The 101,923-nt window shown below is 39.9% G+C and overlaps 1 protein-coding gene across 1 annotated transcript; it reads right to left on the bottom strand.

Moving 5' to 3' along the window:
- Window positions 1–910: 910 nt before the first annotated feature.
- PHACTR3 (phosphatase and actin regulator 3) lies at window positions 911–94,597 on the bottom strand (the record flags this gene model as incomplete). Its single annotated transcript, XM_079543206.1, has 13 exons — window positions 911–1,034; window positions 2,735–2,811; window positions 3,802–3,942; window positions 4,726–4,787; window positions 8,738–8,793; window positions 27,746–27,899; window positions 32,558–32,805; window positions 33,662–33,926; window positions 37,440–37,643; window positions 40,522–40,710; window positions 44,616–44,693; window positions 45,566–45,727; window positions 94,489–94,597. 13 exons carry the CDS (start codon window positions 94,595–94,597, stop codon window positions 911–913), a joined length of 1,869 nt encoding a protein of 622 aa, XP_079399332.1.
- Window positions 94,598–101,923: the final 7,326 nt, after the last annotated feature.

Raw genomic sequence — 101,923 nt, 5'->3', positions numbered from 1 at the left:
CTGTCCCATAAGGCATCCTTTCCAGGTATCAGTGTATTTTTTCTTTTGTTTGTTTGTCTGTTTTCCTTGAGAAGAATTCTCAGATGTTTCTAGATGTCAAGCATTATTAGAAATGTCTAGCTTTTATATTTTTCTAGACTAATTCTATTTGCTTATCATCAGTTAGTAACTTCTTTCCTTTTACTATCAAGAAATCATTAAACTATATATATACATTTTTACTATTAAAAACATTAAAATAATTTGTTTCTTAAGCATGAAAGTACAATTTCCTATCAATTGCTTATGTGCGGTTGTGCATACTGGTAACATCTAATGAGGCTAACTGAACTCATCTGTCACTCTCTGCCATTTCTGTGTAATGACAATACGGTATGCAAAGGGCCTGGTGCAAAATGCTGCTGTTACGTAAGATGGAGGTCCTTCGCTAAAATGATCTTTTTGAAGATTCCCTGTTGATAAAAAAGGGATGTGATGTAGTGCATAATAACTGAAATCCCCTCCCAACAGTCCCTGCGAAAAAACATCTTCAGGAAACATGTTCATTTCCTGCAATAAGTAATCATTTAATTAAGGAACAAAAGTAACAGGAGTCAAAAATGCTTGCAGCTGTGTTTGTTAGACAATATATAAAAAAAGAATGAAATTATAATACATTAAATTAGTTTTTAGAACATGAACTTAAGCGTTTTACAAACTAATTGTGGTAAGTTCAAAATGTCTTGTCAACGTAATACTGACTGACAGTGCGTCATGTCCATTATGTCAGAGGCCTTGGAATGGTAAAGCCTGTACATGCACATCTCCTTTTCCATGACAGACTGCAAAACAGTTTAAAACAAGTGGTAAAGGAGAGTAGTAGGTTCTTTCAAGTAGTTTTACTTCAGTCTTTTTCAGCAGCTAATCCCATTCAACAGGCCATTGCTCTTCTGGCTTCAAGGTGAAGAACATCTCTGGTGTCTCCCTCTGTATTGAAGTGCTGCAGAGTTTTCATCTGCAGTCCTCCTTTCTCATCAACATCAAGGTATCCAGGACTGAACATTAGGGAAAGATGATTCCCTGACACGTGTTCAGCAGCAATATCAAAAAGTAAGGGCAGATTCTTCTCAGAAGAAAATTTCTATGGCCTGTGAAATCTAGGACAAATAAGAGACATTTTTAAACTACTTCAACATTTAAAAAATATACAATTTAAAAAAATTCTGGTTTAGATTATTAACTTTTTAAAAATCAGTGTTCATCCTCTTTAAAGGCACGTTGACAGTATTATAGGATATTAGCAACTGTAAGCAAGTTTAATTTTCATGGACACATTTCCACATGTATGCCATGACTGCAGTGCAGTTACAGTTCTCAGGGTCCAGCCAAGCCATTCTGCAGTTATCAGGAAATGCAAATGTAAAATGTACATGGAGCTTGTTTTTGTTTTTTTTCTCCTTTAGGAATTACGCCACAGTTTTTATTGCCAGTAACATTCTTTACTGAGCCATGATCTTACTATTTTGTAAGAATAAGGCTAGTGCTTTGGAAAATAGGAGATATACTGTTAGATTAATACATGATAGTCTCACTGTCTGGAATATATATGCTCTTGCTCTGTAGGTGTGTTCTCTTAACTGAGTGCAATTGAAGTCCCGGTCAGTTGTAATACTTCAGCAGTAATTGTAAATTGTAAGTCTGTTTGCTCCAAATATCTGGACTAAATTTGAAAGTGCATCACTGTGATCTGCTTAAATTTCCCATGTAGCTCACTTAGGAGAAGGTATTTTTTAATTCTAGTCTTAACTGCACCCTCTAATTTTTTCCTGTATTCCACTCTGTCAATGCAGTGGTGTTTTGCCATATACACTGAGTCTGAGCTCTGCAGTGTAAAAGGGCTCTAAGAGTTGCATGGACACTCTAGAATTCTATCACCATAACATTCAGATTAATGTGCATTGTATTATGACTTGTGTATTTGCCTAGATCATCTTTTCATCGACCATGCCAAGCTCAATTAAGATCAGATTAACTCTAGCTCAGAAAAATGGAAATGCTGGTGTGCCTTCCAGAAAATGGGACTGCACGAAGTTCCTAAGTACAGTGTTAGGCAACTTATTTTAGCAGCAAGAGAATGCTTACAGACCTGGCAAAAGTACACTGTGCTATCAGCAAGTCCCAAAATTGTGTTTTAAGAGTAATAGGACTCACTTAACAGACATCGCAAAAATTGTACAAAGTAACTGGTTTCTATTTAAATTTTTCTGTAAGCAACAAAGTCTTTTTGCATAGAGCTTAATGGCTTCTCTCACAGTTGCTGTCTGGTGGAAAATTTCAGTGGTTTCATGAATGTTTAGACATAAATCTGTGATAGTGCTGTGATGAGGCAAGGGCAGGACTTGCCAGACGCTCAGTGGCCCAGCCACTTGGGCAGTGCCAAGAGTGCAAGCCAGTTTTCTGTCTTGCTTCTGCTTGTCTGCCACTAACTGTGCTTTTCAGAACTGCACCTTCCAGTAGCAATTGGACTGCTGTTCAAGTGATGCAAATCTACAGGCTCCATCTTCTACACCGAGTCTAGTATGTATTATGTATGGGCATTACTCCCCTGCTAATGGGGGAATCAGAGCAGTATGCAATGATATTGCATGTTCAAGTGCATTTAAATATTAAGTTTTGGGGGTTTTTGGTTGTTTTTTTTTTTTGCTGTTGTACCCTTTATTAGCAAGCAATGGAAATAAATAGCTGGAAGACTGACCTTGTCAAATGTTTACTTGATGCATGTACTTCCATTTCATTACTTTTGTATTCATTTAGCTCTTTCCGAATTGCTGCCTAGGAATTGAAAATAGAAGAGAGTTAACAAATAATTTTGTACTTATAAGCACTGTAAAATAGCAGTCTCACAAAGCAGAACATGAGTTTCATTAAGTAGAAATAATAGGTGTTGTGTACAGCAAGGCACACTATGCCAATAGGGATGCTGAATATTTAGGTTATATAGATTGCTGATGATTTTATGGATTGCTAGAGAAGAGCTAATATAGGAAAAGATAAAATATTGTTCCTTTTCTATGTAAGTCTTCTAAAGCCACTTATTACACTTCTTACTTGGGAAAATACTGGAATGAAGAACAAAGAATTTGATTTCCGCCTCTCAGACCAAAGCAGTAAGTGATCCGGCCGTGTATTTGCCATCTTATCCAGTAATTATCCTTGCATCTGCACTTGCTCTATTTGCTGCATCCCTGAAACTTCAGAACTCCTTATTCAGCAACTGTTCTAGCTGGAATCATGCTGAACTCTTTTGGTTGTATCTCAGGTACTTAAACGTGAAAATTAAATTCATGTGTAAATTAGTTATGTGGCAGGTGGACGGAGCAGAAACAATTGCTTGTTTATGCTCGTGAAAATGAAAGATCAACCAACTCCATGAGTATTCACAGGAAACGGGAGAGGAAATATTGCATGTTTCAAAACATAGTGAAGGGCATTTGCATGTCTAAGAAAAAAACTTCCAGCTGGAGGATGAATGTTAATAATGCGTGCTCACTGGAAGTGATTTTGAGTTGCAGCCTAAAGCATGAAAAAGGACTGTATCCACCTTTCCCTCCCTCCCTGCATCAATGGATAAGCTGACCTTTATAGTACTAAATAAGCATTTTTTTATAAATAGCATTTTTTATGACAGTATATAATGGTCACTGTGTTTACAGCATGTCAAATAACCATGATGTTTACAGAGGTAAAATGTCCTTGCAGAATCCAACGTGGCTTTTTACACAAGCCAAGAAGAAAGCAATAACACTTTAATTATGTCAGTACCTTATCGGCTGCTGATAGTCTTGTCCATGGTTTATCTGCTCGTCTGTCATAGTCCTGTGCTTTTGCCACTTCTACATAATCACTGAATCGAATCAGGATCTTTCTGTCTCTTAGTTCATCTACTGTAGGTCTCTGGTTAAGCTGCATTAAATAGTTTTGTAAAATAGAGCCAATATTAGTAACCAACATTTCAAGAAACTGTGCAGTATTTTCTGCTTGCCATCTTAGCTTAGTGTGCATTTATGTGTCTGAATAAAAACACCTGGGAAATTCCATGGAACCATTAAGTTCTTTAGACTATTGTTATGGGAGTAATAATTGTTTGAGTTGAGGTGTGGGCTACAGTGGCTTTATAATGGAGAAAAGATGAAAATATTTTGACCTTGAAATTTATAAATTGCATAAATTTAGAACAGGCAAAGGAATCACAATGAATTTGTTACATGTATAACGTAGGGTTTCTCTATTGCATTCAGCAGCAGATTGCACAAGGCTTTCAGGATCAGACCAGTTTGGATGTAACAGGTTATTGGCATATTTGGCTTATAGCTCCAAAAGGGTTTCCTGGGAACAGAATAACAAGATCTCAGAACACCTTAAAATGCAAAGAGAAACATATTGTGGGAGCACTTCTGGTGCTCAGCAGGGAGCCAGTCCAGCTCTGCTACAAACAACGAAGTACTGCTTTTATAGCAGTATAGTTGTGAAATATGCAGAGTACAAGCAAATACTATTTCTTCATTTAAAATGTCTATGTAAATATTCTATCAATTCTCATAGCTGAGACATGGTAGATATTCATATATTAGATACCACTATCTCAGGCACTGCTGAGGAGAAAGTACAGTGTAATAGTGACCCAGGTGACGATTCAGTGTTTTACTAGCTTTCTAAAATCTAATGGAAGGTATTGCAAGATTTTACCTTTCTTGTCAGTCTTTGTTTGATTTCCCTTCTTTCTTCCTGTTCGGTTTGATCGTTTCGTTCTACAGAGAATATAAAAAGAAAAAGGATGATTTTCTTCATGAGGAAGAACAGTAGTTTCCAAAGCAACAAGAATTACATCACATAAAAATTAGTAGCTGGCTCTTAGCTGTCCGTTTTCTTAGTTCTGTACACCTCTGGTTCTCTACCAGAAGGTACAGTCACCTCTCTGTGAGGACAAGGTACTGGTGCCAATGACAGCTTTTCCTGAGCTCTGAACTGAGTTCTGATTTCATAAGCCAACATTTAGATTTAAGCAGCCACACCAACTCTCAAATTGCATGAACTAGAAATAAAATCTAAACATTCCATAGTTAATCATCATTTTTTTGTATTCTCTGCTGTGCTGGAGCCATTATGTTGCAGTAGATGCTGAAAAGACTTACTGCAGGAGCTTCAGGGAAAGTAATGTTCTGTCCTGTATAACCTTAATTCTCAGGCTACATCTTTAGATGGTCACACTGGCACAGTAGCTATCTTTGACTTGCATGCTTTTTGTCTGTGCCACTAATATCCGAACCTCTTTATCCTCACAAGTTTTCTTTTGTAGCATTCCATTCTAACCTAAGCCAGCTAGCTTTTGTGTGTTGTGCCTATTAGCATTCAAGCCGTGACAACTCCTACACACTGGGTCTAAAAATAAACACTGTGTGAAATATATCCTTTGCCTTGGGATACGAGGTAATGGCATTTCTATTTCCAGTACTATCTGTTACTAAATTGAGGCATGAGCCTGTGACCTGAACAAAGCTGGAGACCTAGAGAAAAATGTTTAACCACTCTGGGATTCTCTAGTTTATTATACTCCCAGTATTAAAAATAATGTGTGTGCTTTAACTTGCCTTAAAAAGACACTAGCAGTGCAGATGAGTTTCCAAAATATTTTTTGTAATGAAGGACTCTGTATTTTTACACTCATTTGATTACAAAGAAATGCCAGCATATGTATCAGCACAGAGTAACGTAGCAGCGCACAGCCACAACTGGCTGTAGCAGAAATGTAAATCATATGAATATAAAATATTGTAACATGCCATATTAAAATTCAGTGGCAAGGCAATAAAAAGAGACTAGAGCAACCAAAATCAGTGCTGTCTCAGGGACTAGAACCGGTTTAAGTGTGAAATGCCTGAGAGGAGAATGCCTTAAAAACTAGATTGTATTCTCAGATACAGAAATTTTTGCAAGGATTTATTAATATGCTTAACTACACTTTAATTCACTCATTTTAGAGTATTATATATTTTCATATCTAGATATTTCTACTAAAAGACAATAATTTTCTGTGGCGTGGTGCCTTTTAACATATCACAGTCAGAGATGCACTGAGAGAATTCCAAAATAAAAAATATAAATTTCTGACTGGAAAATTCATTTTCACATTTGAATATACAAAACATTAGATAGTGACCCTTTCCTGTGATACATTCAGACATGCTCAGTGCTTATTCCCAGCTCCAAGAAAATGCCAAATGTGAAAACATGAGAAATAATTCATCTGGAAAATACAAAGCAAGATAAGATAGGAACTGCTAGCAAAGGCAATACAAAATTCAAGCATTACTACAGAGACAAACAACAAACCAGAGAGGTTTTCCCTATCAGCATCACTCTGCCCACACATAGCTACACTCATTAGGGAGGGCTGACTTTATAAATCTCAGTAGGGAGATGCTCCCAATTATGAAGTGACACGTGTCGTACTGTAATTCACTTCTTCTGCTCTGTGAGTTATGTGGGGAATTCTTAGCTGTGCATGACACTGAAACAATTCCTGGTGATAAGAATGAACTGGGCATTTAAGAGATGCTGCGTTCTTGAATATCAGTGTCAGCTCTCTGCTGAGTCCAAGAACGTGTAAACACCTGGGTCTTGATTTTAGTTGTGATGGTAAACCAGCAATATTTCTATCATTGAAGCAAAGGATGTAGAAGTTCAGCAAAATTGTAAGACAGTATTGGCTTTACATTTTCCTTAGCAGAGTGTGTTACTAAGAGATGCTAGGAAACTCATGAGTCAACTGTACAAACCCTTACAAACTGCAGGATGCTGTAGTGATTTCACTGAAGAGTATTTATGTTGCTACACCTTTGCACGTCAGACCAGGTGTTTAAAAACCACAAGAATTTCTATATTCACACTACTATCAGGAAAGTTTGCAAATTTCCACATTCACTCACAACTGAGCCTAGAGTTGTATCTATCCAGCCTTTAAGATTACTGCTGTCACAGCTTAGTGATAACTTCAGTTCTTGACAGGTTCTTAACTTTTTATATAATGGAACAGGTAACTGGAATAGAAGTGACTGTGATCACACAAAAATCTGTATAAAGCCTGAGCAACTGAACTGAAGTCAATGGATTTGCTTCATGTCAGGAGCTCCTTTAAATGGGATACAAATCTAGACCAGTATGTTTAGCCAGCATTCAGGAAATATCTTTAATTCTGCTTTATCTTCTTTCTGCTTTATCTCTCTCTAAGCTCATTATATGAATGTATTCAAACTTTTATTATCAAAGCTTGTCAGTTTAACCCAGATTAAGGATGTAACCAGCATTCTTCAAAAACTAAACATAAAGGAAAGATTTTTTTGATAAAGATCAGCCCTGCCTTAAGGAACTAAATAAATAAAAAGAAAAATCACCTAAAAACAGATGTTAAAGGGGATCTGAGGCACTGACTCTTGAGAATCTGGTTCCACATTTCAGAATCTTGCGTTAATGTTTTTTTTCTTATCTCTCGTGTAGCTGACAGGTAAATTTAGGCCAAGTTCATCCATTCACATTTTCAAAGAATGCACTGTTTCTCATTTAGCTATGTACATTTGCATCCAATCTAAGCATGCACAGTGTATGCTCTGGAAGAGTACTGAAAATATAAGTTGACCGTGGAATCCCTTTATGTCAAAAGTGAAATGAAATCTACAATAACTTCAATAGCAACTGCATAAGTTTTTCCTTTAAACTAGGAAAGTTCCGAGACATTGAATTTTAGGTAACAAAATGTGGGTAACTTTTTTTTCTTAAGAACTGCAATCACATGGAAAATAAAATATGAATTAAATACCAAAGGCAACATTGTTTCTATGACATACACCACACAGTCATATTACATGTGGCCATATAGATGTTTTATTCATGTTTAATGAGAAGCAAACCATTATCGCATCATTCCATCATTCTGCTATCAGGGTGTTGTGCTGTTTGTTTGCTTTTTACTTTCAACACTAACTAAACCATAAAAATAACAGAAGCAATATTCCTTTCCTTCTAGCAGGTAGCTTCTCTCATTCTCCTATCTCAGACCCCATCACAGAGAGAATTTCAGAGCTCTTTCTCCATCTAGATCAGAGGATTCCCAAAGCATTTATCACCTGTTTGATCCCTTGGCTGCAACACCAATCTTTAGGAAAAGAGTTTTGAGTTTCTGCCCTGTGTTTATTTGAAAGACATTGAGCAACATTCTCCTGTAGCAGTATTTATAATAGGCCTGGAATTCTCCCTCTATAATTGTTAATATCTCAGAATGGTAGTTCTCTGACTCGTCTTTGGAAATGTCCTCACACCTTTGCAAGGATGCTTTGTCCTCTCCCCTTTAGCCAAGACAGTCAATGGCTTCAAAAATGGCAGTTTGTGTGTCATTGACTGCGTGACGCCTGGATGCTACTCCCCTCTCAGACACCCATAGCAGTGTGTTCACAATATACCTTATTTCAAAGCTGGAATTTAAGCAAGTCTCTCTTTTCTGTGCTAAATTGCATGTGTAAATTCTCATTTAGCAAAGTGTAAATTCTCATTTCTGCAATATTTGAAACACAGAGCATGTTAAACATGAAAACTTTTAGGTACAGAAAATAATCCCAGTAAATTAATATGTGAAAAGAATATGTTGCACAGATATAATTGCTGGTTTCAGCAAATGTATAAAATATTTTAAGAAGAAAGTACTCACGTTTAAGTATATTTCTTCTTTCTAGCTCCTCAACAGCAGGTCTTTGGCTGAGTCGCCTGCGGAAAAACACCAAAATGACATTTTGTACCATGCCTGTTCTTTGGAAAGTCTGCAGGATTCCAAGTTCTGGTTTGTGTTTTCCTTGTGTGTGTTTATGGGTAGGAGGAGAACACAAAATCCTTCTCCAGGACTGAAGGAGAAAAGAAAAAGAAAATCCCAAACCCAAGATTCTGGTACCAGAAAGCCTTCTTGTATAATTTTTTGCCAAATGCAAAGCCAGCTATGCAGGTAGAAGTTCTCCTCTAGTTTGCACTGCTGTTGGTGGAATGCTTCCTCATGACATGCATCCTTTTCACCACACTTTCCAGACAGTCAGATGGAATCAGTGCCCTCCAACGGTTAAATTCACTCTTGAGAGAGAGGGTTAAGGTAGTTTTCAAAGGAGTTTCACAGTCATCTTCTGTAGCTGTTGCTGCTTCTACCTTTTAATCTCTGTAGCAGCGGGCTTCCTTTTTTTCTAGTAACACCAGTGATGCATTCTGACAAATGCAGACTTGCCAGAAATAAAGCTTTCCTGTGGTTTACTGACTACACATCTAACAGACCAATCCAGCAGCTCTCCTCCTGCCTACTGAATAAAATTCGTGTGCTGCTCACTGCCTCATGCTGTCTGAACGGAGTGTCTTGTGCAGTTTCACCTCCCCTTTCTGTAGTGCTGCTTCAGGATTGAGTCTTCAAATCATATGATCAGTGCCATAGCGATTTTGTTCTGCATAGTAAATGAGATTTCCCCACGAGACACTGCCAATATCTGCAGAGAATCTCAGGTAATGGAAGCCCTCCCCTAGGCAGACAGATACATACTGCATTTGCATTTGCCAGCGTTCAAGCAATAATCCAGCAAACAGATCAGAAGCAGTTTACGATGCTTCCTGATCTGTGCTCTGGCAGCATCAGGGATTCTCATTGTCTCCTCTGTGGCAGGTGTTACCAAGCCAGAGACTGAAGTTACAGACAAAGCAATACAGCAGGGACCACACTGCAAACCATGGTTGCAGCAATTATCCCTTAACTGTGCACGGGAAATAAAGGAATGATGATAAAGTGATGCTATACCAAGATCTGTATCTTACCAAATATAAAGGAAATGCAAAAAAAAAAAAAAAAAAAAAAAAAAAAAAAAAAAAAAAAATTAAAAAAAAATTTTTTTTGCTTTATCAGATTTATCAGATTGCTCTGATAAAGAGCAAGCATCTAATTCAAATTTCTCCTTGTTTCCTGAGCCTGACCAAATACACCTTTGTATTCAGCTCTGTGTTCATATGTTATAAGACCAACAGCACAGAATACGAATGCCACTCCTTATCCTTTTCTAATTCCCCTGCAATCACTGCAAAGGCCAAATTCTGTTCTCATCTTTGGCAACAGGGATGCATCACAACTCTACCAGGCTTACACCAGCAGAAATCTTACATCGTGAGTACAACTACTTCCGGACACCTGCAACCTAACGCTCATTCTTCCCACCTCACTCAGATTTTTCTCTAGGTCTCTGGATTTCTCTTCAGAGCAATGAGCTGGATATTACAGCACTGGAATCTGCAATAATCCAAACTGAAACAGAAATTACACTGAAATGCTCCACTGAAAGGTTTAAAAGTGTATCTCTAATCTGTTACCTCTTCACTCCTCCCTCATTTTCCTTAATGTCTCAGAAGTTATGCAGCTCTGGCTAGGTTTGTTTGAAGGAGATCAGTGCGCGTTTTATGCTGTAACTCAGGGAAGAGTGACTTACTCGCATGCTGGTCACATGCCTGCCTATCAAGCTATTCCTAATTACAGCCCTTCCATGCAAGATCCACAGATTCTCCAAGAATCTTCCATCAGAATTCTGAGACCCTCTTTAAACTGAGGGATTAAAAGCCTAATGGAGAATGATCAAAGCACGAGAAGTATGAGAATAGATATGTAAGTGAAAGCTCTGTGTATTTGTACATATATTGTTATTGTATTTATATTGGTTCATCATTTAAAGGCCTGTTTCCTTCTTGACTTTGATAAATACATGGTGGGTGTCCAGAGATAATGTTATTTCTGTGCACAACTTCAGCTTTACCCCAAGGAAAGGAAAAGATGCAGATACACACAGACAAAAATATACGCGTGCACCATACAATATTGCATTTTTGTGTGAATTTTTCAGAGATGTGAACAGCACTTTCAAGCTTTTATCACAGCCATAAAACCAGGAATGGACTTTTCTATCAGGGAAAGTGGGGACACGGTGAAAACACACCTGAAGTCATGATGTAATAACAAAGAGGCAACACTGCTGACATCTGTTGCTGCTGAGATGCAATGGCTTCTTGTATCTACCTGTTACATCAATATTTCTGTTCAGAAGGTGCCTCCAGCTGCTGTAAAACCCCTTCCATCTGCTTTACCTGCCATGAATGCTGCACTGCAGCCAGCCCCAGCTGGTTCCCAGACAAAATGCAGGGAAATGGTGAAGGCAAAGAGCCGTGGATCCTGCACCAGGGGCTGCTGACTGTGCTCAGGGGAAGCAGCTGTGAGCACAACTCAGACAGGTGAGGGCTGGAGGGACCACACGTCTCTGCTGAGCTGCACTGGAGTACAACAGGCACTGTGCGGCTCACTGTGCTCTCCTGTGTTCCATGTGCTGTGTTGCATTTTGGTTTTAATGTTAATTATTTCTCCAAAGTTGTTAAAACACAAAATTCCACCACTCTGCAGTGTCCCCTTTGCAGTGAGCTCAGGGCCCCCCTCACAGCCACACTGCCACGTTGGAAGTGGGCAGCCTGGCCCTGGGAAATGGCATCCTGCTCTCCTCTTCCCTTCGTTTGAGAGCAGGCCGTAAGGCAGGTGCTGAGAGAGACTGACTCCAGAGAGGGGATGCTCAAATCTCTTGCAGTTTAAAAAAAGGGAAACTCTGGCAGTATTATGGTTATTGGAAGTCTTTGTACTGCAGCCAGTGCGTGATCCCAGAGGATGAAGCAGGCACGGGACACAAAGGAGACTCCACAAAAGCTAAGTACCAAACTCCCAGTGGACTCTACATGATCTCCCCAAGCTTTGCACAAAGCGAATGCTGGAGCACAGAGCTGCAGGCCATTTCAGAGCATAGTGCTGATTTGTTTCCTGGGAGTTTAGCAAAGCACATGCACCTGGGGATAGGCGGCTGCAGGGCTCCTGCCCCTCCTGCCCTCCCCCAGCCTGGCCCCCCAGCTCTGGGGGTAGGAGCAGTGCAGAAGTCTGAAGGGAACCTCTGGTGTGGATGTGAAACAAGCACAGATGAGGATGGGTGAGTCCTGTACTTTCTATTTCTATCATGTTTTCATGTGGGGAACTTTAACCCTGGTGTGGCTTGGCCCACCTCTGTGAGGTAACTGCAGGCTGCTGGGAGCTCTAATGGAGCACACCGCCTCTGTGCCTTCACAGTAGTGCTTTCTTTTCAAGTGAATTAAGCTTAGATATGCATTTTCTGGTACTGAAAAGTGTTTTGTTTCTGGTTAATAGTGCTGTATTCTTGGGAGACACTGAGGTCCAGGTTTGGGGTTTTTCTGAATTGTCTGCTGAGGCACAAGTGTTCCCTCTGGGCAGCTCCACACAGGCAGCCATCTCTGCAGCTTGAGGGCTCTCAAGTAACTTGCAGGCAAATTCTGTCTCTGTCCATCCTGTGGATGCCACATTGCACACAATGTAAATGTCTGTTATGGATACTGCTATGTTTTGCATTAGCTTCAGGAATTCGCTTCTCCTTCTTCCTCCCCCCCACCCCAATTTACACAAAAACGTGCCAAGGGCTGAAGGAAGCAGAGCTGAATCCGCAGTGCCTCAGCTGAGGTGGCTGCAGCTGCCTCACAGAAAGCACGCAGGGCTGGAGGCGCTGATGTTGCTTCCTTGTGAATGTGGTTCAAAGTTTGCAGTGTACATGTCAGCAATGCTACAAATCTGGGTAGAGATCAAAAGGTTGAATCAAAGGATTCAGAATCTGAATGTTTTGTCCCAATGAATGATAGAGTAGTTGCCATAAATTTGGGGGCTGTGTGTGACCAGCCCTTTGAGCTGAGAAGAGTGACAAAGCTTACGCGTTACTGTTGCTCTGTGCAAAACAAATTTAAGCCTTCAAGTTTGGAACCAGTTCTGGGGAGTATTCTCAGTTCTTTTTCAGAATGTTTTCCTCAGTTAACTGCTTGAAAAGACAAATGGATTAATGTATTATGCATATGTGTACTCCCATATCTTGTGCAGTGCATCACCTGGGTGATGGGAGCAGCTCTGTCAGCTGTGCCTGGCTCTGAGTGCTGCCTGCAGGTGAGCCCACGTGTGCTCCTGCTGTCAGAGCACCTCGGGTGCTGAGAATCTGCATGTGGTTTCAGGATATTTGTTTCCTCCATGCAGCATGCACATGGGAATGCTGTGAGGTTCATGGATGCTCAGTGCTGGCTCTGAAAGGGGCAATAAATGTACTCGTGTCTGACTGTTTCCCTTGATGCACATGTGCAGTGCATAGCTGTGGCAAACAGGCTGGCTGGGAGATAACGAGCCCGGCCTGCTGACCTGAGGAGTGGGAAAGTCTCACTTGGCAGGTCTGCTGCAGCCCTCCTTTGCAGGAACTGATTTGAAGTGCCTCTGTGTAACGTGTCGGACACGTGCATGGGTACAGATGCTGGACTTGGCTTCCAGGGGAAAACCACTAACTGCTCATCCCCTCCAGAGTAAGGTCACATGTCCTGAGCCCAATGACTCTCACACGTGTCTGTGAATGATGATCAATATTTACTTTGCACAGTCAGATTCTCCTTCATGTTCAGAGAAACTGATGTCTTTTAGCGCCAGCATTACACAAGGTTGGTGATATTGGAGTGTTACAGGTGACTGAATCCTCAGCAGTGTGAGGATGTGCGTATCACTTGGATCCTAGGGTCTGCTATCAGATGGGCAATGCATCAATATCTCTTACAAGCAGGAGAGTGCCAAGTTCTCTGTCCTCGTAGTTAACCTTAGCAATATCTTTTGTCCGTTATGAGAACTGCAGCTCAGCAAAGCCACAGTGAGGTGTGTCACTGGTGCATTTGCAGATTTGGGTGCAGAACAGCTGAGGAAAGACAAACGGGCAACAGGTACAGCCCACCCATCTGTGCATGGGGCTGTGCTCGGTGCCAGTCCACCCTTCCCAGCTCCTCTTGCCAGTTTGTGGAGCCTCAGCTGTCTGCAGACCCTGTAGACATTTAGCAGAATGTTCAAGAAGCTTCTGTTGTTGGGGTTTCTTATCTGTCCTCCAAATGTGCTTCATTGTTTCACAAGTGTATTTCTGCGTAGTGTAAATCTTCATGATTTAATTGTCAAAAAATGAATTTCTTTCATCTTCATAGCTGAAGCCAAAACACGCGCTTTGGAATCCCTTTTCTGCTTGTCCTTATTTAGGGCCACATGCATCTGATAATCTCCTACAGAGCAGGGGGGAGGGGGGGCTCACACGTGCATTTGCCCGTGGGCTCTGCACTAACAAGCACACAATCAATCCAGCCACCAGTAAGTGAGCTGTAGCCAGCAGCAATCACATGGATTGTCTCTTGTGGCAGGTAGTTCTGCAGAAAGAGTCATGAGGTTTTGCAAGGGGTGGTGGGTGAGGATCCCTCTCACAGCAGAGCCCAACCAGGAAATGGGCTCAGGGAGGAGAAATGGGAGTTGTCCTGTGCCGTCTGCTCATGAAGCTACCTGTGCCTGCTTCCCATCAGGGGAGAGGCTCTGTCTCTTAAATTGGCATCTCTATTATCAGAACATCATGTTCAATTCAACGAGAAATTTATTTTCATCCTTCCCATAAGCGGCTGTGAGGAAGATGTGTGCCAGGGCTTTGAATCACCCACGCGCTGAGCGGTGGCAGTGCAGTGCTGCCTGCAGAGTACAATTATGGGTAGTAGTAAATCCTTGGTAGGAGGGACTTTGCCTTTTACAGACTTTGTTCTGTACAAAATTAGAAGGCAGGCAGTGAAACACAAACTTGTTTCAACCTCAAGGCAGTTTTGGAGCACATACAAAGTGGTAGCTGTGTTGTGCCAGCAACAGTAGTTGCCATTCTCTGATAGTAGGAGGCTGAAGAGCAATATGAAAATGGGGACTTGGTATGGTCAATTCAGCAGGTTGCATGCCAAAGCTTTACTGCTTTAAAATTGCCTGATATTTGTGTCTATTTTTCCCCCAAGCTGTTTTTTACATTAAAAAAAAAAACAAAATAAAATGCTTTTAGTTACCCAAAAGGAGATGCTGGATAAATTTAATGGCCACATATTTTGCCTTAATTATGCATCTTATTTATTTGGCTTTCAGTTCTGTTCAGATTTTCAAGGCTGCAAATCAGCAAAAGTTCAGTTAATTATGTTGGCCCTCAGCTCTCAGCCAATTACAGTTGTCCATCATTATATTTTCTATAATAAACACACTGTGCTGAGTAGTTTGGATTTCAGTGGGAATGAAAACTACATACTTTCCTGGCATGACTCCTGTACTGAGATCCTGGTAATGCCCCAAAGGACCTGCATCCTTGTGACAGCCTTACTATTGCACAGTGCAGCTTAGTGATGAGCACAGAGCCAGTGCCTAATTGCGTGAGAGGATTCTGATGGACAAGCCTCTACAGTAATCACTGCTTTCACTGCCTGTGAAAGTCCTGCAGCATTTGACCTTTGGTTGCATGCTTGTTTTCTTTTGGAGGTGTGAGAAGAAAGGCCAAACACAGGTGGAGTGCAGAGCCAGTCTTACGGCTCAAAGGCCTGCTGCAATGTCAGGTGAAGATGCTGAGCATCCTTCCCTCACCTTCTGGAAGCTTTTGCTCTAGTACCTCTCTCAATCTTCACTTGAGGACTCTTGGAGGATGTTGTGCTATGTTCCAGGGCTGATGTAAGAGTTTCAATTTTAAGCTGTTATTTAATAAATAACATGGCTTAGTTCTGTTGTGAATGTAATATTTCAGAGCAGGAATCGCTTTTTCTCCCTTCCACCTGCTTTTCTCATTGGTCTAAGGGAGCTGCTAGATAGTGGTTCTGTCCTGTTTGTAACACAATTACAACATCTAGTCGTTAGGGTGATGAAATTACCCTATTTTTATTCAGCTGAAGACACCCTGCGAGGCTGTAGTTAGAGCATCTCTTTTCGTAGCAATGTCACTGTGAGCCACACTGCCACTCACTGCTGCCTCTCCTTTGCCATGCAGCTGGACAAGGAAAAGGTTTGGGGAATGCATTCAAGCTAAAAATAGCTCAGCAAGAAAAACTGCTGAAAGAACATGTTCTTCATATCACAGCTCGAGTGGTGCAGGCTGCCTCTGCAACTCTGTGCTGGAGGCTGATGAGGGCTCAAGGCTGTGTGTACTAAAACATACATTGAAGGGTCTTCCGACTGAAATCACATACTGGTTATGATCTAGGTCACATTGTGCAGGTCACTGAAGAAGGTGAATAGTGTTTCATTGCAAAGCAATAGACTTCTGATTTTCTTTTTTTCTAAAGGAGTGAAACTCTGGAGCCCTGTGTTCCCACAGAAAATAAATAAGAATATTGCGTATCTCAGACAGGCAAATTGAGAACATTGTGGGTTGGATACTAGAGGACAAGCAAACAAAGGAATTATATAAATCCCAGAGGTTTCTCTCTATCCCATTATGTGTCTATTAGTATTTATTTTACTTGAAATAAAGACATCTGGCATGGCCAAAGTGATACTGAAATCAACTCTGGTACTGCTTGTGCAACAGTGGGGAGCCTGCAAATTGATCAGTAGTAGACCAGAAGCAAATCTTAGCCCTGCAGTAGGGCCCATGGTTTTACTAAGACCTTCTTATATTCCTAGTGGGACAGATATGTACTTCCTGGGTGCTTGCTGGGTAATTATATGTTTTAAAACCTATTTTTTTCCTTCTTCTTTCACTTCACTGGGTAAACACTGCCTAATACAATGCTTGTGCTTGAAATCCTCTAGAGAGAATGAGGCTGGATTGCCAGCCATCCCTGAGCCCTGCAAGAAATGAGGTGTCTGTAGGCTCATGCCTTTCCATCCTGCACAGCCAGGAATGCAATCTCGGCCACTATGGTCAGAAGGAACAGTGACAGGAGGCCCAAATGTCAGAATACATGTCAGTTTGAACTGTAGCACAGGCTGCATTTCAGAATTCACCAAACAGGGCTACTGCATGTGAAAGGAAGTGTTCCAAAACGCTGTGAATTCATCTGGGATGCTCCCTGTTAAAAGGATCCTGCAATGCTGTCCACTTAGCATACAAACAGTTACTCCTATAAACAGATGCCACTGCAGTGTACTGCTGGGATTTGGGTCACTGGAAGGACCCACAGCTGGATTTGCAGAGAGCAGATAGAAATGCTGGTAGGCATCGCTTACAGCTTGCCTTGGCCAACTATATGTAAATTCCTATCCACATCTTCATTTAAAGCAAAATAATTTGAGAATAGTGATTCTTGCCATGGATAAAAGCGGTTGAGAATTTCCCCATGCACTGTGAGCTCTGCAGAATCTACTTCTCTGCTCCCACTAACCTGTGTTTTTATATACAGGGACCCTTTGGCAGTCTGCAAACGCAGTGAAGTAACAGATAAAGATCTGCAGTATATTGGCCTTTGCAAGGTGTTGCTTAAAGCGACAGCAAGAATTTTCTCCAGAGCTGTTCCTTTCGATCTCTGTGAGCCTCCTAACCTGGCAGCTTGGAATGGAGAGGGCATGCCACTGTGCTTTGCAAACTGGTTGTAATGTCAGGCTTTGTGCCAAGGGATAGCTTTCTTAATCCCTGAACTGAATCAAGGAAATCGCAGTGCTGTCTTGGCTTTGTGTAATCCCCAAAGAAAAAAAACTGAAGTGACAGTGATTCCTAAATCTGCAAATGCTCCTGGGATGGACAGACCCTGCTGGGACCATGTCTGTGGCTGCACACCTGCTGTCAAATGGCACAGATCTCTCTGCGAGCGCTCTCCCTGGCAACGCAAGCCCTTCCTAGTTCTCTCCTGTCACTCACCCACGCAGCATCTCCAAGCGGTTGGGATATCCCTGCCTGCAGATAGCATATCAATAGCGTATCGCCATCTGTTGCACTGCTTGCTGTTTCTGTCGTACATGCTATTGTTAGCGCAGCATTTTCCAGCTCAGAGCTAGACCTGCAGCTTGCTGTCCTGTCATTAGCCAAGGCTGGCCTGAGCCCTGCAGCCTTTGCCCATAGAATGTTTAGAATCTGTTCACTGCACTGAATTTTAATTTTATTTTTTTTCAATTTTATTTGAATCTTTTTTTTATTTTTTTCTCCCTAAAATCTCTGCGAAGGTTATCCATTCATTTTCAGTACTTAGGAAATAGAGGTTCATAAATTGAATAAAATATAATAATTTAATTATGTAACATTTCACACTGACCCAAGCATTTGGTTTTGACATTTCTTTTATGATTTGTTGTAGCACAACATGAGCTGTATTTTACTGTCAGTGCAAGGCTACAGCAGAAAGCCTTTGGAAGGTCTCTGCTCCTGAAAAAGGATTCATGCATACCACACCTGTGCTGCCCTAGAGTTGCTTGGTCAGCTGAGTGTTTGCTAGGAGCTGCTGGAACCAAGCAGAGGAATGCCAGGTGGCAGTGACTTTCCAAAAAAGCTAGGAAGGGCCTTCTCTGTGCACAAATGACCTCCACACAGATTTTCTGGGCCTTTTTGGCTTATTTTTTTTCACTGTAGTTGATGGAATGTTGCATTTGAACCTTCAGTGTGCCAGCAAGTCCCTGCCTACCCTGCCCTCGTCATCCCCATGGAGCTAAAGCTGGCATTTCCACACACTGTTATCTTTTTCCCTCAGGTTGTACAAGCTGCAAAGAGATTATTTTAAGTGTAATAACATGGCATCTATCAGTACAACTTCCTGTACAACATTAGCAGTGGTTTATCTCATCTTCTCTTGAAAGGGAGGATCCTTCCTGTTGGGTGGTATTTCTAAATATTGTAGTCATGCCCTGTAATAGCTATAATAGCAATACCATGGTGTGGACTGTCCAGAAAATGGCTTTTGCAAACACCTTCCAATGAGACGTGTCTCCTCACAATAGACCAGCTGCTATCTGGAGAGGCTTTCCTTGCTGTTCTTACTGTTATTATTTCTGAAAAACTATGGAAGTATTAATTCATTCACAACCTGATTTGCCCGATGAATATGATCATCTCAGGCAAATGACTGCAGAAGCTCATCTGTGAGCCACAATGTCTTCATTTTGAGTGTTTTTTTCCCAACAGTAAGGCACTCAAGTCTTTATTCTACCGTTTGTGTTTCAGCCCAATCACATTTTGGATAATTTTAATTTAAAAAATAACCGTTACATCTTTATGCAACAGTGAACTAACTAGGCTGAAGAAACCTGTTTCTAATGTGATTTAAGACTAGGATTTTACTAATGTGCTGGCTCTTCAAGCTGATCCATTTCCTAGCTGTGTGGAGAGTCCTCAGCAAGGTAGATTTTTCAGCAGAAGGTCCCCAGCGTCAGAGGTTGTTGTCTGCTCCACTGGATAAATACTTGAGCACAGACTGATAAACCTGAGAGGCCTCTAGTCTTTTGCTATGCAACATGACAGCTACAAAAGAAGACAGAAAATGAGGGCAACTTCTAGGAAAAAATCATTATCCTGAGGCTGGAGAGTCAGGGAAATGCATTGGCCGCTTCAGTCTCTGTTTTTCAACGTAATTAAATCATTGAAGGGAACTTGAAGTACTCTGTAGGAGTCAAGCAGCTCCCAAGTTATATGAAAAATCCCATAACACCAGAGTAAGCCTGCAAGACCTGGTGATAAAGCTGCAGCTTGCCGGGTGGGCACAGGGAATGAAATCAAAGAGACTTAGCTAGAACTACAGTTTAATCATTAATCTGACTAATCAATATTTATTAAGTAGTTTGATTAAAAACAAAGAGCCTCTATTCTGACCTGTTTCTTCTCCTTGCCTCCTGTCTATTTTCTAAATATTTCTTTCTTTCACTTTTCACCGCCTAGCTGTCTCTGAGGTTATTTCAAAAAGGCAGGAACTGTGCTACACTGACCCAGTTTTACTGGATGAAAGCAGCGAGCCCAAGCCTCTATTTCTGGGAGGAATTAAGATCTTGAATGAATGAGGGCACAGAAGTTGTGCTCAGAGCTGTGGGAGGAGGAAATGGTAGTAACCCTACCAGTATTTGGACAGCTAGCAACGGCCATGTGTTAATTGCTGTTTCCTTGATCACATGCTGGGAGCCATCTGAGGTCTGGCCAGTTTTTAGACTTCATTCCAAAAACATGCTTGAATTCTTCATGCAGAGGTGCAAACCACTCACCTGACAACACTGCCCCATAGATCAGCAATAACTGCTGTGGTACTCGCTGTCTGCCCTCCAGCTATGGTGCATTCAAATGTGACACCACATCATAAGGAAGTTTCATCTTTTTCCCTTCCTCCATCTAAAAGCCACACTGCATGTTCTGTGGGAGAAGTAAATTCTAACTGCTTAGGTATTCTGCAACTCACAGCAACAGTCATGGCAAAAGTCACTTAAATCCACTCTGCACGTGAAGCTGGTTAGGTTTAAAGGAAAAGGGGAGCAGTAAAAACCTTTCTTTTTTGTTCATACATAATTAAATGTGGCAAGACTGAAGTTGGGTACATCAAAACTGAAAAAATGTACAGCCAACCCCTCTTCAGGCTTACATTTTTGCTTATACCAATTCACAATCTTACAGATAAGTACTGTCCATCCCATCTTGCTCTTGTACTTTTGAAGTAAGTGCTTTGCGTGAAGCACGTAAAATATTGCTCCTGAGTTTCATGAACAAATGACAAAAACCTAGATGTGAGTAATGGCAGCAACACAGTGACCATCCCCACAAATCCCTATCTCAAATGGCTGCCACCATGAGTGCCTGAGCTGCCACTTGAACTATTGGTAGCCCACAGCTGCTACAGCACTTTGTTTGGGTCAGGTTTTTGTCACAGTACAGCATGAATGGCTGTGACAACCAGAACACAGCCTGTTTTGGTCCCTATTGATTAATCTATGTTTTCTTTTCCCTGGAGATGTTCAAGAAATGTTTAGAAGTTGTACTGAGGGATGTAGTTTAGGGGGAAATACTGGTAATGAGCGGATGGTTGGATGGTTGGACTGGGTGATCCTAGACATCTTTTCCAACCTTGGTGATTCTATGATTCTATGCTCTGCAAATTAAATTAACTTCTGTAATTACTTGTGCTCCAAATCAGCTTAAGGACCCAAATCATAATCCAGTGTAAGCTGAAGCGTTACGGAATATTATTGGCTTTCTGCGGATTTCCATTTTGTTCTATGACTGCCCAATATTTACAGGGCAATGGTCCAGACCTGCAGGCACATGTTGATGCCTAGTCTTTGAGAAGGGACCTGAGCCTGCACACAGTGCTGTCCGTAGGCAGTTTAGCAGGGCAAAACTAACACACTATTTTCATCCCTGAAGTGTTTTTTCCTTATTTAATTACACTTGCTTAGGCAGCTTTCATGCAATTTTATTTGTATAGTTATGTGGAATAGATTGAGGCCTTCTGAACTCTGACGTTTTTTGATCTCTACTTTTACATGTGCCACTTCTGCTAGAAGATCAGTTCGAGAAATTGACTCTGTGTCCCAGAAAAGGCCCTCGATACTTCTGTGTTTACACCTGCTGCTCTGCTCTTCCCTCTCCTGCTGTGCGCTGACCTGCTGCCCTTGCCTTCAGTTTACTGTGAAAAACATGTTTGACTATGAATTCCCAGCACTGGAGTCGGGGAAGTAGAATAGAGCAGCACAAGGAGCTGGGCTTCCCAGAAGGAAATCTTTTATCGGCTGTGACCCGCTGATGTAAAGCTTTCTCGTCCCTAGGCAGAGCATGCTGAATCTTTAGAGATGTAAACTGCACTGAGAATAGCTTTGAGTCATATGTGCAGTGTTCAGATCAAAAATTAACCTATGGAACTGAATCTTCACTGTTGCAACGCTTTATGAATGAAGTAGCGTATTTGAAAGTTGTTGCCAGGCACACAGTGGGTTGGTGTGATACAACAAATGGCTCTTGCTCAGGTGCAGCTCGTGGCTCTTGCCTGCAGCTGACAGGCTGTCTTGTAAGCAACTGCACGTGTTGTGCTGCATTACTGAAGCAAACAAACACTTCTTGTTGAAGAATTTCTTTCGGGAGGATCTGCTATGATCACATACTCATGGGGGCTGATCAGTGATTCACATTAGTGAAGTTCATTCTGTTTTTGCAAATATAATAAGCGAAAGGAAACAAGGGATACCCTTCTCAAGAGCTCTTCAGTCCTTAAGAAAAAGGGACAAGGTATGTCAAGTACTGATAATCTTGAATCTCTTGTAATACGTGTATGTGAGCTGTATGGCAGCTCCCTTGAATCTGAAAAGTGCTGTAAACAGGAGGCTAAACTCACTCATTGCTTGGAGTCGTGAACAAAACTTGAGCTTTCTCTCTTTGCTTGTGATTTTCATCGTTGAAGACTGCCTCAGAGTAATTCTGGCAGCAGATACCAAACCCCCTTGACTGCAGGGCCAGCACTGTCTGTCACTGGGTACAGAATGGAGTTTCCAGCTGTGTTCCTGACTTCAAGGAAGGACGCAGAGAATCTTAATGCCTATGGAATTCAAGCATCTCAGTTCCAGAGGCAGCTCTGAAAAATCTCAGCCATTGCTTGCACTACTCCTGGTCCTCCAGCCTCTCCCCATTCTTTCTATTACTTATTTCCCAAATACATTGCTTGTCTTTCTCTTTTCCTGTAGCCTGAAAACCTGAGCCCACAATGGAAAAGAGCCAGAACATGAAAAAAATCCCAACTCCTTACATAGCACTGGGTCTAAACACACTTCAGTGCTGTGCAAGCTGATAATAAAATACCACAGCATCCCCATGCAAATCCCCAGCAGACCCCCCCTCCCCCCCAGCCCGCTGGCTGTCACGATCTCATGCTGTCTAGAGCAGAGCAGGAGACTCCCCTGGCTTACCCACATGCCCACGGAATTAAATTCTGGCTCTATATATAGCTTGTGTCATATGCAAGGAGCTGCGGGTTGTGCAGACACCCACACTGCACTCACCAGGATTATTTTTAGCATTGGTGACAAGGTAACCTGGAGGATTCCTGCCAAATGAGGAAGGCATGCAGTAAATCGTACACAGCTAATTAGCGGTGACAGCCGAGCTTTTCTCTGCTCCTGCCTTTCTGTCTCTGACACAAATCTGTGTCATGTCTTCCCAGCCAGTCTGAAACTATGATCTAAATCAGGACGGTTCCCTAATTTCTACTTCAGCCAGAGCACAGCCAGAGCTGCATCAAAAAAAACCCAAAACTCAATAATCTCCAGGTAAATTTAGGGCAATCTCTAAACTGGGCTCAGTTCAGCACCCGCTCAACATTCTGCATTAGGGCTATTAACATATTGTACCTCACTCTCCTTTTGACCAAATCAAGTAAAGTATGCCCCCAAATCCTGTAAATTCAGCCCGCTTTCCCAGTGGATGCCTCTGGAGGGCTGATTCCTTTCCAGTCAGCAGAGCTGCTCTGAGCCATTCCCATGAGGAAACAGTGCTGGATGTGTCGTTTTTAGGAAACAGGACACAATAGGTAAAATTTTCCTTTATGACTGCTCTGTGTTGAACCGTCACACTTTATGCTTTCAGGCTGCAAATCTGAAGTGCTGTTTTCTTGGTGTTCTGCCTTCAGCAGCGCTGTGAACTTCACGCTTTGTTACGTGAGGCTGAGCTGCAAACCTGAGCCTAATCTGGCTATGCATTTTGCTACCTCTGCACTTTCTGGGAAGTCAACTTGCAAATGCCTTTCTGAGAACCTCAGGGCAGCACTAGAACTGCAGATACCCAGATGTGGTAAATCTGAATAAAGATACCTTCTTAGTCAATTTACATGGACAAGAAATCTTGCCCCAGCATGATGTGCTTCCCCAGGCCAGGATTTCCAAAGTGGTTTAGATGAGTTTTAGGTTCACAAAGCTGTCACTCTTCCTGTGTGACTCCTTTTATGCCCACACTTCTGCATATGAATTCCCATCTCCATAATCTTCTAAGTGCTGCTCAATGTTTCATGTCTACTTATGCAAATATCCAAGGAGGCGACACAGAACATGAAGTGAAAATTACAAGTACAATCTTTTCCGAGAATTCATGTTTTTGTTGAAACATTAAGTAATAATGGAGTGTCTTTAACTGTGGTTATACAAAGCGTGCCTGAGAAGCACCAGCCACTCAGGCAGCTCAAACATTAACTTCCCAAGCAGTCAGATATCAAATTTAATTAAACAACCCTTTCCTACATCACTTTTCAGTTGAGCAACTATTTTACTTCTCCAAATTTCAGCTAAAACTCCTCCTAGAACAAAGTGGGTCTGTAAGACAGAAAGCAGTTCTTGCAAATAATCGTACTTGCAAATGTCTTCTCTGCCTCTTGACACAAAGAGCTCTCAATTCATTGAATTCCATGGAGGGCTTATTATCTGTGCTGTGAACCCATAATAATTGGAAACGAGACCTGTTGGGAGCCTGGAATATCAAAATCTCTGTTGTCTAATGCACAGTAGAATATTGCAAGCACATATTGTGGCCATGGGCACGGGGATGCATGAATTAATAACAGAAAACATGACTGGAAAGGGAAATATGGGGAAGATGGAACACTACCGGTTTGGATGGAGGAAGAGGGCGATGTCTGTGTTTCCACGGCAACAAGTGATAATTTGGCTTGGAAGCACAGAAGATGGGAAATACATGATAGGAAAGTGAAGAAAAATAAGTATTCGTTTTGGTTGTGCAAACACTCATGAGCATGACAGCACAGAGTTGGCTTTATTGCCAGATTCACAACTACCCCCAAATGTATTTCAACTAGAACCATTTAGAAAAAATTCAGTGGTTTTGATAAAATGCTTTTCTTCTCTCTCCCTATTTTTTACGTTACTTAGATGCCATTATTGATGTGTTTTGTACATTACACACATCAGCATAGCTTTCTTTCTAGACTACAGAGCTAGGTTGTGTTAGCTGTGAAACAAGCAATTTTCCAGGCAGCTATAAACTTTCAAATCCCTACAAATGTGCTGTAAAATATTGATCTTGAAAACAACTGCCTGTTTACTTGCTATTCTGATGCAGTCAGCAATTGAATAACAACTCTCTAATTTGCTTGTACATTATTCTCTTGTGCAGAAGGACAGGTCTACAGCCTGATGGTATATCTAGATTCATAGCTGAGCAGGCAAGTCCCATTGCAATTATCAAAATGTTACCAGTACAGAAGTAATATGCTCTAATCTGCACAGGAAATGGCAAGATTGTACAGCAAGCATTCATGCCTATTGGACCCCAATTGCCTGATAGTACCTCATACTTGAGCACTTAGCAGTATGCTGTAAACTTCCAAGCTGTCACACCTACAGAGAGATTCAGCTGCACAAGTATCATTAAATGAATGAATGTGAAGACCTCAAAAGCTCATCCGAGATTCTCATTCTTCTTCCCAGTGTGGTTGCGTTTCCATGCTGCTGTCAGGTTGTGCTCTGAGTGGGGACTCTGGGGTGGTCTGTGCTGTAGGAAGTGAGAACTAGTCAGAAACTCCAGAGGGATCAATCGAGGGCTTTGACTCCTCTGCCTTTGCCAGCACCAACTTTTAGGTTTGGGATTTTATTTTTCATTTTTTAACACATTCCTTTGTTTTCTTGGTGTAAATACTGCTTTTGTGCATCCGTCACCTGAGCTTGTTTGTATGGTCCCATTCTATTCTGATGGATGAGTTAAGAGCGAGCTGAGCTCTGCCAGTGCACATATGTGCTGGAAGTTGTGTGGGAGGTTGCTTCCAATCTGTTTTGCCATTCCTGGCTATTCCAGCAATCTCTGCACCGTCTGTTTTCCAAGATGCGCTGAACCTGACACGTTCCAGGAGGAAGCATCTAAATGAAAGACTGTCTTCCAGCACTTGGAACAAAGCTGGCTTTTAGCCATCCTCTACACATAACCATTGAGACTAATAGCCTGCACCACAGATTGCTTTGTGAGATCATAAGAGACAATATGGGGACTATCTTTACTGCCTTTACCTATAGAGAGTACATTTCCTAGCTTCTAGTCATGACCAGTCCTTTTCTTCACCAGCAGAGCAGTTTTCTTTTTAAGTCCTTGTACTGATAGTTGAGTTATGACTCCTTTAAAATAATTGTCTGGGCTTATTAGGAAGTAAAATGGCAAATGAAATGAAAAAGATAAAACCTGCAGTTATGCCACCTCAAGCTGCAATTCCATCAGACCTTTCAGATCAGAAGTCAGGTGGTGTTGAAGAGAGAGGTGACCTTCCAGGCATTTCAGCAGGATGAGGTGTGGCTGCCGATGAGATAACTTATCCCTCTGAATACAGGTGGTGGTTCAGCTTGTTTTTAAAGGATGCAGTGGGATGGCAACCTTTTTGTTGGTGTACTTTAGAGCAGTAACATTAGGCACCTGATCTATGAAAACATTTCTTTTTGTCGGGCCAAAATACTAGACTAAACAGTATCAAAGTGCAACTTGAAATATTTCCCTGAAATGAATACATAAGGTCTACTTTCTCTCCTGAAATAATGGCTATTAAGGCACATCTGTGGCTTACTCTGGCTGTATCTCTTAGAATTTGATGTAAACTGTAACATGGGATTTTCTGCTTGCATAGGATGTACGTATTTTTTGTACAGGAGCTGTCATTTGCTGTCTTGCACAGTCACATTCCTTTGGGTGTAAGGTGCTGCCATGAAACAAAGAATAAACAGTAGTTCCTAGGAGTCTGGAAGAAGGTGACTGCTGCATCCAACACTGCAGGGGCATCAGGACATTTCCCTTAATCTCATCTATGTTCATTCAGCATCTCATTTCTTAGCAAGTGTGGTGGTGGCAGGGGTGTTTCTTCCCAAAAGCGCTGGTCTGTTAGGACTTGTGTTTTGATCCATATGTGTCTCTCATTCACTGTCCCCTGAGGTAAAGTTTAATCAAATGCATACACATGAATGAGCTAGCCTTAAATATCAATAAATGTTTCTTTCAGGAAAGACTTGAAATATTTAATATTTAATAAGCTTTGGAAATGAACTTCTGTTAGTGTTTCTCAGTTTGATTTGGCGGCGAGCAGTGCTTGCTGTCCCAGTGTGGGCAGGCACAGCACACATTATTTAGCAATCTACTTTGTCTCATCTAAAAAATTCATGCTTCCAGATACCCAAATGTAGCTTTTAGGGGAAAAACAAAAACCAAAAAACCAACTGCACACACACACACACAGAAAAACAAATGATGCAGTCCCATAGTTACTTTCAGTCTTTGCTTTAGGCTACACGCCACAGTTACGCTGTTTCTCACCCAGCTCTACACTGTTGCCCTGGTTACTGATCAAAACCAGACCATTCCTGCCATCCCCGCAGCAGGACTTGCACAAACACGTTACCCATGTGTCAGCAATGCTGCTGAAGCTGCTCCTCCCTTAAAACAGAAACACAGCCACCAACACACTCAGGAGCTTCCCCTTCTTTGAGCATGCAGTTATAGCAATGGCCCTTCGCCTTAAATTCAGCTAGTGCTGGCCAGGCCAGATCAGATCAATACGTAATCAGATTACTGTTGTTACATTAAAGCACTAGCCTTCTTAGAGGACTTCAAAACCTTAATCACATCTGTGGAACCACAGGTAGATTTGGAGGTTTATAACTTCCATTTACTCATGTCTTGTTTTCCACTGAAATCAAGGGAATCCTGACTGAAGAGGCAGTTAAGATTTTTTCATGTGACTGACTGACAGCTGAAAATGTGATGTGTTAGATTTTGTGTTATTCACTGCTGGAAATGAGCTCAGGGGTGGGTGACAATTTCTCATCTGACGGTACTAAGAAGGCACTTCATTGAAAAGGGAGATTCCCCCCTATACTCAGATAACTTACTTGGAGAGCTTCATTTCAATTTGCTGCCGGATTTCCTGTCTTTCCTCATCTGTCCTCCTTGGGAAAATATTCCTGTCTTCCAGCTCCTGCTTGCTTGGTCTGTTTCGTAGTTTTACTGCCAACAGTTCTTTCTTGCATTTTCTTGGCAAAGTACCTGGGATATGGATTGTAAAGAAAGGCATTAGAAAGACAGTTCCTGGAGATGAAAAATGAACATGTAAAGAGTGGGAAACTGTGCAGAGAGATGGTGACTTGTAAGTTAGTGTGCAGTGAGCAGTAATACACAATCATATAAGCAGTGATACAACTGTGCTTGTGATTAGGGCTCTGACAATAAACTGCTTACAAATGCAGAAGGGTTGTAGTCCTCTGTTGTCTTTACTGGCCTTCATAAGCAAGCAATGGTTTCAGGAGAAAATTATTTGCAGCTGAGATATGACTTACACCTTTAGTTCAGAAATCAAAGGCTCATCTTGTCTCAGACCTCTGAGCATCCCTATAGCTGAGAGCAAACCCTGTTCCATGAATCATTTAGTGGTTCCTTTGCAGAAAGATGGGATGGCTCAACAACAGGTGGCCAGAATATGTGCATCTTCCCCTCTGGGTGACCAGGCATAAACAAGCAATAGGAAATGGTAACTGAGACAGTCAGAGTTGGTCACTCTATTTTTATTTTACATCTAATTATGGCTTTTTAATGTCATTGTTCTTTCAGACATAGAAAACCAAAACTGTGTTAGCAGACACTAACACTGTGTATAGCATTGCATGTAAGCCATTACATGTATCTGCATCCTGTCCAAGGTGACAATGCATCATAACAGAATTCCAAATCAATAGTATACTCTTCACTTTAGGCTTTTTCTTCTGAAGAGAGCAGGGGAAAATATTCCAAAGAATGAAAGAAAATAATATTTTGTGGCACTTTCCAGAATGTTAGCAAGTTAATTTGGCAACACAGGGCATAGATACTTATTGTGATTGCATATCCTGTTCTGCTTACTGTTAAATGTACTAACATGTGTTTTCTATCAAAAAAAGATTATCTAAAATATTGCCATTACAAAAGAGCTCTTCAAGGAAGACGTGCAGAACCTGTTTTCATGAGTTTACTGCTCTTAATGTGCAGAATGTTTGGTCCTTGATGCTGTCCTGCTGGTGACATTTGAAGGAATCGCCTGAGCTTTGGTGTATCTGTATCTCTTGTAGCTCTTCAGGCTTAAGCAGGCTAAGCAAGTGAAAACTGGACCACTGAGCTTATACAACCATTTTGCCGTGTGTTTGGAAAGGTATACCACAAAAAGACTGTCAACTTTAACTGCTTTCAAAGAAATCATTCTTCATTCTCAAATGCAGATTAGAAGCCTGAAGTGAGGTCTCTATCTGCTGAGGAGTGGATTGCTTAAGGTGTGCAGAGAGGAAAATGGAAGTGCTATTAAAGCTCAGTGAGCTGCTGAGTCACCCTGGAAGGACTGCAGCCTTCTAGTAATTAATTACAGGTACATTGCAGCAAGTAAATTTACACCAGAGTCCTATATGCCTCTGCTGTGCTGTCCTGGCCATTCTATGGTCCAGTCCAGGACTTCAGCAGTCAGAAAATTCTCAGTGCAGAGTAGCACCAGTCAGATGGATGTTGCCAGAGTACTCAGGAGCTGCAGTTAAACCATCAATCTGCTTGATCTTGGGAGCATGGTGTGCAATAGCTGTTTTTTGGTTTGGTACCTTTTTACTTTAACAGTGGTTGTGTTTTGTGGCCCTTTAAAAAAATAATAATAATAAAAAAAAATGGTTTCACCTTTTCTAAGAAAGGTCATCTCACTTATAAAGAAAATGACATTTAATTGGTATTTTTATTTGGCATTTGAGATAGGATTAAAGTCTGCTTTAAAAGGGATGCTCTGGAGGATGGCAAGATACTAAATCCTAAATAGATTCTCATTTTCAAATATTGGCAGTTTATTTGCCCAAGATCTGGGGGACTACATTATTATTATTGTCACTATTGATCTTGAATTTCTTCATGCAGGGAGGAAAAATCTATAGCACATCCACATATGCATCTTGGGAAAAGTGGGGCAGACAGTAGGTATGGAATCCCTGGGTAAGAAGGGGCAAGTCTCTAAATAGTTGCAGTGACCTAAAATGAATGAGTTCAAAACCCTGACTGGAATCTGAAAGCTGTGCCCTTGTTTAGCACCTTCCTCTTAATGCTTTCGAAGTCTGTTGCCAGCTTTAATTAAATTAAACCATACAGCCCTCTGTGAAGAATTAGGTATGTGTTTAACAGATGGGTAAAAGAAGTTAAATTATTTGGCTGTTGCACACAGAGCATTCTGCTAAATGAGTATGTCTCCATCTGAAACACTTGGATTACTAAGCCACGGGCTTGGGACTCAGTCAAGCTTTTTTAAGCCTTCACCTGAATGGGAGTGGATGAAAAACGGGTGTTAGCAGTGCTCAACCCAAGCAGCACATGAAGGAACAGTTTCCCATTTATCCCTGAACGCGCTCTCATTTTCACCTGGAAGTTTTAAACAGGCACTAAGGGGAATTTGGTCATGCCAGGAGGTTGCTGCAGAGACTGTACTGCACATGCACACTAAGCCCAGTGTCTCTTGAACACAATAGTCATGCTGCCCATGTGCTGGCCATCTGTGTGATGGATTTACAGGCAGTTCAGAGCATTTTGGGTGCACTGAAAGCAAGATATGTATACACCATGCAGCACATGTGGATTTCTCTGTCCAGAACACTATAGAAGAAAACAAGGGAGCTGTACATGTGCACACAACACTTTTTCTATATGTTTTTTAAATTGTAGAGGTGTGCTCTAAATGGTTATTCTCCTATTTATCAGTGACAGCTAAGGTATAAGCATGCAGAACTATTCCTGCTCTCACCAGGATGCTCTAAAACTACCTGCTATGTCATGCTATATCTCATGTTTGGATTATGGGAGAACAAGAGCTAGAATCATGGTGATTATTTGCTCAGACAAAGTCAGGGTTGTTTTCTGCTGCCCTCATCCATTTGAAAGTCAGCTGAAACTTATGCTGTGCAGGTAGAAGACTGCATGCACCTTTTTGCAAGAAGTCAGTTTTTGAAGCTGAAGTGCAGACACTGAATTAAGCTATCTCAGTATGTTCTCTAGAAGCTTGTATTTTCAAGGTGAGATGGAACAATGCAGTATGTTGAGACAAAGTAAAATGCAGCTGCTCTTCCGAGCTCTGACCACTCCCAGACTACTCTTCTGCAGACTTCAAAAGTCTACTACTCTGTGAAATTAAAAACACAAATCATAACTGAAAAATCTCAACTTTAACCCAAATCCCTCTGCAGTATTAAAGGAGTAGAGAGCATACAACCCACACAGGATAAGCTGTGCTCACTTCATCCAGATGTTAGGATTTCTAAAAGGCTTATGCTATAGCCACTCCCATGGTCCATATGCACTATGCACTCATTAATCTTTAGGGTATTTTACCAAATAAAAATGCAAGAGAGCTGGATTAAGCTGATCTCATAGTCCGAAGAGCTGCTTCCCATGCCTGACCAATTGGGTTAATTCCTGAAAAATAATACCTGCCAGACAAAATGAAAGGAGGGAGATGGTGTTACCCTCTTCAGGTACATCAGCAGGGTCTGTTCTCACCTTGACTGGCCCGCTGGTGGCCAGTTCTGTTATTTCACCTCCTGCAGAGATCCATTTTTGATGCTTCAGAATTGAACCAAATAAACCAAATCAAACAAACAAATAATAATTAAAAAAAAAAAAAAAAGGGGGGGGGGGAGAGAACAAAGGAAACAAAGCCCCAGTTTTCCCCATATCCATTGTCAACACCTTGAGACAAAATCCTTCCTAATCACCATCTCAGTGGAAATTGAAAATGCAAATATCTTTATCTATTTTCTTCCTAAGGATTAATTTCTCCTTGTCAGTATGATGTGTTCAATGCCAGTGTGTCCCATGACCGAGGCCAAATCTTGGTTATGCCTTGTTTCACAATTTATGGCAGCTCAGCTAGGACAATAAATGTTTTGAGAACTCATACCTTTTTCATGCTTGGTGTCTGCAGGTTCCTAACAAAAGTTCCTGTTTTAACTCAATTGAATCCTGACATTTATTTTCTTGTATGTTTACTGTTCATTCTATCAAGCAAAAGGCAAGTCCAAATACTGCACACTAATGCAAGGACCTTGCTTGCATCTGTTACCAGTTCAAAGCTGCATGCAGGGTGGCAATGACTAATTTGGTGATGTGAAAACACAGTACAGTAATCATAAAGTAACTCTGGATTAATTGATAATTTATATCCTGATTTTCAAACCAGCCCAGATTTTTAAAACTAGAAAGAACCTTTACTTTTAGTGAATTATTCTGGTGTTATTCCTGCCACTTCTGCATCTCTCATTCTCTCTAAAATGCAAATAGAGGCATTTGAATGAATGCTGACAGAAGCAGTGCCATTCAGTGTCAAGACCAGAAATGCCTTGCTTACATTCCAGCTTGCACCATATGAATGGGCAGCATCATATCTCTGAAGCTGCTTTCTTCTGGGTCATATAAGCACCCCACAGTAGGAATCCACAGTTTGAGCCACTGTGTTGCCTAGCTTGCCAAGTATTCATCCATTGCAGCCACCTCAGACACTTTGCAGCTGGAACCCTGTATGATTTGGATTTATGTTATAACTTTGGATTTGTGTTGTGCCACCACACAGAATAATTTATAGTGCTCAGTATTTTCTGTTGTTTTATAGAACATTACGTTAGGCTTCAATAGTATATAATGAAATAAGTGACTTTCCTTACCAGAAATAATGGAGTCATTCAAAACTTCCTCATCCTGATAAAAAACAGAGTCTTCCTTAAGCTCTGAGTTCATTATCATGTTTTCTTTGTTCTCATCCGACTCTTTAACTGAATTCCTCTTATTTTCTGTATCACTGCTGTAATTCAGGGAGTTCTCCTTTTCTTTGTTGCGCTCCATGCTAGACGTTCTGGATGGACGGACATCCACTCTTTTTTTTGGAGAGCCTTTGCTTTCTCTTCCATGGAAGCTGTGGGTGGAAGGTCGAGCCCAGTTTTTACAAAACACTGTTTTAGTGCCACAGTAGGAACTTATCACTATATGAAAATGACTAGCATGGCCTGTAGCTCATAAAAGCCAGGACAGAGAGTTCAGTATGGGAGAACAGGGTATGGCATCCTCAAGACTGCTGACAATAATGAGCACAGAGATCTAGGTTTGTCATAAGGTACAGAAGGGTAATAATAAGGTACAGAGACTAATGTATTTGTTTGATATATAATCACGTGCTGTGCTGTAGTGATTAAAGGAAAACACGCAGGTGCATACCCCTAACATAAAACACACATGACATGAAGTATTCTCTTCCTGATATTTTCTGATCATGACAAAGGGCATGGAAATAATACTGAACGAATCTCTTCTCCACAACAGTAGCTGTTATGGAGCTGAGAAATGTTACTAACTTCACTGGTTATTTCTGTCTTTCTCTAATATAGAGGAGGGTTCATAATGAAAACCAGATAAAGTACCCAACGTACACCTACAAAAGCATTTGTATTAGAAAATGTATACTCTGTATCCTCATGTAAAATCCAAGAGACATACTGAAATAGTAACATTTCTCAATATATTTACAGGACAGTTTGCCTTAGTTACTCTACCTTGATATGTTTGGAAGAGTTTCTTTTGCAGTGGGCCAAAGATTATTAACTCTTTCTACCTGCTTGAAAACCTACCATGTTCAAAGCAGTGACCTCAAGAAGATGAAGGCGAGCTGCAGAAGTGGTTAAAATGCTAAAAAACAGGATAAGGGTGTTTACCAAGAGAAATGATTTAGTGGAATGACTCCTCATGCACCCATGTAGCCAAGAGGCTGCAGGTACCTGTCCTGCCGGTGTTTGGTGGCCAGAGCCCTGTGGAGTTCTTCAATGACTCTGCTGGGAGGTAAAGGCAGGTGGACAGCAGCCAGGTGAGGGGAGCCAGTCGGCGTTGTTACCTGTCCTCTGACGTGCGACTCGGAGCTTTTCTGGCCAGAGGAATGGAAGAGGCCAGCTTGTCCTGAGATTTGAGAGGAGCCAACAACTACATAATTCTTCAGGATAGTGGAAGGAGGAGACTTCATGGCTGGGTCATCTGTGTCGCTTCCTGCTGTCAAAATACAGGAGGGTAAAAGGTCATGCAATACTTGGATTTTTGTGCAAAGAGCCTGCACTGAAATTAATCTGATAGAAGAAAATAGTGATGTTTGGTTCTTGCTAAGAGGTAACTGGTTAAGCTGAGTAGCCATCTGAATTCAAAAGGCTCATGCTATGCAGGTCTGCATCTTTGATGTAGCAAAATAGATGCTTACCCCACGTCCCTTTTCTCCCACACAGTCATATTCTCCTTTTCCCAGCCCAGTGCAATCTTGATGGTCGGTGCTGTTCTTGTTAGCTACTGATGTCCTGTACTGTGGTGGCTTTCCATTCTAGCACTTTCTCTGCTGGACTCTGGCAGATTATATTAAAATTTATGCACTGCGGTTGACAGTCAGGACAAAATGTACCAGTGTCTATTGTCTGCTCTTCTGTGATGACTGCACTGATCAGACCCCTGTCTTTCATATGCCAGTTGAGGAAATGCCAAAATGATTGTAATGTAACATTCACATAACAAAACTTGCCAAATAAAATCCAAATGAAAGATGTGGTATTGAGCACCAAGAAATGAATAAGAAGAAAAGGACAAGCTAACATGTTTGTTTGTTTTACATCTCAATTCAGATATTTTTTTTTAAATCTTGTATAAGCATTTTACTGGAAGCTAGATTTTGATGCATAAATTCTCTAGCATCTGAGTCCAAAACACAGCAGATGTTTCCCTAGTTGTAAGTTTGGTAGTTTTGCACTCTTGAGATACTTGAACACTTAGGCTGAAAAGATGCTGATTAGTTTTTCTGTTTTGCAGTTCTCTTTTCCTTTCCCTTTTTTCCACATAGCTCAGTCCCAAACTACCTGGCATATGGTGGTGGTTATTGCAACAGTTCGGTCTGGTTGCAAAAAGGCAACCTGACATCTTCATGCAAAAGGACTTTGCTTTTCTCTTGTTGCCATCTAGTGTTGTAGACAGGAATTTAAACTGACACAGCTTATACAAGTATCGTACAAATTTGTTTTCACGGAACGTGTTAACTGTTTTTGAGGTAGGAGAGCAGAATTAATGAGGGCAACAGTAAAACCACTTTGGGTTGGGAAGGAGAGCTTCTGTATCCACAACCAAATTCAAACGTCAACTTTGAAAGCATAAGAACAATAAGCCCAGTCTCTTTTTCACATTTAAAGGGTAGACAAGAGAGCTAGATTTTACCATTGATGCCAATCTGCTTTCATATTCTAAGAGAGGTCTAAATCATTTTTTGATTTTAAGAAGGCATTTTTGCACATTTCTCTCCGTCTGACCCAGAACTCTTCTCAGTGCCCAGAGTTGTTGAATCTATCTCTTTATACCTCCAGGAGGCAGAGGTCAAGCTGATCTAAAAACTACACTATCAAAAATCTGAAAATGTCTGAAAGCACAGGAGCATTTCTTCAAGTCTCTAGGCATCCGATGTGCAGAGCCTTGGCAATGAGGTGCCTTCCTAGCCTGGAGCTGATCAGGACATTCTGCACCCACGAGACAGCCACCTTCTGCTAAGCAAAGATGTTTGTTCGGCATTCAAGTAGCAAATCTGATCATGTGCTCCTGTGGAAATACTTCTGAATTCGTTTTCCACCTCTGCTCAATGGGAGAGGGTTGCTGCGTTTTTTCAGAGCTAGAACCCTGCATTCAGCTCAACCCCAAAGCAGGAAGAGAGGACACTTTGCTTTATCTTCATATTTGCTTGTTTCTGAAATGGGCCAGCAGCCAATTTTGTCCTCGTTGCAGCTTGGGCCAATATTGTGTTTCCTTAAATCACACCTTATTCAATCTAATAACAGCTGTTCAGTGAATAATCTTGCAAAGTGATGTCTTGGCACCTTGCCCTGTTCCCCCTCTCTCTGTGATTAATTGGTGCTTGGCTCATTCCTCACTCCTTTGCTAACAACATCTCCAGCATTGTTAAATGGGAAAAAACCAAACACAAAAGAGCTTTTCAACCTCTTTGTTCCTTTTCTTTTTTAATAGCTCTTTGTTTGTCTCTCCCCATACATTTGTATCCCCTTTCACTCACTGACAGTATTTGTTTAGTTTTAACTTGCCACTGCCTCCACTTGCAAACAAAAATAAACAAATGTATAATGACCATTGGATAAAGGTCCATAGTTACTGCAGTCATTGAGAAAACCAAGAGTTGTTCTTTGTGGAATATTTAGGTGAAAATTAAATGGCAAAACTCAAAATATCCCAGATGTTAGAGGAAATACTTAGGTTAAGCAGCAAAATATCTAAACTCAGAGTGCTGTTAAGTGTATAGTGGGTCCATAACCTTGTTACTCTCTACAAGTTAGGTTTTCCAAATGGCCTAAATCCAACACAGAATGTCTCTCTTATCAGTTGAGCGGTGACAAAGGGGAGTCCTGGTTTGTCTAGTTTATATTGCAAGGTGGAAGAGAAAGGCCAGAGCTTGACCTATAGCAGAGAATGGTGAGAGAATCTGAACAATAGCTCCAAGAAGCATCTTGAATCTAGGTCACACTTAAACTCTTATGGCCTTTAGGTGTGGACGAAATATGAACAATTTTCATTGGAAACAAATACTTGTGATTTTCCTCAAAAAGACAGAAAACCCCCCCGTGTTTTCTGTGAGTTCCAGTAGTCTGATCAGTGTCTCTCTGATATTTTGTTTCCTGGTGACTTTGAAAACCCTGTTCTTTGTGTCAGTGAGGATGCAAATCAGGGCTGAGATAATGGCTGTCATTTAAAAGTCTAAATACCCAACAGGTCTGGCATTTAGATGTCAAGACTTGATTCTAATTTGCAGTAAGGCCCTTTTAACTGCCTTTACCATATGTAGGGGTCCCTAAAATTGGAAGAAACTAAAATCATATTCACTTTAACACCCCTTCTGTAGCGCCAGAATGTTGGAAAATGTAGTAACATTGGCAATACATTAGAAAATCAGGCCCAGAGGAACTGCTGTTGAAACATTCACTGAAGTCTGGCATGGAGTATTGCGTTGTGGGAGCCAGGTATATCACTTCTGTGCATTCTGTGTAATTAGACCAGATTTCATAGCTCTAGTTTAGAACTACCCTAGAGAGCATAACCTTAAGACAGAAACCTCTACAAAGCCTACTGACTTGAACTTTCTTTTGGCTATTTTACTGTTATGCAGCAGGATTCTAGGTTAAAAATAAAGAATTAAAATTAGAATCTTCCTCATGTTTTATGTCATATCAATATGAGCATCTGATTCAGCAGATGATTGCAGTTGGTTTGATATGTTTTGCATGTGTTTAGTGCAAAACAAATAATCCACAGATAGATATGTAAAGTACAAAGATCAGTGTGTTTTTATCTGGCATCCAGATCACTCAGTTCAGGGAATTCATTAGCATTCTATTCATTCACTGTAACTAGCCTGATTCACAGTAGCTTGCAAACACAAGCCTTGCAAATGGATGTAAGAAAAAAAAATTGTACCATGTAAGTGAACAGTGTATAAGAGATTGGGAAAGTCTGTACTGACTGGCAATGACTGACCTGTGACACTCTTTGTGATTTTGGAGATTGCCTTAGGTGGTGGAGCTGGGAGCAATGGAGGGCTGGGAAGCTGCACTGGATTTCCTTCTGTCGGTTTCTGGGGAGAATCTGTGGTTTCAGGTGCAAGTAAGGCTTGTGGACTGTCTTCAGATGCTGGCAGACTGGCATCTTCCAATTCTTCCTTGGGTGCTGAAGGTTTCTTGGCTAGTAAGAAGATGAGTAAAATTAATGGAAAATGAAGTTAATAATACTGATCAGCCAGGAGACAATGCCAGGAACACTCAGAAGAACAGAACACATGGTACTCAGCTAGAAGCACTTCTTTACTGTGCCAAAAAAAATTGTTCTGTGAAATAGCCAAACAGCTGAGGCAGGTAAAGAATAAAATGTATGAGGATATTGAAGAAATGTTAGTTCTTATGCTCCCGAGAAAAATTTGTGAGCCTCTTTTACTCCCCATTCCTTCCCTAACGCCAATTTTCCTTTTCTCTTCTCAATAACAAAGACAGCAAGGTAAAGCAACTTCTGAGAACTGCAATGGATTTTCTTACAGCAGTGCAGCTGCAGTGTTGTGGTGTTACTGGGTGACTCCTTGTCTGTGCTAGGAACGTGCCAGCAAAGAGCAAGGAGTATTAAACTTGTAATATTGCATGAAAGCTTGTTTTCCAGTTGTTCACAATAAATTTTTTTCTTGATTAATACATTACATCAGCCTGCATCTTGCCATCTCTTACTGTACCTGACTCCAGAACTGATGAGTTTTTTCTGAAGATAAAGTTGGCAACCAAGAAAAGTCTGTCATAAAAAAAGATTTACCAGAGAATCTCAGCAACTAGCATAGAGCACAGAATAGGTGAAGTATTAAAAGAATGCAGTCACCAAAGCCATAATTTGAGATGGTAAAACAGCACTCATTTCAGGATTGTCCCCTGAAAGATGGCAAAAGCACCTAGCTTTTCCAGTTGGTAGAGGCTAAATGACTGAGCAGTTTGTTAAATTGGCCTGTCTGTGATAAGGGCACAGGGAAATAGATCCCAAAAGGCATGAAACTGGAGGAGGACATAGGTGAAATTTTAGTGATTTAGTCTAAAATTAATATCTGATTCCAGCAGTGCTTAGACTTGTGCAATCATCTTTGTATTGGCATACGTGGGGACCCACAGGCAGGTCTGAGCAACTTGGGCAGGTCCCTTCCAAACGATGCATCCTGACACCATGGGCTCAGTAGTAGCCATGAAGGTTGTTTGTCCCAGCCCAGCAGGTAAAGCACTGGTCCAAGTGGGGAGATAAGAGTTTCCCCTTAGCATGAGAGCTGTCCAGACTGTTTGGGCTGGAGAAATGGTAAATCCCCAACTTTTAGCAGCCTGGATTGTCTAAACAAAGTACATTTCCCTCCAAAGCATTCTAGACCATCTCCTAAAAACCCAGAGAAGTGGGTACTCACAGCTGCCACATCACAAACTTTTTCTTGGCTTGCTTTTTATGCCTTATTTGGAATACAAGCTCACAATCTCTCTCAGCATCCTGGTATTCAGAGTGCATGGGGAAGCACCAGAACAGTTGGAAACAATAGCATTGGCAAGATAATAGCAGTTAATTTGTTGACTAACAGATGAATAAATGTGCCTAGAAGAGGAGGAATGAGTATTTGTCATTCAAGAATGACAGGAAATTAGAATAAATACACAAATGTGACTTGATAGGAAAGCCTCCTTATGTGATAGTTACCAAAATTACTAACTAATTTCTTTTAAATATATATTTATAGGGAAATGCTTTGCTCTAGGCTGACATCACTTTGTATTTTTATTCCTACAAGTATGGAAGACGTGAAATAGGAAAGAAAAATTGAGGAAGAAAGATGTTAGTGGCTTGCCAAGAAAATCAGTCGTATTTGGATGCTTTTCCTTGAGTTGAACGGTACTTTCTTGTGGCAGTAATTTCACTCCCTGTGATATGAGAGGATGCTCAGTGCAAGTGCAGTGAGCAGCCACAGTGGGACTATGCAGGTAGGGAAGGTGGACCTGAAAAATGCTCAGCCTCAAACACACCTTCTGAACTTGATTGTGTTCAGAGTGGTATCACAGAAATATCATGTACTGTTGTCTAAAAGTCATTTTATGGCCCCAGAAAAGAAAGCTTTGCTTCTGTTTTTTTTTGTTTTTGTTTTTTGTTTTTCTTTCTGTCATTGTTTTTGTAAATAACAGCATGTTTGAGTCAGAGTCTGAAGGCAGACCTGAGTCTTGAGCACACAAACCTATTAACAGATTTCATACTGCAGAGTGAACATTTCCTGCTGAAAATAGTCCAAGGGCTCAAGACTCCTTGGCAGAGTAGACAATTACTTATGGAGAGCCACTGGTCAAAATGCCACCTTGCTACTAGGTAGAAATCTTTCCCTTGAGCCACTGGCTGGGTTACGTGGGTAAAGCTGCCCTGCTTCTGCCTAAGGAGTTAATTGTCTGTGTATTAAACAAACATGAGCTCTACAAATGTTTCCTCATAGTCCTGTCCTTGACCTTCATTCCATAACCTGAGGATGAAAAGCTGTCTGTCAGGAAGTCAGTGGAACACCCTGCAGCTGTCCCTCACCACTCCTGTTTGCCAAAGCACAGTTCCACAAGAAGGACTTGGTTTAGCTTATCTGTACTTGCAGCATTGAGCTGCACTTGTGTTTGCAGGGTGATGACGTAGATAGAAGTTGTGCACTGAATGTTGTTCTTCAAGCCAGGACAGACAACTTCAGCCTTGGCAGAGAAGTCTGAGAAATTTTTTTTTGAGAGAAACTTGTTTCATATTCACAGCAGTCACTGCTAATTCCAAAAGAGCACCATGCCAAGACTGGATTGTCTCATAATCCAACTAATCCCATTATGTGAAGATTTGTGTGGTCCCTCAGTTTGGTAGCAGTCTCAAAATCACTGTTATAAAAAATAACGAGTGCTAACTCAGTATGAGGCTGCTGAGCTGAATGAGGTGTTCTGGCTGTCCACCACACTAACATATTTGACTCCTCATGCAGCTGCTGAGCAGAAATGTCTTTTAACGTCTTATTATATTTTGAAACATTTTTATTCAATACCTGCATCTTCTTTCAGCTCATCCAAATGCAGCTCTTCACTAAGTGAGGTTACATCTGTCGTGGCTGCTGTTGTACTCTCTTGCTGCATCTCTTCAGAGTCGAGTGCCTGGCACACGGGTACACAAGCTGGAGTGTCACTCTGTGTTGCTCTTGTGGCATCATCACCAGTGCAGGCTTTTCCTTCAGTATCTACAACACCAAATCATTTATTCTTAATTAAACGATGAGCAGTGAAAGCTGAACCTCCCTGCTATCCTCTTTAGCAGAGTGAGTCTCAAAGCTGTAGTAATTTCAAAGTAGTCAGGGTCTGAGGTTTCTTTTAGAGAAGCACTTGATTTCTGAAAGTACTGAGCATCTGTAATGTAAAACTCATGGATACCAGCCCATCTGGACACTAACATCCACCCAATTTTCTAGACAAGACATCTTTTTCTGTGCGTGTCCAGCAACCTGGTTAATTAGGCACTGTGCATATACAGGGAGACCACTGTGCTCTGGAAGCACCTGCTGTGTGGAAGATAAGCATGAACATGGGAGATCAAAGGGCTCTGGAGGGAGGCAATTCCTTCTCTGAGCAGAGCTCACAGTGCAGCATGAGCACAGGTTGCTGTGACATGTCAGGGTCATGCCAGGCTCCATGTGCAGGACACTGCTGTCCAGCTGCCCAGCAGTAATGCTGGCAGGACTGCTAGTATTCTCTACCCAGCTGCAGATTTTGGACACAGCATTGGATACTCAGCTTCAAAAAGCATGTCTTGTATAATTGAGCTGATCAGGTATTCAAATTCCTCCTCATGCAGACCTAGAAACTGCTCTCTTTGCTTACTCTGAAAGATTTCTGTGCCAGTGATCCCTGCAGCTGTATGCATCTTGATGACTGAAGCTTTTCTTGTATTCCCCTATTCAAGCAAGATTCCTCAGAATACAAACTATCCTTTTACTGCCCAACTCTCAGAAATTCACAAGATCAACGTCACCATTGCAAAGCAAAGCAATTACTTCCCACTCTTGCCATCTGTCCATGCTGATGGACATGCCTGCTGTCCACCCCTGACTTCTAAATCGTATTTCTCAGCCCTATACCCTCCCTTCTGGAAGCCCCTGACAGGGCTGTTTCCTTGCAATGACATTATGGCAGGTTTCTTCAACATTGATTGAAAATCAGCTAGCACTCACAGCTATCCCTTTTTAATACAATTTGGACAATCTGCAGAATAATTTATTGCCCTTTAGGGTAAGGGTATCAGATTTTGGCCCAGAGATGCTGCAGAACGGATGCAGTATTTTTGTACACTGAGCTCAGTCTGCCTCATAATCACGTTTGGTGAAAAGTTACTGTTCTTAAAATAGTCCCTGCAGTAGCACAGTTGCTATGATACAGGGAAGGGGAGGGGGAAAAAGTTCATTGCCTACATTTCAGCTCATTGGGAAGGCAGCCTATACATAATCATTGGTGTATTAACAGCTGCCACTGTTACTTGACAGGCAGCCCTTACCTCCCATTGCTGTAAGCAGAGCTCCACCTGGTTCGTTTTGTGCTCACAAAGGGGAGAAATACTGGGGGAAGTTCCCTCAGTGTTTTCAAGGTAACTCTGCTTCACACGTTTCTCACATCCTTCAGAAAGGCAGGCTGCTGACAGCTGTGCCACAATAGAGCTGCAGACAGAGACATGAGCTCCTTCAGATCCTGGCCGATGAGAACGTAATGACTAACGGAGTATTGACAAGGAGACAGCCTTGCTGAAGAATTTCTACTGAGGAACATCTGAAACTCAGAGAAGTGATGCTCCTTGTCAGAAACGAGCAGCTTGTGCATAGAGCAAAGTGGACATTCTGCTTTGATTGGCAGTGGTTCCCAACACCGTGGTTTAGAGAAAGTCTGAGGATGGGAGAAAGCACATATCCTGGTACAGAAAGCAGCAGAGTCTTGGGAATTGCAAAGTAACCAGAAGAATCGGGGCTGTGATTTATCTGGGAAAGAATCCCACTGTGTGCCAGACCTGTACCTTGTAAGCTACAGTGAAGCTGTATGGCAGGTTCAGGAGGTTCCAAGGGCAGCTTGGTATTTGCCATGTATGAGCAGTGGCATGTATGAGCCACAGATTTGGCTGTGCAGCATGGCTGGGCAGCTGTGTTTTGGGGTTGTGTGAGGAGACAGGGTGACATAACCTGTTAGGATGACTCATCCCCAAAGCAAGGATGGCACAACTTCACCCTGGGCTGCTCGCAGATTGATGCAAAGTCTGTGCTAGCTCAGTGGCTTGCTCTGAGCCAGCAGTATGGTCCAAAATGCTGCCTGACAGACCTTATGCTGTGAAGCTGGAGCGTGACGTTGTAACTGCATGAAGCAGATCTACAGATTTCTCAGACTAGAGCTTCATCACGGTTCAGACTGATTATGAAAGTCAGCAGTAACCATGTATCTAGAAGAAGAGTAGAGCCTGATGAAATAGAGAGATTTAAGGATTTACAGCAGTCTTCTTAGCTTAGTACTGCTGCTCTGACAATTGCAACTTACTGCATAAATGAGGACTTAGCCTTGAAACTGCTGCCACTTCAGCTCAGTCCAAGTAGGGCACTAATCATTTACTGAGAATTATTTGGGTCAATTTTTGATACCGGTTAATAAGCTACTTCTGCTGATAATATAATAAAATAACCCTGGAGATTCACAGCACTTTGTGTAAAGAAAAATAACTTGGAGGCTGCTGCAGTGTCCTTCAGCTGACTGTTAGCTGCTCTTCCTTTCTGGGCACAGGGTGGTACTGTAAGCTGGTTTGGTGTTTAGAGGAGCTCTGTGCTTTGCTGTTTTCTTTACTGCTGTTTTGCAATGCTCAGATATCCATGATTTCAAATTCATAGGTTATGGGGAAATTCAATACTCCCAGCAGATACAGGGTGTATTTTTTTCTATCAGGTGGTGCTGATATGCTGATAGGACAACTAGTTTGCAGAATGAGAGACAGAAAGAGCTCAAGGGAAAGGCATTAAAAATGTGCCTTCTAAAGCCTCCCCTTTTAGAATAAGCTGATGGTTTGATAGGTATTGTAACTTGAACATATTAATCCATGTTAAAATATATCCAATAAAATAATATGATAATTGCTTTAATGCAGTGAAAAAAAAATCCTGTTTAAAATACTCTTTTTTTTCCTGACTCTTCTGTTGCTCGGTTACACGCCAGCATAGCATCACTGCGTGCTGTCCCACAGGCTATTTATAGTCACAGCATTTGTTTCATACAATGGAACTCAATTATTACTTCCAAAGAACATCATTCCTATCTACCAGATTGGTCAAACTCAAAAGGCTGATCTTTCCTCAGTACAATGCTTTCTGCTATTAAGTTTTCAAAGCAAAGAGGATTTTATTTTTTTTAATCTATGTTTACATGGAAAAGGCAATTGGGATGCTGTCCAAAACACACGGAGCTCACTTGGTCTTGCAGAATAGTCACCCAGGTAGCCACCCAGATCCCTTAACCATCTGCTAGGGCTTGGAAACAGTGATACACAGAACCACAGTCCTCTGTGCATATCTTTCATTCAGTGACCTCTACTGAATCTGGTTTGTACTTGGGATGGCTTTAAAATGATACTACTATCAAATGCTTCACTTTTGCACGTGAATGGAAAGCCAGAAAGGCAGCTAAAAAACATCACATTAGTATCATTTTATGAGATTGGGAGTCGTGGACTGTACTTTTAAGCTTCCCTGCTGAATGCATCTGTTATGTTTCAGTTTGTATTTGCACCAGTTGTAGCTGACTTTCTTGGCAGTTGGATTTAGCTGGGTTTAGAGCAATTGCATAAAATACATCCACCAGCTCAGACTCACAACATGTATAAATCCAGGCAAGCTGGAACTGCATTCAAGGTGGAAAAAACATCAAAAAATTAAACTGTATGGGCTGCTTGGAACAGGGAGGGATTTAAAAAAAATACAAAAACTAACAGCCTAATACTGATTTTTTTTTCTGCTTGTACTTAGAGTTTTCTTTTTTATACGCTTGATTGTTGATCTTTCTTCTTTTGCTTTTTTCTATTGTACAGAAAAAAGATTTTTATCAAAAAAGATGAAGAATTTTTACTTACCCTGTTCCATCATTTCCAGAAGGCCTTTCTTAATGAGTTCATCCCGACCTTGTCGTGCTGTCATTTTCTTCTCCAGCACTGCAAGAAGTAGTAGCATGATACAGCACCAGCTTACAGTGGAGTATTCCATACCTGACTGAGAGAGCTGCAATGTGGTATTTCTCTCTAGTCTCAAGTGCTGTGTGCTTGGAAAAAAATGCAAGGAATTTTGGCGGAACTTGGACCAGTCCGCCAATTTTGTACTTTTTCCTTTGTTAAAACAGTAAAATCAAGCACAGAGAGTTGAGATTTATGATCTAAGATGCTGCTGATCACCCTGAGAGCAGAATAGCAGCAAAAGTTAGAGCCTTGTGCTGTTTGGTACGGTGTATTGGAGCTGCTGCAGGAGGTGGTGTCCCTCACTGTGACACTCCAGAGGGTATCAGAAAAGTGGAGGGAACTGCACCATCTTCTCTGAGGAAAAAGCAGGCAAGTTTGTCTCCTTACTGATCTGAGACACACCTGGTTAGTAGTGAGAGTGTGCAGTGCATGTGCTGGGCTTCTCTACTGCAGGCAGCTGCTTGAGGGAAGGCATTTTGCATGCTGTAGTTCCCTCCTGTCACTTCTCATGATGTTATTGTGACCTATATAATCTTCACCCCTAACAAAATGGGTGATGATGCCTGGGGACATAAATGTAGTCTATTTGGAGAAAGGACACTCCATGAAAGCAGTCTATATCAAGGTTTGTGCTTCACTCATATTTTTAGCTTTTCTTCTAAATGTATGACATTGTACTATACAGGAAGCCTGCATATAAGAGTGTTTTTTAGTTTTAAATGTTATAAATCTATAACATGTTGAGATCTCCAAATTAGATTTAGATCAGGTCATCACTAGTATTTCTGTGCAAGCATATTTCTCCCAAGCTGAGCTTTGCTTCGTGCAGTGTCAGACTGCTCTCATCGTACCTGCAGAGGTCTGCTTTAACTTCTCATTTTTCTTTTTCCGCCACTTCCAGGGTTTGAAGATCCTGCCCAGTGTCGCCAGTTTGCTGTTTCTCCTCACTGGTGGAGTTCTAATCCCTGAGACCAAGTAGTCAGAACGCACTGCAGGAGACTGCTCCATCTCATCTGAGAAGGGAAATGAGAGGAAAGGCAGCAGTTAGACCAAGTGCTTCAGCATAGACTTAAAAAGGGGACGTGAATGGAGGCTCCCCAGCTCACAAGTGTTTGGTCTTGTCTGCTGCTTCCTACCAGTGTCTTTCCAGGCTGTGGACTTTCACAGTACCTGTCTGGATGCCAAATACTTGAGCATCTCCACTGCTACCTTCTCTCAGGTATCTATCAAGGCTATTAGGTGCGTGGAGAGGAAGATGTGCTGAATTTGTACACCCTATGCTTTATTCCATCTCTTTCCTGACTTTGATTCAGCAAGGGAATGGTGTTACTCTCTGTCCCAAGGGCTGTGTAACTCTGCGTTACAGCCTTTTGAAACATGGAGAGCTGGGTACTCCCAAGAGCTTTAGCAGTAGAAATTTAACACATATGTAAATTGGGCCCACACAGGCTCCAGTTAATCAAACAAATGTAATGTTCATTTAGAAGAATTTAGACCCTTATGAAGAGCTAAAGAGAGTGTGAGAAAGCTCAGTCCTGCCTGAAAACCCAGCTGCCAGTTCTGCTCTCAGGCCACAGGATATTGCTGTCTTCTACATGAATTCTCTTCACAAAAGCTAACACAGAACACACCGACTTGTATGAGCTAATGCTTTTATATAAGAATAGTTTGATATATGCTACGTAAATAAAATCTTGAAGCTATTGTGCAAATTTATTCCTTGAGGAAGTTAAAGGGAAATTTCTTTCCCTTTCGTCCTGCCAAGCCACAGGAATTCACACATAACATTTTGGCTGGAAAAGCAATTTAAGTATTTTTAATATTTTGTCTTGAAAATGCACTCAAGATTTTGCTGTGTGAAATGATGTATACTGACTGTTCATATTTGAGTGCTGGCCCATACCATGAAACAAAGTAGCACAGGTCCATAAATGGGGTTATTGATGGCTTCATTAAGATTTGTATTTGAGCACCAGTATAGTGGTTGTTGAATGAGAAGCTGCCATCAGTCATCAGATGTGGTACATAAATAAAAACTGAATGACAGTTTGTTGTTCAGTAATAACATACGATGTAAATAAGCAACGTGGAGCTATGAACATATGCACATTTCCAAGAAATTTCTCTCTGAAAAAACATTTATTACAAATTGCTTTATGACTGCAAGATAAAAACTATACAGCATCATCTAGGTTTTGTTTTTAAGTTAACGGGGTGAATGTGTTTAAATCACACTATGGAGGTGGGGATTTCCAAGTAAACAGGAAACAATTTCTGGAAGATTATTAAACCCAGCAGGGGAATGAACACATTCCTCCTCTTCCATTTAATTTTGAAAATACTGGTAATAGAGATGAATCATTCAGTGGAGAAAAATTGAAAACTTGGCCACGGACACTATCAGAACAAAGAAGAGGCTGTAGAAATTTTTTTGCCCCTCTCACTGAATGTGTCCTGTGGATTCTCCTTCTATGTAAATTTCTTTTGTCTCATTCACATAACATAGAGTTTATCTTGGGGTTTTAATTTATAATAGATTTGGAAGGTACATATAAATATATTTCTGTTTTTGAAAGAATGATGTCCAAGATGACAGTTATGGTTTAGTTTGGAGGTCAATATTAAGAAGCTGAAAACAGAAACTAGCACTGAGCCTAGCACAGAGGGAGGCCAGTAGCCTACAGACCACAGCTAGAGTGCCAAAAGTTATCACACTTATTTCTAATTGCACATTCAAAATTGAGAAGTGTCACGGAAAAAGCTTTGAAGTAGAGTTGCTCTTCATTACAGAGATGGCAATGAGAATGGAAAATGACAGAGTAGATCTGCTATTAATTTGCTATTATGATTACTTTAAGGCTGTAATAGAAGCCTCAGAAAAAAACATTTGACCATTGCTTGTGACATCCCTTGAGTGGGAATGGAACTGTTCACAAAATTAGCTCATCTCAGAAGAGCTGTAGATCAGACTAAACCTGATCCTTGTCTTCTGCTGTGGAGCAGGACAGCCTGAGCTCAGCCATCCCTGTCTGTGCTTGTGAGGCTGCAGTGCTTCATGAACATCTCCTGTCATCCCATGAATTTCTCGAGCATGTGAGTGAAGATTAAATGAAAAGCTCATTTAAAGCAGTACTTTGGCAAGTTGCTGCTTCTACTGCAGCAATTTCATTCAGATGTAGATGCCTGCAAAGTGATTTAGGCATTATCCACGTGTTTTATTGAACGCTGGCAGCATGAGATCACTTTACCATTTTTGCCAGATAGCAGGGGATTTAATCAGAATCAGGAAGTCATTCAAACCAAAAGCCGTACGTCTGTAGTAGTGTTTATTATCCCAGATATTTCCCTAAGAAAGAGAATGAGGAGGTATTGCAAAGGCACTAAGCATTCCCTAAATGCCCTGCCACCTCAGTGCTCCCGTTGTTTTCATCGGTCCTGTAAATGTTTTTTTTCCATCACCTCCTGCCCTTCTGGGATTGGAAATGTAACTATTTACGCTTTAGACTTTTTACAAATGAAATACAGATAAAAATCAAACATTCCAGTGGAGATTTTCGTGTTTTGTTGTTGTTGTTTTGTTTTTCTTAGCTTATTAAAGCTTTCTCATACAATGAGAACAGTTCTTAAGCAAATGGTTTTATCACCTTGTACATTTGCACCATATGCAGTTCCTTCAGTGTACATTTGGAAAAATAGATGAAGGCATAGCAAGTCAGATGTCCTGAAGTCATAAATAACAAGGAAGTGGTCTCACTAGCACTAAGAATCACAAGAAAGTCCTTGGAGTTTCTCATTTCCAGTTAGTTCATTTCTTTGTGCATGTAGGTTGGCTTCTTGTGAAACAAGAAGTTGACAGCACAAAAAGCAGTTCCCACGTACAGCAATGAATGCTGAAGGTGCAGGCACATCTAAATATCAGCCAGCTCCCACAGCCAACAAGCTGCCAAGACTTGCCAACCCTCCAACCACTCTGTGAAGTATTCAGCACATTTTTTAAACTGCAGTCAGTATTTTAATTATGCTATGTTCTGTGGAATAATGTGGTTATTCCTTCCAGAGCCTGATAGCCTGGGGCCAGGCCATGCAATTACATGGAGGATGTCTGAGAAATATAAACAGCCAAGAATCAAATCAGGGCTCTCTGAATCAGCAGTGTAAATGAGCAACAGCTTAACTTGATGTGCAATGTAGGATGAGGGGCACTTGTGCAAGGCTGAGTGAGCATGAGTTTAACCCACACTCAGTCCACATCAGCCCAACTCTACCCAGCACAGGGAGGCTAGGCTCTGCTTGGCCATTTCTGCTGTGACAGACCAGTTGGCCGCAGCAGTTTGCTCTGACTGGAACTTGTTGGCTTTTTCTATTGAAATTGGTTGAAGTCCCTGCTGTATCCTGTTGAGGGCAAAGGTTTCTGTGCCGGAGATCCACATCCAGAGCTCCTCATGTATCATACACTTTTCATCTGCTTTGTGTGTATCAAAGGGATGGAGATGAATGTGGCTGTGCTGTGTGCTCCTACTGATGTTGAGTCTAACTTATTGTTGTTTTTGTGGGGTTTTTTTCTATGATAATCCAAAGATACAGTAGAATCATGCCTGATTACAGCAACTGCAGGCTGATGTGTGGCAGTTGGGCACACCAGGAATGCAGAGCTGAGGTATTCTGAAGGTGTACTGACCTTGCCATGGAGAAGTGCTGTGAGACTCTTGGGAAATCTTCTTGTGAATGCACAAATTGCACCAAGAAGTTTATGGGAAGGTGAAGAATGATAAATTTTAATATGCTGGGAATTTGGTAACTTCAGTTTGCAGCAAGTTGTGCTTTTCTAAATCCTCTATGTATACTTTTAGGAGAAGGGCTTCTCAAAAATCTGCAACCTGCAGGCAGTTTAAAAATAACACAGCAGACAAGAGCTGCAGGCAAATTTGTAAAGCAGGCGTGCTATGTTTTCTGATGAATTGGTTTGTAATGCAGCTCTCCATGTTTGTCCCTTTGTTGTTACTGCATCCATCTTTGCAACCCAGATAGAGAGTTAAAAAAAGGAAAAAGAGGTTCCCTTTGGTCCTCTCCAGAGGGCAGGGACAGTGAGTGGAATAAAAATTACCTCTTAGCTTTGGGGATAGATGTTTCTTTACCACTGTTAACTTCAGTGCTGCCTAGAATTACTGTCTGCTTCTAGAAACGATGCAAAGGAGAATGCCACAGGGAAAGTCAAGCTTTTAAAGGACTCGTGTTTACTTCTGGTCAGTCCTGAATTGTGCAACCCAGACACCAGAGATCTTAGCCAAGAAACAGCAATTCTCTATGAAGGACACTCTATACAGAAGGTACTTTATATCTACTGAGAGAAGCTTGCGAGAAGGCAGAAAGTTTGTCTTGGTTTTAAAGTAAAATGCTGAGCTTTGGGAGAACAAGCAGCAGGAAGACCCCCTTTTCCTTAGTTCAGCAACCTAATGCAGACAGAACTGAGCATGATGATTGGGACTACAGGACAGGGGTAAATTGTTTGTCTGGAGCCTTTGGACACTTGTTATGTTCCAGAGAAGCAGAACTCTTACTGAAGAGCTTTTTTATTGCACTGCTTACGTGTTTCCTGTGATGGAGCTCTTCCTTGTTCTGAAAATGTTTTCTGTCACCCGTGTTTCTGCAGACATGCTCTCTTTCTTAACTCTCTTTGAAAAAAAACTGCAGTGGAATGTTCCAGTTTGAAAGTTTCTATTTCAGTTTTTTGAACATACAGTGTTTTGATTTTCCAATTTGTAATGACTACTAGGAATGAAAATTAGTAATGAGGAAAAAAAGAAGCTTTTTTATAAACCAGAAGCATATTTAATTCTTGAAGGATTTCACTTGTATTTGGATCTGTGAATGTTTTGGTTATTTTGGAAAAATTTACACTAAATATTTTGTGAAATGAAAAGCCCTGTTCCTGACAGTTTAGTTATTTAGGAAAGACAAGGTACCTATAGTACATTATTAAATGCAATCATAAACTAATTTGGAATACACAACTGCTGACATGAAATAGATTGCTTCTCTGATGCATCGTATCTGTTACACCAGAAAAATATTAAAGATGGTAGGGAAAATTACAGGACTGAGGTGCAAGTTCAAGCATCAGCCCAGACAGATGTTTAGTTTTTGTATCTACTGTAAAGATACAGATGGATACTGGGCCAGGTTCAGCCACGTGACAACTATCAGTCATTGAGTTACCTTTGGGGAAATCAGACATATTGAATTGGTTCAGACTTCAGACCAAGGGAGATACAAAATGTCAGAGTGAAAATACAAAGTAAAATGGCAGAAGGACAAAAGGGGAACTGAGTCTTTTACAGGTGCCAAACCCCAAACAGATCTGAGCATTCCACCGAGCACAGGATTCTGTTGGGCTATATCATCTTTCTTTTAGCCAGCTGCTGTTGAATTCTGATCAGGTTTTTACACTTCCCCCCACTAAAATGCAAATTATTGTGCTTTCCTTTCTATTCCATCCTGTCTCCAGAGCCTGAGTTCCATTTTCACTTGAAACTGAAATGTTTGCCGTGCATCCTTGTTCTGTGATTTCCACTGTTCTTCAGTACGTTAAATTATGATTTAACATCTTTCTTTAATTGAAGAAGAAAAATTAAAGAAACAAAATATAATTTGTGGGCAGTAAGAGAGTACTGTGCTTGCCAAGGAAGTTTATTTCCATTCTATCTTGCTGCACCTCCCTTCAGTGATTTCAAAATCAAATGAAATTTCAGAACCATGCTGAGAGGAATGGGAAAAGAGATTATGCTTATGAAAGGAAAGAGAACAGGGAAGTGGCAACTCCAGCTAAATCTCTTAGATAAAAATAGACTTTATATGCTTGACATTTTTTATTTCTTCCCTAAGACATTTTTTCAGGAAGTTGACATATCACCTAACAGCGTGACTGCTGTATGAACCAAGGTGTAAAGAAATTAATCAGGACTTTTCATGCTTTTGGATCATTGTGTCAAATCCCAGTAGCACTTCTCATTATTTACAATGCACACTGTGATATTAGCAGTTCATTAACAAAATAAGTTTTTCAGTTTTTTGCATAAAGGAACCCACAACTTGCTTTACCTGGATAAGAAAGAACTGAATAACGGTAAGAAAATTACACTAATGAAGGATTGCTGTATAATTAGTTAACTCAGCTAGCTGATCCTATACAGTACCTTCTTTTGAGAGGAGAAACTTGACATTTGCACACTTTGCACCACCCAGTTAGAACATCAGACCAATATCTCCAGAGAAAAACCCATTCATATGAAGTCATATAGCGCTATCTCTACAGAAGGCCAAGTGCACTGAACCTTGTCTCCTCCCTCCCACGTCTACAAAGGGTTTTGTACCACAGATGCTAGAAATTCCCAGGGCTGCATGGTTTCCCCAAGCCTCTGGGAGGTGCTATTCTGCAGTGCAGCAAGAGATTAAGCCCCAGAAGTACAGAAATTACTAGAATTAGGTTTTGCCCTGGACTGATCATAGTAAAGATTTTGTCTTGGCTGCAGAATCAGCGTCACATCATTTGCATATGTTTAACTAGCTGTAGCCTGGCTATAAGCTTATTGAAATGATGTTTTTAATAGCTTCTGAGACTGTAGGCTGAAACACACCCTTTGCTCTCTCTCAAGGGGCCACTTCCAATTCACTTCACTGCTGCTTATCCCTGATAGAAGTTATGTCTAGAGGGAGATGTAACACTCAGGCAAGTCATTGGTATAATAGCACTGTACTTGCTAAAATGCAGCAATGTGTTCCTTTTTTTCTGGGATTCGTGCCCCAGAGTGCCTTCTGTCTATGGGAGACCATTCCTAGAGATTTGGAAGCAGAAATACTCAGGCAACTAAAGCGTGACATAACACAGAGCAGCTACAGAAGAAAGTAAGATAGAAAACAGATATAAAATGGAGTTCAACTTTTGTTTAAAGGTTATGCATCCAATTTGGCTCCTTGTAAAACTGTTATAAAACTGCCAACAGTTTCTACATTTGTTTGGTGTGTACATTGTGATGAAATCCTTTTTAGGAGGTCGTATCACCTGAATGAATGGCTAAATACATTCCTGAAACAGCTTGGTCTCCTGCACATAACATGCTGTAAACATGAGACAGATGTGTGGGAAATTCTTTGAGGGGACCCATTGTTTTTAAGATCCAGTTGTTCTGTTACCTACCAGTATTTTCCAAAGAGGCAAATAATACAAAGTAGACAAAAAACAATGAGGCACCACAAACCTTTCATTCACGGTGTCATCAAAAAGACACACAAATATACACAGGAGCAGAGGGTCGGGCAATACAAAGTGCCACCCAGCAGTGGGTCATTGAATCTTGAATCTCTCATGTGCTAAATCTTGTGTTACGTTTAACACCGCCTGTTCCTTCCTGTTGCATTATCCTGTGGTTCAGATAAGGAAATGAAAGCACTGGGATGATGAAACTGCAACATGCTGAACACAGATATCTTAGTATCTTTGGAAAGTACTGAGTTCCTGGGACATCCACGCTCCAAAAATTGCAATAGATGGGCACAGGACAACAATCTTTAAAATAGTAGCAGAGCAATATGCTTACTAAAATTTGTGTGTGTGTGTGTGTGTGCTCAAAGTCCAAGGGAAATAATTGCTTATCAAATTTACTGCAGTAATTATCACTATCTGACTAAAACAAGTCTGCAATCTATTCCTAAGGGGAGTAAGTGTCACTGTGTGGCTAAGGGCCACATCGTCCTGCTCACCCTAAATCAGCCTGCAGATGAAACATGAGAGATTATAGTAACTCTGAGTTGCACAATATTTTTCTATAAATAAATTTGGCCATGGTGTGGTCAAGGCAACTTAGTGGTAAGGACTGACACGGTGGATGTGGATTATCTTAAATCTGCTTTGGTAAGTCAACCCCTCTCTACCATGTTTCACATAGATACGGAATTTACAGAATCCTGTTCTGAATGTTTTGGGCCAACGAGCACACAATTACAACTCTATTTTGCTAGTTGGCTTTGCAAAAGAAAAAAAAAAAATACCATTTTCAAGACTAAGAGTGACAGGAAGCTCTGTCACTCTTCTGTGCACAGACAGGTTCTGACCATTTTTATGGTAGCAGGTTTTAAATTCACTTTTTTTGTTTGTTTTTTAAGATCAACAGTCCCAGGCAGTTCTTTGGCCTCCTAACAGCTCTTGATTTTCCTTGGGGTCATGTTTTAGAGAAGGAATCGTGTGATGAATATTCTTCTGACGTTTGCCTTTCATCAGCAAGAATACTTGGACTATTTCCTCTTGTTTCCTTCCCTTGCTGTTTTGTATTGTTGTTGGCTTTTTTTTGGTTTTGTTGGTTTGGTTTGGCTTTTTGTATGTGAAAGATCTCTGAGAAAACTTCAATTTAAAACCACCATAGAAGATGGACTGAATTTTTATTTCTGCATGACTTTTTTATTTAACAGGTAATTAAGAGTTTTGTTCACTTCAACCATATCCAGGGTCTGCTTTTATAAGTATCACAAAGCCTAAGTATCATGGAAGGAAAAACAACATGCAATATTTTTACCCTGTCTGACCTACATTTATGTATTTTCCAGTTCTTCCCAGAGGAAGAGAAGTGAAATAAGTACTCCCTCTTCTCAGTTTCTTTTCAGCTTCCATATTTCAACTGTGTTCTCAGCTGCCTGCATGAGTCATGGAGAGCTGGAAACAGAGACAGCCCCCAGAATATTAAATCTGCTTCCTCCTGAGGAACCTTCGTGAGTGCTTTAGGGTATACCACTAAAAAGCTACAAAAATCTCTTGGAAGCTTCTTTGTGCCTGATACCTACATGGGAGCTGATAGAGGAAGTGCTAATATCTTAGCTCCAAAAACTGATTACTTATGAGTGTAATGAAAACTAAGATATCTAAACATTTCCGTATCACTGCCTAGAAATGTGTTCCTTTGCTCTTTGGTATTTGCAGAGGCTTGAGACTGCTGTTGACTCTGTAGATTGTTTTGTGTAATGATGGTATTGAATTTCACTCGTCTAGGCACAATTTGGATTTGATCCTGTGATGTTCCAAGAAACTCAAACCCACAGGCTATGAGAACTACAAGGGAGTTCAGTGCTTTGCTAGGCTGATCCATGCTATTCCAGGCTAACATGCATTATTGCCCACTCCGTCCTATACAGTGTAATTTATATCCAAACTAAATCTGCTTGGAGCTATCTATAGCATTGCATTTAGAAACAGCAGGGAAGGTTCAGGGCAGAAATCCATCCTACACTCTGAAATTCCTTAACTTCATGTAGAATAAGCCAGATCCCTCCTAGTTTGGCTTATGACTAGATTGAGCAGGCCATGTCAAGCCATGTCAAGGATTCTGTGCTGTAATAAAGAATGAAAGGTCATCTTACACAAGCAGAAGCCAAATTACATTGGCAGTTCAAAGAGATTCATACAGAAAAAAGAGTAGTAAAAAAAAAAAAAAGTGGTGAAATACACTTACAAAGGAAATTGGTATCAAATGTGACTGTCAGTACTGCTGCATTTATAGATGTGTATTGTTATGCCTTCCTGTTCCAGTCATGTTAGCTTGAATTTATCTTTCTCTAATACAGAACTTCAGTCCTAGCTGCCTGAACATAAGGTCAGTCACAGCTCATCACACTGAAATTACATCTTCCTGTCACAGACTATTCCCTTTCTCCCTGGACTACCCTTCCTCTTCTTGGTGTCAATTCTACCTTTACACACAGCTCTGGGTTTTTTGCTATCTTTTCCCTGTTTGTATAGATCTGACTACTTATCTTGCGTGCAGATTTCTCTTCCTGCCTGGTACAGTTTGCTGATCCTCTGGACAATAACAGTCTGACTTTAATCAAGGCTGTGCAGGAAGAACCTTTCTTCTCAGAGAAAGCTTTTAGACGTTACAACTATTCAGATTGGTTTACCACATTGGGTGATGAAGCAGAGCTAAAAATACCGTATGTTCCTTTGACATTGCCCATTCATTACAATAAATAACTGAAACTTCTATGACAGCAGAACAAAACATGTTTTTTTAGTTTTTGCTTTTAAGTGAAGCTGTGTATAAAGCTCTTTGCCACTCAGAATATCCTCTTAGTGTTTTACATAAGAGGATAACAAAGTTTATTTGGAAAAGGCAAGGGAAGCCTAAGGCTGTTTTCCTCTCATTTTATTAAATGAATGAGGAGGTATCTTAGCATGGAGAACACGGGCATGTAACTGATCAGATTTTCTCCTTTATGCCTTACAGTGAGGAAATGTGTTGAGGCTGCCCTTCAGAACATCACCTATTATTAGCAATTCACAGCACTGGATAAGCAGAAGTCCTTTCAATCATCTGCAAGTCTCCTATGCAATCTGTGTAAGTCTGTTTCAACAACTGAGATGAGATTATCAAAGCATGAGAAAGAACTGACACAAAGGACCAGACTGTTTGAAGATGCTTATTTTAAGCATGTCACATAGTCTCATTCACTATTTTTGTTTTTTGAACTCAGAGAAGAGAGAGAGATTTCTTTTCCCCAAGTAATTAAAACTGAAGGTGCGCAGTCCTGCCTGCACAATGAACAAACTTACATTATCTTAAAAAGTGTTAAAAAAACCACCTCATTTAATTCTTCCTTTCAAGCGCTGAAATGATCTCCAAGTGCTATTAATAGAAAAGCCTCTCACTGTGGAAAATGTATTCTTCTATTTAAAGCTACCGGGGAAAAGCTTGAAAGAACAACAAATTATGGTTCTGACATCTGACTATCGGTGTAGCCTTCAGATGTAGAGTTCACATATATGGCTGTACAATAAATACATTTGTTTGGAAATAAGGCAGGATGATCACCAAGACATCCTTTCCACATGCAGTTGCTCAGAGGACACATACTTGCTAGAAGCCTGTTCAGCTTATCCCTCAGTGCTGAGGGAAGCCAACTGGTGGTTACTGGATTGGCAGCACTGGAAAACATAGATCTTTGATGATGCAAAGAAACAGGCATGGCTGCTAAAGAAGCAGCATAAACTTCCCCACAGTCCAGTGAGCCTGACCTGGGTCTCAATGGCCCACAATTAGCAGAGCAGGTGTTGATCCGTTCTTATGATTTCTCTGCAGATGTACGATATCAATAAGAGCTGTGAGGACATTTTATGTGGGCATGGGTCTAAGAATTCCTGTCACAGTAGATCAGCAAACAGAATACTTCCCCAGGAGTTTAAAGAGGACATTTCATATCCAATAGCTCATATCCTGCTTCCAGGCACCCGAGTCTTTAGATTCTGCTCCTTTGTTTTACTGCTCAGTGATTTTGTTCCCATGCTGACATCCCAGCCAGGTGCCGTTCTGAATATTTAGTCTGAGTTATGAGAGCTCCATGCCTCATACATTCCTGGTGCGATCACTCAGAGAGATCGTATTTGCAAAAACACATGGGTTTGTTACCAGAACATGTGATTCACAGCAAAACCACCAAAACCAGAACAGAATGCTTAAGCTGAAAATAAAATTTATTATTTCATTTTTTTTTTGTTTGTTTAATAAGGAAATGGAAACAAGATATATGTAAAATGTACAGTGAGGGATTGTACTAGACACCAACACCTCTGAGTAATCCTGACAAGCCAGGGTGCTTATAGATCACTACAACATTGGTTCAGCTATGAGCTCTAAAATGGAAGGCTAAGAAGCACTGCCAAATAGTGGTGTACTGGATGGAAGGAAGGAGCTATGGATTTCCATAGTGTTGAACTGTACGCAACAGCTTAAGTTCCCTAAGAACTTATCTTCCAGAACATAGACAGTCTCTTAGAAGATAGGCACAAACCAGTAAGCTCTGGTTTGTAAAGTCTTGAGCTGATATCCAATAAACTGAGCTTCGTGGCATTTAGGATCAGATCAAAACTATCATGGTCCCATTAATAAAATGTGCAGATGTAGTAGAATTTCCTTCCATTATCTCCAATGTGTTCAAAAAATACTGATCAGTCAATTTTGTTCAATCCAGCTTTTTGCTGGGTTGGGTAGCATTTGTCAGTGCCACTCGCATTTTATGCCATTTCAAGAATAGTCTGTCTTCCCACAGTTGGCAGCAAGCTGGCATGAAAGCACAGGGCTGGCACCACACTGTATCACAGCTCTGCCTGATTTGACAGAATTATGATCATTTGCCCATGCTTGATCTGCATGAAACCTGTAATACTGGTCAAAACAGTCATGCTCAGATCTGGAGCTAACATTACACGCAATGAGAGATCCTGCCTGTGCCAAGAGGTGACATGAAACTAATGGAACGTCTCTGCCTGCCACCCTGGCACAGAGGTCTGGGTGGTGAGAAGCAAAATCAGACATCACATGATGGCTGTGGTCTCTACAGACCATCAACTCAACCTTCAGCAGCAACCACATGCTGCCTGAGCAGCAAGGAGATGTGTCCACAGGGTGTGAGCCTATGCAGTGCAGCTGCATCCAACCAGGCTACAGGGAAATGCAGAACAGCTCAGTTATCAGAGCTTTCTCTCATGTTTGCTTTTCTTGGTTTTGGCTTTGGGCTCTTTGCTTATGGGCTATGAATGCATATGTGCTCAGACCTCTCCAAATGTGGTAGATATTCTGTGTTGTATCTGTATCAATGTAGTTATCTATACAGTGTGTGTATATAAATGCAGTGTTACACATTATATTACACAAACACTGTTATAACTAAAAATTCTGTAAAAATCAGGGAACCTGCTTGGAACATGGACTTGGTTATAAAATAACTACATTTCATCTAGGTCAGAGTGAGAGAGTGTTTGGAGCTTGATTTTTAAGATAGCATGGTCATTATCATAGACCTAAATTCAACACAGCCTTTTACCAGGGCATGCTGTTCTAACCCATTATCAATAATACACCAAACTCATCCTAGCTGCATGTATGATGAGTTTCAAGTAACACAAAGATAAAGCACAAATTAAAACTTAAATTTTGGCATCTACTGCAATACTTTCCTGAATATTCATATTTATAATGCTAGAGTGCCTGAATGCACAGTAAAACAATTGTAAACAGAGTTGAACTGCAATTCCCATTAAGGGGTTCTTCAGTTCTTCTCACTTCTGATATTTTCTCACTTTGATTTTTTTTCCTGTTATTTTTGTTTTTTTTTCTTTCTTTTTTTCCCTTTTCTTTTAATCCTGCAGTTCGCAGAAGGGCAAGGGGAGAAGAGCAGTACTTCATAGCATTTAGTCAGCATTACAAGTGAAAAGCTTTAACATTTGAGCATTTCTCAAGCCAGCACTGGCCAAGCCAGCTGAAAGAAACCAAATGTTCCTGTTTCAAATTGCAGACTCTTCTTATTTGTGAAAATGTTCCAGAGTGCTTGCCTAAAGGCAAGTTTAACTTATGTTTTGACTACTTAAAAGAAAAAAAACAACCTTTTTCATTCACTCTGCACTTCAGAATATAACTTCTGGCAAATAACATTTACTGTGGCAAACACAAAGCCACTTGAAGCATACAAAGCTCAGGAAAGTGGTCCTCAGCATTTTGCTCTACAAATTAACCTGGATACTTTCTGGTGATTAAATGACACACTCACAAAAAAAAAAAAAAAAAACACCACCAACAAAACAAACAAAGAAACAAAAACCATCACCATATGCCATAGCTTAGTGTCACGTTAGTATCATGTTTACTACTTGTTGTGTAACTTTAACAGTGCCATCTTACATAATATATTTTGTAAGTTCCAAGTGCTCTACAAGGAGAAAAACCAAAACACAGCATACAGTATGACCTGACTCAGGTCAAGCCAGTGTTTGAAAGGGAACCTTTTCTGAGTATTGGCCCAGTACTGCATTGAGCTTGTTCAGCTCAATGCTCAGCCAAGGGAATTCTAACTGCAGCCACAGGCCCAGGAAGTTCCTGAGCTGCCTACTGATGTGTTTTATGTTGTGATAAACACAAAAAAAATTTAGAAGCTGCCAGACCAACACTGTCTGGAGTGAGTGCAAGCTGATGGTTCACAAATGGGTAATGGATCTTACAAACAGACCTGGAAGCGCATGCAGAATGACTGCCCTGTCACAGAAAAATATTTTTAATGATTGTGGTGTGCAGCTGTATGTGAAGTATGTGCATATTCAGACCTGACTTGATATATAGTTGCCACAGCAGTATGTATGAATCATATGATGGCTGTATTCTTGGCCAGTTTTCACTATATACGTGTAACCACTCAGTTACACAAGCAAAACCAAGGACTGCCAATGTACATCTTTTAACAGACTCAATCATCTCTCTGACATTGTGGCCTTAGATTCAATGCAAACAGAAGGACAACTTCACAGTTCTTGCAATTTGCAGAATGAGACCCATACAAGCATAATTTCTTGTCATGATTTCTCTCAAAATAGATTAATCTTTCTAGAAAATAAGAGCAGAGGCTAATGAGGGTTAAGGCACAGATGGAATGGCACTACTAATTACTTCATACAAACATACAGTGAAGGAATACTTTCCAGTATGATATTTAACAAAATCAATACCTATTAGCACATGCAGCTACAGGAGAATTTATGGTGAAGTCAAATATGATGCTGCCTGGCTGTCTGCAGTGAAAAGACGTGACACATGATCCATTTCATCTTACCTCCTTACATTTAATCCCACTTTTAATGAGCAGAAACACAAAAAGTAAACAGTTCCTCTCTCCTCTACAATAATAATAATTTTCTTTCCACACTGTTTACTTTGAATAACCAGAATTCATATTTAGAACCCTGTTCAGTATTTCATTCGAAGAACTTCACAGGCATCATCCAAATGCTATTTTTGAAGCTAGAGCAATGCTCATTTGTGTACTGATAAGGAATGCAAATTTCCTGGGATTTTCTTAGAAAGGCTCTATCAGCACAGGGGGAATGGTCCTTCTTTCTCAGCTAAGAGAAAAGCCACAACTGCACAACCCCAAGTACAGCTGCACTGTGGATAATTTATATACTAGTCCCTCATTTCCAGATGATTCCTAAAATCTAATTTTTTTCCAGGGATTTGTTGCCTTCTACTATGAATTCTACAGAATAAAGAGCAATTTCTGTAATACCTTGTCAGAACTGCCAGCATAGTAAAATATCAGTTATCCACACAGCTCTAAGATTCTCTGGATTTGCAGGCTGCTGTATTTTCTGTCTCGTTTTATTCATTATTTGGTTTCACACTGCTAATCTCTCTGGAATATAGCATTCATCTCCTTCCAGATGATTGTTAAATGCTGTATTAAAAAGCAATTATCACCTATCTTGCATTTTACCCTGAAAGGAATGACAAAAATTGAAAAAAGTTGCTGTTATCTCTGGTATATAAAGGCATATGAGATCCTGCTGTTTTTCTTCACTTTCTGCAGCTGTTTATTGCTGACTTCCAATGGCAGAGCAGGTGTAACATTGCATTTGCAATCGATGAAGGGCACCATGTCACACGAATAGACCCAGTCCTATTTCTTTGGCACTTAAAATAAAAGACTTATGGCTTGCTGACAAAGGGAGAGAAAGGGTCTGTACTACCATCGCCAGGTGCATGAATTCTAATAGTGACTTGAAAATTACATTCCATCCCCTCCCCAGCCTTTTTTTCTTTTTTTTTTTTTTTTCCCAGTTGGAGGACAAGAGAAAGAAATTCTAGATTTTGACCTTCTAAAGCGCCCATGGACTGAATTTTCAAGGGTTGCTCTTTGAAAATGAACATCATTTGTATTCTTAAAGTTCTTAACGCTTCTGTTAGTTGAGTATGTTTTTCTTCATTTTCTAAAGCTCTGAGATAAGTACTAATAAGGTAGTATGGTGCTTGATCACAACTTTATCATCTTGAAATACACTGAGACCTACTTTTAGAGAAAAATTTAATGCTGCAAAACTAACATTATAGTCTGATGAAGTCATTTTCTGCAAGTGACAGAGCTTATTTCTTCTTGAAGACATTCATATTAATAGATTTTTGAAATAGACAATAGAAATTAATTAATTTTCTGGCCCACATGGTTATATTCAGAAGAGCTTGGTAAAGTGAGTCATAAAGGCTCAAGAATCCATGGTTTAATTTAAGTTACATGACTTCTAAGAACATCTTAATATTTTCTAGTGAGGGAGGTGAACTTTCTGAAGAAAGAATTAAAGAACAAGGAAGAATGGGGGAGTAAAGAGGGAGCACAAAATCTAGAGAAAGCTGGCACAGGAGGTCCCAAGGGAAGATGGGATGACAGTGACCCATGGTTTATGTTCAAATTTTACATTTGGTTTAGGGCAATACTTGATGTCAATGTAATAAGTAATGAGATTAACCAGAAGGTGAAGAGGGGGCTGGCTGTATTAAATGTTTCAAGTAGCTACTGCATTACATACATGCAGCATTTTGCCCTTCTATCGCAGAGCAAGAGCTGGAGTTGAGTATTTGTTGTACAGCTAAGATGTCATGGGATATTTCAACAAATTGGTACTTTCATCAGGTCAAGTTTCTACCATTTCATTAGATTATTTTTGAAATTGACTGATTTTATATTGCAGGCCTATTTCTTCCCTGAAATGTATTCCTTTGTGTATGTGGAGCATGAAAAATTAATTCCATTAACAGGTATTTTTTAACTAGGTCTCCAGAGTTCTGTGAGCTGCATTTTCCAGTATCTTTTTAATTTTGAATATTCTAAATATAAAAAAGAAAAAAAAAAAAAGAAAAAAAAAAAAAAAGAAGAAAGAAAAAGCTTTCTTTAAAAATTACTGCTTTCTTCTCTGTAATGGCAACAAGAGGGGGCAAGGGTATTGAAAAGATCCTCATCACCATAATAAATTAAAAAAACCACTTCACAGAAGTCATGAGGACTGAAGCTGCTATTAAGCATTTTTAGAGGTAGCTAGCAGCAGAGATGACCAAAATGAAGCTTTCTAGTCTAAAAATATTAGCAACTCTCTTCACACTTGTATTTTTAAACGTCAGATAATCTGTTAAAATTGAAATGTCTTTGAAAGCAGCATAGTTGTGACATAATGTATGTAAATGATGATAGGTCACATTTTCAGTTGTTCAGTATGTGCAGGTTAAGTTCAGCTTTCTGGTACACAGGCTGCTCTTGTATCTTTGTCATAACTATCTGTACTCAGTCTCCTCCTCTTGTCATCTTCTCTTTGTATACTTGCTTGATGATGCCTAATATTGCAGAGGTTTGCAAAAATTTTACATCAGTGATCCTGTGTCATCCAACAAGAGAGATCTATTTATGAACTCATATAGTTCTACTTACTGCATAATAGCAAGTTCATGTTTAATTAGATTTTTTTTTCCATTATCTGGCTTGCATGTAAAATTGTCATAATTGTGCCTATGGGCGAGTTTCACAGCTGTAAGTATATGCTGGACTGAGGCATCTGTTGGCAAAGCTTCTCTGTAAATTTGAAATATTAGAGTGGGTGCATTACAAACAGCTTTGACAGAAGAGCATCACAAGGAATTCCTCTGCCCAGGTCCTGTGAGCTGAGTAACACGGAGCAGGAGAATGCAAGAGAGAGCAAAGAGGTGCTCCCAGGAGCTGCTGGGGCAGGAGGCGCCCAGATCTCCTTTCTCAGTTACAGTAGGTTGCTGTGTTGCTTTCAGATGAAGTGCAGAGCCTGCCCTTGGGCTTTCAGTCAGCTAACCTTTATAGTTGTTGCTTTACTGAAGAATTAACTTTTTTCTTTATTGAACACTGTTAAAATATCAGCATACACTGCTTCATGTTGTTCCTTTGGCTTTGATTAAGCCAAGGCTCTGACAAAGTTCATCATCATACCAGCATATTCTGGTATATCCCAAGCGAAAACTCATATTGCCCTGCCCAGATTGGGCCACCTTGTGACTCTTCCTTCTTCCTTCACATTCCCCTTACCTGTTCCTTAATTGTCTCTTACTGTCACTTCAAAGACACACTATTTATTTGGAAATGACATGTGGCAATACATTTCCTAAGCACTTACAAGAAAAAAGAACAACAATATTTCTAAGGCTGAAATAACATGGTGAATCTATCAGGGAAAATGTTACTAAAGGGTGGCTCATAATTTTTTAGCACATCCTTATCAGTAAAAACTTAATTCTTCCAACCCATCCAGTGCTATCACCTCAGAATTCCCTAAGTTTTATAGTATTTGCATGTTCATGTGGGGTTGTGGTGTTTTTTTTTCAGATAATTACCCACAGATTAGAAACAATTTACATTTTTTGCCCCATTTCTTTTGAAATGAATCCTGAGCACCACTCAAGACAAAAATTCAGGCTGGTGTCTTCTCTTGCTGGTTCCAAGATGAGCTGTTTGGGGAAGCAGCCATTTACTTTGTTGAAAATATCCTCCCCCGATGCCTTGTCCTGAAAAGGCACTGACTGGGGCTACATGAGGAGAGCTGAAATCTTCTGTTATTGATACTCATCTGCAGTATACATTTCCTTAAAATATCAGCTCCTCGCATGTTCAAGAGCTTCTTTTCACTCAAAACTGACATTTCCACGGCAACATTTAAGTTTGTTCTATTCACTTGATGTATTTTTTTCCTGAGATGGTTATGCAAATATTAACAAACTTTGTAAACAAGAACAAGCTTGGGAGAGGGGTGGGGGAGACCTTATTGCTCTCTTCCAATATCTGAAAGGTGCTTACAGAGAGAGCAGGGTTGGTCTCTTCTCACTGGTGACAGGACAAGGGGAAATGGCCTCAAGTTGCACCAGGATAAGTTTAGTCTGGATATCAGGAAAAACTTCTTTACAGAAAGGGTTGTTAAGCAGTGGAATAGGCTCCCCAGGGAGGTGGTCGAGTCACCATCTCTGGATGTGTTTGAAAACAGTTTGGATGTGGTGCTCAGGGACATGATTGAGTGGAAGGTTGTTAGAGTTAGATGGTGTGGTTAGGTTGTGGTTGGACTCAGTGATCTTTAAGGTCTTTTTCAACCCGAGCGATTCTATGATTCTATGATTCTAAGCCACAAAGGAGAAACTCCTCCTTAACTCAGTCTATGAAGACCATTTGATACAAATGGCCATGTGTGTGGTATACTTTTTTCTACTCAGCATCTCTTGCAATAAGCCACTTGGGTATATTTGATGTGCTTTTATCTTAAGATATTAAACTTGCATGTGCTGCTATTCACCTCCAACATCTTCATTCTTGTTTTAAATCTCTGTCATAAGATGATTATTGTCTGATCCCTACTGATCAACGAAACAGCCCCTATTTGTATATGGCTCAGGCTTATCTCAAGTCATGAGCTCTGCAGAGATGCCAAGTAGAGACTTTTTTTTTTTTGCACCATTCATCTCAGAATGCAAAAATTATTGTTGCAAAAGTTGCAGGAAGCTTTTTTTGGAGCCTTTTGAGAACGCAAAGATATAAACTGTGGAGGAAAAAAAAAAAGAAAAAAAGAAAAAAAAAGAAAAGAAAGAAATGATTGAGAAATAAAATGATTTTTCAGAGTTTTAAAGAGCTGGATATGGAACAGATCCTTTCCTTATTCTGGTACTGCAACCACAAAACTGGTTTTCCTATCACAGAAAATGGTGCATTTTCAAAAATAACTTTCCCAGGGCAGATTCATAACAAATGTTACAATTGTTACAGCTCTTATGGAGTCAGTTGTCCTATTACTGGTTTATACCAACTGAAGATCTGCCTCTTCAGCAATAGTTTCGCAACTGATCTTGGCTTATCTCCTTGAAAAGTTACAAAATATACATCAAATGATGAGCATTCATAAGCATTTGAAATATTAGGAGGATTTCTGGTGTCATGGAAAGTTCCATAATTTTCAAAATTGCATGTTGTAGTTTCCAGTTGTTGGAAACAATGAGCGAATTTACCAGCTTACACTAGGAACTGTTGACTGTGTCAGATCAGTCATTCACCTAATTCAGTTACAACATTTGCACTATTCACTTTCTTTCCAGCTGCCTCAGTGAAAAGTGAGTGCAAAAAAGGATGGAAAATGATATTATACCACTGCAAAGTTACCTCTCACAGACATTGCTTTCAGAGATAAGAAAAAGAAAAAGCAAACTGAAGCAATAAGGCAAACTGACCACTACAAATCAAACAGCAATCTAACTTAGTTCACCACACAGGCCTTTGGGATTTTCATAACTTATGTGTTTAATCAGGTTTCTGATGATTTCTGTTCATTAAGGAAGACATTTTTATTTGCTCAGGTTAGTAGATTTCCTCCTCCTAACTGCTTTGCACCACCCTCTTTCTATAACATCCTGTTAAGTGTTGAGGTCAAAGCCACAAAACATGAGATTGAAATATTGTATCTAGGCAAACTTAAATAAGATTTATCCCCAAGACCCACTGAAAATCTTACTAATACTTAAACGTGTGTAATTTCATTTCTTTTTTAGATACTATGCTTAACCTGTGTTATTTCAGTGCTACACTTCACAACATTGCCTTAGAAATCATTCAGCGGGCAAACATGAAGGACAAGGATTTGAGTGCAGGATGATGAACTATAGTGTGGGAATGGGAATAGATGGCTAGAGGCAGAGCAACTGGGTTTGCCTTCAAAGCATGTGATAAAACTCTGCCCCAGACTGAAGATTTAAGAGAAAAAATACTGCTGATGAACAGTGATGTTGATCTGATGTTATGTGGCAGTTCTGGGGGGATGTTAAATATGGCCTTGGGTATATGGGTTCTCTCCCCTCTTCTTGCCAGACTGCACCTGGCACATAGGACTAAGTCATTTAAATAGAGTACTCCTTTTTAAACTAAAGTTGATGTACAGAAGCTCAGGTAGGTAAGAATCTACAACAGAATTTAGTAGACTCTATCCTCTAGGCATACAAAATGCTGCCTAATCTAATGATCTGAAAAAAAATCATAGTAAATGCATCTCAAGTGAGGCAGACCAAACCCAGCTTTTCAACCTCTCTCTGATACTCTGCACACTCCTCAGCTATGTGAGGTGGACACACCAGCCCCAAACTATGCAGGGTTATTTTGGAGCAGGAACAGGAGTGATAAGCAGTACAAAAAAAGCTTCTGAATATATTAAGACTTCTGCATTCTTGGATTGCAGGAGAAAAACGTGTGTGATCATGCAATTAAAGGCTGCATCTTAATTCATATGCACAAGGAAGCAAATGATGGTTGCATAGGAAACCTTGATTCTGGCATTTCCTAGACTTTTAATGCTTGCCTTTAAAATTTTAATAATGTGCCTTTAACACAGTGGATTTCTGGTATATAATATGTAATTATCTGAAACTATGTGATGCTTTCCCAGTATCTGGGCAACGTTGTGTTTTTATCCTTTAAAAGAATCCCAAAGAATAGTCGTTATTTAACAAAAATATCTTTGGCTTTCTTTACGCTTTGCTTTCGTGTGGAAGCCACAAACAGATTTTCACATACCAGATGAATAATGTGTAGGAAGAGTGAGAAAGGAAGGGAATTGACTTTTTCATTTTTCTTTTTTTTTTTTTTCCTGAAGTATGTGAATTTAATCTCACTACTTTATTTCAGACGTAATGCACATCCAAATTTATAAAAAAAAGATCTGCTGAATGCTTCACTATGGTGTTTCATACACTACTGAAGCTCATGTTTTACAAAATACGTTTCTTCAACCGAATTTTCAATTGTGATATATATTCATTTCCAACTGAGATTGAATTGAAAATGAACATACATCAACGTCTTGGTGGTAGGCAATGTAAAAACATTCTGCATCTTCAAAATATCAAGCAAAATGCAATCATAGATACGCTGGGCAGCCGTTAGATAACCCGACCAGATTTAAATGTTTCACAGAAGTAAAACTTCTTAAGATGATGGATTTTTCAGAGAAACTCTTTTTCTCATCAGTGCCAGGAGGGCAGTGACTGGTTATCCCACACATCTGAACTAAAAAGCATTGTGACACTTGCAGTAAGATTCCCTGTCCATCCCTCTGCACCCCACCATCATGTAATGCACAGTTATGCAGATAATCTGCCAGCAGCATTGTTGCTTCCTAGGCTGGGGGAACACATTCATCATTAGTAAATGTATGATTATTTTTCAGAGAAGAAAGTATGTAAGAACAATTTCACTTTGTCAGCTAAAACCAATGGAATTACTACATTCGTAGCAATCAGAGACACAATGTATTCTTGACAATGTATCACAAGAAAATTTAATAGAAATCCTAATTTCTTCATATTAAAATATAGATGCATGTCCTCAATCTATAATCTCAGAAATACAAAATCCTCACAGCTCTAGCGCAGATGTCAACCCACCTCAGTTAAAATTCCAAGTAAATATGATAGATCAGTTTAATTAAATAAGACATCAGCAGCAGAAAACAAGCATTCATCCAGTTTTCTATTCACTTCTATGTTTTGCTACTTACCTCTGAGGGCTGCTGCTTGCTCAGAGCACATAGAATGCAGCAGCTCAGTCCAAGAGAAAAACCAGTTATTCCCTTTCACCCTCTGTTATGCCTTGAAACTCTTTCACTTCTTCTTTTCGAGACGCATAGAGATACAAGGATGGTCCTTCGGGGCTCTATCCAGGTCTGTTTACATTATGTAAAACAGATGAATACATTTCCTATTTTAACCATGAAAATCATGCCTTCACTGACAGGCGCCTGGATCATTAATAGTATGCTGTGTGCAACTGTGAAAACCCACGTAATGCTCAGAAATGGTCTCAGTTTTCTAAATGAAGAGCCAGATTAAAATCCGCAAACCAACTTGGCTTTGTTGCAGAAGTTTTTCTCTACTGTAGAAGAAGCTGGAAGTCACTGTTGGTTAGCAGAGGGATTTCACTGGAAATGCTGGAGGAAACCTCTAGACTCAGGTTAGCACCAGAACCAAAGACGTGGAGTGTTATGGCCTCAGTCAGCTGCCACACCAAGCCTGTCATTCTTTCCTCCCAAAGCAGTTTTGTCATACAGCAATGTCAGCAAACTGCTTCAGCAGTTTTTGAAAAGATTCCAACTTAAATTACAGTACCAAAAGCCTGCTCTGGGCTTTACCCTTATTATTTTTTCCTAGAATATTTAAATTTCCTATTATTCCCCACCCAGTCTTAAGCACACTTTCCAGAACACAGGAAAATAGTCTTTCCTTCCTGCAGTCCTAAATGCTTTCATTAGGGAGACTTAACACTGAAATGTTTTGGAAAAACAGATGCTCCAGATTTAAAAGAAGCAAGAGACGACTCCCAGTGAACAGCTGCATTGCTCTCAGCTACAGGCAAGCTGTATCTCAGAACAGTTTTGTATGTTACTTTGTCGCTGGGAACATATTATTACCATCTAAATTTAAAGACAGTGGCTTTCTGACATGAAAGCAAATGCAGACATAAAACCACAGTGACTGTTCTGTTCAAGTATTCCATGCCAATGACGCAGAAAATAATACCAAAGTGAAAAACAGTTCTTGTTTTAGGTGGTCTGTGCTTGCAATATGCCTGGCCAAAAACACAGGTATAGGAATTCTTGCACGTTTTCAAATTAGTATTCACAATTGTCTGTTAAAGTCTCACTCTGCAGCTGCTTCAGCTCTTTGTTGACTTTTCAGAAGTATCCTGTCCTTACCAACAGGCTCTACTGTATTACATATTAACGGGTTGACGGACATTAAACCCATGTTCCAAAATAATCATTTTTCAGTTCTAAAGGAAAACACTTCTAAAATAAATGAACAGTAACTACTTCAGTAGATATTATGTCAATTAATTCCAGTGTTTGGGCAGACAAGCCCACCAATGAGCACTGAGTGTACCGATTGCTCTTAAGACAGCTAGTAAATTTCCTAAATCCTGGGAGAAAATCTAAACTAGTTTTCATAAATTGTCTTAGAAATTTCAAATAAAACAGTCCTTTTTGTCCATGAAATGTAAATTGACTTTTGTTTATCTCTTTTGGAGTCTTCCTACACATGTGGTACAGTACAACTGCTACATTTATTTTCCATGATCATTTAAGCAGTCAGTAAATGAATAATCCATTGCAATTCACATAAATTACGTGTTTTGGTAAAAGTGCACTAATTGTGTGGATAATATAAGATTGATTTATTTTAATTAAACGAATACATGTAAAACAGAGACATCAATGGAGAGCCCCTTATTGTCTAAGAGATATTTTAAGGAAAAAGTTGAATAAAGTGTTGTTAACATCATTGCAAATCTTTTGATTACTATCAAATCAACTTAGGTCAACATTTTTGCATATGTATATACAATAAATATGCATACATGTTCTGTATAAGGATTTCTTTAAATTTTCTTAGCATAATTTTTGTATTTCAGAAGTATTAATTCTAATTCTCTCCATCCTGCATAGAAATAGGGGATGTCTACTTGTAGATAAGTCTGTGTTTCCTGATTATTTTTATGTAGCTAAATCTGTAATGTAAGATTAAATATCTTAGAGAAGGAACTGCAATGACAAGATGAAAAAAACTCCCATTTTTTCCCCCCATATTTAGTAGAAATATGCTAGTGAGCATTATTCTGACTATCAATCAGTATCTGGCCATTAATCTCATTGTTATTCAGTAAGTACTCCCTGTTATAATTTCTCAGGCATGTGCTGCAAGTCTAATGATTTTTCTGTGCTGTATCATAAGGGAAAGAAGGACGTAGAGTTGTCTTCCAAGTCTCTTCACCTTGTTGCTGGCAAGACTAGCCTTTCCCTGTATGATTCCTGAATATAAAGTTGGGTGGATAAATAAGGCTGTGATCAAAATACTGGATAGCTGGGTAGAGAAAACTTACAGTAGAAGAAGGGAAATAGCCTTGCAATTTAATTTTTTATTTTTAAAGACTGTTTTACCATTTTGTATACAGCTTCAACCTTTTCATTTGCTGAAGATGTGGAAAAAGCTCTGACAACTAAAGACATAAATTTTCAAATTTAAATAACAAATATTAAGATAAACTAAAGTTTCTGACCCAGCAAAGTTCTTAAACATATGTTTAAATGTAATACGTAATCTTAGCAAAGCTTATAGGATTCATCTGTCAGTGAGATGCCTTATGTGCAAACATTCTATGCTTCTTTGAGGTTTAAATCTACATCCACATCCAAGTACCTGAAATTTAAGCACACAAGTTTGAAAATCTAGCAAAAGCTTCTTAAATCTTTTGCTGAAAACTAAAACTAAGACCTTCTCTGTTCTGGAAGTGTGTATGAATCCTTACTCTTTTGGTCACAAGAAATGGTTGTTAACCATTGGAGGAGTTGTGTCATGATCACGTGCGGTGCTGGAGGGCTTCTGAGGCAAACTGCAGAGATCAATGTGAGTTGAAATTTTTGGGGCAGGACGGTGCTAACAAATGAATGCTGGAAAAAGTTGGTGTTTTATAGGCTTTTTAATGGGCAAAATTACCAAAAAGCTTAGAAGGCTTAACATCAGATTTAGAACTTCTCTTTTGCAAAACTTGGGCTTTAACTTTGCGGTTTTGCATGAGACTCATTTTTACACTTCCATATGTGAAGAACCTCTAGCAATTTACGCTGCGAGAGTAATCTCTAAAGTGAATTTGTGCCTTTTTAAAATAACTCTTTAAGAATCTGAGACTGACCTAGGTGTCCTTGTGGACAGCAGGTTGACCACGAGCCAGCAGTGTGCTTAAGAAGACTGAAGACTGATTTGTTTATAATCAGATTGTAGATCTTCTAGATTATAGCTAGAATACGAGGTATTCTTTGCTGACACCATATAGTGAGCCCTTTTACTGATGTTAGGCAACACTCCATCTTCTGCAGTTAAACTTTACCCTTTGTTTAAAAGTCTTTCAATTACAAAGACATCAAATTGTCAAATTTACCAGGTAATGACTGCAGCAGGATTTAGCACAAACTTGGCATACCAAACTTCACTTAAGATATTGTTTCCCCATTGAGGAAGGGGTAGGTAGGGACAAATTTGCTAGGTTACTTCTTGAAAATCCAAGATTTGCTTCTGATTCCTGCTTTTTAGGAAAAGAAAAAAAAGATTGAAACTTTCACTGTATATCAGAACACTAAGTGCTAATTTTAGAACTTTTCAGATAGAATCTGTAGATACTTCAGAACACATTGAAGAAAAAAATTGCATTTGAGGAATGCCTGTTAAACAGGTTTTAATGAAATTAGAACTATTATTTATTCAATATTTCTGAAACACTTAGAAATGGTATTTGCATTCAATTTTGAGATGGGAATTCTTTCTGTCCTCCTTCTTTGCAAACAGTGATCTAAAACAATTGCTCTTTAAATCAGAAATTCTGATTTTAAAGCTTTTTTTGTTCCAATACCTTGACATGCTCTGGGTACTTTTTTATTACTTCTGTTGACATTTGTTACCTTGCCTGATTTGAAAATAACATTGCAGTTAGTAAAAAAATAGACCAGATGTTACAGTATATTCCTGGATGGTTTTTCAAAACATTCTAAGCAGTATTTTCAAAAGATTACAAAATTTATATACCACTATCCCCATGTCTCTTGATCAGGATATTTTGACTTTTAAAATGTTCCATTAACTTCCTTTTGTTTTCTTAAGAAGGCCTTTTGTTTTGTTGGTTGGTTTGTGTTTTTTTTTATCACGTGTCATAAAAATTTGTTGCATGTGTAAGCAATTTAATGGTTCGCTGAAGGGTTGTTATGCAACTGGATTGTGTAAAATCTTGTCCAAGCCCAGAAATGGCAGTGAAAGGGAAAGAGAGAAAAGACTGAGAAATTACATATGCTTTCTGTATATATTTATATCTTGAATATGTGGTTGAATGTAGCTACTCTTTTTTTTACCCTGTGAGTGTGAAAGGAAAGAGAAGATTAGGTACCCCATGTTGGGATGACAGGAAGAGACAGGTGTGCCCTATTCCCAGCAGTCAAGACTCCAGAGTCCTAATTTACCCAACAGTGAATATATAGTAGTAAAAATATTTTCCACAGGCCTGCTATTTTTTTCCTGTTTCTTCCCACACTGTATAAGCATTACTTCTATGTTTCACTATCATAGAAATTCTGGTGATTTTCAATAGAATAATTAATGAGATGGCAATTTGCACGTTATGTGAAAGCATGTGTTTTGTTTACAGTCAATTCTGAAAACATGGACTTCTGTCCTTCAGATACAGAATAAATCACTAAGCAGCTGATTATTATTATAATGTATGTTGCATGACCCACGACACAGAAAGCATATTTTCATTACTCTGATGACTAAAACTGGCTACTGTTTTTATGGATGTACATACACAGTGTTATGAATTGGTGAATTCTTGTTCAATAATGACTCATGGACTATTGTTCTGTGTCTCTCTTGATCAGCTTCCCACAAAAATAGCTGTAAGAGTTTGAGACAGGCACTACATTAATCTCAGTAAGACTGAGATGTACTGACATTATATCTATCCTCATCAGCGTGCATCTATCTCTATCAATTAGTACAGGAGTACCGGTGATTTTTTAGAGCATACCAGAGGCCACTCCAGTAATCAGCACCAAGGTCAGCTCAGCCGATACACAACCTACAGACGAATACGACCCAAATTCATCAAAAAGTCATCATCTCGCTAAAAAAGGCAGACCAATATTAACTTAGTGAAACACTTCACGAAAACAAAAAGGTGGAAAGATAGAAAAAGATTTTAAAAAGAACACATAAATCTAAATTGTGCTTATCAACTACGTTCTTTACAGAACATTCTATGTGGAGGATAATGCAAATAGTTAAATGTGAGATAGTGTTTGTAACGTTCTTTGCTCTTAGTAATGCATAATTCAGATGTGATGGAAAAAAAGCCAGAACTATGCACTACACTTGCATCTATTTTTCTTTGAATTGCCTACTACAAATATGGGCTAAATTGTGCCTTTAGGCATGGTCTTGAATAAAGATCATAAATTGCACAATCTCAGAAGACATGATATTCTAGCACAACTCCCTCTTTGCTTCATGATAGGGCAGCCACAAATTACTTTTTCAGAAGCAGTCCACAGTGCGTCTGCAATGTCTCAGATGCACATACTAACCCAAGCATTGCACTGCTACAACAAAAGCCTACTTCTTTTTGCTCTTCTTGTCTGCTCCTCAACTTCAGCTTCCATAGAAGGATGTCATAGAGAATAGACTGTATATAATCCTTCATATGCAGACTGAGACAGATACACATTTTCACTCCCTTAAACAGATGTATATAGTCTTTCACAAACACAGGTGCTTATTTACTTATTCATTTTTGTGGAGGGTTAGGTGACTTACATTTCATTTGAGTGTGGGCTTGAAACATACAGATGTATTTGGTTTATTGTGGTAAAGTTAGACAGTGTTCCAAAAGCAGGGAGTCTGGAATATGAAGTATCATTACTTAATCAGAGAATGCAGCAATAATGGATATGGGAAATCCCAAAAGTCAATCACTGTACATTTACTTAAATAACTGGTCTGGTATAGTACTGCACACAAAGATATTTCAGCCTAAAATTTGTCCTTTAAATGCATCCAATGGTTTGTGTACATGACAGTGCTTACAAAAACTAATCCAAATTATCTAATGTTGGGTGCTTGAAGTAGCTTAATTAAACAACACTAAATTTGCATTAATATTCTCAGAATTAAAGCAGTCTTAATTCAATTTATGTTAACATACTTTAGAAAAGAACAAAGCTAAATTAAACTGACCTCAGTTTAATTCTGGACATGAGTGTCCACATAGACTTTAATAAAGTTTAATTAATCCACTTTATTTTCTTAAGTGAAACTGTATGGATTTTCATAGTCTACATTTATGTAAACAGTTATCTTTAGACTTTTATTTTTAATTACGATTCCATATGGGCTAATTTAACGTTTACTAAGAGGAACAAATTTTTCAAGGATTGTTCTTAACTGAAATTGTATTTTCCATCACTGTAAAAGAAATTTCTTACATATTGTTTAAATTACAGCCCTTAATGTCGTTCCTCAGGCCTTAAAGTCTACTGTTAAAAAACACAAGGAGCTAGATATGATTTTTTAGAAAAAAACAGTATTCATTTAAATTTGAGGGTTAAAAATGGTTTGTTTAAGCATGTTTCTTTGCAAAATAACTTACAGCATAATAATTGGATTTTCTAGATTATGTGCTAAAATCACAATTTGAAACTATTTTTGGACTATGTCCCAGTGCAAATCAATCTTACAGATTCTGAAACTGCTAACACATATCTTGAAATGTAATTAATTTGATATCATGATTTTGTTGTCAAAGATACTCTGATTTATAGCTGCTAAAGGTTCTAATACAACAATAATAATTTTTTTTTTTTTAACTTTCACTGTTCCCAGACCAGTTGTGTCCCCTCATTAGTTTCAATTTTTTAAAATATTCTTCTGTTCAAAGGGTGAGAAGCTCTATCTTTGGCTGCAACTCTGTTCAAATCACTGCTTGTTAGGCATGGCTCGTGTTAAGTGTGATTTCAGTTGGCAGGGCACTAGATTAGCTGTTGACATCAAGCCAACATTTAATTTTGTTTTCTTGAGTCATCTGTTGCCAGTTCCCATGACAACTGATCTTCTAGCCTTCAGACTTACTAGAAAGAACCATTAGAATGGCCTGGAGTACATACAAGGAATAGATGGAAGTTTAACTTTTCATCAATGGGAACTAAAAAAACCTTTTCAGCTTTGCCTTCAGCAACATGTGACTTCTGTTCATGAAAACACAGCTGTTCTTATATTAGAAAAATAGAGTGAGCAGTAGTTTTTAACCAATAAATCTGTTTTAGCACCTTTCTGCTACATCTGCAGATTGAAGATCTTTATGTCCAAAATCATGCAGTGCAGAACATAGTGAAAATATTTTTACATTATCACTTGCATAGCAGTGTATATAATAAAAATCCCAGTTGGTGACATCTCAAATATGGATTCATTTTGTTTTCATTAGAGTACCTGTACATTTCAATTTATTGTTTCACAGATGTGCAACTTAGATAGAGAAAATATTTCAAGAGGACATCATCAGAGCACTAAGTCAATCCAGAGCTTGTAAAAGATAAGAAGACCAATCAAAATATTATTTGAGCTTCTTGAAGCAAAAATACTTTTTGCTTAAAAAGTCAGCATATATAAAATATGTACAACCCGTATACCCACTATGAAAGCATAGTCTATGAAAGTCTATGAAAGCATAATTAAAAAAAAAAAAATCAATAGGTTGGATTACAAGCAGTCCTTACAGGAGAATACTGACATGCAGTGGTTATTTCTTAGACCATCTCCTGTTGAGTTTCAGAGCACTCTGTGCTGGAGTGGCTTCCAAAATCTGAATTCAATGTTCCTCTTATATACCAAAGCTTGTGAAGTAGTAGACAACCCAAATCCCTTTAAAATAAACAGAAACATAAATATAACAGAAAAAGGCATGTAACTGGTTGAAATACTTAGAGACTTCCCTTTACCTCTGCATTAGGTAAGCATTTGCCTCTATGGGAAGAAAATAAGCAGTTAGATAACTGTCATTCCATTTGGATTTGCCCACTGCTCAGGAACTTGTGCTACTAACAATTATGAGATGTAGGAGGACTTCCTATTTTCCCAGATCTCCACAAAAACTGCAGCAAGAACTGCAATTCATACAAACTCAGGCATGGGCAGGATACTCAGGACTGTGATCTAAGAATCAATAACCTTCTATAAAAGCAACAGGCTTTTTTCATTGTCGTTTTCATGCACCCCATTCAGTTTTGTTTTATGTACATATTTGTATGACCAAGGATGGATCTTCAACAGCAAATTGAGATTGTTTTCCTATGATGTTGCACAGAACTATCTTCTTGCTTCAAACACTGTAAAAGACAATTACCCTGACAAGAAGCTACCTTGCTTCTCTTCTCCTCCCCTGCCCAGAACAAGCAGTTAAAACAGATTTTAAAGATAATGGGGGTGTATGTGGGAGAGAGGGAAAGATAAGAAAAGAGAATATGCCAGTTCTTCAGCTCGAGTTAACTGTCTTGATTCCACAGACAAGAGCCCTTTCCTCCAGCTGAAAAACCTCGCCCACTAGTAATCACAGGTAGCCAAGTATGTTTGGTACCAGTAATACTGCATATATCAAAATGGCTTTTCCTTACAACTTTTCCCCATTTGACTTTAAAGCCACCCATTACTGTTGTGATCGGTAAAAACTAAGGCCAAAATGAAGCACCATGGCTGGGCTGTATGATTGCTACCTTTCAGTACTACAATGCAGATTAAATAAGTGCCCACAGTAACTCCAGCAGTTTTTACTGACATCGTTCAGGCTGTGAATCTGGGCTCTGTGTGATTGTTTTACAATGAAGTTGGCTCATGAATGTCATTGATGCAGATGCTGGAGCACATTCAAAAATGCTGTGTTTCATGTATTGCTTTTATCTTTACATACATTTGAGTATTTTTTTCTCCCCTTTAAAACAGCTCATAGTAGGTAGAGCTAAAAATGATCTAATAGCTTCAGTGCTGTTTCATGCCACGCGTGAAATTCAAACTGTGAATATAAAAAAGAGATCTTTCTCTTTAATTCTCATTTTTAACTGGATTGAGAAAGGCAAAACCTGTTCACATTTCAAGCCAGCATCAGTTAAATAAAATACCATCTGAAAGTCTGCAGAAGGATCATCTGGGGAACTTAAGACAAAACTAGGTTTTTTTGACTGGCTGAGAAAGCAATACAAATTAGCAGTTGCTAATTAAGATAACAGAGTGACCTTAATTTGTTCGTACATCCCTTACTGCTTTAGTTGGATGCAATGAAAGCCAATATAGCTGAGCAAATATTTCTGATGAGTAATACATTTGCATCTTCTTACATACTATCTGCATATTCTCCTTGATAGAATTACAGTTTTCCTGACACCATCATCAATGTACACTTGCAAGATTATTTCTTCAAAATTGATATCAGTTTAACAGCCAAAGACAAATGGTGTGGCTCAGTTCTAGTCCAGTTCCTTATGTCAGCTCCCTCTTTGAGTGCAACTCTTAATTAAGTTTATTGGCACATGTGCAAAACATATGCTTGTTTATTCAAACTTTGCTTTGTACAGATGTTGCTTAATTCTATTAAATGAGAAAGACCACCATAAGTTTTAGGAGAAATTAGCCAAAATAAGAATAGATGGAACCATTTGAATGACAATTCAGTACCTTGTTTGTGGGAATTTCAATATTTTGTCTTCTTAAAAACACTCAAATAAGAAACTGTCATTTGAATAAACATGGTTTATGATATGTTTCTCTTCGTCACAGTCCAACATGGGGCGTTCTGATATGTATGTATACTGAGATAATCCTGGATTTGTATTTTAGGTTGGCCCATAACCCGTATGAGTTTGGACTGGGGCATTCTGGAATGCACTCTGTGTGTAGCTGTCTGTCCAGCAGAGCTTGCTATAACTATGTCATCAGTGTCTTGGGTCATACTGTAATGAAGTTAACCATGTTCTATCCTCTAAACCTGCTCTAACAATTCAGACATTTAATCCAAGACCAGTATATTTTTTATCAATAAAAGGAATGGGAGCATACTGATAATTTCTGCAAAGAGACTTAATTGATAGTGCATTGGGTAATGAATGTCTAATTAATAAAATGAGAGCAGAATATAATGGATTTTTTCTTTGTTTGTACACAAAAGGCATCATTAGAACTCTTCAACTGTCATTAGCTCAGTCTCTTCTGCAGTGAGTCATTCTACTCCCTGAAGAAAGTCTATCTGCATTATAAAACTGCCAGACCATACAAATGATACAACTGAAACTTTCTGGATTTACCATTGGTTCTATGAACTTAGGGGATACTTTGGCAAGGCTGTACACATACAAGGCTGTATGTGTAGGACCACACTACGACAGACAATGTTATAATTAACTTGTGATGCTTTGTAAACTGAAATAATCATCTTTGCAATTTCATGGTAAACTGGGTTCTGTGGATATTTCAAGGCTAATCTCATCAGAATTTTCCAAAAGTAAAAGCATAAAAAAAAAAAATACATGTTTGGTAAGATTTCCTTGCCCTATAAAACATTCATGTCTGCTGTGATCTCTTGGAAGAACTACCTGATTTATTCTGGAAGGGAACTGACACGTCTTAAACGTGAAGAAACCAAAACTCAAAGTAGATATCCCTGATGACAGCTCCTGAGTTTGTGGTTCTTTTGGACAAGCTGAGTGATACTCAAATTAAAATGTAGCCCTTTGTAAATGGGCATGAGAAAAATCTGTCTTCTTCTTCTGCTCTATGAAGGTGATCACACCCTAGGGGTATGCAGCTCCAAGGAAACACTCCCTGTTTGAATCACTGTAGGATAACCTTTTTTAACCACTCAGATCCAGAGAGTTAGCCATGCTTAAAGCCATTGTGGCAAAGAGAAAGCAAAGTGACTGCTTGGAAACTGAAAACAGAGTGTAAAGAACAGGGATATGGAGTAATAGTCCAGTAGTTTGACTTACCAACGCTTAAAAACAATAACAAAATAAAACTAACAAAGGAAAATTGAAAAAGTTAAAAATAATAATAATTAAACAAACAAACAAACAAACAAACAAACAAGCGCAGTCAGTAGCACAGAGGTCAGAATTTGACCACATTGCTTTTTCTCCCTCAAGGTTTTTTTTTACCCTTGAGGGAGAAAAAGCAATGTGGTCAAATTCTGACCTCTGTGCTATTGACTGCATAGGAAGTAGGATCTTCCACAGGTAGTTTCTCAAGAAGGACCACAACGACAGATAATGGGATTTTTCAACATTCACTTTCTAAATTTTCTATATTTCTAGTAAATGTGACAACCCTAAACTAATCAAATACATTAAGAATCAGCCTTTGATTAAATAAAAGCCCTATTCCCCAACCTGTTTAAACAGTCAAATAGTCAGTTACAAATACAATAACTTGGTTGGAGCTACGTGATGGTGCGCTTAAAGGTTTTGAAAGTTCAGTATAAAATATTGCACAAAAATTACATGGTCATGGCAAGTATGTATGAAGGGAGTTCTTATGCATATAGTGAAGAAAATGTGTGAAATTAAATGCTGAAATATACAAATCATTTGTATGCACAGAAATCTCATGAGTGCATATGCAAACCACTCAAGTATGCCTGTTAGTTATTGTAATTGCCATTAACATGTGCAATTACTTGTTCTGCATTACAATTCTAGGGAATGGTTAAATCAGCCACAAAATTATGAATAGCTGAAAAATTCTACTTCTGTCCCCTGATCATTTCATCAAATCTCTTGTTGTTTAGTAAACAAAGTGTATATAATGGACTAACAAACTGCAAACTGTATGTGTGCTTGAAGTAGCTGCAGTATTCCCAGAAGGACTGAAATTCTGCTGTTTACAGAATAAGAATTCCACATGCAATAGCAGTGAAATTGTCCATCCCATGAGGCTTAGTCACATCATCAGGATGGGTTATTTGCCACTTCAAACGTTGGCTGTTTTGTTATATATATAAATACACACACATATATGTATACAAACGTCACTTTGAATTTGTTGATTTGCACGATAATGAGTAAGGCCAAACAAATGCACTGTAATATTTGTGATTCCAGAGCTGCTGCCACTTTATGAAAATGATTATATGTATATCTTTGGGAAACAATTGCTGTAAATAACCCACCTGTCATGAGAAATAATCCTAAATAACACACTTGCCACCTCAAATATACTTAGATGGCAGTGGAATAGATGAAGCCTTCTTCACATCTCGGAAGGCAGAGTGAGTTCTGAGCAGAAGAATAATGAAATGAAGCAGCTACTTAAAACCACTCCACACACACTATTTTGAAGTCAGTGCTTTGAAGTCATACCTCCTGAAAGCTATCCAAATGACAAGATAAAAGCTGGAGCACTGGGTCAGTCATCAGGTTTGCTGTATGGGTGGAATACCTATACAGGAATCTCAGTGCTATTTCAGGACGATACGAAACATCCAGGTTATCAGTGAGATGGGTTTTTTGCACAGGTGTACGTTACATCAAAATGAGGGATAAAGATGTTGATTTTGAGAAGGTCTAATTAAAAATTTCACAATGAAAGTCATGATTTTAAAGTTTGGACCACCTGTGCTATGATGTCAGCCCCCCTGAGAATGGGGTTGCTGATTTGTGGTACCCTGTTAGTGCAATATCTGACTGAAAAGCTCTAAGCAAAAAATGCAGTATTGCTATTTGCAACACAAAGATGACAAATTTTGAAGATTTTAGCATATGCTATTATATACAGGAAAATCTTCTAGTAGCAGTTTTTTACCCCTTCTAAACAAATTCCTTTATCTCTAAGACTGTTTTTGAACGTCTGCTCTCTAGCACTTCCCTTTGCTGTCAGCTTATCAGGAGCTGTTAGCTCCCATATCTCTGATTCCATAAGAGACAGAAGCCCAGGACCAGCTGCCCAGTGCATTCATGACTAAATGCCAACCCTAATGGAGTTGTTACAGGCTTTTTGGAAAGGTCTTCCAGAGTTGTGTAACAGCACAGTTTGATTTATGCCATAAAGCAACTTCCAAAAAGTTGTCAATGATTGCAAAAAAAAAAAGCTTTACTTACTGTAGCTATATAAACCTTGCCTAGTAGCTAGCTGTTCTTTCAACAATGTAAATATGCAATTACACGTCCATTCACCAGCACTGCAGGTGCAAGCTGAGCAACAGCATGTGTATAAATGTGTGTGGGTGTGTAAAGACTTCATTATGGTGATTTGTTAGCACAGTGAGTGAAGCTTTATGTCTAATGAATGTGTAAATTGGGTTCTTAGCTTGTTTGAGTGAAAAACAGTTCTACCACTTTGTGTCTTTAGCCTATTCCTCTCAAAAAGAAAAGAACTTGGAAAAGGAGGAAGGTAGTTCCATTTCTTGTCAAAGTAGAAGCTTCACCTAAAACCTAATCCTGCTTTCTGGTACTGTCCTCACTGAAGAAAAGTGAATACAAAGAAATTAGTTTTCTTGAATGATATCTTAATTGTATGCATGATATGCTCTTATGTAGTATTAGAATAAGAGGTGTCGCATCCTGTGTTGTCATTTCTGGGACAGAAAACTGGGACTGCTAGCTAGCTTTAAATCATTTCTGGCATTAACGAGATTCTGACCAGAGGCTCTCTTTTATATTCAGGATATGCACTGCATTATTTCTTATTATATCACAATACACTGCAAAGGAAGAGCTAAGTCATCAAGACTAATCCTTTAAATCTTTCTTTCTTTACCATGTCAAACAAAATAAGACTATGCCATATTTCCGTAATCTCTCTTGTATTATGAGAATATGATGATCTGTAAAACAACAAAATCCTTAAAATGCATGCATTCCTGTTGGCTCTGATACGTTTTGCCTTGTCTCCTTCTGTTAGAAGAGATAATTCTAAGTCTGTATAATTTCATTTTAACAGGCACTATCAGGCTAAAAATCATATCATTAGCACAGAGCAGAGCAGGAAAAAAAACCAACACAGTTTTCTGGTGTTTAAAAATCAGTGTTTGTAAAAAGACTTGATGCAGCACCTGAGGTTCTCCTTTTTCTTCAAGAAACTATCTAAAATGAAAGTTAACTTTGAAAATCTAGGGTACCTTGTTTGGCTTTTTTCTACTTGGATACATGTATTTAGATTAATCTGTTCAAAACTAGTTCTTGTTGTCAGACAATTTTACATCATCTAACAAGATCTGAAAAACATTTCTGCAATGCTTTGATGGCAAATAGCAGGGGAATTTCTTGAGTTAAATACTAATTAATTAAACCCACTAGAGGTAGGCCTCCATTTCCTTTAATAGGATAAGAAATGTACATATATAGAAAAGCATAACCTACTCATCAGAGATATGTCCCTATGGATAGAGTGAGAACATTATCTTATATGTATGTATTCCAAAATTTAGAATTAATTTCACTTTGCTGATATTTTGATAGCATCTTAGCTGCTAGGAACATATTTAATAACTTAACTCTCCAAAATCATCTCATCAGAGCAGCCAAAGAATCTATGACCTCAAAATGCATAAGCTCTTGGCAGCTTTTTGTGTGTATTTTTTTAAAATGAGTTACTGAGAAATACTTCTGAAATGCTCAATGGGCAGAGAAATAGAGAAAGATTAAAGTCCAGGATGGGAAGCGGAATGAATTTTCTGCAGGTACGGACGCAAGAGAGCTGATTATATAAAACAGCATCTCCTGAATACGACAGATTTGTAATGCCCCAGGTCATAGTTTTCTGGAGGTCTTTGAAGAGGTTGCTGAAGAAATAGAGGCCTTTGATGTATTGGACTAAAGCCTAAACACATCCTAGATGTAAGTGTTATAAGGCAGGAATGAGGAATATATAAATGAAACAGAAGAAGCTGTTTTCAGTAACTTGTTATTTTCTACTCATAGTTACTTCTTTGAGAAACAAGTTTTTTTCAGTCTCATATTGTCCACAGTAACTTTGGAGATTAAAGGCAACTTTCAACTAAGAATACGGCTAATGGTACAGGATGCTAGTGACTCTGTGTAGCAGAAATGCTGAGTCACAGCCTGAAGCACTGATGGAGCACCTGGTGGGAAGGCAGGGCCAACCCAGGGGAGTTCAGCTGTATGCAACGGACCTGAGTGATCAGAAGGGCTGGTGCCAGGATCCACCCCTTCCCACACCTCATTTAAATGTTGGCAGTGGGGGCAAGGGTGTCTTGTTGGAGATCAAGATTGTACCTCAGGCCCTTCAAGGGTAAGCAGATTCTTTCTGGTGTTTCTGTGTCTACAGTTGTTGCATTTGAGCTTTTCCTCACTTGCTGCAGCTTAGGGCTTTGCTATGCTGCTGTCATTGTTGTGCTTTCCATTGTGTTACACTATTACACTCTGCTAAATATTACCTGGGAGGAGTGGCCTTGGTGTGAGATCAGTTTTGTTTACCACCAAAGCATTCATGTAAGAGAGACGTTGTAAGTGCCTGAAGGAAATTGTTTTCAGCCAGACACTTGTTAGAGAGCAGAGGCTTTAGTCATGAGTAACAAATGGGTTTGTGACAAAGGTCAAACTGAAGACTAAAAATGGTGAAAGCACAGAAAGGTAGTATTTGTTGGGTTCTCTGTTAAGTTAGGAACACTATTAGCAGAAGAGCAATTCAAGAGGTGCAGTGGGCTGCTGCGTTTGTTCAGGCTAGCTCATGAAATGAACTCAGACTAGAAAGTGGAAAAACTGTAGAATACGCAAATGGAAAAGGAAGGAAAAGTTGCAACAAGCTTTATCTTTTCACGAGAGAATAAGAGAACATAGGAAAGCTTCAACAAGATAGGAGGAGTGTCATTTTTTCTGCGTCAGTCTTCAAAGATACTTTCTTGGAATAGAGAAGAGAGATGAGGATGCATTTCTGTTAAGCATTGAGGGCCCTTTTAAAATGTTTTCATTCACACAATATTCTGGATTTTTTGAAGGCCACTTAATACTTATTGAAATGATCTTTCTTTCAATTTACTTTTGTGATCAAATTATAGCACAAAATGTATACCGTAACAGTAAGAATTCTGTCTGCTATCTATCTTGACAGCTGTTATTCATGTACTCTGTTTGCCTACAGAAAACACGTGTCTGGATCATGTCAGCTGTTAAGTTAACCACTATTGCAAGGGTTCAAATAAACTAGCTGCAGGCAATGGCTGATGTTTGCTGCTATTGCAGATCTAGCAGAGTGAGGATATAATTTTTTATATCACACTAATCAATTCTGAATTAATATCAGTAGTTTACAATAAAATAGTAAGTTCTTCAGGACCTTTCACATTCCTAAATAATAGCAAATTCCCAGATGACAGAAGGTTCACTTATGTTCCTCACTTGCAGAAGGCAATGTTACAGACTGACTTCCTCTCTAGAATGAAATATTTCACATGTGAAATCTGAAGCGACATGAGTAGTTTATCTAAATTTTTGCATTAATTTTCTTGAGTTAAATGAGAAACTTGTTATTTTAAGCTCATAGTCTACAAGTGGAGAATTTGTATGGAGTGAATACTAGGCTCTATTTCATCTTCTCTAGAGCTTTCTCTGCATAGATAGTATTCTGAATATTTGTTCTGTACTTCTAGATATTGTAAAATAGAGGAAAAACAAATGAGCAACTGTGACAGAAGTAAACGCTTCAGCTGAAGTTGAAATGATTCAATTGAGAATGGGATGCCTTTCTTCTTGAAGTTTCTGCAATGCCAGAAAGTTGTTACCCCAAACCGCATAGTTGCTAAAATGGAAATATATATATATTTAGAATATTTTATTCCATCACTATAAATGCAGAATTCACATAATTATAGAAGTCCTGCCTGTAACTTCAGAGAAACCCAATTAAGTCAAGCTTACGTACATTATCATGCATTCTGAGCAATCCAATTAGGCAGAGGATTTCAGTAGCTGAAGATAAGTTTAGCTTGCAGGCCTAAATTTGTGAAACAATCCCAAGAACTTGGATTCCCAAGGCCTGCCATTAAAAGTCTGTTCAGCTTTGCTCCCCACTTCCACAAACATCCCTGAAATGCCCCCCATTCCTGCCCCACTTTAGCAGTGACTTAGGCACACTTAACTGACTGCTTTTTTTCAAGCTTCTACCATCACTTTCTCTCTGCTGCTGAAACAAATAGGAATGGTCAGGATTCAAAGCTTTCAATTTATCTGCCGTGCTCAAAATGGAGGGGGCATGTCATCACAATGCTGACTGTTCAGCAGTGTACCTGACCATGACATGCTGGTTGAGGAAAAAATATCTCTTAATTATTTCCTTCCTCTGCTCCATACATCACATTTCTCAGGGCCAACTGAAATAATGATGTCATGCTACATATTGTGATAGAAACTTTCCAGACTCCAGTCCTAAGCCTGTTGTCATCAGCTTCTGTCCCTTACCTCCCCTTCTCTGCCTGTCACACATAAGCATGCACACTTTACCTTTGCAGGTTAAGGTATTCTTATGTGGTGTGTTTACTTATTGCAAAGCAATCTCATCATCTCTCTTATGTGATAAGACAGGTAAATAGGGAGGAGAGTTTGATTCCCCTGTAGACTTGGAGCAAACTCTTTCTGTTGGAAAGCTCTGCTCTATGTAAATATTCTATACAGATTCATATCATGCATGATAAAAAGATTGATAAGTACCTGGAGGAGCAAGAGGCTTTCTTCCAGAGTGACATCAACTAAGATTTTGTCTGAATTTCACCAAGAAAGCAGGACTGGTTCTAGATGGTGAATGAACTTGCCCAAAGCATCAACGTTGATGTATGTTACGTGAGCTCAGATACAGAAGACTGACTAAATATTACACTTTGTCTTCAGGTGTCTTCACTCAGCCACCCCTTGCTTTGCTTCCAGTCTGCATCTAATTTCAAAGCTAGGCAAGCATGTTCTCCCTAAATAGCATCATCTTGGCATGGTCAAGAACACTTTCCTAGACCAGATGGACCACTGTTGTGACCCACAAGAGCATTCCTCATATTTTTATAAGAACTTAAAATGTCTCATATAGATTAAGATGAAGACTTCTGTGAGCAACTGAATGAAATGTGACAGACGTCACATCGACAGATCACTGCAGATCAATATAGCAAAGGCAGAGGGAAGATGGCAGGGCCTGAGGGATGTAGCAGCCCTCAGAAAAGGTTGAAGACTTCACTGGCTTGATGCAGTGCAGTGACCTAAGTCCAGCTGATGGTTATTGCAATGGAATGAGATTTGAGGGTGTTAAAATATAAGTGAACACGAGCTCTCTCTTCATTATATACACCATGAAGTGCTTTATGAATAAGAACTTGACTTCTTTTAAATCAGAGGTTTGCATGCATGAACCATGTGTGATTACAGGATTGCTACTGGAAGCAAGATACTCTTTGATTAAGATCATCTTACTGAAATATTTATGCCAACTCAATCATGAAGCTATTGACCTGCTTCAAGCAGTTATATGATTTGCTCTCTGGGGCATGTATAAATTGGGTGTACATCATACCATAAATCAACTTGAATTTGAAACAAAGGTATGGGATTTGAAGGCACAAAGAATCCATTGTATTAGCATATGAACTCTAGCTACATTTGGAAGCAAAACAAAAGTATCATATTTAGCTTTACTTGGTCTTTAGTATTTACAGATCTAACCTGCCTAGAAAACCTAGAGTAATTAATTCTAGCTATTAAATTTTAAAATGCAAAGCCACAAATGTGGTTTTAAAATGCCATAAAGAGGCAGGAGGGAGGAAGGGAATAATGGACAAATAGATATTTTATGACTTCAGTTCTCTGTCAAGTTCCCAGCAACCTCTGCTTGCTATGAAAAAAGGGTTTTAGAAGGTAGATTAATTGCAGAGGGGAAGGAAAAGCATTAAAAAAAAAAGATTAAAAATCCCTTTCCATCTTTCATCAAAAAGCCCATGGCTTCCTTTTGTTCTTCTATTAAATGAAACAGCTTTCAGCATAAAGACTCAATTAGCAAAGGCTTTTAACAAATAGAAATCCTTGTGCTAATTCTCAAAGTCAGAGATCAGACTTGCCTGTGTCCCGTGCATAAGCTGTTTTCTATTGTTATGACATGAAGCTAGGGAACAAGAAACTGGCAGATACATTAAATAAATTATTTTTAAAAAAAAATCAATATTACAATGAGAACTGGGCCTTACAAAATCCAGAGTCAACTTCCAGTGGTGTCACCGGCTTGCTATAAAAACTCAGAGAAGGAAATTAATCTCAATTCACCATGTGGAAAAAAAAAAAAAAAAAAAATGAGAACCTCTTGTTTTATTCTGCTGCTTTATGTCTTTTCCAAATTAGAAAAAGCTAGTTAAAGTCAGAACAGTTTCTCTTTATATGCTGCACAGCAACTGGCACAATAGAGCATTATGTCAGTTATGACCCATAGGTATTACTCAGACTAGAAATCTATGCTGGAGAATCTGAGCCTGAATCTTTTTTTTGTAATCTCTGACAGCTCTTTTATGATACATAAGAAACATCTGAAGAGGTAAGGAGAGAAACAGAAATGCCCTTTGTATTGAGTATAGAAGAGACCTGTAATACTTCTGCGTGTTGTATGAGATACTGCAACTGTAAAGAAGCCCTTTTTCAGTCAGACAGCTTGCTTTGATGGTTGTATCTTTAGGACCTAAGAATTTCTTCAATTAGATGCAAATGCATTATTTAATATCACTGTAGAATAGCAATAAGGAAAAAAGAACAACAAGGAAAAAGAACGAAGAACATTGTTTGCATACTGTACAACCTCATCCCCGCTGTTTGTAATGCCAGAGTAACGTCACAGTTGCTGAAACCAAACATAATTGTGAAGAAATTGTGTTTGTTGAACTAGGTTCCTTCAGGTGCATGGCAGAGGATTCCCAGGAACTAGAGAAGACAATATTTAAAACACGCTAGAACTAACAAACTTAATTCTGATTCAACAAGGGAAACAAAAGATGTAAGAACCTTCTAGATCAGATAACTAGTGAATAAGGTTTTCAAGGATATGCAGTTAGAATAGTACTCTAACTCTCATGCTCAAGTTTAGACCCAATCTTTTATGTATGCCAAGGAATTTGCTAGCAGCACTGAGAATGGGAGGCAGAGCAGGCATCTGGAGCAGCAGAGCACAGCACACAGGGTCTGCAATGTGGGAGAAGAGTGCAGGTTTCAGCTGTGTGACAATCACTTACGCTTGCACCTTTCAAAGTGGTGATTGATTGAACTGAATCTCACATGTGATTGTAATGATGGGAGGAAAACAGGACTCTGTTATTTTTCAAGGATTCTGGAGTGTTTATAGATGTGGGGGGAGGGGAAGGAAAAAAAACACCAGCAAGTACTTCCCATATGTTGACATGTTGTGAATTCAGACTGTTATGATGCTGTGTAATGAGTACTTCTACCTGTTGGTCAAAAGGGTTTAAATATATTTTCAGCAACATTCAAACTACCTGCCAACTTGGGTTTTAGGAGAAACAAAACTGTAAAATGCTTTTTTTCCTCATTACAGGTCTGTAGTTCATTTATGGAAGTCTAATATATGTCTAAATACACCTAGCAGAAGTAATGGTCAGGTCTTGGCAAAGCCTACAAACAATCCCAAACATGAACAGCATATTAACAGAATTCATTTCACTGCTACAAATCTTAGCATTAAGACATCATATCCCTATCTCTGTCTTGAATCCTAAAAAAAATAAACTGTAAAAAGTATTTACAGTTTCATTAAGTAAAATATCCAGGCAACCAGCACGAGGTAGTCTGTATTAAGCATTCATCTTGTTCAGTGATCTGCAGCACAATGACACCACACTGTTGTCATGAATCCAGACATGTGCCATACCAAAATTACTGGATATGTTCTACTGCAGTTTGTGCCTAAGTCCCATGTGTGGGACTTGTGTAAGCACCCCGTGTCCATTCTCCTCTCCAGAAATGGGGGGATTACTCTCCCCTCCTGGAAAGTGCTGGTGAAGAGCTGCCACAGACAAGTCATGCACCAGGGAGGAAAGTCTCTGAGGCAGGAAGAGATGTTCCACTGCAGGACAGATGAAGGGAGTTCTGTGCTTCCCTGCATGACAGGACCGTGGGTGCACATAGATCAGGTAGCAAGAAACTGGAGAACTGATGAGAAAGAAACAGAGCTTCCGAAAAGCACAACAACCCCTTTGTTACGTAGCATTGCACTACTTGGTGATATTGTGGTGATTCTTATGGTGCTATGTTAGGAACTGGACATTCCACAAATAACAAACGCCTTGGGGAGCAGTACAAGACTGAAGTTTGGATTTCAATAGAAATAGGATATTAAGTTGGAATGTGAATTAATATCTGCACATTTCTAGTCTCAACTGTGTGTTCCTCAGTAGAGTCCCTATGGTATCATATGAGAAACTAAATATATGTGGAACAGTAAGCTTCAGCTGGGAGCCCTTGGTCTGAGTTAGATCAGATACTTGCTGACTTTGAGTAAAAGAACTTAAAATATCACAAAACTTCATACACATGAAAAATATGGTGAAGTTATGGTGAAGTTAAAACCATTTCCTAGCTGAATTTTGGTCATAAATTCGTACTATTGGGAAAGGATGTAGGAGACTTGGCACACTTTTTTTTTTTTTTTTTTTTTTTTTTTAAAGAAGAAATACCATTCAGGGCAAACAAATTCTATTAACAAAACAGACAACTTGATACAGGAAAATGAAATAGAGACCGAAGTCTTTCTGGTAGAAGAAACCTATGAATATTTTCGTAGGTAGGCTGGCTCAAGCACTAGCATCAAATCAATGAAGTACATCATGGATAAGACTGCAAATCCCTGATTTAAGTTGCAGTGATCTGAAAGACTGCAGAATGATGACAGCACCAGCAGGCTAACAGGCAGGGCATCAACAGCATCTTTCTTTTTTTTCTTTTGTCCTGACATTCACTCCACTATCAATTTTCTAGAGTCTTAAGTACATGTTTTAACTTATGGACAATTACAGGTTTTTCTGAATTATGGGCCTGGAATGAGTAGTTTTACAGCAAAGGTCACTGGAGCAGATTTAGAAAGCTGTCACTAATTTGTATCTGCAGTCCAGTTGTACCCGTTTCTCTTTGCCTTTCATTTGTTTCTTACAAATATCCACAGCACAAACCTACTTTACTTTTAATATGTTTGAGTGTTTGAACCTTCCCTGCCATCAACTCCCATCATCAGGTAGTTTGCTAGTGTTTCGTCCTGATGGCTAAGGAGGGAAAGCATGACATTGCAATGGCTAACAAGTCCCTAGTGCTATGTGCAAGACTCAAACCCAGAGAACTTCTTGAAGCAATAAATATGTCAGTAATTAGCACTAATGAAAATCTTCATCAGCATAAAATAACCCTAATAGGTCTCTGTTAGGCACGTGGAGGGAATTACAGTTTATCCAGGCTAGCTTACAGATTTAGGAAGGAAAAAAAAAAAAAGAGGAAAAACTAGAAAATAAAAGTATAGAGTATTCCTATACTCGATGTTTTATAGCCTTGTAACTTTCCCTCGGCATCACTTTGGTGGCTTATATCCCTATAGTACCTGTCTCTTAAAAATATAATACAAAATATAAACATACAAAAATGCTTCTTCCTGTAATACTTTTGAATTTTGCGAATTAAGAACAGTGATGAAGGATTATGAATTATCCCATTTTCTCTCCTTGATTCAGTGCCCTGTGCTGCTGACCATGGAGCAACATGGAGTATTCTGAAGCAGCTTTAACTTGCCAGATGTTGACAATCACCACAGCTTAGCACAGTGATGGAGAAGGCTTCTCAGTCAGTCTTCTCCAACCAGAGTTCTAGAAATCACGTGAAAATAGCTGTCAGTGAGATCTAACACTGCTTGAGGAAATAACTGACTTGATTAAAGGGAAGAAACGTTAATTCCTTCCTATCTTTCTACTATTCCCTACGCAAAGAACAGGAACAATATGCACTGTGTAAATACTGGAGGAAGTTATCTATTTGTCACTGAAGCTTGCAGCAGATAACTAGCTCCATATTTTCTTCTCAGGCTGCAATTGTGGCATCTTAGTTGATCACTGTGAGGAGCTGCTGTTTCATTAACATAGGACCTAAACGAAGGATCTAAATTTGTATCTTTGCTTTAGATTAAGTAGCTGCTACCTGTCTCTAGTCAGGTTCACTGAAAGCCTTGTTTATCTTAATTACTACAGGAACATTTAATAAAATGCCAGTAATGTGCTAGTTTTTTAAAGGTCATTTTTTTCATGTTAAGAAATTCACTGTGGTCTGTAAAGATTACATCTCTTCCAGTAAATCAAGCTTATGGAATAGTTTCTCATTTCTTCAGTGAGTGCTTTGTGAAGAAAAACACAATAGATAATAATCTTTATTGTGAAGCCTCAATTATTTGATGCTTGGAGTAATTGCAACTTCAGCTGACAGCAGCCAGGATTTTGAGTGTCCAGAACTTCTCACATCTTCTAATGTCTCAGGCTATTGGAACCAGTCAGCTACTTAGTTATTTCATGTGTCACTGGAAGCAGAGTCCTCTTTAAAGAAACAGATCAACCAACAAACTTAAGTGTTTGTTTCTCGCGTGGGAAATTCCCTTTGAGATTTGATCTCAACCAACAGTTCATCAGAAAATTGCATACAACAGCTAACCAGATGACAGCAGGAAGGTGAACTAACACCTGCTGTCTTCAGTCCTTGAGCCTGATGTTTACATTACCCAGTATCACCTGAAAAGAGATTACGTGGTCCAGTGATAAAGAATCTTGAACTCACAGGACAGCCAGTCTTGCAACCATGCTGTGTACACACGATCAACTGTGAAGGTGATGTTTCAAGAGAGAGGAAAAATAAAACACTGCATCAGAGTTTTCTTAGGAAAATACATGAAATGCCTACTGGCACCTCTACATTCTCAGCAGTCTAGCATCACTGAAATCTCCTGGACAAAGCTTGGCTAAAATAATAATTAATACTGGTCAAGAAGAGGAGTACAAATTATACGAACACCAGGAAAATCTTTATAAAATAGGCAGACTTCATCTACCACTGTATTATCTACCTTGATATCCTTTCCTGCAGTAGACATAGTGAAATGAATTGGTGCAGAATAATCCCACCACATCATGCTTTCAGGAAAATGTTGCAAAAGGAGACTTAACCTCCAGCAGAAATACCTTATTCAAATGCCATACAAAAGTAGGAATGTTTCTGTAAGGATCCTTCAGTCATACCTTTATTTTGCTATTGGCTTATTTGCCTGCATAATTTAAACATGCATTTAACTCATACATTTAATTTCTTAAAATGAACAAAGAATCCTACATGTTTGTGCTTCTCTAACAGGCGAGTCTGTGAGCAGGACTGGGATGTAAACACAAACTTGGTAACATTCAGCACTCCTAATGCATTTTACTTAAGTCTTTTAACTTAAGAGTCCATAGACGTTTATGCTGACCACACAATGAGAACGGCAAAATTTTTCAGAATAACATTGTAAGATAAAAAATGTTGTATGGTTTAGCATATATAATTCTTACAGTTATATTTCAGGTTTTTGAGTGATTCTTTAAAATAAGAGTAAAATATTTAATTAATTTGTTTTATTATCAGGTGGGAACATGCAGATGCTCAATACTAACTGATAAACAAACTTAAGCAGTATATAGAATACCTGAAAAAGCTTACTGAACATCTAGCTCTATCGCTCATTATTTTTGCCCGCCTAAACTAAACCCATATGTATTTAGCACCTTTTGTTTCTTTCCACATATTGCATGTCTATCACAATACCTTAAAAGACATCCTTTCTTGCATATTACTATAGCTTCTGCCATGCAGTGGGACACTGTCCTACCAGATAAAGTCTGTTTTAGGGGGCGAAAAATGCTACTTAGTATTGATAATTCTTTCTCCTCACAAAAAAAAAAAAAAAAAAAAAAAAAAAAGTAAAATATAAATATCTTTGTCTATGTGTCAGACATGTTGTATACTTTCTTTGTTGCATATTTCACAAAGGTCCAAGGTCTAGCAGAAAACACCATAGGGGAATTAAAAGTGAGATTGAATATATAATCCTTTCATTAGTCACTTCTGCTTTCAGAAATCAAATGGCAGAAACATACATTCCTTTCAGTCAAGATTGCCCCTTTGGGAGTGAGTGGAGCAGTTCATGTTAGAGTCCTTTGTTCCCTTTACTTACGGTATTGGAACTGTTGGGCATTAGAGACAAATCATCTATTGTTTCGCTTAATTTAATTTGTATTTAATTCTAGACCAAGGTGCTCAGAATTGCTTGATTTTAAAAAAAAAAAAAAAAAAAAAAAACAAATAATTGAGAAAACTTAAAATAGTGACAAGTATTAACACACACTTTGGATCAGAAGGGAACAGTGTGGCAGGTGTATCAAAAACAGACTGAATCATTTTATTCACACAGTAATCTGAAATAAACCAGACCTGGAGTTCAGTCCCTAAATGCAGTTTTGCACTACCTCTTTCAGGCTGACAGTGCCTGACCCAGACCTATTTCTGGGTTTAGAATTCAGCATTCAGCAGGGAGTATCAATGCTCCATTCATTGTCTTGTGCTATTTTGATTACTCTTTTTCTCTTACAGGGCTTGCGTGATTGTCTACTTATATAAACCCAGAGTAAACTGGCTCTTTGCCTTTGCTCCTAGCTTATTGCTGGGTCTTCCTTTGCAATCACACCACATTAAAGCAATGCAGTTAATTGTTTCTTTTTCCTCTAAAGGGGTCGTCATTGCTCAGGTGCTGACATCTGCAATTACTGACTCACCACCCTAACAGACAATCAGAATTATTCCTCGAAGTGAAGTTGAGCTGAAAACATCATTAGCCAGTGTTAAAGGGGAGAAAAAGCCCCAATTTAATCAGAATATTATATGCCGGTAATTCAGCCGGCACCACCCTCTGTGGCCACACTTCGTAAGAAGATTACACTGCTCCCCATGAAGTGAGAATTACCTTCTTGAGGGGAGAAAGCGCTTAATTACGACCCTGCTGCCTCTCGTCTCCATGGTGATGCCACGCAAACAGCCCACTCCCTTCTACGCTGGAAGCCCCGACCCCCACGCTCTCAGGGCAGCCCAGGTGCGGCGCTCCCCGCGGAGCCCCGGCAGCACTCGGGCGGGAGCTGCGAGCGCAGGGCTCAGGGCTCCGCCGGCGCCGGTGCCCGCTGCAGCGAGCGCCTGCTTGCATCTCAGCGGGCTGCAAAGCGGCGGCGGATCGCGACGCGCCCCCCGGCGCTGCTCGGAGCGCGGGGCCTTTACCTGCGTGCTCCCCGGCCCCGGGGCCCGCGGGCTCGGTGAGGATGCTGGGGTCACTCTGCGATCTGCCTCGCGGGAGAAAGCAACCGGGCCCTTCTTCCGATGCAGCCATGAGGCGGCGGGCGGGAGGCTCAGAGGCGGGGGCGGGAGGAGGCGCTCATGGAGCCGGCGGCCGCCGGGGGACAATGGGGACGGGGGCGCGGCGGCGGCGGGGCGTCAGCCGGGCAGCGCCAGCCGCGGCAGCATCTTCCCGGCGCCGTCGGCAAGCTGCGGCGGGGCCCGGCACCGGGGAGCTCAGGGGACGGCCGAGGACGCCTCAGGGAGGGGCGGGTGCGCCATGCCTCCCGCGGGGCCGGGCAAGAGCCGGGACGCGAGCCGTCCGTCCGCCCGGATCCCCGCCGCCCCCCGCGCGTCGCTCCCGGAGCCGCCTCAAGCCGCCGCGCCGCTGAGCGCATCCGTCGGAAAACATCGGGATTCTCCCATGGTGCCCCGCGAGCGGCCGCGTGACGTCACGGCGGGGGGGGGGGGTGTGAGGGCGCCGCACCTGCACTGCACAAAGGCGGAGGCCGCCGCAGGTGCGCGCAGCTTCGAGGCTCCGCCCCCTCCCCACGGCACGTGACTCACGGAGGGCCCCGCCCCGCCCGGCGGAGGGGGCTGCGGCGCCGCGACCGCCCTGGGCCGAACCGCGCTGAGCCCGTCGCGGCTCGCTGTCCGGCGACGTCGCACGGTGGGACGAGCGGTTCGGTTTGAGAGCTTGATCAGAAAGAAAAAAAGGCTGGTTTTGGTTTCGCTGAACGACCCTACCTGCTGTGTTTCGACCGATAACAGCAGGCGAGTTTTGAGCGCTCTGCTGGCAACGCCGCACCGCCCTTAATAGGGTTATGCGTGTTGTCTCTCCGCTGCGTTCAATCCCCTTCGGTCTAGCAGCTGTCCGGTGCCTTCCGCCGCCCCACGGGTCCGTCTGCCAGGTTTGAAGGATGAAACTTCGTACCAGAACGTTTTCCATTAATGCAGTCATTCATTTACTCACATTTTTGGCTCTACAGAAACATAACATAAAGGAAATGTGTTTTAGTCATCTCTAAAAGCAGAGGCCAATAAAGCAGTTCTGTGGTTTTTAACAATTAAAATCCATCACCTCTACCACGCTAAGAAGCACTCTTGCCTTTTTTGTCTTGCGGCGGGTTTCAGAGCTGGCCAACGTCTGCATTGCATTTGGTAGTCACCTTGGGCTGCGTTCCCTGAGCTTTGGGCTATAGAAAAAAAAGCCTGTGGGCTTGCATGTAATGCTTGGTTGTTATTGTCAAGTTGTATTTGACTGAGGTGTGAGCAAGGCTGTCCTGGCGCACTGCCCAAGGCCTGCATGCGCTGCTGCTCATAACAGTGAGTTCAGATATCGTCAGGAGAATGAAAATTGAACAAAGGGTTTGAAAGCAAAATCTGAGAGTTTCTTGTTCATTGGGTGCTCTCCCCTCTGGCTTTGATTAAGACACATCCAAAACAAGAAGTAAAATATGGGGTTTTTAATCAAAGCTGTATCATAATGTGATGGAGTGAATTAAGATAGTAAAGGCAATCTCTACTTTTCTGAGAGCTTACCACTGCCATCGTGACATGTTTTATCATAATTTCTTCCAAGCCTTTTGAGTTAAGTGGCTCATCCTAATTCCAAAAGGACAGCTAAAGGAGCCATTTATATCACAATCTAAAACATTCCCAAGGAACCAAATAAACAGATAAAACTTAAACACTTTGTTTAAGGGAGGCTTTAAAGATACTGGAATGCATTTTGTAACCTTTTGCCCCTAGCCAAACTTTTGAGTTCCATGACTTAACACTGCAAAGGAGTCAGGACTGACAATAGATATTTCTGTGTGTGTGGATAGCAGAGTATGACATACACACTGCGTCCAGCTTTTAATCTAGAAATATCTCTTTTGCACTGAAATAACAAGCCAAATCCAATTCTATTCCTAAAAAGAGGAAGTAGCAATTTTTTATCTTTTTCCCTATGTAAGTCTACAGTCATGCTAGAAAATGTTGATGGTTCTGTGAAATTCTGTCTGTACTGATCAATACACCCACCTTCTGCAGTGAAGAATTGTACTGATTACTTGTATAAAATATGTAGTTTAAAAGTCTCGTATCAGACTTTGGCATTAGTGCAGGATGAATATATTAAAACATTTTCAGCCCCAGAAAGAATACCCCCAAAACAGCATTGTATCCAATAGAAACACACACAGTGGTGTTTTCAACCAACTTACGTTCTGATTGCCTCTGTAGAGGGCACTTCATGGGGTCCCTTTGGATCCTAAAACATAGTCAGATAGAAATCAGCCAAACAAGCCTAGAATCTCTCTTGCTGCTTTAACTTAGTTAAAACATTTCATTTTCCCTCACTCCAGCCAAGCCAAGCATCCAGAGGCTCAGTGTGGGAATAAATCCTGGGTACTGTGCATGCCAGCTGACAGAGCTGCCCCTAGGCCACCTTGTTTCCAGATGAACCATCACTGTGTTTGGGAGAGGCAGTGAAAGAAAGAACAAATTGTGTTAAGACTGTATGTTTAAACCCGTGTCGCTAAATAATGTCTGATGAGTAAAAAGTATGCATCCTTACATGGTTTTTTGTTTTGTGTATAACGATGATGATAATGATGATGGCAGTGCATCTATTTGCACTTTTCATTTCCTAACCCTCAAGTAGGCTCTGCATTCTTTCCGGGGAAAACACAAAGCTTTTGACAGGGAAAATAGATGAGATTCGTGGTGTTTTCTTTGTATTCAAGGAGTAATGCCAAAAGGTCTTCATAGAAGCAAGTGAAAGTTGATGGGCAAGCACCAACCAATATATTTTATATATTCTAAATAGTAAACCACCCTGAAATTAGAGTGAAACTAAGTCTGGTTCTAGCTGTTGCTACCAACACTTGAAAAATTGCCCTTAACTTCCCTTCTTCTTTGAGATGTAATTTTATAAATGTCACAAACAAAAATATTTGCAGGATCCAAACTTCTATTGGTAGTGACATGGTTCTGCTTTTATTCTCTAACTGTAATAGTTTTCTGGTAAACAAGTTTGCAACATTTTCCAAGAAAGCACAATGATCTAATCTCTTTATTTCCCTCTCAAAGGATCTCTAGCTTTGATATTTGTGATGAAAATTGATGAGTTTTCTAGCGTAGTGGTGGATACGTCTGCAACTGGGGGTCTGTTTAGTGGAAGGGAAAAACAAACAAACAGAACAAAAAACTTCTTAAAATGAAATATCTGTCCAAGAAAAACAAGGGAGAAAATGTAGCTAGCTTGATGGTAGTTTAACAACCAAACCAATGCATGTGCATTTGGTACGACTGCCCTCAGTAATATTAACACACAGTGATGTAAGTGGTATTCATGGTTAGAGCCTTCTGCTTGGTGCATCTGAACTCCTGCTTCATGATCCTAACTTGTGTCAGAAAGAAAGAATTCTCTGAGGAAAGGGAAAAAAGGAGGCGAGTCATGGCAGTGCTATTTTTCTTGAATCATCAGAATGTCAAACAACCTCATTTTTGTTAATCTGAAGTCTGTGTATGACCTCTGAACATAGCTTGCATCTTTCTGTGCTGTTACGTAAAAAAATCAGTGCAGGATACATTTGGATTGACAGTGCTCGCCATCATGTTAGAATTGTGCTGATGACCACAGGACAAGTAGCCTCGCTCTGAGTTTTCTCAGATGCAGCAGAAGAAAGCATTTGTTCTGTTGCTTAGGTGTCTTAACCTAGTTTTTAGGTTTTCTGCCAGCTTGTTGTAGTTCTATGTTCTTATACTAACAACAAAGAGGAGCATTCGAGTGCCTAAAAGGCTCTTGTCTCTATTTAGTGTTTGTGTGATAAAGAGGGCATAGGGCCTATTTTGAGCCTTTATTTGTCAAGAAGATAAATGCACATCGTTGAGAACAGACAGAAGTATCATCCCACAGTCAAAACTTTGTAAGCACTGAGACTTGAAAGATGCCTTCGCCAAAGCATGATGATGTAGTTGCTACTATGGATGGCAAATGAAAAATGAATAAGCATGAGGGACTCATTTATTGGTGGGTTCGTGTACGTATTCACAGTTAACATCTTGGATACTGAGGAGCTATTCCAGGAATCACTCATCTGATTTTCATGTTTGCTTTCTGTCACAGCTCCAGTGCTCTGCCTGTCATGTTGTAAGGGAACGAAGGGAAGAAGCTGGCAAAAATGCCAGGCAATGCAGTCACTCAGCTGCCGGTCTTCCTGACAAACAGCTCTGCTCATGCATTTCCTCACTAGAACTGCAACGGCAAAGAGGTCAGCATCGACTCTGTATCTGCAGTGACACAACTTCGAACGGTAACAGCAGTGTCCTGCTCTGTGGTGAAGGAGCTGGTACCTCAGATGTGCAGAGGCCTCTGGAGAGCTTTAGGGATGCCATGGCTGTGGTGTAAGAGGGCAGGAGGAGGGGCTGTGTGAGGAGGGAGAGGAGGGCCCTGCACTGTGGGAGGTGAGTGGCTGCAGGGCTGTGGTTGTGCCGTGCAAAATTCCACAGGGATGGATCTAATTTTTCAGTGCTGTGACATGTGGGTGGCAGGTGGCCCCAATGGCCCCAACAGCCCCAGTGGCTGTAATGGTCCTGATGGCCCTAATGGCTCCTCACAGCACTGCTATCTCTGCTTTACTTTTGAGCCTTTTATCAAGGATGTCACACAGTCTGCTCCAGAACCCCAGTCCTGCCCTGTGCTTACACTCTCACAGATCTACCCAGGATTTATCTCCACGTGCAAGGTATTTGGTCCTGCAGTTTAACTTCAACTTGATAGAATGGGAACTTCCTTTCATGAAAAGTACCATTTATATAGTTGTGAATGTTGTTAGAGCAGCAAGTAATGTGAAAACATTGTTACTCTGTTGCAGTTCAGTGTGCTGCTTCTAATGGCACAGATGCCATCTTGCTGCAAACATTGGAAGGGCAAGCTTCTTAGCAATTTAAAGACTGTGGATTTGGTGGACAGAGGTAGCCATTACAATTCTGGGATCATCTTTAATAGTAAGTTTTTAACTAGAAAGGACAGAATTGGTTGCATGTTCTGTTCTATGACTTCAAAGCTGGAAAGTGTTACATGTCATAAGGAAGGCTGGAAAAAAATTAATCATTAATCTGTGCTGCAGTTCTGTCATATAATGCCATCTTTTATCAGCTTGACTTCCAGACAGCTGTAGGTTGTAGTCCAGTGAACACTTTCAGAGTAAGGATCACTAAGATTGCAGCATCTGTTAAAATACAGTCTGTGAGTACAGTTATGTGACATGGGGACTTCAACAGTCATTCGGGTTCAGCAGTCCTTTGACCTGCTTGTTCCATGCAATGCAGTTTTCTGTCTCCCTCTGTTGTGCTGGTAAAACTGTGGGACTCTGGTATATCTGAATCAATGAAAAGATCAAGAGTAGAAAAGCAACTCTTTTCCTTTAGTACTATTTCTACCCTGGCTTATGCCAGTGATTGGATCTCCTGTGCACTCATATGAAGAGTTGTATCAGTGCAACTGACAGGGTTGCAAACCATTAGCTCAGGAGAGTATGTTGTGAGAAGTGATTTATGGGGACTTGTGCAAAGCTCTCTTCTCATATAATTACACTGAAAGTGACATTCCAACAAAGCAGGCGTAGCACTCACTGCTAAGCTAAGGAAACGTTCTCAAATACTGCAGTGAGGAGCGGATTTAAAGGAGTATTATCCACGTGTATGGAAGACACTGGATGTGATTCAGAACCTGTACTGCAAGGCCAAGAGCCCTACCTACTTCCAGCATTTCAGAGCTATTGGCTAATTCAATGTGAAACCAGAGCAACAAGGAAAATCCATATGTTAACAGATGCTTGACTCACAAATAAGTTCATAAACATAAAAAGATCTCAATGGCTGGAGTTGTATGCCACATGATTGACCACTGTGCAAGTGTACAGCAGTGTTGTATGGGCATTCAAATTTATATAGAAATAACTCAAGGAGCGGTGCTAAAAGCAGAAATATAGGCAAGCTAGAGTATGGAATGGGATTTAAAGCTTGTTCCAGAACTCTTTGAAGTCAAAGAAAGAGTCAAAGACTCTGTTTTCAGCTCGAAGTTATCCCAAATTGTTATACAGATTATACTTCTAGGTCTAGATATTTATTAAAAAGTGCACTGGAAAAGAATTCCCAAGATCAATTTAATATTGCCAGTGAGCCATATATGTATTTTAGGCATCTCTCCTACTGACTAATTCTGCAAGGCTATGTCCTTCAGCTTCCAAGGCCCAGTTGCAGAACTAGGTTTTTTATTGTCTAAAGATGTGTTTTAGTTTAACCCAATTTGAAGTACGAAGACCTGGAGCACTATTTTTGGCGAAGTATGCAAATAATTGTGTACATGAATGGCTTATCAATCTCAGTGGCCATTTGTAGTCATGCACATTGGAGGCAGATGTCCTGACAGGTATTGCTTTTGTGACCCATAGGATTTGTATTCAGGTAGCCTTGTTTACTGAGTTAGCAAATGGGGGGTGGGAGGACTGTTGGTTTTGTTTGTTTGTTTGCTTTCTCCAGTAAAAAAAATAAGGTGGAAATAGTTCACCATTCATTTCGGAGAACTGCAAGTCTATTCAGAGCAGTCAGGAAAGCTGCGAGCAGGTTTACTTCTTCCAAAATCACTCCAAGGGCATGAATTATTTTAACATCTTTGTCTTCTTTCTGCTTTGGCTTTGTAAAAAATCTGCTTATTGATGTATTATGAACAGAAGCATGTTTTCTCCATTCTTAAAGGTGTTACATATTTGCATCTGAACGATACAGTGTGTACTTCTTAAATTTTCATGCAGGCCTCCTACGTGACTTCTTGAATAGAGGACCAGCTGACAGCACAGGAATGCCTCAGCCTGTGTACTGTGCCCGATGCAAATATCATACAAACATCATATGCAGAGATATTTCTAATTCTGTAAAGCACAGTTAGTTGAGACAGGTTTAGGTTCATTTTTCGTTATTCTTGTTTACCACCTACAGTTTCCTTTCCAGTGCAATGAGATGCTCTGCTTAAGACCATATAGAGCTCTAATTATTATTGGCAATCTGCAGTCCTTTGTGCTGTCAAAGAAATAATGATGCTAACGGATGATACAGCAAGCACTCAATAGTGGTTTTATGTCCAACAATTCGACTTTACTTGGTTGGATTAAATGTCTGATGAAGCTGAGAGAATACACTGATGAAACATTATTGCACAAAGGAAATTATTGCTGAGCTTCCCAGGGAGTCATAGGAAATATGAAATTATTTTAAAGGCTATTTTTGCCATTCAGTATTTATTAAAGTAACAAAAATGGAAGTACAAATTATCCTTTTAGAAACACTTTACAACAGCAGTGTCAGCATGCCAGTAGTTGTAGAAATGCGT

Source organism: Tetrao urogallus, assembly GCF_951394365.1.
Source record: "Tetrao urogallus genome assembly, chromosome: 16".
NCBI lineage: Eukaryota > Metazoa > Chordata > Aves > Galliformes > Phasianidae > Tetrao > Tetrao urogallus.
Note: the sequence above shows the minus strand (reverse complement) of the source record. Positions and strands in the feature narration are given on the sequence as shown.